Source organism: Chelon labrosus, assembly GCF_963514085.1.
Source record: "Chelon labrosus genome assembly, chromosome: 3".
In the NCBI taxonomy this organism is placed as follows: Eukaryota; Metazoa; Chordata; class Actinopteri; order Mugiliformes; family Mugilidae; genus Chelon; species Chelon labrosus.
This window is the reverse complement of record NC_140339.1, coordinates 16,450,559-16,594,737: the sequence shown is the minus strand read 5'-3', so window position 1 is coordinate 16,594,737 and position 144,179 is coordinate 16,450,559. Positions and strand designations below refer to the sequence as shown.

Genomic DNA, 144,179 nt, shown 5'->3' with positions numbered 1-144,179 from the left:
TTCAGTTGATTCCAATGGATGGCGAACTCCAAATACTAACAACCTAAAGGCGAGTCTATCATCTTTACTCAACATGTAGATCACCGATCAGGCATAACATTATGACCACCTTCCTTAATATTGTGTAGGTCTCCCTCGTGCCTCCAAAACAATTGTGACTCATGAGAGAATGGACATGGGCCTTCCGAGGGTGTCCTGCGGTGTCTGGCAACAGCATGTTGTTAGTGGGGGTCTTTGGGTCCTATGGGTTGAAGATAGGGGCCTCTGTAGATCAGGCTTGTTCCACAGATTATTGGTCAGTTTGGGATCTAGTGAATTTGGAGGCCAGGTCAACACCTTGAGTTGTTGTGTGCCTGTGTCAGGCTGCATCCTGCTGGGGATGGCTGCTGCCATCAAGGAGTGTCATTGCTGGGTGGGGGTGTCTGGTCTGGTCTAAGTGGGTGGTGCAGGTCTAAATAACATCCGCACGAATGCCCGGTCCAAACATTTCCCAGCAGAACGTTGTATTGTCACAAGATTGTCAATGTTATTTACTTCTCCTGTCAGTTGTTTTAATTATGTGGCTGTTCGGTGCATATATACGTTCACTCCCAATCTGCTAATGGCCCGGAGCATATGTCAAATTTCAAAACTAGGCTCGGCCCTTGAGCTAAAGATTTGCCCACCCTTGCTCTAGAGAGTCGTGGGGGGGGGGGGGCTGGAGCCTATCCCAGCTGTCACTGGGTGAGAGATAGGGTACACCCTGGACAGGTCGCCGGTCACGCAGGGCCAGAACAGAGAGGCAACCAACCATTCAAACTTACATCTAGTCTGCCGCCCTGCTTCACTGCATGTATACAATATCCTCAATTATGCAATTCTGCCTACATTATACACTTGACAATATGCTTTGGGGTTAATTTCATTAGTGGGACAGCAAATAAATCCCTCTTTCACTTGATGCAAATGGACAAAGATGGATTTCCCAGTGGAAATTAATTCGGCTTAGAGCATTAAAGGAAACTCTGGTGATTTTTTTTTCTCCAAATCAATCCTGGCAACAAAAAAAAAAAAAAAAGTTAACTTAGACTGAGTGCATCTGAAGAAGTCAATAAGAACACTTAAACGCTGATTGCTGGATGAAGACTGAGCTGCAGAAGACATGAACTTAATTTCAAGTCGTCCCTCCACGAGCCAGTGTCTGCCGCATTAGACGGTAGACACAATTAAAAAAGATAAAAAAAAACTCTGCAAGCCAAGCAATAATCAATAGCTTTCACTCTCCCGTTTAATCAGATGGCGATATTTTTAATTTTGTTTGTTTGTTTGTTGCTCAGATACATGGCTGTATGTAGAATATTTATTGGCCCCGGAGGTTTCTCGCGCTTTGGTTCTTGTCAGCGATTTGCATCGTTAGCAGTCCCTGTGGAATTCTCTAATGACGGTCCCAATTTGGAGCTTTAATTCAGCGCCGAACAGAAAACACACTCTTCAGCTGGCTGTTGTGAAAAGCTGCCTCCATCACGGGCCAAATCCATTGTTTTACAAGTGGAAACCCCAACGACAATTATGCCTTTCTGGTTATGGTTTGGCCGAAGCTTTCTCTTCACGCTCCTGCTCTCACAGTGTGGCTTTCCACAGTCAAGGCGAAACAAACATAGAAAAGCAAACAAACAAACAGACAAAGAGACCAAGAGTTGAAACCAACCAGAGGGGATAACACCGGCGCAACGAGACGCAACGACACGGCCGAGAGTTTCCAGAGCTGTCACTCCAGTGAATTCTCGAGGCCCGATAATACACATACATGGAGGATTAGTGGTCAACCTTGGAAACACATGTGCCGAAAGCAAAGGAAGTGGAGCAGGGAAGGAAGATTGGCACGTGCAGCAGCTGTGCGGTTGTAGGCACGGCGGGGATCTTTGATCTTCCGTGCTCAGGTGTGACAGGGCTTTGGCAGACGGTGAGGCCGTTGCAGGCTGAGGCTGAGGCTGAGTCTGGACGGGCCCATATGGTCTCAGGGAGAGCGTGAGAAAGGGCACCTGCTCCAGAGCAAAGAACAACAAAGTGAAGAAACATTCCCCCCCCAAAAAAAAAACTTCTCAGGCAGTATTAGTGCACAAGCCCGGTCAGCTAGAAAATCATTTCTAGGTTTTGCTTGAAACGTCTCGGCTCCCCAGATGGATGGGATTGATTAAATCTAGACAGCGCGAAGACGGTTTTAAAGTAAATTTACGATGTTGCGCGGGACTGACGACACATCTCACACCATCTAAATTATCCTGATGTAGTGAGCTCCACCCGTGTCTAAGTTGATTGCATTCACAATAATCCTTTTGCACAGTCTGCTGGTATTGCTGTGTACATCTTTTATAAACTGGTACCACTATAAAGGATGATTACCCCAGCATTAATGGCCCCAGGGCTGATTGCATCTCATATAACAACTGTCATTGTGTTGACCCTTTCATCAGCAGTGATCAGCTAAGCTCCAAAGAAGCCTAATAGGCTGTGGTATAAAAAACACAGTGCCATCATCAACTCAGCAAATTCACAGTTCGTCTGGTAACCCGTCTTAAGGTCTTTCAATAAATCAGTCCAAGCTAGGATTTATGAAAATGACTGAGTGAACCCAGAGGTCACAGGCGGTTTAATTTGATTCTTGGCAGTAAATCCTCTAATTGTTTTTCAATGCGCCTTTACAGTTGTACAATAATACCGCAAGAATACTAGCTTGCATATCTGCAAGATGCATAAAAGGAAACAAAATATCATTTTAATGCGCTGTCTGCTGGACACGCCTATGTTTAATAAAATGTTGCATTTGAATTTGCCCTATAAACCTTGTCTGCAAAATAGGAAATTAGCCTGCTACCCTGATGCTTAATGAGTTGCATGTTTTTTAGGAATCCAAGTGAACCGTTAGTGCCATTTTGTCATGATTTGGCGGGTTGCGTTTCGGTCCTGGGCTCTATTATTTCTTATGAGCTAATTAAGACATTAGCCATTATAGAAATTCCTGCACACTCTCTCCGGAGTCAAACCGTCGTCTTTCGACTTGTTCCAACTCCCCCGGTGCCTGGGCAGAGCTCCGGCCCGAAGTTTTCTTCCTCCGCAGCTGCGATTTCTGGAGCAGACACGCGAGTCAGCAACCCCCGGCGACCTTTCTGACCCCATCAGCGTCCGTCCGGCATGACAACGGGAAGATTCAGACAGATAGAACGTTGAGTTCTTTCGGTGTACGCTGAGCAGCACGGCCCTCTCTCTTTCGCTCTCTCTCTCTCTCTCTCTCCCTGTTTCTAGTTTTCCCTGCTCCCTGACTGGAGTTTGTTAACTCTGTCATTCGCTGGGAGACTTTACAAAGGTCACTGTCTGTGTATTTTTCATTAACAACCCAGCGGCGCTCACTCCTCAGCTGGATAATGAGAACCATCGCCTCTGCAGATCTGGAGAAACATTTTTGGTGTCAGCAAATGTCGCAGCTTGATGGCATATAAATGTAATTTATCAGCGTGTTTATGTTGCCGGTTTAGTAGGACATTTTTATGCCCCACTAGAGCAGGGATGCTGTGTCAGTGCATAATGACAATGTCACTTGCAATAACAGACAGATTTGGTATTTGTGGCGTCATCTCATAAAGCAGCTCCGCACAGTTTGTGAACTGTGACAACTTTATGATTATCTTTTACACTCTTTAGGGTAACTTTTCTATGCGAACACAACACAGTGATGCATGAGACAGGACAGAGAATAGACTTAACTTTGGGCAAGGATAGAGGACCCTTTTGTTCTTCAGCTATTCTCGTACATTCCATGTTGTGGTTCAGTATTTTGCTCAAAAACACTGCGTGGAAGTGCTGATCTGAGCAGCGCCGACGCGTGTGGAACTAAAAGAGCGTGGGCACCATTGTCATTGGCTATTTTAACAAGACGATTGCGGCCCCGTCCCACCATCTGCACATTCGGTGCATGCGCGTAAAGCTATTGTAATCTTCAAACAGTATGAGGGACTGAGCTCCTCCAGCTCTCACATCTTGTCTGCAAGGGAAGGGACACTTTTATGGCAGCACTAAAAGAAGCTGGCTGAACTTCTATGCTTGATCCTCCCAGGGAGTAGAGAAAAAAAAAGGGTAACACTTTAATCAGTTCAGTATCTTTTTCCACGGACTTCGCAGCGCTGTAACAAAAAGTGATTGTCAGACTAATTTTTGCATTTTAACCCAGTTCCCTTGCAGATTCAGAATGTTTTCCAAAGCCTTGTCTTCATCATGTTTCGCAGGCATGTCCCGTGTGTCGCGGGCCAAACTGTGCTGTCAATGGTAATTATGCAAACTGACAGCTACACGGAGGGAGGAGGCATCTTAATAACTTGTAAACATGTTGCAAAATGGAAAAGAATAATAATATGAGCCTCACTTCGGTCCATGATGCTGTCACAGTATTGGTTATTACTGATCAAAGGGTTTGCGCTATTGGGTAATGGCCGCGCCAGCAGTCCAGCCATTGGCAAGTCACCACGGAGGAGCTTGATAACAGAGCTCATTTGAATGTAGCCGTCTTGCAACAGAGGCTCTGCATGCCAGCTTATTCATGAGGTGCGCATTCCCCACTGCTGCTGTCATTTCTGGTGAGGTGCATTTCATACGGATGACTGCCACTATATCAGAACCAGACCAATCTGACAATTATCACTCTCTCAAATCGACGGACCTGGCTTTCTTTCAACTGAAACGCAAAAGTCATAAAAAAATAATTAAATGTGGAGGGGGGGAAAAAAAACGGAAAAAGAGCCCGAAAACAGAGTGTACAATGACAGGGAGAAGAATTGTAAATCCTTTCTTGGGTTTGAGACCAATCAACAAGCTTTCTTTTGTCATTTACTCGCAGAATCTGATTGATAGGCCGGCCGTTTGTTCATGGATCATTTCACTTCCAGTAAATATGTGCACAATCACACTCCCTGCCTCCCTGAAATGGGAAAAAGAAACACAATTTCTGTTTGTTTTCAGGCTTGTAAGCCACAACATTTGTACGTTGTCCAGTAATGACAGTGTCAGGCAGAACGAGCCCCAGAGGGCCTTCTGGGCTGGAGTTCTGAAGGCCACAAGCTGACAGATACATGTAGGAGAACAAGGCTGAGAGGAAGCCTCATCACGACTTTGTGCAAACCACCTCCCCTGTCCCGCACAGCCAAGACTTCTGCACTGACCGGGAGAGCGTAACCTCAAGTGGATGACATATTCTGATGGCAGACGCTCACAGAAAAACAATTTTTTTTTTTTGTACAAGGGTGTAACTGCAATTTTTTATCGCCAGCAAGTCCACAGTGACTGCAGTCTATCAATCTCCAAGTCTTTTGCTGTGAGCTCAAACCAATAAAGTATGGTGAAAGGTGAAACCGCATGTCAGCAGATTGAATTTGATTTAAGAATTAATGTTCCCCCTCTCATTGCCATTTTAGTCATGCTAACTTTACACCAGAACAGATCCATATGCACTATCAAGGTCCAACTTAATTTTGCCTGAGTTTGTGTTATCAAGGTATTTGGATTTATAGTAGTCCACATATGGATCCCTAAGTATATGAAATGTAAAGATTTTAATCCACCATGTAGTCATAAAGAACTAGGCCTGCAGCTGATTTGGCCCCCACTGAGCCCTGATGTCAACACCGTGTAGTCAGTCTAGGAATACATGGAGGGACAGGTGGCATCTAAGCACCCTGAATCCACCATAGACTGTATAAGGATGGACGACGGCACAGCTCCTCAAAAATGAAGCCAAAACAAGTAGAGCTCCTCCTGGTGACTCTCTACAGTATAGGTCATAAGCTCCACCTCGTCCTACTCCTGTGAAGGGTCGCGGGGGGGCTGGAGCCTGTCCCAGCTGTCATTGGTCAAGAGGCGGGGTACGCCCTGGACAGGTTGCCAGTCTATCGCAGGGCAAACACAGAGAGACAGACAACCATTCACACTCACATGCACACCTACGGCCAATTTAGAATCATCAATGAACCTAACAAGCATGTCTTTGTATGGTGGGAGGAGCCGGAGAACCCGGAGAGAACCCACGCAGACATAGGGAGAACATGCAAACTCCACACAGAAAGGCCCAGTCGGCCTGGATTCAAACCCAGAACCTTCTTGCTGTGAGGCAGCAGTGCTAACCACCACATCACAGTGCCGCCCGGTCACAAAATATGGATAAAGAAATTATTATGTCAGTTATTTTATCTATTTGGCACTGTGCATGAACATTTGCAGTACTTTGCAGTACCGTGGTACTGTGTGACCACCTTCCTAATATTGTGTAGGTCTCCCTTGTGTCTCTGACACATCAGAAAATGGACATGGGCCTTCTGAAGGTGTCCTGTGGTTTCTGGCAACAGAATGTTGTTAGTGGGGGCCTTTGGGTGCTATGGGTTGAGGGGAGGGGCCTCTGTGGATCAGGCTTGTTCCAGTGCATCCCACAGATACTTGATCAGTTTGGGATCTAGTGATTTTGGATGCCAGGTCAACGCCTTGTGCTGTTTTTTAGTTGTTCCGAAACCGTTTTTGTGTGTGCCTGTGTCAGGCTGCATCCTGCTGCCACCAAGGAGTGTCATTGCTATGGGGTGGGGGTGCCTGGTCTGGTCTAGGTGGGTGGTACATATCTGAGTAACATCCACATGAATGCCAGGTCCAAACGTTTCCCAGCAGAACATTGTATTGTTCAAAATGGTCAGTGTTATCTACTTTTCCTGTCAATGGTTTTAATTGATGTAGTGGCATTCTCAAAAATGTCAGTCCTGGTTTGTTTGGTGACTCCTGTAACTGCTGTAACAGCAAATGCAGCTTAATACTGAAAGTCAGTAAAAGACCAAAAGGTCTCTGGACTTGTAGGGTTTGCTGAAGACCTTTAGCAACTCATCCAAGTATCATACAGTCAATCATCCAGTTTGTTTTCTGGATATACGATTGACCTGGATGACTGTGTCATTTCTTGAGCAACCATGATCTGAATTCATGCAGGACACGACATGAATGTGTGAACCGCAAGACACGGTAAAAGGGGTTGGCAAACCATCTGAGAAGTTGAAGATGTTCAACCTGTCGCCTGCAGCTCTTCATCTAACGGCTCAGCGTGGCTGCTCCCTTGTGTTCCACTAATACCAAGGTAATATTTCCAACTGATCCACTGTCAAAAAAATAACCGTTGTTTTGTTTTGTGGGCTCTTAGTGTTGAACGAACAGTAAAAGCTAAACTCACTTCACTGGCTGTGACTGTTTTTAATGTGAAGGAGTGGCAGTATGAAATGTTCGGTTTGAATTAGCTGGAATCTCAGGACACATCAGATATTGTCTGATGATAATTTAATTTCCTGCAATCGTATCCAGACATCTATTTGTCGAGGTTATATCAGCAGTAACTTAATACAGCATTTCTAATGCTAATGAATACAATATATATATATATATATATATATATATATCACACTTAGACATAGATAAGCTCTGTCATCATTGTTTGTTACCTCATTCGGTGAAAGGGACTTAACATTTATCTTAATGAAAATCTTCTCCAAATAAAGCTCAGTAATTATATTGTATATTATATTGCATAACTGCCAGTTTAAGCAGTTCAGTATCTGGAGGAGTTTGTTTCCTCTGTTCCCGTTTCCTCTGAGACTCCGAGAAAACACGCCGATCCACTCTGGCCCAGTGCAGATTATACCTGTGTCAAAACGCCTGACACATCTTCACAAGTGCAAGTTCGGCGCAGCAGCGTGATTTCAAAGAGTTACACCATGCGCTGTGATAGTACACACAACTGCCTGCGTAAGTGACGAGCCTTTACAAAGAGGCCCTCGGCATCCCAGGAGATGTCCTCGTCTTCTCGGAGAGAAGGTAACACAGAGGACAAACCCAACCAGACACAGAATCCGTCTCTCTAATGTATATTTATAGCACTTCGCTGGCATTTAAAAAGTTTAAAAACCTATCTAAGAACGCTAAATATCTTTGATCCCCTTCTGAGCATAATGCAAAGAGATAATTGTATTTACTTTTTTTTCGGCGTATTGATGCATACACAGTTTTCCTTATGAATACAACAGAAGGTATCAAAGCGAAGCCTGTTCCTACAAGGAAGCTTTGTGACTGCTCTCTAGTCTGCAATTTGTCAGTGTGATATTTATATTCGCTTTCATATCTCTTCTGGCACTAATGGCTTGCGGTCTGATAAACAAGACAAAACACAGTGAGAAACGTCCGCACGGCTTTCTTGGTTTTGGGAGTGGTCCACAGGTGAGTTCACATCAAGGTTAGAGCTCCTGTCTTCCTCTGTTGAGATCTCTTTCAGGTTTAACCAATCATCAATGGTGCTGCCACTCGACTGTCTCCTCCCGTTTGAAGGAGGAAGCACACTCTGAGTCATAAGGCATTTTTGCGCCGACATTAATAATGGATAAAGCAAAGAAAGCAAAGAGTTATTATTGCAGCGATTAAAATATAATAGAGGACAGTAAATGAGCGGGTTTACCTCTTTCTGCTCGTGATCAGTCGCGCTCCTTCTCTTGAGTTTGATTCGCTCTCCGCTCCATGCTAGTCAATCATCAGGAACAATAAACCAAGTAGCTGCAGGCGTGACGGCGTGGAGAGCAGAGAGGAGCACGGTGGCTACTCGTCAGACTAATTAACCATACAGACAGGGCCCGGCGCCATAACCCAAGACAATTCCAATCTGAGGGGCTGTAATTGAAGTGACAAGTTAATTACAGGCTGATATTATCGTGCGTTCCTTGTAACACCCCTCTTTTACTCCCCCCCTCCCCGCTTCTCCCTTTCCTCCCGTCTCGGTCTCTTTTCCTTCTCTTTTCAAACCTTGCTCTACCTTCCGTCCTCAGATGTGTTAATTAACGACTGTAACCCAACAGGTTTTGAGCTCGCACGCATGCCCTCCCGTACCCCTGACCTTTTCACCTGCGCCGGATCTATAATTAAGCAGAAATAAGTCTACTTTGTCTCATTTTCATTTACAACATTTATGAGCTGCACTTTGTAGACTCGAGAGCAACACCAGCCACGGCAGCAGGACCGTCGCCACAAGCCCTTCGGCTCAGCCCTCTCCACCCGATCCCACCCAGCACCTCTGCGCACCTCTGTAATTAGCGTTAGCATCTCCTTTAAACAAGCTACATAAAGTTTAGTGGCAGGATTAAATCAGATCATTACCATAATATGGCTGTGCAATTTGCCCCTATCTCTCTGCTTTTCCGCCACATCAAAGCCCAGCGGAGCACTGGTGTAATTGGGCCATGCCGCCTTGTCAAGATGATTCAGCCTGATGGCTGCTCCTCTCCCTGAAAAACCTCCTGGGCATGATAATTAATGGAGAAGAAAGTCAAGTCAACATGAAGAGAAGAAGAAGGAGGAGAGAAAAGGAACTTAAAAAAAAAACTTTGGACAGCTCCACATGAATATTTCACACCTTTGACTTATTCAAAATTAACGTGATCAATTTGATGTATAATGGATATTAACTTTGTCAACTCTGTTTCCTTCTAATCCCGCCATGTTTTTCGTGATGTTCCTCAATCTGATTCCTTGTGCTGTGACCTTATGAGTGGCTCTAATGATGTAAGTGAAGTGAAATCAAAGTTTGTTTGGCTCACTGTACCCCATTTAGATCAATGTTGTCATTCCCGATGAGGTGTCGACACGAGGACAGCTGCCATTCAGCGGGTTCACATTGATTTTGAAGCTGATTTCCCTTTGGAGTTAAGGCAACAAACAGTGCCTTGTGTATCTATTATAATTTCCTTTTCAAATAGTCTCATGAGACCCACGCCAATGGCATTACAACAAGCTCAGCATCTTACACAAAATCAGTTTTCTTTGATAATTTACATCATTATGTCACCTTGTAGGAAGAATGCAAATTACAGGCCTGCTGTGCCTTTGTTGACACTCTTTGCCAACACACTTTGGTAATGAATAAGGCAAGGCTTCAAACACAGACAGGTGCTGGGCGTCTAGTAAGTCTCACTATGAATATCTGGAGTAGAAAGTCAGCCTGGGTCACTGTTGATTTGTTGCAAATTAGCACCATATGTTTTATCTCCGCGTTTACATATGAATGACTCGAAACACAGAAAGGGAGGCCGGAGGTGGGCGACGGGATGAATATCGATCGGGGAACATGTGGGGGGGGGTTGCGCGGGACGGTTCCTGCCATTCAAGTGTCTGTCATCTGTTCAGCCAGTGAGGGAGGAGAGACAATGCCGGTGACAGTTGGTGACAGAGACAGCTGGTTGTCCCACTCGCCCCTGCCTGTGATCCACTGAGAGGTGACACCTCGTCCAAAAAGGAAAAGAAAAGTGGGTAAAAAAACACATCTTAGACTAATCAAAACAGCAGGCCAGACACCCTGCCTGTGCCAACAGGAGACCAATGCCACGAGGACGCCCGGCTGGCACGTCAGACAATACCCTCTCTGTCACAGCGCCACATTACTCCTTCTTCCTCTTTCCATCTGCCCTTCTTCCAGCCTTCACCCACCAGCGTCGGGGCACTGGGGGTTGTCAGCTAAACCAAGTAACCTTTCTGCTCTTTCATTTCTTCCACCCCAAATTTGAATATGAAAAGGGACTCTCTCTTACCCAGTCAAAGACCATCACTTTAATGACATTTGGCAGTCATTTGATTTATTAGGTTTTAGAGGGAGGAGAGAAGAAATCCACTAAATATTTCATATGCCATGCTAATCCTTGTAATATTGCCAGCTGAAGCCATGTACCTGCACCGCTAAGACGTGAAGCACATGGATTTCCCGCAGTCAGATGGCTGGAAATGCCTGTGAGTCTACTGAATAATAAAATAGCTGTATTGAAATATTTAGACTTTGATTCCCATTAAAGGAATCTTTAAAACATGAGATTTACGTTTCGGGAAGAAAAGAATAGTGATAGTAGAGACAGCAATCACAACACACCCACACAGAAAAACCTTCAGCCGGTCTGAATAACAGCGTCTGCCTCTGTACTCCCTCTAGAAAGTAAATTTGGAGAGAAACAGACGGCATAGGTTCAAACAAAGAGCACGCTACCACGGCGGAACAAATGGCTCACAAGAAGCCGTTTGCGTGATAGCATGTGTTGTTTTTCCCCGGTTGATGTCGGGTGAAAGGCACAAGTGACGAGAGATAGGGCCTACACATATATAAAACATTCTGTGACAAAAGTAGCTTCAGAACTGGGAATGAAAGGAAATGAGGTGTCAGCAGTTTCATCCCACTCGCAACACTTCTCTCATCTCAGCCCTGCCTGACATTTCCACAGCTGCTCCGAGCGGTAAGCGCCGTACTGAGGATACCAGAGCTCCCTTTGTTCGGGGAGCGATTGTGTCCATTTGAGTGCGTTCCAGATAGGCCGAGAGAAGAGACAAAGAGTGACAGAGACATAAACGGAAGCATGTGGTTGACTATCTGCCTCTCCGAAACCTTGGGGCCTTACAGTTGACAGTGCACAGGCCCGATGTTGGAGGCGTGCAGGCAAATGTGCCACATGGTGCCTCCTCGCCTCCAATCTTAGGACACTTCTGGTTAAATTTGTCTCTCCCCGCAAGTCCTTGGCGGCAGCAACTCCCTCTTTCATATGTGACACTGACCTTGGTGTGACATCACCCCCTCTGGGCGCTGTGGCATCACCGAGAGATATGATGAAAGCATCCGACGGCAGGCCACCATGACTACACGCAAAACAGACACCACTTTGAACTCCCCGTCCCCTTTTGTTTTCGCTTCAGTTTTAAGAGCCGGGGTGGTCAGAGGTCGGCGCAGCTCGTCGTAATGTGCGGCTCACATGTGGCCAAGAGCCTGAGTAATGCTGCTCCCTCGGTCGGGCCATGTCGAGGGACGCGCCGCAAATACCCACGGACTAAAATAACAACAACTGTACGTCAGTAAACGCTACAGATCTAACATTTTTAACCAGCCAAAACCGGCATGCTTTTCTATTCTGTTCCACATAACTGCACTGCTCTAGGCTATTTGCAATGTGCAATACCCAAAGGCTTTGGAGCTGGTAAGATGAAACTTCGCTCTGTAGACTAGAGAAGAAACTGTGATCTTTCTGTTCCCAGCAGGTTCTTTTACTTTGGGAATATGTGTCACTGTGGCATGTGTCACATAATGATATTGTTTGTAAGTGTGATATCTAGTGTTCACCCGCATTGCTTTTGAGAAGAGTTGATGTGCATTTCATGTGGGGTAAAATATATATAGTGTATATAGCTTTTCACTTATGAGCTGATAGATTCTCTATTCTCTACTGTGGCGCAGAACGAAGGCTCCTAGGAAGCTTAGAGAAGACGAAAACCCAGAGGACACGCTGCACCGCAACTGCAGCGAGGGGGATCGTGGGTAATGAGGCAGATGTGAATGAGGTTGTGTATCCAGTGTGTGTCGGTTTGTTGCCGTATGCACACGTGGGACCGACGTGCGCACGTGCACGGACGCTGGAGCTGCTAGTTATACGGGCTAATCACAGCTACTGGGTGTGTAATTGGACATAACAGGCATCACTCGGGCAGAGTGGGCGGGGAGAGGCAGTGTGGCTCCTTGAAGGCCCAGCTTGCTAATTTGCACACAGTGATATTCCCGCGTTGACAACTGGAGGCAAATAAATGAGCCAGGGAAAGGCAGCCAGACAATGTGCCACCACACACCCTGCTGCTTGATTTGCCACCAGGGCTTCAGCGCCCAGGTAGCACAATTACTGCCCATTCCCTCTCCCTAAATTGTGAAGCGGAAGAGAAGTGACACCCATAAGGCGTGCATCACTGTAATCGAATCTAAATGAAGACTGTGCATAACCAGAGCTCCCACCTGAGACAGTGGCAGAGATGTGACCGCGGCAGCCTGTCAACACCGTGTCAACACACCCGTTCACAGCCCCGTCCGCATGCATAATCACACCAATCATTAGAGTGTCAATGATGATAATGTAAATATAAAGAGCGGAGGCAGGAAAGAGGAGGAAACGGAGTGTATCAGCGAAAAGACTCGACTCGCCGAGCGGGAACAGTGATTGTGAGCGGGAACAACGTAGCGGGTAGGGAGGGAAATGTTCAGTTTGATTCTGATCCGTTACAATGAGTTTACTTCACATCGGCTAGCGGGAGCACACGCGCATCACACCTGCGCCAGAGTGAAGATCTCATGTATCATTTTATGTCGGGTTAACCTCATAGGGGTTAGCATGTCACCAGATGTTGGCTGCAGTGTTGTTTAGACGACAGAAATGTATTCTTCTCATGGGTGTGCCTTCTGTCAAGCCATGCTATCAAGGTCACACAACGGAGAAGCTAATATTAGCTTAGCAGTGATATACAAAGCTCGATAATTGACAGAAAAACTAGCTTAATACGTTAAGCTACAGCCTAAAGTTGACTTGTAATTGGATTTTCTTCTTTAAAACACCACTGAATTGCACGTTACGATCCGAAAATAATGAGCTATGTGCATAAAATATGCCTGTTTGACAGGCTAAGACTGTGACATGTGCAGCACAGGTCACTGCACATGGCTGTAACTGATAGATGGTTAGCAAGGTAGCTTGTTAGCTCTAAAAAAAAAAAAAAAAAAAAAACGCGGCGCACAATTTGAAGACTGAAGCTGTCACAAAGCCAATTACTCCTATTAAAAAATCAGTCCAAAATAACCATCATGCGGCGATGTTCGGTATTCTTGGTGATGGTAGGCCACAGTTTGCTCAGTGTAGTTGCACTGTGCGCTAGGCCTATGCATGCTTGATTAAGAGAAACATTCTGTTGCATTTACAAATTCTAATATATTGACCCAGATTTTTGATCTTATGTGAAGATCACCACGTATTGACCTGCCAAACAACAAATGAAGGTGACAGTAGGGTTAGGTGAAGCACCATTTAAACAGAAAACCTGCACACCAGTCTGCTTCTCTGTGTGTGTGTGTATATTTATATATATATATCTATGAACTTGCTCACCATTGCAGGAGTTTAAATCATTGCTGATGTCAGAAGGGACACGCTCCATGCCACCCAGCATCATTATCAGCACTTCCTGGTGCCAAAGGGGAGGCATTAAATCTTCTCCACCAGCCCAGCGATTGAGACTGTCACCGTCATTAACCTGAGGTGACGTCGGCGCAAGGCCGCTCAGCCTGTTAGCCGCGATCCCCATTGACATCTACACTCTGCTAACCTGCCAGCAACAGAGACGTATGTCTGTATAATGCCGCAGCCTGAAACCAGCCCGCCTCTGCCACTGCCGCATCCCGAGGAAAACTTGTGGTGCTCAGTTCGCAAGTCGAAAGCAGCGCAGGCCAAATCCTAAATCCCAAATCCTTGGGTTCCACTGAATTACCTTAATTGTTAGGGTTTTCTGATAAATGCGCTGCAGCTGAAAGGACGAATAACTTATCGTGCCAGAATATCATCTGTAAATTCAAATTAAGTACATTTCAAATATAATTAAAACAATCTAAGAGGTAATCATCTCCAAGCATGGCATCTACTCACTCAAGTATTGGCTTGTTAAGACTTAAAAGTCTACTTTAAGTGTTGATAAAGAGAGTATATAGGTAATCTTTAAAAAAATAAAGAGCATAGTATCATGTTAATAAAATGAATGGCACCATAATGTGTCCTACTTGTCAATACGTGCAGTGCTTTTCTTGATGTCACCTCTGTAGATAGGTGCTAAGTTTGGGTTTCCATGTTTTCATTCCATAAACCCATCATTCCCACGTTTTAGTCACCCCGCTGGCCTAAACAGTCTCCTCACCGAACAATTTCCCTTCCTGTCATGAACACCAGCGTTAAAAAAAAAAAAAAAAAAAAAAAAAGCAGCACGGCTCTGGTCAAAGTGAGGATGGCGACACCCTGTTTAACGACGACGGTGTACTTTGTGCTGTAAGCGTAACACGTGATTTACAGCACAGCGGATTTTATTTTAAGGGATCCAGCTGCCTCCCCGGGTGACGATGAAGTGGCAGGGATATAGGAAGTCGTCCAGTCTCCGGAGGCTTTGACCAGACATGTTTTCCTCTTTCTTTAGCCCACAATTAGAAGCGATAGTCTCCCACTCATACGACGGCTCCCTCTCCTCGGCAGAGATATATTTATCTGAGGATAATTGGCCATTAAATCCTCACTTGACAACTGTGAAAATGCCACCCCAAGAGTAATCTGGCTGCCAGAAAATGACAACGGCTGGCAGCGCTGTCGACTGCTGGGAGCCACATCAGGAGCGGATGGATCTATTCCGCGCGCTCACATCCGTACACGTGCACACGTACACACTGAACGGGGCTGGTTGTCCTAATCAAATTCTGTCCTGTTCGCAGGCTTGTGATTTTTTTTAATCTTTTTTTTTGGAAAAAGGAAACACCTCATTATGATCCTTATTAAAAAAAAAAAAAAAGGTCTCAGCATTAAGGATAAAACAGCAGCATCCTTTTTAAACCCTTCTGTCACTAAACAGAAATGCACTTTATTTATTTTCATTAGCTTTGCTAGCTCTCTGCTTTGATCACTTTATCGGGGTACTCCATATTCAATTACAGATGTCGCACTTCTTTGAAAGCCCTTATGTAAAATTGGATTCTTCTCAGCCTAACGTCTGTATGACTTGAGCTGATCCTTATCGGGCTGTTCAAAGTATCCGAGCTTAGCAGCTTCTTGAGGCTGTCGAAAGCCCGGGCCGAGGCAAATGAAAAGACAAGCATTGCGCTATAAATTTCTGTCCTTTTTCGTCCAAGCGCCTTGGCTGTCTCTCGGGCTGCTAACGCGAATCAGACTGAGCAGCAGAAACAGTAAGTGTAATTATTCTCAAAGGACACGGAGGATCTTTGACGCCATTTCAAGCGCTGGCCGCGGTTCACCCCGGGGTGAACATTTTCCTAAATATGCACGCGCATCCTTTCTCTCAGTGATCAAATACATATAGACCTCACAGTTGAATCGTTTCCATTTTGAGGTTTAAACATGAACTAAACCGTGTTTGCATGAAGAGAGCCCTTGATGAGGGCTTCGTGGAAAAGGTGGAAACAAAAGTGGCTAGGTTAGATTTGTTCTTTGGGAGAGGGCGTTTTCTTTTCTTTCTTTTTTTTTTTCGTTGCTGTTGTTAATGACATTTTGGATCAGCGTTCAGGGTTTATGTGTTTTATTGTCTGGCAAGAAACCACTGACCATGACAGAGCGGCTGCCACAGGAATGTGAACATTATCTCTCACAGAGGAGGTCGAAGGGGTCTCTTTCTCTTTATCTGGTAAACATGTGTTGGAAAGTGGAAGGCTTATTGAGTTACTGTATGTTTTGGGGAAGTGTGAGGTTATGGCAGGAGGACGAGAGCTTTATAAAACTGCCACTAAATTTATGGCCTCCACTGTTATGAACTATTTCTCACTGGGTGCGAACGCCTTGTATCCACTCTGCTCCCAATCTAGGCCACAGCACCTGTGTCGCGGGCTTTCAGACAAAGGCAGCCGAGGGAATGGGGGAAATCGTGCCTTGGGTGTAGCCTGTCCTTTGAGATGTCATTTCTATTGCAGATTCAGGGGTTATTCAAATCACAGCACCCTGCCAGGGCATGTCTCAGGAAACACCCGTCCCAGATTCCCGTCCAGGAAGCTGAGAGCTTTCTCTAATAGTACTCAGATGGCAGCGCGGACAGCGGGCGGAGGATGAAAAAGTAATATTACTAATAATACAGCAAGAGGCAGGAAAAAGGTGGATTCCTCTCTAAAAGCTCCAGACTGTGCCGTTTATTAATTCAGAACAGTGTTTCAGTTTCACAATCCGTGTTATCAAAAATTCCCGACATTGTCTTGAGTGCAATCTCATGTCGGAGCGATAATGGGACGGAAAGTACAGGAGAGGTGAATAGGAGGTGCGCGGCGTAAACTATTCACCAGAGAGCACGAGGCAGGTGGAGAGGGGATGAGAGGAAGCAGTGTTCCCGCATTTCCTATACCTCTATCCACTGGTGACAACACCCAAAACAGACACACTCTACGTTTTAACAGTTTGTCAAAGAAGATTTTGTTTGTTCCATTGTGCTTTTTTCCTTGTGTTGTTCTTCTTCTTTTTTTTTTCTTGCACTCCTCCTTTCACATCCGTCCTTTACTCTGGAGGCCTGTCTCACTGTTCACAAACAACAGTACTCTCCCAGTCGGCTCTGTTTGATGACCTACATTACATTCTCTTTGCATGGAGGTACAGCAGGCTTACATGTTGTGTGTGCATAAAGTGCGGCGTAAATGACTCGAACAAAAGGATGGAGCGGCCGTGCGGGGATGGAAATGAAAGCTCGCACCGTTGTAGGGGACACGCCGCATCAAGAGAGCTCGGTGTATCCTAAACACCGCCGCTGAGGGTTTGTGTCATTGATGATGGCTTGCACGAACATACAGGACGTGTGCGCTCGTCATCGCTGGTGAGTACATGAAACAAAGCGAGCGGTCCTCCGGGACCAGCCGGCAGCCACTTCCTTCCGCAAGGTTTGACAAGTTGTGCATCAAAACACTTCGCAGCGGTACACGGCATCCTCTACCTTTTCGGGGTTGGGCGTAGGCGTCTCCGACCAATGTGCGCCCGCGGATGTGATTTGCAGAAAATCAGCTCAAATGACTTTCATCTGGCTTCATATTGGACATCCTTTGATTGTAAAGCAAGACCACAAGTCTGCAAAATTGTATGCATACCTTGAACGCATGTGCCGTTGTTGTGCCAAACAACCCAGTGTGCCTCCCTGAGCAAAACCACATTTGTTCGGCATGGATGAAAAGTCAGCCACACAACGTTCATCCAACAGCAGCTCCTTTGATTACTGCGTTTTAGACACGGGCAATTTCACCATCTGAAACCCCTCGTCTCTTGAGCGTCTCCGCACAAGCACAGAGCACGGAGCACACCCATGGCACTGTTGCAGCTTGTGTAATGTGTCATGTGGATGTCTGTTCGCTTGGAAGTGAAACCTCACTTCTGAAAGAGCCGTCACACAAATTAAGCCCCGTCGGTTCCCCCCTCTCCAAAAAACTAAAAGTTTTGGTGTTATCCCTGAGAGCAGCACTAAAGCAGAAAGCCAGTTAAGCCCCATTAGGAGCCTGCGCGCTGTGACGATCTCATTGGAAGTGCTGGATGAAAATTGCCCGGATTAATGTGTTAATCCACCTCTTTAAAATGCTAATGTCCATTTTATGCCCATTAAATCTCAGTGTGCGTTTTCTTTGATGCGTGCAATTTCTATCAATTAAACACAGAGGAGTGAAACAGGCAGGAGGGAGATTAGTTCCCTTGCTTCAAGCATGAATTTCTTCTTTTGGTTTCATATTTATCTTGAATAGAGAGAGAAAGTGTGTGTTTGGGGGGGAGGGGGGTTGTTTGGAATGGGTTTGAGAAATACAGAAACAGTAATGTGGTGATATGAAGGATTCTGGAAGCCCTGCGTGCCTTTCCACAGAGCTTACACCAAACCCCCAAACATCCACTATAGCAAAAAGAAACGTATAAATATTATAAAAGTGATTTTTAAATAAACAGTCACATTCTTATTCTACTGTATATACAGTTGAGGGGAGAATTGACTATTGCAAGGACTACAGTAATATAATATATATATTATTTCAGACTGTTTAAACTTTTGAAGCTGTGTGACTTCACCTAAATAGCACCCAGCGACTATTTACATGAATTCACAAGCACTGCATGTGATTAACGCTGTATGTGTTCACAATTTGGACAAATTCCGCTCTCAGCACTATGAAATATGTTTGGTATTTTGCCTAAGCCCATATCCAGTGTGCTTTCCAATATAGCTTTACTGGAATATCTAAGTGAATATGATAGCAGCACTTTGACACAATGATATGCCCATAACAACTGGTGTTGCTTAAAGCTGATCTGTTCAGCCAAATGCAAACATTTTGCAGCAGAAAGTTGGTCTGGAGTCACTCCGTTGGGAACTGATTATCTTCCAGCATAGATCGGCTGGGAAAATCAAATTGTTTGGGGGGGCTTTATTCATTGATGGACAGAAGAGTAACGACAACATACTCACATACGTTATTGAGCTTCGTAGAGTTGAAGTAGTTTACTGTTTCGGTTCAAACACACCCCATATTGAAATCCAAATAGCCGTTACCATACTCATATTCTGACAAAATAAGTGTGGCTACGCTAGGCCACGATTCAGTCTTTGTATATCAAAATGTGTAATGTGAAGTGTTGCTTGCAGTGATCCCAGTGAGAATTTTGGAATGACCAATTATCTGGCTTAAAAGTTCCCGTCTTACCACTCTCATGTTTCCAGGGGAAATACAGAGTTATTTTTTTAGTGAAAAATCTCTGATGAACATATCAGCTGCTGCTAAGCCTTGACCTGTTGCCATACAAAGTTAGCAACTCGGTGGAGACCTAAACAAAGTTAAAAGAAGAGTGAAAAATGGACATACTCATCAGCTAGTGAGAAATATGGCTCCAAATGAAAGCTGATTGCTCCATGATCCCTAGATCAAATTCAGTTTTTCTTGAATAGCTGATCTTTTAGCATATATCCACACACCATTACTTAAAGCGGATATATTCACATGAACAACCTCTGCAGAGGAGTGCTTCAACAACAGCAGTAGGGAGAAGACAGAGGAAACCACTGACCTGAAAGGCGTCGCTACACGGAGATTAAAAATAATGTGACTATCACTGAGCTAAAACGAGCGAATGTGCAGCATATGCCACTTTAGATACTGCAACCTATCCAAGTCATTACGGCAGAAGAATGATGAAGTTTACAGTCGAGAAGCTAAGTGCTTGACTCACAATAATATACACACATTAGAGGGTTAGTGATGTGATTCAGAGCTCTCTTCCTGTAACAATGACAAATCCATTTGAAGATTAGTCGGCGCGAAGCTCCAGAAATCCACGGGTATTGATTAGGGACCGCAATCACAAATTACCGAGCAGACTCATGTGTCTGCAAGAGCCTGCAGATAGAATAAGCAGTTTGGATAGAAAATGAACCGTGTGGTGAATCCTGTGGAATTTCTCATCCCGCAAATGTCGGGATGACTCGCGGATGCCCTCGCTGTTGTGCAAAGCCTTTTAAGACCAGGAGTGACATAGCTTGTCCAATCACAGAGGCCTCTGCGGCTGACCATAAAATGCTTCCAGATTTGTCACACACAGACACACATGCGCACGCACACACGGACTCATTGTTCCGAGTTAAAATGCTTCCAGTAAACTCGCATTTATCATGTGAGCACTATTTTTGAGGTAGAACTCAAGGAATGATTTATGGAGGCATTTCGACTTCTCTCGCGCTCGCCCTCCATCATGAGCAAAATATGCTGCCATAAAAGTAAAATACACCCTGTGTAACATGGTGAAAATGTACTAAGTCATATTTTATTTACTCAGGCATTATGTGACAAGTTGCTCTGTGCCAATGGAAGGGCCAGTGGCTTTTTGGGAGGTCCAGGAAGCTATAAATATAGATCTTTTCGATGTGGAGGTCCATTGAGAAGACTGGAGCGAAAGCCAGAGTCTCAATTGCTCCAGTTTACAAGAACTCCAAAGTCACTGAGCAACTAAGTAGTTTTGACATCCCTTGTTTGGGTGGGGGCCTATCCACCTCCTCCTTCAGTGCCAGTTATCCCCATCCTCTAATATATTACGTTAAACAACTAGTTCCTTCCAGCAGCAAAACAGCTCCCCCTCCTCCGTAAGCATATGTGGACTATTCAGTGGGACGGGTAATTTATTAAAATCGACCTAATTTTCCGTGATATATTAAATCTCTGCCTGAGTAATCGCGAGCCCCATTTCATTGAGCGAATTAGGTGCCCACCACTCGGCGTGATCAGAGGCCTGGAAAATGAGGCCCGGACCGGTATTAGAGAGTGTTCACAGCCTGCTAATGGTCGGGGATGAAATACATTACCGCAACATTCATTACAGTTCAGCGGCAAAGTTGAGCCGCCAAATATAAGCACACGGCAGCACCACCATTACAGAGGCCTGTTCAAACATACATGGGCTCCTGTAGATGGCTGTTTTGTGGTCTGCAGGTCCTGGTGTGGTGAGCGAATGAGACGTTTATACCGCTAGAGTGATGCAGAGAGTGGTTAAACTATTAGTGATAAAACATTATGGCTTTCTGAAGCTACTGACTTGCTGTTTAGTTATGGGAATATTTTGACATTTTGAAAAATAAGTCAGTTAGTTGAGAGTTAAGTGCAAGGGTATACACCGATCAGGCATAACATTATGACCACATGCCTACTATTCTGTAGATTTCCCTTGTGCCTCCAAAACAGTTCTGACTCACTAATAGACATGGGTCTTCTGAGGGTGTCCTGTGGTTTGAGGGGAGGGGCCTATCCCACAGATACTTGATCAGTTTGGGACCTAGTGAATTTGGGAATTTCAGTGGTCATAATGTTATGCCTGATTGGTGTATACCACTTCTCCTATATGTGTGTTAAGTAGGGTGCGGGGCAGGATACTTGCACAATGTACGTTTCTAATTACTCCACAGCCAAAGAATAATGTGCATGTCCATGCTTGTTATTGGGGTTCTTTAGGGCAAAAACTGGCAGCCAGCTTAGCCCTGGTAACTGTTGGCTCTGGCTAATGTTGGCAAGCTAGCACGGAAGACTGCCGCAATGTGTAGCAAGGAAGTAGGGCCCAGATGCACACACACACCAGGAAGCAAGTGTGGATGCAAAAATAAAGTTAAATGAAGACTTAAGTAACAAAAAGCTTCGCAGAGAGAGGTAGGGTAACACAGGCAAAGAACTAGGAGGAGAAATGCAGCGAAAACTTCCAGGGAAGAACTCAGGTAAGGACAACTGGTCAATCCAGGACATCAGGGAACAGGAGGATAAGTGCAATAGGCAAAGTGACAAAGGACAAGTGATAGGTAGGAATATATATATATATATATATATATTGAGAACTATTGAGGTAACAAGACACAGGTGAGAAGAATTTGGGAGGAGCGAACAGTCACAGGAGAGAACGCAGACAAAGACAGGAAGTATAACTAACTGAAAGAAAGAGGGTAAGGAACACTTTCAAAATAAAATAAGAAGCAAGGAAAACTTAATAGGAAGTCTAAACGTCAATACCTTGACAGAACATGAAAATAAGGCATCTAGAGAGTTATTGTGACATGCGTTTCTCCATAACTAATGCACCATTGATGGCCACTAAAAGCAAAAACAACAATAACTTGGAAAAAATAACAGGGATTAAAAAAGCTCTCTCATCACTGAAACTATCTGAAAACAGTGTCATTAAGCTGGAGACTCACAGCATAGCATCTAGCTTGCTGTTCACCCTTTCTACAAATGTAGGAGCTAAGCTAATTGCCCCAAACCTCAGACTTAACAGACACATTTGGCTAGAAGTATGGAACAGAGCCTTCGGGATGCCCTACGCTTTGCTAGGAAGCCCTTTATTTTCCAGTGTGCTGTTGGCGAATGACTCCACTTCCCTGTTAGTCCACATGTTTTATTCCACCGTTCATCATGTGCACCATTTTTGGTAGCCAAACTGAATCTTTAATCTTTAATCTAGATTTTAGGTGGACAACTTTCACATGATATCTGAACACAAGCGCCTGTTAATAAGTAAGGCATTTTGGACTAACATCATTCACTGTATATCTCTCATAGTTTATTGTAAGTGGGTGAAAGGCTAGGGAAAAGCCACAGACTCTGAATCTGGATGAATTTCATTACAGAGGCCAGACTATCATTTGATGTACAGTATGTGGACGGAAAGATGACTGGGAGCATCACTCTTTAACATTTGTACTTCTTCTCATCTTAACCTCTAACAGAGAATGACAGTAATCTAATCCAGGGTCCTTATCACCAGCACAAACACTGGAATCCAGTTAGTAGTGAGGTCTCTCAAACATATCATGGCGCCAAACTGAGTTCTCTGCCCTCAGCTTTGGCTCGTAAAAAAAATGACCTATATTTAAACAGATGTGCATTTCTTGGTCATGTTGAATGTGATTATTAAAAAAAAAAAAAAAACTGTTCACAGCCTTGCAGAAAGTGGATAGCTATAAGTATAGCTCTCTTCACATCTAGCCAAACCTCAGAGACCATTTTTTGCGTGGAAACAGACAAAGCCTGGTCATTGTCATGTTGTTCTGCTTGTTTTGGGGTTGAGGCAAAATTAGTTGCAACTGAGTTTGAGGTCCCGAGACGGCACGCTCCCGCGATGTTTGGGCCACCATTTGTCATTATACAATTTGTCGGCACCATTTTCAACAAACAGGAAGTCCCTTAAAACTAGCAGACAACCTGGCAAGGACACGTCTCCTCCGACAAGCTCGCAGAAGAGGACTGATGGGATTGGACAGATTCAAGATGGTGCGGTTATAGCTGATGGCCGGGACTTTTTCCTCCCAGTCTTTCTGAAGAAGGAGCCAGCACACTTGGACAGCCTGCCAGCCACTATAGCGCGTGAGAGCTCTATCCCACAAAAAACATTGTCATTCTTGTTCTCTTTTTGCCTCTGGTTTTTCTCCTAAAACACAAGCACCCATGTGTTCCAATAACTGAAGCAGCATTTTGGTTTGCACTCCCAGATTTCCATTACTTCCCCTCCCTGTGTTCCAGTGGTTCCAGCTGGTGTTGTTGGATTGCATACTGCAGCGTGATCCTTAGGGAAGGCATTGTTATGGAAGTTGGGTCTACTGCACTAGAATCTATTCTAACTCCATTCAACAGCCTCCCTGTCTTAACACCACAGCTGTCAGCAATGTCAGTACATGATGAGCTGTGACACCACCGAATCTAGCAACGCTTTGTCACCCTGATACACTTAAGCATTGGATACAGAGCTCCGGCTCGGCAAAGACATGCTGTCAAGTAAGGAAAGACCATTATCTGCAATAGACACAAAAGTACAGGGGATCCCTGCAGACACGGAGATGATTAAGGGCTAAGTGTCATTCTTCCTGTCTTGGTGTATTTTTTTAAAGAGCTCTATCTCTTACTGTCTTTTTTGCTGCACGCCTCAGACTTTTAGCCCCATCTCTCACGCCTGCTCTGAAAGGACACACGCCCTGACAATCGTGTTGGGGCGTTATCCGGAGCTACCAGCCCTGGTCGTACACCGCATCGCCTCAGAACAACCGGGGCAGGACAAAATACGAGAGGAAATCAATGCGTGAATATTTAAACGCACGCAGAAGGCGCAAGGAGTTAGAGTGGGAGTGGTGTTTGCAGTGAGGGGAAAGTATTTGAGGAATGTATGCACAAGAATCAGAGTCTTGGTTCTGGAGGCCAGAATAATGAAGCTAAGCCTCGTTGACATTAGTCCGACTGCTGGTGTCCGATTTTGCAATGATGATCTAGCGTGCCATTAAAACTGCCAGATGTAGAAGAGTGACGCCCGCTACGGTCCGTCACATTTAGTGCTTACATACTTGGGGTACTGTCCAATATTTTGAACAAAGGTGTATAATGTTGCTATCTGGTAACACTGATTGATTATAACAACTGGAAATCACACCCCAAAAATGCACGTAAACATAGCTGCAATCACTATTGCCTGCCCTGGGGAACATCCAATAGTCAGTTGAGGCAGTTTAATTTTAAATTTGCTACTGCTATGGTTAGTCCACAACCTCAGAATCGGAAAAAGCCATGTTGCAAAAAACTAGCAGTAGCAAATTACAGGTAAACAAGCCGACCGTCACGGGTGCGCGCGCCGCTCAGAGATGACATCGTCCAGGTCAGAAGACATCATTACCTACAGATTTACCTACAGACCCCGGATGATGATAACAGCTAACTCCGGATTCACCGGATATAGCATTAGCTAATCATAACAAAATATTGGCAAAATGAACGAGTTTCGCAGCAGATAACGCATTATTTAGAGGCTGCGCTACATGGATATACGTTGATCTAATTATTTCCTAAACAAGTGCAAATGACACAAAAGTTATTTGGGTGAGTAAACAACCGTATTTTATGCTAGAAATAAGGTCCAGGTTGTCAAAAACAGTAGTTCCCCTTTAACATTTTTGAAAAATGATATCGAGAATATGACTCATATGTAGATAATACATGGCTGGCTGACAGTACAGTTTTGCCCTTTATTTTGGCTTCACTGCATTTACAAAATATGACACTTTAATTACACAATTACTTTGTTTATCCTGTAATTATTATGCATTCTTTTTTTCATTGTAATTTAAGGCATTTGAATCGTTTGTGAGAAAATGTGCTCTACTGCAATAGAATAGAATATTATAATGATGCTGACATGTCACAATAATGATAAAATATTATAACCTAGACGAATGTAACAGTGACATCCATGCATTTTGGCTGAATAGTAAGACCTTTTAGTTCGCAAGCAGGACTTTGACTAATTTTGATATTTCTGCTGTTTCGATCTGATGTTTTTCTAAATGTGAAGTTGCAGCCTGCTGACAGTTAAGTTAGCTTAGCACGAAGACTGTAAACAGGGGGAACGCCTTGCCCGGCTGTGTTAATAGGTCGGTCCAAGTAAAAGCAGTCACAAAGGTCACTAATTACGATGTTATATCAGAAACTGAAGTTAAAAAATAAATGATTCACTCTGCAAATTGTTCTTAGCCAAGAAGTAGTTAGGTACATAACACCTATGATAAGGTGACTCAGTTTACACTTTGCTTTTTGAATGGATTAACCAACAACATATGATGTGTTAATCACTGAATAGAAAGGGCACGAGGCTCTGTTTCAAGTCTTTGCTCCAGTCTATGCTAACTGGCTGCTTGCATGATCCTTATATTTGCCTTACAGATACAACTGTGTGATCTTTCCTCCTAATTCTTATTCACCAGAAGAAAAAAAAATCTAGTTTATCTCCCAGAATGTTTAACTATTCCTTAAAGTGAGAGTCAGTATTTTTTTACAACTCGCCTGCCCCAGATTTTCCAGCCAGTTTGGTGTCCCGAACAGGAAATCATTCAGTAACAAGCCTGCTTCAGCAACCTCCAGGCTGCCGTGGCTGCCATCTAACAGCCTGCAGAGTGGCATTAGTATTCACAGAGACAGACAGACAATCAGGCTCCAGTTTTATCACTCAGCATTTGTAAGAATCAGATCTGAGACACAGCGGTATCAATAAAAGATCTCATTTCCAGCCTCATTCGAACAACTGCGGCTCTTTCAACCTACACTGTGGGTATCAATTGTGCACTGAATAATGAAAAGCAATTATGTAGCTAAACAAAGCTGTGGTGGTAATAGACTGTTGTTTTATTTTTATCCCCTAAATGAAAATAGAATCTGCGGCTGTGTGTGGTTTTCTTTTTCGAGATCGTGTGGGTCACGGTCAGGACAGGATCCTCCTAACACCAGTCTGCCTACAGCATTACGATGACGGAGGTTTCAATCCAGATGAATTAGACGCCAAGTCAGTATGAATGCGGGGGGACAGCGGCAGACAATCTGGCTGAAGCGAGGAGGAAACAGAAGTCGGCTGCTTAGATTGTGTCTCAATTAATTATTCAAGGACCAGATTCTCTATCCAATGACCCCGGTAAAGAAGCACAAATTATTTAGCAAGCTGCCACATCAGTGCTTGGTGTGAGGACATGAAGCTTGGGCTCTCACTGAGGTAGCCTATCACAGGAGGCATGTGAACCTCTGTTCAAGCTGCTCGCTGCACAGGGGCGCAACTACACAGTTTTCGGGGGGTATGCAACATCGATTTCGGCGCCCCCCCCCCCCCCCCCCCCCCGGCACAAAAAAATCCAGAACAGAATAGTGACTGTCCTACACTTCCACCTCATATTAGACCTACCTGCTACTTGCCCTTTCATTTCCTGATCCATCTCCATCCTCACACCTGAATAAAATTGACATCTCATTAAATATAGTTGATTTACTCACATAGGCCTGGTTGAAACATGCATTAGTCCACTAAATAACTATTCATTGTTGTGTGTTGCAGTCTACTGTTAGCTTAAATATTCACAATTAGAAAACAACAACAACAACAAAAAAAACAGTCTGTTTTGCACATCATTATGTTGAAGTGATTCTCTAGTTACATCTGGGCGTGAGCTACTTGTTAATGTTGCCTCTGACATAAGGGAAAAAAGGTATAGGCCTACAGTAGGCTATATCATAACACTGTGTCAAGAAGATTAACTGTAGGTCATTTTGGCTTAGCCTACTATTGGTGATACTCATGAAAATGTCAGGCCTAGCAAGTAGTGTTAAAGATGATTAATAAATCAGTACATCTGATTTCACATCATGTAAGCAGCCACAAACCAGTCCCACCAGGATTTCCAGCCCCTTTTTGTTGTTTTCTTTACTTAAATCAAAAAGTCTAAACAGCTTAATAAGACAAAAACAAGGCAGACAGATTGAGAAACACTGTTTCCTTTTTATTTTCTGTAAGAATCTTAACATTAGTACTGGAGTGTAAAAACGTGTTACCCCAGTACTTAGTGAGGCGAGATAATTAACCAAAACAAACAATCAAAATGCTTAGCAGTCACCCATATGCACAATGCACTGAGGACAGTCCGCCCCGGTCGACAATCGCGACGGGGATGAGGGGGGCCACGGGTGAACCCCCGGAGAGGGCGCAGGGAGCACTCGGTCCACGCCCCCGGCAAGCGGCGAGGGCCGGAGCCGCGAGCCACCTTCGTCCCCGAGCCTTTCCAAGCCGGAGCCGGTCGCGGTGGTGTGTGAAAATGGCTGCGCGTGTCACTGCCACATAACAATTAATATCACAAACGATTTCTAAATCCTGACCTAGAACTGTGTGCATCAGCAAGAAATCACTACAATTTCCGTTTGCCTGACCAAACTAAGTTATGTTAGCTAGCAGCAGCACAGCAGCATCTAACGTTAGCCTTGTTTTCTGTGAAGTTATTTGTTTCATTGTAAGTTAGTTCATACCTGTTTCTGTCTTTCATCCATTTCATGATTTTCTGCCGCATTCCTTCAGACGCCTTCTCCTTTTCTTTTTTCCTCTTTCGATACTGAGCTCCTGACAACTTTTTTCCCTTCTCCATCTTTCTTCAATCACCACGTCAATCGCAGCGCCCCCCTCCCCACCTCCTCCCTCAACTGGGGCTTACAAGCACGAAAAGCCTTAAGGAGATTGAGGGCGCCCACCACAGTAACGTCGCTGATTATAGCAAATAGCAAATTTACCAGTGGCCAGGCCTTATATTTTAAACATATTTTGAGAATAGTCATGAGATAAAATCGCAAGAACATATATATATATATATAGGCCTACATATTTGTCCTACATATTTTGTCCCATCCTTGTTTTGGCGCCCCCCCTAGCGGTGCGCCCATATGCACCGCATATACTGCATACCCCCTTTTTGCGCCACTGTCGCTGCATGACACACGGCCTCATGGGTATTGATGGCTGTATCAGGGTACAGGGGTACAGTTTCTCTCCCTGTCACCCATCCAGCTTGATAAGAAGGGTAAAATGTACACCCTTGTAATCAACAGTGCCTGATTCGGACAAAACAAAATCAGATAGCTACCCTGTTCGAGAGAAAAGTGACACTGACCCTCTCAGAGCCACTGATAGCGCAGAGAATGTAGAGCATTCTTAAACACTTCTTCAGATGAGAACGTGTCTAAAATTAAGCCCTACTCGGAAAAGGTGGCTGTGTCTTTTTTGGTTTCTGCTAATCATATGGCTCTTATCTAAATACGCAGAATACGTTTCATTTTCATGTACAGTGAAACGTGTTGATGTATTTACGCTGCAGTGTCACCAAGACAAAGTCTTGAACTTGGTGACATGCAGCGAAATGAGACAGCCACGTCTGACAGCGTGATTGTCACCCTGTTATTTTTGTTGCTCTTAAAAAAGCTATGTATTTTCCACAGCCACTCAAAATGTGTTATAATTTCAGAGTGTGCCAGAAAGAGAGGGAGAGGGAGAGGCTGGGTGAGGAGAGAGGGGACAGGCTGTTTGCGCACACAGACACACACACACACACACACAAACATGCAGGTGTATGTGTGATGTGATAGAGAGTTAGCCTTGATCTTGTTAGTGGTGATTGGGGTCTCTGTGAGACCTCACACACCGGGCTGTGGGTGTAATTGGCCCTGGCAGGCCGGCCTGTAACCATGTGGAGACTTAGGGAAGAGGAATGGGGAGGAGAGTGCAGGGCCTTTGTTTGTGGCAGCCGCCACATGTCTGCCTGTGTGGCAGTGCCGAGCTCCTGGGTGTGGATGCTTGGCTTCGGGGAGATGATTGTTATAGCACTGGTGTTGGCTTTAAAAATGCCTTTTTAATGGGAATGCATTTCACAGGCAAGAGCACCGAGGTCTGGGAAGCCAGCATCGCGGCGGCGGGGCACAGAAGTTCAGCATGTGCTCGTGTCAGGAGACAGTTTATCAGTGGAAACAGCCTGCCATCTGCTGCTCAGTGCAAGTACAACAGACGAGCTCCTTGAACATCTCCTCAGACTTGTGTCTTTCAGATGTTTGCTCCTCTGAGACATTTAATTTATGACAAACATATGTGAGTTATTTAAATAATGCATAAATGAAACCACGTGAAAGTAGCCCAAACCAAAACGCATATCTTATATATCCTTATATTCACTGGGATGTATTTTAATTTTTCATATCTGCCTGCCTCTATTTCATCATTTCTCCTATTTTCACTGTCTTTCCACTCCCTAATTCTGCTTGTAAACAAACATGTTGCGTACGTCGTCAGCCATGTAACTGTGGTTGTAAAGGACCTTAATTAAAGATCCATTCAATATTTGACCTTTTCCACTTAACTCAAGCACTTTCAGCGCTTTTACTAAATGAACAAATGAATTATGCAGTAAAATAGGCTCAGCCAACAAAAGGCATTTGGTGCCTAATGTGTTTGCCTAAATAGCAGCGAAGAGCAGGCCTACCTTTTAAGTGGATAAGGTACCTCTGTTCGGCTTGCGGTAAGTGTCTCGTTTAATTTAATTCAATAATCCTGATAGGCCTAAATGAAATAAATCCCTTTTGGGACATCCATTCCTTGAGTAGTGAGATAATATAAAATGAGGTTCACAGAGAAAAAATTAGGACATTATGGTTGATTGAGCTTTCACAAAAAGCAGAAATATTAATACAGAGATATTCTTTATGTTTATAATTTCGCAATAATGAATGAAGGCATCCATGTGGAAAACAATCAGAGCTCAAAACGGATGACAGTGATTGCGAGGCTTAGTGAAAGAATGCATTAGCATTTTCGCACACTCCCAATGCAAATTGTTTCACTTAAACTTTTTAAATACCATTTTGTGTTCCGACTTAATTTTTAATAAGTTTGCAGATAAGGAAGCACAAGCATGGACTTGAAAGGCAGATCGCGAGACTCTGCGACGCATTTATTCGCCGCCTGATTCATGAGAGGAAAAGGGAAAATTGAAAAGAATGAAAGAACATGATCTTCTCAGAGAAATAATCAGTTTTGTGCTGAGTTGAGATTATTTAAATACAATAAAAAATATCCATATCAAACATTAATTTGAATTCAATATGGATGCTTGTGTAATTGAATGCACTACTCTTCACAAATTAAAACGGGCCTTTCTGGAGGCTGTCACTGCTCATATTGAAAATGTGTTACTTATATCCACGCCGTTCTCTTCGAGGAGAAAGCAGTTTAATAAATATGCTGTGTACTATACATATTTCTTATGTTAAATAGCCAAACTTAGTGTTTGTGCGCAACTCGACTAATTTAGGTTTTTTGCATAGATCCAAGCACAATTTGCTCACTTTTATGAAAAAAAAAAGCCTGTTTTTGTTTACAACATATGCAGGACTTAAAGCGATAACTTCAGAAGCAATAACTTAAATTGCATTAAAGCTTCCGATAATTAAAAAGCATAACCAAATCTCGTCGAGTGGATTTCTGTTCATTAACCGTGTGCTTTTGTCTTAGAAATCCTGTAGGTGATCCCACTCTAAATAATGGCCCTACTGTAAGTCTAATTCTGCTGTTCTCCCGCTGTACCTGCTCATTACCACAGTGAACTGTTTTTATTTAACTCCCCCCCCCCACCCCCCACCCCCATCCACCTCTCAGACTTATCACTTGTTTCCGGCAACTGCAGCCTCTTGTAAGTCAAATTGATTGAGTCGTCCTTGAACATCTGTTGTTCAGCCAAGCCTCAAAGGTAATCCCGCTAATGGCCCTCTAAGCTATCCACATAAACACACACATAAATAAAAATGTTTCCAAAGAGATTTGGTCATTGACTCGCTGCTAATCAATTCCGCAGTCGCATCTGTTGATGAAGGTTTGGGAAGTACAGAGCAAGATATATGTAGCGATCAATGCCTGGCACGGGGCTGACTGGGCATTGAGTGACAGTCACAGCTCCACTGGGAGTCAACATTTACACACAGATGGACCGGGCCTGTCGGGTGTCTTGGCAAAAGGCTGCCGGGTGCACACAAACACGCGCAACACTGACCGACAGAATGTTGTCCATCAACGACACAAGAGGGAAGAATTATGAACTCTGTGAAGTGAGGAAGTGACATTCCACAGTTTGAGCTGCTAAGCTCTGGCTCAGATTGATGCGACGGCTGGTGGATGAAGGCCACTTCTTAAAGGAAAAACAGCTTCTCAAATGGTTGCCAATTTTTTATATATTGTCACTGGTTTGTGCACACTTTCAGGGTACAGTGATTAACAGCAAAAGAGTGCAGCATTAAGCCTGAGCACACAAATACAGTAAAATAGAAGCGTCTGAATGATTAACCATCATAAGTTTATTGCCTTCAAATGACTGTTTTTTGTTAAAATCAAAGTTCTTCCATCTGGTTTGGTTATGGCATCCCACATGTGTCTTTTTACTTTTGAACGAAGACAAACCCAAAGGATTGAAAGCTACCTGCTGCTTTTTCAACATGTTACCCATGAAGCGGAAAGTCAGACATTTCTCCCACACCTGGGCTTACAGCAAGAGAAATATCTGCATATGACAGACCAGGCTGGGCTTTTTTGGATCACTCCTACTGCCGAGCAATATTCATAAATTTAATTTCCAATCTGCTCTCCTTTTATTAGTTTGGGTGTTATTAAATGAGATTGCTTCATCTTAATATAATATATTTCCAGGGCCTGTGAATGTGGCTAGGAGCTGATATTCAAATTCAATAACATGGCCTGTACTTAGTGCATGGCACTAATAAATGCCAATGTATGATGCATATGAAGACGGGGCTCAGCGTGGAAGTCGCAGCGGGCAATAATAATGCCGTGAATGTCCTTCAGAGGTGAGACATGCCTCTCTCCACACCGGCTCATATACCCCAGGTGACCTACATGCAGAGATGGACAGGATGGGAGAGCTGAAGCGAGGCGACTGTTCATATTTCCCTGTGTTTTATTAACTAGACTAGACAAATCCCTGAGCAATGTATACACTGACTGTGATACTGTCTGTCAGAGAGAGGACTATGTAAATCACAACTGTACGGCTGAACTTTAACCTCTCCTCTGGACTCTGAAGAGACAAACCTGTTGGATCCGTCTTGGAACAGACATCAGCGGTGTCGGGTGTAGGAGAAAGATGAACTTCTGACGACGCAGCTACGGTACACAGCAGTAACTTGGTCGCAGTGTTTCACCTCTTGGCCTCTGTAGGGTTAAAACATGGCGTCTTTCCCTTTTTCCTATTTTATCACTGGAACATGACAACTGCTCTTGCAAAGGTTGCAGCTTAGGCAGCTTAGCTGCAGCAGCGAGTGACCTTTACTTTTATTATGAATATTTCTATTTCGTCATTATTATAGAGTGAAATCTATGCATATGATCAGCACAATGGATTTCTTTTTCATTAGTTGTGTAAAATGCCAGTCAGTGAAGAAAGGGGCAGCCAGGGCTGTCTGACAGACTAACCCCCCCCCCCCCCCCCCCCCCCCCCCACTGCAGGGATCTGACAATTGGAATTAATATGCGCAGAGCTTTCCGTCTCTGTATGTTGGCTAAGGTTTTCCAGGCAAGTTTATCAGGGGTAACATTATCGAGAGCTTTGCCGAGAGCTTCTTCATCATGCTCACATCCGCGCCTGCCCAACACTTGTCACTGTCAATCACAAGGTGATAATACACAGATGATTCTCTCATTTGGTTTAATAAAATCTCCAAGCTTATTTGAACTGCAGTCATTACAGCAAATAATTGCTGCATTGAGGTTTTAGCCAGGCCATAGCCTCAGGGATAAGGAAAGACTATTGCTATATGAAGGATTTGGTAGATGTTTTTTTTAACCTTTACTCCCCGGTTGTTCATATTTCTAAAATGAATATTACATTTGAATCTAGATTTGGCTTTCTTTATTCAAACTAACATTGTTATTACGTATTATGTGGATGTGGAGTCATCTGTTTTCGCTTCTTTTATCTATGTGCTGTCACGGCAGATTTCACCAGGGACTGCCAATTGTAATTTTTAACTGTCATTTAAACCAAATTGTAGATCTGAATCAGTGGGTCTGAAATCCTCTGAAGAAATGGACTGACAGAAGGGAACATATTTCATCTTATATTTGAATTCTGGCGCCAGCCTGAAAGTGTGCAGCTGGAAGATTCTGCTGAAACCACAATATATAAATCTTTCAGACAGGAACAGTCAGACAAAGAAATATCCCATTACATCATTCATCTACTTGGCAAATATATAAAAGGATCTAATGATGAAATGCTGCTTCCTATTCAAATGTACGCTCTAAATTTCCTGTGTAACTCCCAACTCACTTTAAATCTGCCTTAGCACTCGTCACAGAAGTATTTGATCAATCTTAGCTACTCAAATACATTTTAAATTAAATAAAAACGAACGCCAAGTCCGGTTATGTGATTCGATCCCACGTGACCGACAAAAATCCCATCAAAATTAGAGTTTAAACACAGATGATCTAAAATTTTCCGCTATAAAAGCAAATCGAGCTCCAACAGGTCACATATTCAATTAGATAATCCAATCTCCCCACTTTAATTGCATTCATTAGTATATTTGTTTGACCAAACAAGGTCACAATAATTGATTAGATAAAGAATCAATGGCGAAGAAAAAAAAAACTCATTACAAAAGCACTGGTGTGGATATTTGCACCCTTGTTCGGGTCAGACAGTTTATCTCAATGTCGATGAAGGCAAAGCAGGCATAAATGTGTTTGTTTTGAGGTGGTCTTTGATTTGTTCATGTCAAAAGACTGATGGTGACCTTGCATTGTTGGCTGCCCCAATAAAGAAGCGGGACACTAATTACCTTTGTCAGTGAAGTGTACTTGGGACAATATACAATCAGATAACCATAATGGAGTCAATAATTTGTATTTACTCTGAAACTTGGACAATGTCACTTCTCCCAATTAGTGTAGTCACCCATGCGTTAAATTAGTTTTTTTTTTTTCTCTCACCAAGAAAAATAATTAGGGGTAATTGGTAGGAAATCAATCAATCAAGAAAATAAACTGCCAATGAAGCGCGGTCAAAACTAAAGAATTGCGTGACACAGATGGCTTGGATGCATCTTACCCTCAGGGGGCTTTGCTGTGCAGCGCACCGAAACATTAAAAATAAGGCGAGAGAAAAGTGGACTATGTTTATTTAAAATGCCCTGAAGCACTTCAAGTAATGTGATCGAAACAGTTCATTAAGACACTGATTATTTTCAATACACCTCCTATGAGCATTTCCACACAAGTTAACATTTAATAACTTGGACTCACAAGTCTAACAATGATATCCATTGACAATATTCATTGGATCTGAAATGAAGCCTGTGTAAATGATAAAAGATTAACAAACAGATGGGTACAGGAAGGATTTCTTTATAAAGAAATGATCAATAAAGTTGTGTCCGCAATTATTTAGCTATAAAACACAACTACAGACTTTGAATCACAATCCAACATTTTCTCACAGTAGGCTATATTAGACAGTGACACATTCCCTGCAAAGTTGTAGCCTAACTATAGCCTACTGTTTATATTGGTTTAATAAATAACAAATAAAAACAGAGCCATTGTGGGTTACAACTCACGTTTCACATGTAAGCTGTTAATAATTAGTTTCTCAAAGTAAAAGCTCAGGTTTTCGTGTTCAATGTTTGATTGACAACTCGCAACGGTTCAGTCAGTTGGTACTTTTTCTCTTTAAAGGACACATTTGCTCTCACGTGACAATGGCATCAGCCAATCAGCTGCGAGACGCTTTCCTCGCTGACCAATGAGAGTCCGTATTCACACGCCGAAACGCCCCTCATTAAGTTAGATTGAACTCCGGTTTCTGTGTCTGTCAAATTATTTAGCTAGCTAACATTAGCTAGCCAGCTAGCTGGGATGACACCCAAAGGAATGGCGAGCTGCTAAGGGGTTTCAAAATTGAACAGGGAACGCGTTAACATCTCTGTTAAAGGGACTTTTAAAAAATAAATCTCAAGCTAATACGGTGAGTTATAAACCCGAAATTCCTAACATACAAGAGCTAAAATTCATGGAATAGTTGTTAGCAACGTCAAATGTAGCTTTTAAGCTAATGCTAGAGATAGCGTTTAGAAAGTCGAGGATAACAAGTGAGACGGCGTCAGTTTGTGGATATTAACTTAACTAGTGTTACACCTCGAATGTATTTAGCTGTATTTCCAGCTGTCAGCTAGAATCATGAGTTTTTGGTTCTCTCCAGCAGGTCCATAATGTTTGCTAACGTAGCCTTTTAGCCCCTGACTGTGGCGAATGACACTAAAACTCGGTGTCATGGCATAAACACCGCGGCAGTTATTGCCGAAATGTATTTAATTTGTACCGTTGTTTTGAATTTTTATCATACGAACATTTAACACGAGAGGCTACATTATCTACCCAGCAGTTTGAACGTCAATAGTAGTGCAACGGCTAGCACACTTAACCAAACAATCAAGTTTGCCCGAAGCTAAGCTAACCCAAACAACCGTTAATTTTAGATCATTCTGGAAATGTAAAGTTTCTCATTTTGCACCCTGTCGGCCCATAACGTTAAGCCATTTTAATGCTAACTGTCGATGAACGATACATAGCTAAAGTGTCAGGTAGGTGACGTGAGCTTCGCATTGTTTGTTTGTGCGTATGCGTTCAGGCTGTTTGTGTGTCATTGACTTCATAGGCAGCAACAGTGATTTGTCTAATCTTTCTACCACAGCAGCGGATGGCCCGGACAGCACGTGTTGTGGGACCCACATAAATAGAGGGACACCAATTTGAACCTCTGAATGAGTAATGAACCTAAACCCCTTCTGGAGCATGTCTGCCAATACAAGTCGCAAGGTAAAATCAAACGCACTATTTGTGAGGGATTACAACTTGTTGGCTATAAAACTATTTCAAAAGTAGTCACCCGTTGAATACTTTCTGTGGGGAAGTGTATAATATCAAACAGTTGAGTGTGTTCAGTAGTCAAAAGTGTCCGTCAGATGTGCATCTGTGGAAGCTTGCCTCTGAAATTTGCTTCACATGACAGTCATATGAGCTCAGAATGAGACCTTGGTCGAGTTCAGTAGATTTCAGTACTTTTACTTAACCTGTGTGTGACATGTACAAGGCATTGAGCTTCACTTTAACAGCAGTTTTGTTCATTGTACTGTGATTGACCATCAATTATACTCCTAATCTTTTGTATGCTGTTGTGTTAAGGGTTCATCATGTGTGCACTAACTCAGTTGGTTTAAAGCCTTCTGATAAACCAGAGGAGCTCAAATATATTCACTTATGTACTTATGTAATTTCTCTTTCATAGAGACAAAAAGAAGTTGTGCTTTAGCAATGAAAACCAATGGAGTGCTGAATCAAAAATAAGCAATGTATTTTAAATCCATATTTTTGCACACATCACACAAATATGGAGTTTATGTTTGCAACATAACATAGATTGGGATTACCAACACAAAGTTCTCATCAGTCACAACTTTGGTGCTGGTTATAGACAATGTTCATTTAATATCTGAGAAAGCTGGCTGTTTGTTTCAGCTTTATACTCGATTCCCTCTCTAAGGTCTCAGTTTTTGTTTTGAGCACCCCAGCCTTCAGTCCTGCCTTAAACCCTTCACCACTCAGGAATCCCGCTGAACTGGAATTCTTTAATACTCAGGTTCAGGGTGTGGCCCCCAGTTCATTTTTGGATGAGAAGTTCAAACTGTGTGAAATTCAAGTACAATAGTATGACTGAAAACCTGTCTTTACATTTAGCTGGTGCTAGACAGAAGGGAGGTAGATTTTACCATTGAGGTTCAACCCTGGTGATGTAGAGCAGAGGCAAACGGTGTACCCTGTACATGGGTGTAAATTCATTTATTTATGCCTAGTCATTAGAGCATTTAAAAAAATACTGTTGTCTAACTAAGCATTCTTGGCATAGTGGTTATCAAGAGTGTTCTTGTCTGCTTTGTGATGCATTCTGGCATCCTGCTGCTTTGTGCTTTATGTATACACTAAGACTGCACTGTAACTCCCTTATCATCACAGTGATGTAGTGATAGCTGTGAGGGCACTTGCTGTTGTCTAGACACGACTTCCTGATAAGCTGCAAACCAAAAGGCCAGTGTAACCTGAGAGGCTGGTCACAGCACATGGTCACAACCCTGGGCCACTGGACTACTGTTGAATGTGCATAATGACGCCAACAGTAGCCTTTTAAATCTTCATTCACATAGCAAGGATGTTTTAACAGTTTGTGCTGTGTCATATTTCCTATATATAACAGCAGAGGTCTGACAGCGAGGATCAGAGCGGGCACGGGGAGCAGAGAGCCAGCCCAGCTCGGCTGTCCTTTGGCAAAAAGCAGCTTCCTCCTATTCCTAAGAATGCAACCCCGGTTACCAAGCCTGCGTCAATGGGCACCCCAGTCCAGTCAGCCAATGGCACACACGCATCGTATGGCCCCTTCTACTTGGAGTATTCGCTGCTGGCTGAGTTGTAAGTATTGGCCCAGTAACAGAATTTAGATTTCAGTTGGTTTGTTTTTAATTCCTGGGCTTATGTTGTTTGTGTTCTACAGTATGCTTGTACTTAATACTGGCAGTCTTTCAAACACATAGCCTGTAAATCTTCTTAAATGGGTTCAAAAGTTCCCTAATATTTAGTTGCTTATCTCTCTCTCTATATATATTTTTTTAGTTTAACATGCCTTCTAACTTATTGCCTTGTGACCTGCAGCACACTAGTGATCAAGCAGAAGCTCCCTGGAATTTATGTCCAGCCATCCTACAAGTCGGCACTGAGTGAGTTCATTAAGTTTCATACATGTACACTAATAAAAATGTGGCTACTCAGGGATGTGCTTTACAAAAATATACCGAAAATATATAAATGGAGTATATTGTTTATAGATCCCAACATCAGTAAAGTATGTGTCACTATACGTAGAAAAAAATAATTAAGCTTTGAAATCTGTGCATTATTACTGACACTGGTTGGTTCAGCACAATTCTGAAAGTAAAGATTCTGAAATATCTTTCTCCTGCAGTGTGGTTTGGAGTCATATTCATCAGACATGGCTTGTACCAGGACGGCGTCTTCAAATTCACTGTGTATATTCCAGATAACTATCCTGATGGAGAGTGTCCAGTAAGTATTATTGTTCTAGTTTTAACACTTTAATTTTTCCAGTTGTATAAAAATTTGGAAAACTGAAACTGTCATCGTCTGTAACTATTTGAGATGGTGGAATATCATAGATTAAAGTAAAGCTTATCACAGCTATTAAAAAAGAAACTGTTCTTAAAATTTGTTTAACAAAATGCTGGGGAAAAACTCTTAGAATTCATTATGCTTTGTTTTAGAAATTAGTTTTTGACAACCCAGTCTTCCATCCACTTGTTGACCCTGTGTCTGGAGAGCTTGATGTCAGAAGAGCTTTCACCAAATGGAGGTATGTTCTGTTTTGTTTTTCTGCTTGTGCAGTTTGTGCCCCAATTGACCTCCTCCCCACATTTAATGTTGTGTTCTTGTAGACGGAATCACAACCACATCTGGCAAGTCCTGATGTACGCACGTACAGTTTTTTACAAGATCAGCACTACGGACCCACTCAACCCAGAGGCTGCTGTGCTGTGAGTTTCAGAGCCCCCTTAGCTTTGGGTTTTACCGTCATGTAGTTGATGTGACTCAATGGCTACATCTGCAAACTTTCACCATCAAAATTGTCTCTTGTTTGTCCATTATTAATTGAAAATGACTGGCCGTCAAGTGGTATGAAATCAGCTTGTGGTTAAAGGAAAGTATTGTTACACATGCCCAACAGTAGGAACTAATGCCAAAAATTGTGACCTGGTTCAATATTTAAAGTGTATATGAGAGCTAGTTTGAGGAATACTAGAAGCTGCTAATCAGAATGTCTTAAATTCTGAGCCCTTTGCTTCTTGATGCAAGTCAAAATAGGCCTATTCTTAAAGGCAACTCACTATATAGACATGGTGTTTAAAAATGAGAAAACAATCTGTGGAACATTGCTTTTGTATAAAAAGGCTTACTATTTTTTTCCCTTTCAGATATGAAAAGGATGTGCAGTTGTTCAAAAGCAAAGTGGTGGAAAGTGTGAAACTATGCAACAGTCATCTTTTTGACCAGCCCAAGATAGATGATCCCTACGCAATAAGGTTGGTGAACTGTCCTAATTTTTAACATTCCAGTGCTGACTTCTACAATAAAAAAATAATAAATTCCCGGAAAAGTATCACACCTCCTCTCTGATCCATTGGTTTCAGTTTTTCTCCGTGGAACCCAGCTGTACACGAAGAAGCAAAAGAGAGGATGTTCACATACAAAGTAAGTTATAGTGCAACCTGCTGCCGGAGGAGTAAGCTAGAAGCATGTGATTGGTTGAGCTCTTCCTGTTGTGCCAGCACTAAATTACCTTTGTTGCCCTAGAGACGGCCTGAGGATCACCACAAGGGAACACAGGTGTCAGGGTTGTCTTGGGTGAAGCCCGGATCTACACAGCCTTTCAGCAAAGAAGACAATCCTCCCCAGAGCTGAACCTGTACTGTCGCCTCAGCGGCCACTAGAGGGAAGCATACGAACATTGGATACCACGCCACTTTCCTCAGCTGTTTAAGTGAACTGGATCCTTGAAACAGTTGGGAGAACTTTTTATATCAATGCTCCACTTTATTGCTCAGCTTTAAAAGCTTTGTATGTACCTCCTCAAACAGCTTTAGATTAAGGAAACCAAGTTTGTATCATATGTGTATCGACAATGACAAATGGATGTCTCGCCAACACCTTTTAGGCTGTGATGCAATCAAAGCGCATTCTCATTTAAATTTTTTGATTCCACACACGTGTGTGGTTAGGTGATAATTGTACTGTCCCAAAAAGGAGGTGTGAAACATGAGTATAGTGGACTGCATGATTAATACCACTTGTTAAAATGGGCTCAGGACTGTCAATTAGTCAGAATTGGAATGTCTGTCACAGCTGTAATGAATGAAACATCCTAATTACACCCTCTCCAAATATTCAGTTAGAGTGACATGATGAGTTTTATATTTGTTTCTTATTGGACAATGATTTCTTTTTATTTCTACTATTGTCTTACATAGTTCCTAATATATACACATATATAAAATGCAGAGCAGGCAGTTTGGTTTTAAATGAGATGCTGAACATGTAAGCTCACATATTTTTTCTTTTATTTTTTTTTCTTTTGTCTGTCTGATTTTAAATGATTTTGAATGTTTTATGTATCTTTGGCTATTGGTTATTAAAGGTTTGAGGTGTAAATAATAGATGCTCTGCTAAAGTTTGGCTTTAAGAGACACGTCTTCATTAATGCTTGGAGATTCTTAAGTGAATGTTTTGGTTTTCTTTACAAATTATTGTAAATTACTTGAGCTCTCTGCTCATATAAGTTACCACGGGAGTCCTCTAAGTACTCCACCTGTAAGTCTGAAGGAAAATCTGATATATTTTGATAAGGTTTAGTTTTTAATTACTTTCTTAGCAGCACAAAATGATGGTGATATAGTAGAGCTTTTTTTTTTTTTTTTTTTTATCATTTCATCCAGAGCAGTGTGGGTTTTCACTTGAAGAGAGATTTAGCTTGGCAGTCAAGCTACTCAACCACTTTAGATATGCAAGGATTGTTTGGAAAAAGGATGGGATGTTTAAAATACGTGAGAATCCCATAAGGAAATGTTAGTACTCGAAAAGCAAATATGGTGCTGAAACAACTACTAATAGCTGCTGGGAAAGGCTGAGGCGTTACAAAAACGCAGTGTACTTCACACACTCATTTGGGCTGTCGGCGTCTTCAGATGAGTGAGTTTTAATGCGTTCTGTACGGAACCATTTCTTCTCCACTTCATAGACGACATGGATTTAAATGCTTTTCTCTGAAATCAATAAAATCATTTTAAAAACTCATACTTTGTGTTTACAACTGTACCTGAGTTTGTCATAAATTGATGAATGATACACCACCAGTGATGCCTGAGGCAGAGATCAGTTAAGGCATTTAATTATTTATTTTGTGCTAAATATAGAATATTAAATCACTCTAAATAGAGCCAAGGGGACAGCCTGGAGAGCTATTGTAGTGTGCCTATGGTCCAGAGCAAATGAGGATATAAAAATATAATTTTTATTGTAAAAACAAATCTAAAGTAGAGGCAAATGGACTTGTTGAGATTTCTGTCTTCTTGTCAGTTCTAAGTGACTGGTGTGGAGTTTAGGATTCTATTAGGACCATCTCTGGATGATGCTAACCTGTAACAACCAAATTGTTTTCCTGATGCTCTAATGACCCGTTAATGGCTCCAGACCACAGACTGTACATTGAATCTAGTTTCTAAAAACTAAACGAATTCCTTCAATTATTACTTCGTATCTAGTTATGTGAGTCTTAAGTGGTCACCACCCACGTGTATTCCTAACAAAACACAAAACTCATTGAGTGGTAAAAGTACAGCTGTCTTTGTTTAAGCTTTGTTTTTTTTGGACATACCATGTCCTGGATGACAAAGAATCTTCATTCATTATTATTTCTATACATGCTGTTAGAAAACACTGGGCGTCCACTGTATTTTATATTTAGGGTAGTACTTCATTCAGCCAGCCACCAGAGGTCGGTATTTACCAACACTGGACAGCGGCTCTCCCACTCCTGTCGTGCTCGCATTGAGAAGCGACTCAGCTACATGTGCAAAAGTAAAACCTCTCCTGATTGGCTCTGGCTCGGACGCGGCCATCTTATGCACTCTGTCAACACAGCGACTTTACAAACGATTACGTGATTTAATCAGCCGCTCCCCCTGGCAAGCTGGGGCGATACCGTCCCCGAAGTACTCATACTGGTGGAACCGGTTTGAAATTTTATACGGATAAGTGGCATTGTGGCAAATTGTCGGTGGTCCAATCACAGCGGGAGTCACAAATATGCAAATGTGGCGTTATCATCGTCACGTCAGCAGCAGCGGCAGAGCGGCTGTGCCGTGGTCGCCAGCAGGAGTACAACTAACAACACAGTCACAACTTCGCCGATAACACTCTGTCTGTACTGAAGTTACGCTTTGGGGTTAATTTCAGGTAAGAAATAACACTTCTTTTGGTGTTCTTTTAGGAAACAATTAGGACTCAAGGGTTTTCCGTTTCATTCAAGCAAGCTGTCAAATTTCGGACAGTCAGTCAGTCAGTGACGGTCGCCTCAGCTGTCTGATGACACACCGCCTAGCCGAGTGTGTATTTATCCGGTAGAAACAAGACGGTTGAGTTTCCAAACTTATCAGTTCCCGTCAAGTCCCGCCTAATAAAACCGCAAATATCATCGTAGTTTCTCGAGAGTCTGTCGCGTAAATGGAAATGCGCGTGGCTCCAAAGTAGTCCTCGGTGGTTCTTGGTCATGGTGGTCCTGAACTGACAGCGACCAACCGGGCTCAGTCAGCACGGTACTTGAATGTGGACGCGCTGACTGTTAGCGGTGGCGGCACGTCGGCACTCCTGTTTGAAATTAAAACGAAAGTCAGGCGAGGATAACAAACTAGTTTGTTGTATTATCATGGACACCATCACTGACGACCTCTCCATCCATCTCCGGCCTCCTCCTCCTCCTTCTCCTTCTCCTTGTCTTCTTCTGTGAGCAACGTCACGACACCTTTTGAATCCAAAGTGAAGGTTTTGCCCGGAGCACGTGCGACCGGCCGTCTCGAGACCCCAGGGGCGAACAGTTTTTAATCTAAATTCAAATCCCCCCCACGTGCGTTCATTTTGTCCCCACTTTAAAGTAGCGTAACACACTGGCGCCTGGCTGGCTTATCAAACACCGCGCTCGCAAGGAGGTGAAGCCATTTCTGTTGGGGAGATGATGAAGAGGATGCTGTTGCTCACTTAAAAGGTGAGCTCATTTAGTCTCAGTAAAACTCCTTGGCGACGCTTGGAAAACACGACAGGCGCCGTTACCAAACGGTGCCGCTTTAACAACTAAAACAAATGAACAAACGGCAAAGTCTTTTGAATGCTAATTAAAACGCGCTCTCAGTCCCAGCGACCCTTGCCTTTTAGCTCGGCGTGGCTAACTTTTTTTTTTTTTTTTTTAAATCTTGGGGCAACAGTGGCGCAGCTTTGTTGGTTTGACGCTGTTTGACAGGGGTGCTCAGGAGTGGCCATCTGTATGACATGAGTCACAGGATTCAATTTCGACCTCCAGCCAGTTTAAATACACAACTCTTGTTGATATTGGGCAGGAGTTGCACGTGCTTGGATGGTGCATACAACGTCACGATTATGAAGGAAACAGCTGGGACGAGGGGACCGGTCTGCGCCTCGGGGCCAGATGGGTGGTAGTTTAAAGGGTAGCAGTGGCTTAGCTAGCTGGCTAGGGAATATGCTCTACATAAGAATATACACTCACTCGCCAGTTCATTAGGTACACTAATGAAAACGAAGGCATTCTAATAAATCCAAGATTAGTGAAGGTTGTGGCGTTCAGCATTTGTTCAAAAATAACAGAGATAGCTGTTGTTCCAGCTGTGTGTTCACTTTGGATGCTGTTGTTTGTAGCAGTGTTGGATTGTGTGTTGATACGCATGTTTCTATTATTTTGGCAACCCCATTATAGTCAAGGGGCAAGGAAGGCTCCATAATAGGTAAGAAAAACGCCTGTTTAAGTCAATCCAGCACCACAAACTATATCCTACAAAACAATCATACAGCAGAATTACCACATGTCTTACGCTGTTTCAGCATAAACTGAACATTTGAACAGTCGTGAAGGGGGATTTAGTGCAGGACTGTTAAAGGACATTAAAATGCATTCGTTTTCACTAGTGTACTGAGGAGTAAACTGGTAAGTGAGTGTATGTCATGTTTATTTTTGTTATCCATGCCGTTTAACTCAAGTTGACTGTTGTAAATCCATCTTGAATGTTTGAGCTTTGTCTCAGACTTACTTAGAATAACATCAAGGGACAACATACCTGACAAGCTTGGGAAATGATTTCATATGAGACAGATGAGCTGGAGCTGAATTAAAGGCCGTGTGGACTTTATCTAAATTTCTTATTGTGTGGGCCAAATTCAAATTCAAGTATCAACCTGAATGATCAGTGCATGCTAGTGAGTATCACTGTGGTTGAGTAACCAAGGTTTATAAAATAACTCCTTAGACACTTAAAAACTGCTATGCCACTGTTAGGGACAGTGTAATACTATTAGGCAGTGGTTTCACATACCCTCTGGTTTTGCATGTTGACGGCGCGGCGCGAGTCACAAGTTTGTATCATATGAATATTGGCATCTAATGACGCTTTAAGATGTGACAAATGGAAGTGCGTCATGTCATATCATCATCCAAAAAAAAAAGAAGAAAGATAATAACCATAAAGCCCTGGGAAGCCTGTGTTGGAAGCACAGCCCAGACTGAAAACAGGAATGGCTTCATGCCTGTGTGAATAGATTTCTTCCGAGACTTGGTGGTTGGTGGGGAGAGTGAAAGTATATATGGTATGTTCCCGTTTGCAGGACATGTATTCATATTACAGCAAATTAGATATTTTTTCTGTTGGTACATTTATGATTTAACTTTGGTTAAAGTTTTAGGATTTATATAGCAGACGTTGCTTTACTGCATTTGAATGGACAGTAGTAAATAAAATATAGCTCTCTAATGGGGTTAAGGTTTTATTAATCAGTGTCAGGTATGAACTATTTGTTTTACTTATTCATATGGGACAGCATAAATTGTTCAGCATCGATGTTAACAACGTAATAAAGTTACAATGGAAGTAAGGTAAACAGAAGGCACTGCTATAGCTTCCACTCTGTCCTCAACATAATGTTGGTAAGGTGGTCATACTGTATAATTAATCATTACAGGTTTAAATGTTCCTCTGCCTGTGTGGATTCACTACTGATTTCCTTTCACCATATAAATACATGCAGGTTAGGTTAAGTGTCAACTCTAGAATTGCTCGCAGGTGTGCGTGTGATGGTTGTCTGTCTCAGTTCTCCCATGTTTGACCCCCTACCAACTCAGAAAGTGTAAACTGATCACAATGATAAATGGAAATAGAAACTTTGGAAGCAATACTGATATTGGTAGCTGATGTGGGGATTTTGTCCTTTTAACAGAAAAACTTCGATAGTGAAAAGTTGGAAGTTAGTTGAAATATTTAAAATGCTTTGGAGTCGTTAAGATTTCCTTGGATGGCAACAAGCAGACAGTAACCTGCCCCTGACAGTCACATTTTAGTATAACAGCCATGTATGGTGCTTTTGTTCTTTGAATGTGAGCATCCTGACACTATTTTGATTTTGTTTTATTTATTTTGTATTGTTCTTGTGGACGGTTCGCTGTTAATGGTGAATCTTGCGTTGTGCGTTCAGATTGGAGGATGTTTTGCCATGAGGATGAATTGTCCACCAAACGTTACTAACTTCACTAGGCACTAAGTCAACCATTGCACTGTTATTTAAGTGACTTTGTGTACTGATTGCTTAGTGAGTTATTGGGCCTTTGATGACAAATCACAAATCATGCATTAATTAAAATCACAAGCAATACCAGGCATTAAAGAGTGGTATTTATAAAACTCTCATACCAGTGTGGCTGCAATTCAAACACAAACAAAAAAACATAAGAATGCAAACATTAATGTTAGATTAGGTTACTGGAGAAAGGTTTATGTTAATTTATTTCTTTATTTTTGCCTGTGTGCATAGCAAGTCAGCATGCAATGACTGAACTGGGTAGACTTCTGTCATCTTCCGCTGGTCTGTGGTTGCAGAACAGACGTGCACTCGAAGGGCCTCTTCTGCCGTTGTCCTTAGCTGTTGAAATTCTATCAGCTGTCTGCACCTCCCACACATTCTGCAGTAGCAGGGCAGGCAGCTTCATTGGTTGTGGAGGTGGGGGGTTGAGGTGCATTTGTGTGTGGGGGGAAAAAGGGTGGGGGTACAGGAAAAGGCACCTGCTGGTGGCTGGCGGTTGGTTTGCACCAGCTGCTTTGCTGCACACATGAAAGCCAGTGCTGACAGATGACTGACAGTACCAAATATTTCACTTGTGACCTCATCATTACTCAGATTTTTACAGCTTTCTTTGATGCAGAATGGCGATTCATTTATTTCTACGTATGTAAAACTATGTATCACTGTTACAATAAGAAAACATCAGAATGAAAATTATGTGTTTGTAGTAAGGGTTATTTGGATATGTGGCTTGTAGTTTGTTTGTAATCTGACCTATCTACGCCATAATTTTCAGATTGAAACAGAAATCTGTATCTTCTCATATCCATCTCATATTTTAATATTTTTATCTCTTCATTTCAGGGCAGGCACACACTATAATGGACATGCTGTAGCTCTGTAGAAAGGCTCATTGGGACCAGCTTGGATACACTGGTGTTCCAAAGGTTCCACTCCTCCTCCAGCCTGTGCCATGGACTTCTTTGATGACCCCAGCCTCTTTGATGGAGGTTTGGTAGGGCTGGATGAGGATGGCTTCCACCCAGGACCATCTCTTGTGGATGAGCTAAACCTCAGTGCGGACTTTGAACCCCTCCAGGTGGAACCTCTTGGCCCGGGGAAGCATCAAGACATGATGCCACCAGTTTCTACCCAACAAACCATACACAGTTACAGTCAGCCTATGGGTCATTATGCTGACATGAAGGCACAGAATCCTATGGGGCAGGGCTTTTCTGGTTCTCGGAGCACATGTAGTGGCATGATTATAGAGCAGCGTGGCCAGTACCACAATGCTGCCATGACCCAGGTACCTCAGTCCAATGGACTGTTCTGTAACAGCAGCAGTCCAATGTGGGGCAACCAGGAGCAGAATGGGAATATGTACCAACCTTTATCTCAACCGCAGCAGCTTTGTCATCAGCAGCAGCAACTGCATAACCAACAACTTCACGCTAGGCAACAAACACAACAGCAACAACACCACCACCCCTGTCATCAACAAGAGGAGCAGCATCGCAGAATGCAACAACAGCAGCTGCAACAACAGCAAAGTCATCAGCAACAGCTGTTAAACCAGCACCAACAAATCAACACACAGACCATGTCCCTTCAGCAACAGCAGCATCACAATTTCTCTTTTCCTCAAGGAAGTCAATCCAGCACACAGCAGCAAATCCACTGTACTCAACAGCAGGTTCAGCACCAACTAACTGGAAGAGAACAACAGTTCCATTCAAGGACTCTTTCAAGAAAGTCTTATTTGGAAAGTCAAAATGCCTCTCTGAGTGGGACTTGCTTACAAACACAGCAGCAGCAGGGTAGCTACCAGTTGATCAGGGGAGGTCAAGCCTTCTCTGGTTCGGGACCAAAAGACCCTAATCTCCCATTCCCCTTGCACTCATCATCTATGGTTCACTCCCTGCCCACATGCTCTGTCAGTTCTGCCAGTGCTTACCAAACGGCTCAGTACCCTGCCTACCCTGGAGAGCCAGAAATACCCAGTCTCAGTCAGCAGTCTTTGTCCTCAGTGTGTAGACCCGCCACCTCTGCACCACTCACTTCTGCAGTGCCTGAGATATCGGGGACCGCATGCCAGTTTCCATCCACAGCACTTATGAGTCAGCAGCTAACGAGGACCCCAGTTAGCCAAGCAGAGGAATGCCCTTTCCGAGCCCTGCGTTGTTCTGAAGAAACCCAGGGAAACTGCAAGTCATCTGAGATGTTTGGTGAATCCATGAGCTGCTACCCCAGCATTGCCAGCCACCTGCCCTCTGAGCAGCCTCAGAGCTGCGGGGTTATCAACACTAATGGATTCCAAGCTTTGGGAGACAGCCTGTTGCCATCAGATGCTCAGGATGAAGACTTGGATGGCCTGGAACCTCCTGACCTCCTGCCTGACCTACTGCCACAGCTGGAGGATGCTTTCAGGCAACAGGACGAATCCAACTGTTCATGGGCCGATTCCATCCAGGAGAAGGGGCACGAGTATAGGAAACCACCACCCATTGAATACAAAGAAGAGAAGGTAATACATTCGTTACGTCCTTAAAACATATGAAGTATCTGTTTACAGCCAGCCAGCAGATCTACCTTCTGAATGTTTTATTCTATCTTTCCTATCCTAGTCTGACTTTAATCATATCACCATATGACTTGTCCGCTCTGTCCTTTACCACCATATATTCGCAGTCAAGTTCATTTTCTTTGCTGTCATTAGGAGAATTTTCTTCCTGGTTTATCATGGCACAGAATCCAGTCTCCCATGTAATGTTTAACTAACTATCCCAGATAGAACATGTGCTTGTCTAGTAGGAAACCTGGAGTGGGGAGGAGGGGGGATAGGCGGCACCTAGGGCAGTCTGAGCGCTTTCTGAAAATGATAATTGTCCGTCCAGCCTGGCCTGTCTATCTGCCCAGTGCGCCGACAGCAGGTCAGGCCTGATTAGGCTAAGAGTGGCAGGAGTGTCTTCAGGACTTAGCTGTAAGCATACTTAGGGCTATATCAAGATGTGGGTCAGGGCAAGCCAGAGGCACTTGCACACTGCCTCGCTGGAGTGTGGGGGAGGTTGCACGCTGTTGTGGTAGCTGCCACACTTTCTGTGTGTCTCTGTGCATGAGTGCATGTGCATGAGTGCATGTGCACGTGCAAGAGAGAGAGAGAGAGAGAGAGAGCTGTAGGAAAAGAGCATGGTGAAAGAGAGTGGTTAGCACTTGAGAGAGGGGGAGGGGGCTTGGGAGATGGAGAGGGCAGTAGTTCATGGAAAATGAAGGAGAGCTTAGGAAAGAAAGAGACAGAGAGGAAGAGCATGAGAGCGAGAAGGGAGGCAGAGGGGGAGGTTGGGAGAATGCATTAGCTGGCTGTAACAGGCTTCAGGCGGTTCCTGGACCTCAGTTGGCTAGTAACTTAGCAGCATCCACGCAGCCTCCTGGCCTATGAGTGACACACAACCAACAGCTAAAGCAGCAGATGTGACAGTTGTTAATGCTAAAACTATGGCTTGACAATATAGCCAAAAAATGGACTGTCAAGTTCAGTGTCATCGGGGATTCCCAATTTTAATGCATTTTTTATTTCTTGTTTACATAAACTTGACACAAACATGATTCACAAATAAGTTTTCTTGATTAAAACTATATGGCTAACAAGACCAAAAAGCACCATTTACAAAGATGTGCATCATTTGTTAAAAAATAGATGGAGAAGAAAATATTTTTGTAAAACGGCTTGAAATGTTGTCAAAAAGGTCTCCAGTGTGCTCTCTTTCACCAGCGTATGTTTTTGTGTGGCTGTGGACCACTTTACGTGAAAATCTTATTTACAATAGAGTTCTGTTTCTATGTGTAGAAAACCGTTAATGTGTGTTCTTACACGGTACATGGTCCTGGTTTCAGAACAACAACCTACATGGTCTGAAAGCACCCTTATAGTCTTTGTCGGGTTCATGCATGTTTCTCTTGGTCCAGAGTTTTGTAGTTGTTGAGTAAAACAACTTCTCCACCAGAACCACAATCTTCTTATGTGTCAACACTCATACTCTTTTATAATGGAATCCATGCACTTGTGTAATTTCCTTACATTGGTGTCCTCTTTTGTCATATGGCGTGACGCTAGAAAAAAGGGCAACTACAGTTTACTGCCTCTTAGTTGTGGTTTTGGAGCTGTGTTAGGCGTTGTCATCACGATCTCATGGAGACACACACGTCTCCCATTCACTGCAAGGTTTAGTTTCAGGTGCTGCCACAGGTTTGTAGTGCTGCAGTGTTTAGTTTTAAAGACTCTTTAAGAACTTTACACGGCACAAAGGTTTGTTCCTTCCTGGACATTGTAAAGCCGAACCTTTTCCATGTCAGTGAAGTCATGTGATGACTTTTATTTGGTGATTCTCTGCATCTGTGTCTACAATTACTCCGGCTTATTGTGAACTGGCAAAAGTGACGTAAAAGAAACGTCACTACTGAGAACTGGCCGCTGTATGGGTAACAGAGGGAGAAAAAATTATTATTAATTTGATGTATCGCCCAGCCCTAACTAAAACAGTAACACTAGACATGTGGACATGTTGAGAATTCATTCGTAAGAGCTTTTGAATTTTCCATGGCACTACTGACAATGCATTTCTACTGGGACGTTGAAGTGTTGGTTGACATTAGTGTACAAACCTCACCTTTTCTGTCTTATTTAAATCACTTTAAACAGGGTTCTCTCCCTGTGTTCCCCCACTTCTGAAACCAAATCATGAGCCTGAGCCAAAACACAACTTGTGCTTTGAGTACCTGGACTGTTCCCTAACAGGCAGCAGGTGACAACAAAACTGACGGCCTAGAGCTCATCCACGCAGGCCATTTGCTCATCTGCAAAGGTCCTTGATTGAAATGGGGCCATGAACCACGGCCATATGAGCGAGCCTCTCCCTGTCTGTGTCAACATCCAGCCCTGTGTTGATGCTTACAGGCTGACTGTGCTATTCATGTGCACTGATGTGTGAAGAGCCTGCTGATAGTGTGTTTGCTGAACAGGCAAGGCATCGGGGGGATAGCGGCCCACTCGTCACTCCCCCACTGTGAATGTGGCTAATTAGGATTTCCAATGGTTGTAATGGTCAGCTGCAGCTGTGATGAGCCCTGGGCTCAAGAATGAATACTCAGGTATCTGTATTCAGAGGTTAAATTAAGTGGAAAAAAAATGTCTGTGGTCCTTTTTGCAATGAACCTTAATTAAAATGAGCATATGTGTGTAGAACTTTAGCTTGAGTCCTATTAATCATTTGGGCAACATCTATGGACTCCTAGAGGCTTCCATCTGTCTCTGTTTCACTAATGTATTAACGTTATGAGTACATACACCTTCAAACTTTGTGCGGCAGACTGAGTTCATTCGTGTTTCTCAAAATACTTTAGAAGCATGGAAATTTTAAGTTTGAGGTGGGTTGGTGTGAGGTTTAGTGTCATCAGTACAGACCATCATGAGTCGTCATATAAATATTTAAGCAATATTATAGGCAGCAGGGTCCCTCCATATGAGCTGGGTTTTTCTCAAGGTTTCTTCCTGTTAAAAGGGAGTTTTTCCTTGGCACCGTCGCCTTCAGGCTTGCTCTGGGGGTTTCAGGCTGGGTTTTTGTAAAGCGTCTTGAGACGATTTGTATTGTTATTGACGCTATATAAATAAAATTGAATTGAATTGAATCAGTACAGACCGTCATGAATCGTCATATAAATATTTAAGGAATATTATAGGCAGCAGTGTATCACTAAAATCCTATGATCCTCTTTCTCCAGCTGTACACACTTCTCACTTTGATCATGATGGTCACTCTACAGCAGCGGTGCCCAATACGTCGATCGCGAAGGCAGTGCGGTTAGATCGCGTGCCATTGGAAAAAATAAATAAAACAAAAAAAAATGTTTTAGATGTTAGTCTAATCATTCGTCATCATCTGTTGCACCTCCAAAACAAACAGCAAGACAAACGGTCATCTTTTTTTTTACTTTTTATTGCAACATGCCTTCACTTCAGGGCACACATCCGCAGCCATGCACAACTTCAACAGCAACAACTTAAGACTACCGTCTTTCTTAAAGGGACAGCACTATTTTGCTAAAGATGGATAGAGCTTTTAACACAAATAGCATATAACACTTAACACACACACACACACATATATATATAGAGAGAGAGAGAGTATGAGATTTAATTTACAGGGTTTCAACATTAACGTGAAATGTTTTATATTTCTGTGGTCACTGGGTAGTTATTCAGTTAGATACTTCAGTGTGGGATGAGTCAGTTCATCTACTCAGTACATTGTCAGTTCGTTTTTTGGAGAATTGGGATGAAAAATATTCACAAATATCTAATTGTCAGGTAAATCTTAAATGCACCCATATACTAAATCTAAAATTGATTTGTGGCATAAATTTCTGAAGAAGGTTTTTAGACGTTAAATATATAATTTGTACAGTTCTGTTTTTTTATTATTTCTTATTTTGGACATTTAATTGTGGTTTATTTTTAATATTGAATTTCTGCCTTTGTTTTGTGTTCACGATCACAATGAATTTGGATTTGAGTGAGCTATATATGGGTACAAATTAAACTCAGCCCCGAAGGCAAGACGGAAACTGGTTTTGGAGATTTGTGGGACAACCACAGCACACTGCCTCCTAGTGCATTCAACCTGAATGAAGAAGTTTCACACCTTTATTTCAGTCCCTGAATCTGACATGGTCCAAAATATTTATGTGCACAGACTTCTTTATTTGACTAGACTTCAATAACAGTTTATGTTAGGACATGCATTATGTTAGGACAGACATTAGGTTCTCGTGTTGTAGGTCCGTCTGAACTGATTACAATTTTGTGGTCATAGGCAAAGGTCACAGTGACCTCATAAAATGTGCTTTGGTGCACAACATTTTGTCCTTTCTTCAAAACTTTATTTCTAAATTTTTACTTGGACTCTCTTGAAGTGATTAAAACTTGGTCCAAGGCTTATTATGACACAGTTTCACAAAAAACTCTTAATTGGATATGATGTGGATGATCAAGAGGCGACATTTTATATCCAAAGGTCAAAGGTCAGCTTCACTGTAATATAAATATATTATTCAACGTAATATTCCGCAAAATTAATTGAATTGAATACTTTCAGTCTTCACTACATACATTTTTAATTTTTTTTGTATGAGTCTGGACTGAAAGGGGTGTAAACTGCAACTTGACTCATTGACTGAGGCATACAGCCTCAAGGCAGTAGCTCTAGTTTAAGTTGCTGTTAAGCCTCTCTGTTTCCTATGCGATGCCATTATCACCTTCAGAATGGTTTAATTACCCCTAGTCGTCATCACACTTGTGTTTGGGCACATCAGTTTTGTTGTATTAACGAATGACTTTTTTTTTTTTTTTTGCCCCACTGCTTCACATTTTTAGCAAAGATGTTTCAAATATGAGGCTGCCAACGCCTCCCATGCTGAATAGAAAAGAGAGGGAACTGCAGACTGACGGCTACTGATGGCTTGGGCTGCTGTAGCCACTTGAGGCTCCCCTGCAGTGACATTGCGGGTACCTATTTGCTCCCTGTCTGCATCGCTGGTTTAGATTTATTATCTGACTGGGTATTGCTGCTTTTCCCTCTCTGCCTGGCCTTGACCCCCAGTGTGCACACTTAGAAGTATGGTTTGTGTTTGTGCGACATGCTAGCTTTGTGGCTTTCTGACCTGTCTGAGGTTTATGTAACTCCTAGCCAAACAGACTGGGCAGGCAATGCCATAATCAGTCCTGAAAGTTGATACCACGCGTCACCCCAGCCTTCACCCCACCACCCACATACATGCAAACAAATGCAAGAACATTTTGCACACTCACACCCCTCAGATTACTGCTGCTTTCGTGGCCACATGGTGATAGGTTGTCTTATTCACACACTTTCTCTGATCACCTCCCCCAACATCCATATACAACCTCCCTCTCACTCACTCACTCACTCAGTCATTTTCTCTGACTGCCTCTACTTCCCTCCCTCTCTCTCGCTCTGTCTCTCCCCGCCTCTCTCCCTTTCTCTCCCCCGCTGCCTCTCGCTTGCTCTATGAAGCATTCTGTCTGTTTCATCCGGCCTGATCATCCTGTCTGTTTGGAGGCCTGCCAGATAAGGGCGGGGGTGGAGGATAACTAAGGGTCAGAGGTAAACAGGAAGTCAGCCGGTCTTTGCTGTAAGCGGAAGGGGAGGGCTCTGTGAGCACAAGAACAAGGGGGAGGAGCAGAGGGGAGGAGGGAGTTGTACTTGGATTCAGTGCATCAGGAGCATGTGGGAACTCTTTCAGCCCCAACTGCACAGTAGGTCTGAATTTAAAGTATGCTCCTTTTATACTGCTTTTCTTTCCTTTCTACTCTCCTTTGCCTCCTTCTCTTGGGATTAAATGGCTTTGAATATTTTTGGGGGTAATGGGAGGGTGAGTGTTTGCCCAGCGGTCAAATGTGACGTTTCTTTTTGTGTGTGTATGTGACTGGAATGCAAGGCTTTTTGGTGTGACGTGAGGCAACCTCCTTGAACTCGTGTTAACCTTTGACTGGTATAGAGCGAGGCTGAACTGCCGAAGTGTCTCTAGGTGTGGAATTACTCCGTTTGAGGAAGACAGCGTGAAAATCACTTGTCAGTGAGCTGAGCGTACTGTACAACAGAATGTATTAGAAAAGACTTGAAGGTGTAATGACCCTTTTGTCCTTGTGCTTACACCTAACACAATAGTTGTACTCTTGAAGGGAGATAAAGTCCGAGGAAAACTCATAATAAAACATCCTGATATAAAGAAAAGTTTGAATAAAGTTATAGAGGGCTAGTTAAACGTCCCAGATCATGGTTTTCCGCACAAAGATTTGACTTTGACAGAACTAAATGTCGATTGTCCACAGTGATATGGGTTGGCTGACTAGTTACTGATTTGTTACTTCAGCAAACAGCTTTGTGTCTGTAGGAAGTCATTAGCTAGTTGCCATGGATGCGGATGTTGTAAGTTGAGACTTTGTTTATGGAAAGTTATGCTTGTATTTTACATCATTAAACAGTCCTTGTTTGCAAAATTCACAGTTCAATGTTATGTCTTTAATCTTTCTTTGTTTACGGAGCTTGGCTGCCATCATACAGGCTCACATAAAGGTACTGTACATTGACATTGGTTGTAGACAGGCTGGTTATAGACTGAATTTCTTTGATCGTTTTTAAGGATAAACTTCAGTTAACTAATTTCAACAAAGTATGCTGTCTTCGTTTGTTTATTTTGCCTTTTAACACTTAGGAATAAACTTGAGAAATCATGGTTGAACATTAGTTTGATTGTTGAGCCCACTTTGACGTTTGCGTTCATGCTAATGTGAAATTGATGTTTGCCAGCAAACTGATAAAATATACAAAATATGAAGGATTGTTCAGACTGGGCATCACAAGAGGGCAGCTTTGAGTATGTGTGTTCACACCTACCATTAAAATGTATCTCCCCTTGAGTGTGATTGACCACCTTTGATCCAACAGGTCCACTACAGACGAATAAAACATAGCCGCTATCATTTAGCAGTATTTTATTGTGCTGCTGTCTCCCTTCTGCCTTTTCAGAACAATGAACGGTGTTGTTTGCTGTATGCATGTGTGGTGATAATAATGTGGAACATAATAAGCTATGTAGTCTCTTCCTGAAAGCTCAGATTATAACTTGAACCTTGGAATCGTCGATACGCGCTACTGCACTGTCTGCACTGTCTGCACTGTTTGCACTGTCTGCTGCACTGGGACAGTTTTAGCCCAAATAAAAACATTGGTCGTTACTAAGGAAATATGTAACTTGACGTAACGTGGCTGCTTTGCATACATTATTTTTATTAGTCTAGTTTGTTTCAGCAAGGTGACATGCAGTGGCGTGGTGGTTAGTACTGATGCCTCCGGGTTCCGGGTTCGACTCCAGGCCAACTGGGGCTTTTCTGTGTGGAGTAATTGGTGATTGTAAATTGGTCGTAGGTGTGCATGCGAGTGTGAATGGTTGTCTGTCTCTCTGTGTTAGCCCTGCGATAGACTGGCGACCTGTCCAGGTTGTACCCCGCCTCTCGCTCGATGACAGCTGGGATAGGCTCCAGCCCTCCCTCGACCCTTCACAGGACAAGCAGTTACAGAAGATGAATGAATGAATGAATGTTTCAGCAAGAATGACATTTAAGGCTGCCATGTGTAATGAAAACACAACACTTAAGGAGCTATTACCTTTTCTGGCGATCATTCAAAATAGCGTTGCAAACGTTTGCACAGCCTTTTACTTGTAACACTCGTGGGTCCTCATTAACTCATTAGGCCTTAACTGAGTCATTGTGAATTGATGCAGATCAATAGCTGTCTGTGTCAGCTGATGATGAGTCCAGAGTTGATAAATTCTCTGACTTTTCAAACCTTTTGGTAACACTCAGCGACCGTGGGCTCCTCCAGGCTACTGACTGGAGATCTGAAAATGAAGCTAATTGATGCCTTTAAAGCAGGGGGAGGCTATAAAAAGCTATCAAACCATATCCTGTATGCAATTTTCACTGTCCCAAAGTCTGCCCGAATATCCCAAATGTCACATCTCAAAATCCACAATGAACTGCTTCAAGAAACCCAAGTTGAAACTTTAGTAATAGCTCACACAGTGTCCCTTAGAAAATCTAAATCTGTCTATAGATCTTAAACATGCTGAGTGTCCAATTATGTGCGACAAAGAGTAGATGAAAATTCTGCAATGAAAATCCAGATGTGTGGTTCTGTGTCAGATCTGTGCTGTAGCCATGCTCATAAATCTCATCCTTTTTAATACCGTTAATGTTGTTCTCATGACGTATCCCAATAATCTTAACTTGTGGCACAAGGAGCGATAAAAGGCCATAATGGCTTTTTCTGCTTATTTTTCAGTTCTGCAAAGCAACATTTTAGTTTGAAAGTTGCGCAGCGACATCTCTGATTTAGTGTGTATGTTTAATTATATACTGTACCAGCACATATGTACTTAATGTGCGTCAATGTGTGCATTCTCTGCTCTGCTCTATGGTTTGGAGATACATTTTTAAACTTTATCTATGATTCTTATGTAGGATGTTCCTGTTATGTTTCTGTTTATCTTGGTGTCTCAACATATTCCTACTGTTGTTCATGATATTAGCTAAATATATTCATCTCATCTTAGGAAAATTTAAACTTAAATTGGGAAATTATATATTTTTTTTGCCTCCTCCATTCTAGCAGAGGTTTGCTCAATAGACATGTACCTCACACGGTGCAGGGGAAAGAAATCCTTCCTCAATTCCTGGTGGCTTCAGTTCGACTACACTCCCGCACTATCTTGCTGGTGTGCAGATGTACGTAGGTGCCTCTCTGTGTGTTCGTCTTCACGTAGGCACAGGCCCTGCTGTCCCACTGTTTCAGTAATGAAGGAGTGGTAAAGGTCTGGTAGTAAGCCCCTTGCTGAATTCCTCTCCACCTCATCCCTCCCTCCTACTCTCCTTCCCTCTCCCCCGTCTCTGTCTGTCTCTGTCCGTCTGTCTCTCTCTCTCTCTCTCGCATCCTAAGGGACCTCCTCTTAGCTCCACTCTACAGTTTCCATCTATGTTACCATTAATGAATGGCATCATTCGGCCTGCTTGTTTTGCACATTTCAGCTTCACTTCACTGCCTGGTGTCTGACCTGCTGTGCCAGTTCTGATTCAGAGGGCACCGCATAATTACTCAGAACAACCACTGTTAAAAACTGTGACGTATGACGTGAATGAAAACTCTGAGCTGTTCAATATGCAAAACGCATTTATTTTCTCTGGGTTAGATGAATCATACAACACCTGCGCAATTATCACTTTTTTGAAGGCGTCATATGCTGCTTTTTACTTCTTATTTATTTGAAAAGAATCATTCAAAGAATCGCTTTAAGAAAAATAGGTTTGATTTCTGAATGAGAAGACTCCATGATGCTAACCTGCGCATTATACCATGGATGACAACACTGTCCTCATTAACGTGCTTGCTTAGATCTGAGAACCAAGAGCTGGCAGCATTTAACAAGACAACAAACATTGATGTCAGTTTATAGACCTTACGTCAAAGATAAATCAGGAACATACTGGCTAAACGGTTTCTTTCCTGGTCAAACTTTGAATTGAGCAAAGCCTTTGGTGTTAAAATGTGTGAAGTAGTTCTGATTCAGTGCGTGCAGTAGAAGTGATGCCCAATTAAACAAAAATAAAATCCAACTTTTAATGAATTAGAGAGATCCCTTAAGGAAAGCCGAAATTCTAGTAAAGCATCAATTTCCTTGTAACTGACATGCAGCTCCTGATTATTTGTGGCAGTACAACAGATAGATATAGGACTATCAACAGTATGCAGTTCAACAGTATGTGACATCTAAGCAAGTTCTAATGTCAAGATTCAATTGGACTAATATTAGATTGACCACAAAAAATTTATTTAGAGTGAATGCGTCGGCTACTAATTGTGAGATGAGGCCCTATGTGGATGGATTGCCTCTTGCTTTCACTTTGACTCATGCCCACTAGTGCGTGCACACAGCACTAGCCCTTAAAATATCATCTTAAATCTTGCTGAGCGACTGCCCTCTGAGCTGACACTGAAAGATGCAAGAAGGGCAAATGCCCTAGTTAGAGTCACTTGGCTGCTCTTCTCAGTCCCTTCGCCGGATTGACTGGCTATACTTTTCATAGTTTGGAAACCTGTTGAGTGAATTGTCAAATTGTTTACGTGAAACCAGCTACACCCCAAATCCTCGTTAATGTAATCATTGTTACTGTGGGATGTTCATACTTCCCCTCTGTGTTTTTGTGATGCATCATTAGTGAAATTTAGAAAAACACTGGGGAATTTTACCTGAGTGATTTACACATTAACACCCCTCACATGAAGGTGATCATCATTTCTCTTTACCTTGCAATCCTGCTCTGCCTCCTCACAGTCACCCCCTAGTGGTCAGTTCTGTACCAGACAGATGAGCACAACCGCTATGATGAACTACTACCACTTCACATTGATCTGTGCAGTGCAGGGTTGCAGTGGCAAAGCATGTCCTTACTTCCTTACTTTAGCTACAGCATGTGTTGGGGAGTGAATACTTGTTGGGGTACTAGCACGTGTGTGTTTTTTTTATAAATATCTCAGACAGACGCATGCACACGTGGAATGATCTGATAGCAGTGCTGTATCTGTTTACTCTGTTCACTTGTTCTTTTTACATTTTGTGCTTTTTGAATGATTAACCCTGCACACGCAGTGACATCGATGTTTGTTTTAAGCAGTTCACATTAGGCATTTCACGTTATTGCACGACCCTTTCCTCTTAATGAGTTCAAGACGAGCATTTCATGTAGTTGTCGCTCTCTGGTAAAAACTGTTTTTAGTCTGCTTGTCCAAGTACTGATTGTCCTGTAACTCTGGCCTGAGGGCAGGGGATGGCTATGAGCTTCTTTTGAAGCAGTGGGAACTGTACAGCCGTTTCGTGGAGGGGAGATGACAGCCGATGATCTTCTGGTGACAACCCTCTGGAGGGCTTTCCTCTCTACACAGTATGTTTTGTCAAAAAGTTAATTGTTTTTGAATTGATCATTGATTCTGATCTGGTTATTTATAGCTAAGATACTACACAACATCGCTCAGATATTCACTGTGAACAGCAAGTAAATCCCATTTTGCCGGTCACAGACCAATGATAACAGAGTGCAGATAGCACCAAGTTGAGATGTCATGATGTAAATAAAAGCATCATTAACTTGTTTTCTTATAATGTCACTGTAAGTGAAGTGCACACTTTTTATATCGGGTTAGGTTGGTACTATACTGTCACGGTGCACAGTGCAGCACCAGTAATAATGCTCAGACATACTTTCAGCAGAAGGCAGTATCCTCGGCCCAGCGACTCTTACTCTTGACCCTGAATAAAGGATCATTAATGCATGGTGCTGTATTTAATTGGTTGTGGAAGCATTGCTATGCATCTTGTCTCCTTTCATTTATCAACCCTGCTGCCTCACATTCCAGTCTGGCTGCAAAGCTGGCCTTTATCCACAGGCCTAATTAGCAGGGCCTATTTCTTTTCTGAAAATATAACAGTGCAATCTACGTTTCATCGGGGAAGCCATAGGTATGACATTGGCTTACGGTTTGAGACCTCTGTGAGGTTGTGTTTTTTTTTTTTCTGTGAGTAACACCAAAGACCAAGTTATTTCTTAATAAACAACACTGATAAATTTTCGAGAGAAGTGTGAAAAGGAAGGCAAATGTTAAATCACGTATACAATAGTTGTAGAAGAAAGCAGCATCTTAATCATATTTTATCATGTGTTTGCTGTAACATTTTGATTTGAGGACTCAATAATGTGACTCCCAGATCCAGCATTCATGTACAGTTTTAAAGATCAGAAAAAGCATGTTTTAAAATTATTCGGCAGTTTGTGTCTGACACACGGTGTTGCAGATGACTGTTAAGTCTATAAATCTGGAATAATTTTGTATCATTAGATGCTGGTGTCTGCTCTTTAGAGGAAAAAGTTATTAAAGGACATCTTTGATCAGGTGTAAGCATCGGGATTTGGGTGAATCCTTCTCGTCATAGTTAAATGAAAACCTTTTGCATTCGTAGCCACTGATTAAATAAACATTATTTCAACTTTACATTTCCATTTATTTATTCATTGGCATTTTGTAAATACAAAAAGTGACTTGACCTAAAATATAGTAGAACATGTAAAAACTAAACAAATGTACAAGACAATCATCCCTGGTCTTGCTCCTGGTGTATATTTGATGTCTTAGGAACACTGCAGTAGGGTTATCCTCTACTGCATAACATTAAGTAACATTATGTAAACCAAATAGTGTTTTACAGTCTAAAGTCTAAAATCAAACATGTGCATTGTGTGCTGCAGTGTATTATGGATCAAACACCCTTTTTTGTCATTCAGTGCTCCATGGATAATGTTGTCGCTAGTACTGTGTGACATTATATTCCCGCTGGTTAAAGGTTTCATTTCTGTGTGTGCGAGTAGCCGCTTGCTGCAGGCTCTGAAGCCCTGATGGGTGCTAGCCATCTTGTCATTTTCAGTCAGGGCACTGCTAGCTCTCAGCTCTCATTTCCCTAATGGTGAGTTAGTGGAGACTCTCACGGTGGTACAGGCAAGAGATGAGAGCAGTGGAACACTAATACAGACCCTTTGATGAGGAAGTAATGGAGTGTTCAGAGACAGACACCTGTGCCTCTGCAGGCACCAGACCTCTCTGTGCACACACACGTGCACACACACACACACACACACATTTTTTTTTTTCCACCCGCTTCCTTTCACCAGCTCTGTGACTCCCCTCCCCTTCCTCTACACCCCTCCCCTCCTCTTCCTTTCTCCTCCCTCATCTGTCCTAAAACGAAGCCACTCCCCCTCACACAGAGCTGCCAGGCTTGTTTGCATATTAACTGTCTAGTTGCCAAAGAGCAGTGGCTTCTAGCCATGTGACTGTTGAAGCATGTGTATATGTTGTTGGCAGTTATTATCTTTTCCTCTCTTATCTAGACAAAATCTGCCTTTTCGGTTAAAAGTTTTTCTTTTTATTATTATCGTCACTAACAGCAGTACACGATAACCAAATCTATCTGCGTTAACAAAGATGAGTCTCTCCAAAGGTCTGTTACCTGTCCATTTTACCCATCAAATTTTCTGTTGGCTGTTGGTCTGTTTGATTGCACGTGGCGATTGTTACTTGATGTTCATTTTTCTGCCCACAGAGTGAGGTGAGCATTGTGTGTTGTTGAACGTGCCACAAGTTGAAACATTTAGTGCACCTATGGCAGATAGTGTAATGAAAGGCACGGTTTTGTTTTCGTATTGACTGTGACAGCTTAGTAGAGGCTCTAGGGAGACGAAAACGGCCAAATTCCTCCATTGCACTTTAGGTGTATGTGCAGTTGTCTCATCCCACGGCACTGTAGCCTGGTTGGCATGATCTGACAGTGGATTTGTTTGGCTTGGAGAGGACGCCGTTGCTCAGCTCCCAGTGAGCATGTGGTCTGCTTTAAAGTTCAAACTCCAAGGTCTGGCTTGGTAGGTTGATCCAGTGCCCGCTGCTGCAAACACGTGGAAAGGATAGCCACTGCTATGTAGAAGTCTGCGATGGAGACGGGAAGCTGTAAGATGTAAAACAACACAAAAACCACGGAGTTCATGAGAACACTTCCAGTGCCAATGTCACCCCCCACACACATTTTCAGTAAAGGCTGTCCACACCATACCAGTTGGTTTGTAGCACAGAACTTTATTCAAGTTATCTGTACAACATGAAATGTAAAGCCATATTGTGTTGTAACCTACACACTCGCTCCCACATATTTCACACCGTACTTGAATAACTCACAAGAAGTGTAGTGAGAATTAAAGAATATCATAGGTTATATAAAAACAGCATCATGTCGGACATGCATATCCTTAAAAATCCAAATAAATATATTCACCACTTATTTTTAAGAGATTGTGAAGAATCCTAGATGATGTCTTGGCTTTTGTGTTATGTACTAATGTCCTTATAGCAGCCTTATAGTCCGACTGTAAGAAGTACTGAGATATTTGTGAATCACAGAATCGCAAGTGACGATCACGCTTTCCAAATCAAACCTGTTACGATCATACAATGATAGATGCAACCATTATGTGCATTAGCTTTTAGAAATGTTTTGAATCTGCCCATCAGAACAACTCATTTGGGACAAGGAGTGAAAATATAGACTTGGCTGAGCAGTTCATAAATGCCCTGTGTGTGCAGCTGCATGAGGAATGGACAGGGTGTTGGGAGGGAAAGATGTCAGTTCAGCTAATTTTGCACAGTAAATAGAGATTGAAAAGAGCTGATAGCGTATCTGTCAGTAACTCAGTCCCGACCCAGTAGTGCTGAGTACTGTACATGGCTTCAGGCCAGCCGTGTGGCTCTAAATAATTCCCATTACCATGTGCCAGCCGGTGCACATGGCCCCTGCATCGCGCTGTCAGAAGTTCCGTGAAAGGCCTTCACACTCTCCGAGAGCTCACAGGACGAGCTGCATGTGTTGGACACATCCCAACTTCCCCTCTTGGAATTTTATTTTTCCAAGAGTCGTAGCGCATTGACCCCCGACCATGACCTTGTTAAAGTGCACCACTGAAGACAACATAGGCTGTGCGTGCCTGGTACTGTGTGGTTTGGGATTAAAAAGCCGGTTACACCCTGTTGTGTTCATTTCTTAATGTCTCATACTTTGTTTGCTCTTTGTATCGGGAATATATTTTTAGCATTTGGGAATTTGTTTATCTTTGTGTTCGTGTAGCTCTTTGTCACTGGCAGTAACCAATATGAGGATACAGAAAGCTACGATGTTGACAATCTGTGGCGTGGGAGAAATCCAGTACTTTGGGGGTTAAGTTGTGAAAGTTAATGCAATAACTGCTAGCACCATCTGCTGGCCTACTTCCTTACAAAGAGAGAGAGAGAGAGCGAGTGAGTGAGCGAGAAAGAGAGAGAGAAAAAAACGAGTCTGGGTTTTAACGACATCTCTAATATTCATGCTGATGCATTTTGCTGCTTTGTGCTTTCATTTTCCGCCGCTCTGCCTGCCAGAGTCTCGAGCTCGCCATACACACCCCGACCAGGGAGAGCAGAGGGCGGCAAGGGAGAACGAGGAAAAAGATAAGTGGGGGAAAAGAAGGAAAAAACAATCAGCCAAACAAGCAAGCAAGATAACACAAAAGGCTTTTTTTTTGTGTAATAAAAGGAGTAACCTACCTTATTTGGCTGGTGAAGAAGACGAGGAGAGGCGCAAAAAAGAGAAACGGCAAAGCGGAAAGAGCACGAAAGAACAAGGATTAAGAGGGAGAAGGCTCACAGAGGCACTGAGAGCGCACACCAAAGGCAGGCGGAAAGAGAGAATCAATGAGAGGGGAGGAGAGAGGAGGCAGGGAAGGCAACTCTGACACACACACACACACACACTCATAGAGAGAGAGAGTGAGGGAGACTTGGGTGAAGCCGGACGACGGCAAAGCAGCACGCAGCAGCAGAATGAGAGCTTCCTGGACTGCCACGCACCTCCTCTACCGCCAACAGCGCTGCTCCCTCATCACCCTGTGAAGAGACAAACGAGGGTGAGAGAGCGAGCGCGAGAGAGAGAGAGAGAGAGTGAGAGAGAGCTCCCATGCGCTCCTCTTGAGCCCTGCCCGCTGGGGGAGGAGGAGACGAACAGCTCCGGCGCTCTCGCACTGCCTGAGGAGAAGAGCTGACCGGGAAAGGAGGAGGGGAGGCAAACGAGAAGAGAGGGAGGGGAGGGGGGGACACACGGCTTCAGGAAGAGTGAGAGAAAACGACAGTAGAACGGGAAAGAGTGAGTGTGTTTTTAAGAGAAAGTGTGAGTGAGCAACTGAGAGAAAAAACCCGGCGAAAGGGCAAGGCTTTTGTTAGCCGGTTGGAGAGGGGGAGGAAAGAGGAAGGAAAAAAAAACACCATGTCTACAGTGAAGAGGCCAAGAGGAAGGGTAAGTGAGCTGCTCTCAGAGCTGGGTGGGAGGAGGGACGAGGGGGAGGAGGAGGAGGGGCCGGCAGGAACTGAACAACCTCCTCTGCTACTGGCTCATGCTGCACTGCCGCCATCTTGAACTCATTGCTGATTTTTTTTTTTCCTCTGTACTCATTTGCTTTGCTGTGTTAGAGCTTATCAAGGCTTTCTAGATTCACAGCGATTCCTGTTCCCCCCACCCCTGCTGTCTGTTCATGTCACACACCACCTTTTCATTCAGCTTTGAATTCTGCTCTCCACGCTGCCCTGCTCTGTGGCTTATGAACAGTGTACGAGGTGTGAGTGTGTGTTTGTATTTGTGTGTGTGTCCTCCATGAGTTGAGCCTGTCAGTCACCAGAGAGCTCACACTACATGTGGGAAAGAGGGGGTGGGAGCGAGAGAAAGGTGTCCGGTCCAAATGGAGCTTACTCTACCCTTTCATCGGCTGTAATGGTCCCCGCCGTTTTCATGGGACTGCGTGCTGCTAGAGAGATTGAAATCACTGCAGTGCTGGCAGGCTGTAATTTCAGTTATTTATAGATGTATTACACAGCTGCAGTGCTCTCAGTTTTGGTGCATTTTATCTTTTCTCTCACTCCCTCTCACTCTCTCGCTCTCTGATAGAAGCCTGTATTTGTATTTTTGTCTTCCTCTTACTACCTCTTTAATGTGTGCTCCTCTTCTTCCGCTCTCAAGCTTTACTTTCTTCTCCTCCTCCTCCCTCTTTCTTTTTTTGTACCTTTTAACTTGAATGAGAACATTCCAGCATGATCCAGTAAATTTCTTCCTAATAGCCTCAGCAGCGCTGCACACGTGAAAATCATAATGCAGCTCTTGTGTGCATGCGTGCGTTTTCCCCACTTCCTTCCAAATGAATTGCTAGTTATTCATTTCCCTCCCCCCACTTTGTCAGTAAGGTTCAAGCTAATTCTCTGTATTTAGCTAGCAGTGTGGAAAATAAAAAAAAAAGCAACCCGCCACCACTTGGGCCATATAGGCATATGCAACACATTTTTAGATTAGGTCATCCATTTATGGGTTCCCTCTCCGCTGTGCTCAAGGCCCACCACGAGCTACTTGTGTAGGCATAACTGCAGTCATGCCATCTATTATTCACATATTATCATGTATCAGGCAGGCTGGATTATTTATGTGAGCAAGGCTCACTGTAACCTGCTACAGTGAGCCAATGTTTTTCCCTCGCTTACTTCACCCAAAATCTATTCATTCATTGACTTTTAATGACACGTGGTCCCCTTCATCTGATCTAACATTTTCGGAGTTAACACCAACCTTTTCGCAAGCTCAAGGTCCTTTGGTAGAGTTAATTAGGCGGCTGAGAGTTGAAGTGAGCATCACGCAGAGTGAGACAGACCTACCCACTTACCTCAGCATCTGAGATGGGGACAGCAACAAGCGCTACTGTCTGAGTGGTACACGTAGCCTCCAGAAGCTTGTTTTTCTGAATGAGAGATAGTTTCATTGGCGACGCTGATGTATCACAGTATATTGTAAATCCATAAAGGGTATTTTTTTAAGCCCACGTTTCTTATTTAATTTTGACAGTCAGCTTCTTATTGTACAGAGACATTTACATCCTAATGTGCTGGCATCGGTTTCTGTAATAAATGAAGATTTACTTGCATTACTCATCTATTAGCTGCGCTGTATGACTCTACAATATACTCAAAGCTGCTATCTATAACAAACGTGATATTCATGGCTTCTTATTCTAATAACGTTGTTTGAATGCTTTACAAAACACAAAGGGTGTTTTGAACAATACAATATTGTAACGTTAAAATGCGTTAAATGGAAAACCTTGAAGGAAAACTGATTATTTAGTACTTTTTTTTATAGAGGAACGCGTCATGTTATGGTGTATTTGAACATGCACATAGTACTTGATTAGCTGCATATTTTGTTGTGTGCTTAAATAATTTGGCTTTGTCCTTTTTTCTTTTTTTTCTTTTTTATGAGGGATTCTTCTAAAGCGGGTCTGTTTTCCCTCCTCAGCTTTGCGTTCCATCCAGTAGCATTTATGAGATATTGGTTAGACAAGCATAGTAATGCTAAATACTAATTATTTCTGTTTCTCTCCCTCGCTCCTTAGCCTCGAAAGAACGCTAATGGTCCTGGTAGCCAGGTGCGGGTCCTCAGTCCCCCAATGAAGAGCAGCTCATCGTCCTCCTCTTCTTCTTCTTCTTCGTCCTCATCTTCATCCAGCTCCTCGTCGGAAAAGAGGGTGCCACGGAGGACACACCATCAGATGGAGTCAGCTCTACACGAGAAGCAGGAGAAGGCCAATAGGATAATATCAGAGGCTATTGCTAAAGCCCGGCAACGAGGGGAGAAGAACATCCCGCGGGTAATGAGTCCAGAGAGCTTCCCCAGCTCTTCATCACAGTACAAGGCCCACCGTGACCGTGAGCACAAAGGAAATGGCAAGGCACGGTCCAAAGATAAGGCCTGTAGGAAGGCCTGCATTGTATCTTCCTCCAAATCCAAACAGAAGCCCAAGATCGGGTAAGTAGTCACAGTCCTTGATGCTCTTTTCTCAACCCCTGCAGTGCGGTCTTATTTGTCAAAGAAAAGAATCCCTTAAAAAGAGTTTTGATCTGTTTTCTTTTAACTCGATAAATACCTGAACCGCTGCAGTGTTTTGTGAGCGTGAATGAAGGGACACATGCCACTGGTTAACTCTCTGTCACTCTACTCCACTTTACGGATAGTACGACAAAAATAAATTATGTTAACTGAAAAAAATGCACGTAAAGTTTAATATGTGGTTGCTTGTTCTGTAGTATGGCGATAACAACAAATGCTCATCACAGTTCCCCGAAAACCACCGTGATACCTCGTAAAATACAGAACCCAGCTGACAGTGATATCAATAGTATGGGAATGAGTAAAAGTATGAAATCACTCATTTGAAAAGCTGTAACCACCCAGTATTAGGAAGGTTTGCAGTGGATTTATCCTGCTTGTGTTCCGGTTGATTTTGCTGGTGCAATTTTTTTCTAGCGTGCATTTTCTGCCTGTGGTTACCGAGATGGAAGCTCAAAGTTCAACAGAATTTACTGCATACTATAACAATAAACCCAGGCTCAGTCATCAGCATAGACATGGGAGGAGCAAACAAAGGCTGCATTTACATGTGAGACAGTGCTGCCCTGTATGTTTAGGCAAGTAGTGCTGATGTATAGATACCGTAATCCGCTTCCCATCCCCCCTGTTAAACTGCTATAAGCAGTGTGTAGCTACAAGCCACACCCAGCGCAAGCTATTAAAATATCAGCTGGTGCAGATGTGAATGCAGCGGCAGGGAGAAGAAGGAACGGGGGAATGTTTAAATATGGGAATATCAGATTGTGCGACTGGAAAGAAAATGGCGTTTTAAACCAGCACTGAGAATGCATGTGTTTTTGAAACCTAGAGCGAGAGTGACTGACAATGGTCAACAATAATATCTGGCTAGCAGCTGTGTTCATTAATAATTAGATGAGGTAGGAAGGAGAAAAGCTGTAGCACACAATGGGTTCTGCTTGTCGTGTGTGTGTGTGTGTGTGTGTGTGTGTGTGTGTGTGTGTGTGATAATAAGAAAGTATAATGTTAAATGGAGGCATCAATCATGGTGATACAGTGCTAGTAGTTTGCCAGCTTCAGTTTGAGGCACTTGCGTGGTGGTGCTCGTCGTAACACAGATGTCTCAGCCTTTTGATTACCTAAACGATTGTTGATCTCAGAACAAGCCCAGTTGTCATATTTAAATTAAAATTCTGTTTGATCGTGTTACTTATCTTTGACACACAGCGCTTTTAAGATCTGGAAGCTTCAGTCTAGCTCGGTTAGTCGATGAACACCCAGATCCATTTCCCTCCTAACCACCTTGCATCTGTGGAGATGGCTGTTGATAAAACCATCAGCGTCTAATCAAATGCAGTGTAAGGCTTGTTATTTTTCTTCAAAGACGGCTTATAATTTGTCCACAGTTTGTCATTCAAGTGTGCCGCAGATAGCAATCCTAATAGTCGTTACAAGGTAATGAGCTGTTGAACCCGAGTAACCATACTTGGCCTACATGTGAGAAAAATCAGATCAAGATGCAGGCAGCAGAGCCTGCATATGGAGCCTAATATTGTCTCAGTCAACCTTTTATAGCACGCATTACATCATTCATTCCAGCCATTTTGAAGCATTAAATGTATTTTGGTCCAATGATGAACCGACCTTCTAAACCTGTTTGACAGCTTTCTTTTTGTGGTTTGTTTATTTCTGAAACCGGCTTTGGTTTTAGTTTCTCAATATAGCCACATGCTTTCTCTCTGGAAATAGTATAACTGTTTTTCAGTAACCTTGTCAAAGCATAGAAAAGTCTGAAAATGTAAATTTGGAATTGATCGTGCATTTAGTAAAACCTTAAAGTCAAGACCACTTTACATGGCTTCTAGATCGCCTCCGTTTTGGCCGTGAGACGTTGGAACTGGTCTCCTCAAAATACGTACACACACTCAAACGGGTCAGGCAGACTTGTAACTTTTAGCCTGTAGTATGTCCTTTGATGCTGTTACTTGACTCTTCCGTGGTTATACACTAATGTGTGATACAGAAGACTTTCATGTCTTTAACATGTGGTTGTAGTGGTTTTATACACGCATGCTTTGTACTTGTACTCCGTGTCACTGTCCCTTTGTTTTAACTGAAAAGAGACGCTCAAAATGCACAGTCCTGTGGTTCCAATGTGGCAATGACGTATAGCTGTCTGTATATGACTAGAGGCTAGTGGGAGTGTGTGAATATTTCATCCGAGGTGTGAAGAATTATGGCTCAGGCAATCTTCTTACTAATAGAGTTTTTACTTTTCTACTAATTAGAAAATAAAGAACAGAGTGGATTTTTATTTTGCACCTAATTTGCACCTAATCGTAAAGCTTGACGACTCGATGACCAACAGAAATTTGACCCTTGACAACTACGTTGAGGTGAAGAAATAGACTTAAAGGAATGGAATTTGGATTATAAAAATGAACTATAAACCTTCTATTGTTATGTTCCTTAAAGGGCAGTTGCAAATCCAGCAGGTCCAGTTTTTGTGCGGCAAGGTAGGGCTGGGCCTTGACTCGGGAAAAGTCAGAGCATGATCCGTCACAGGATTGTGACACTGTAGTGTAAATATGAAAAATACAAAATAAATACTGATTATGAGATGCCTCTCCCTTTTCCATACTTGCGTTTGGACTTGACATTTAGTCAAATTGAGCAAAAACAACAATACATAGAATAGAGCGAGTGACTACGTGTGGACATAAGACGCACACAGGACGCACATTTCTTTCCCAGCGGAACAAACATAGCGACTGTAATACAACACCGAGTTGGTTGCAGCAGTGAGTAATGGTGTTAAGGGAGCATCTGCTTCTATAAATTAATATTGGTGACATTTATATTCTGAATATGAACTTATAGGACCTATACAACCCATAAAAAAAGCTACCTTGAACTTTAGGTTCTCTGTACCTCCCATGGCCCTCTCCTCATTAACTTATGATTTACAAGTTAGCAGATTCCCAAAAAGCACAAGGTTGCATGCGGCTGGTAACAAACAAAATATTAGAGATGTGTTACATATCGACTTATGTATTTACATACTCTACTACTTTTTGGACACATGTTAAGATTTAGGTCTGTGTATTGGAGAGGATTATGAGTTTATTTGGTGGTCCACATACATGTAGTTGTAATGTGTATCTCTACAGCTACAGTGAGGGATAGTAGTTCTGTTGCTAATGTGTTGAGGATGGTGGAAATTGAGACAACCTGTACACTTAATGACGGCTTCTGGTGAGAGATTCATACCTGAGGAGAGCCCTGTTCATGTGCATGCACCACAGAGGATCTCGCCATGAAATATTAATTTATCTTGGCTGCAGAGGTACTAACCTTCCACTAAAGTCATTACTCCAGCCTCGGCTCTGCTGAGGGTGTGTGCTGGCTCGCGTTCAGAAAGCTTGAGGTTGTGAGCGTGCGTTTTTGATGTGGCATTTATGTTCACTCTTCCATTGCATCATCTGACTGTTCTTTAAAGCAGGGAATGGAGCCTGAGATAAGACTATTATCCTAACTGTCTGTGTACTTAAGGGTCCGTTTCTCCGAGACCACACTACTATGTCATTACCACCTACAGTGGGTCTCTGCTGAAATCAATTCTATTTCATTCCTAGTAAGTGTCTTCTGTATTACTTGGCTAGTATGCTCTACCAGCCGCCTGGAAAGTAAATTAGGGGTCATATCATCATATGGAAAATCTGCCTGACTGATGAGAAACATAAATGAAAGCAGATGATTGGAAATATGGATGCAGCAGCCGCTGTGACAGGTGGACGTGATGCATATGCAAGAAAAATCCAAGGGGGGGAAAAACATTTTTTAAAGTTAACTTTAGTGCTTAAAGAAAAACGGGGGCTTCCACTTTTAGGGCCTTTACTGTAAGCAATTAAGTTAAAATTCATGTTTTAGTTAACAAAAAATTACTTTAAAGCCAGCTCTGATAGTGACTAGTCTTTGAAATTTGGTTTATGATCATTAAATTGACTGTGCGGAGCATTTATCAAAACTTCAACATAGACAATAAGATTTAATATCATTTAGACAAATCAGAATAGATCAACAAGGAAGCCATTGTGCGTTGCTGCTGTAAGAGGAAGCTATAAGCCCCGTGGAATCACTCGACCTGATCTGTTAAAGAAATACTGCATTTGTCCTGCAGCTTCAAGTTCTCTCATGTACTGTGCAATGTATCTAAAGGCCTTTATTCAAGGATCTACTTGTGTGTAAATAATCACGTTGTCTGATGTGACATTTATTGTACAGCAGACTATTACTGATATTATTGAGGTTTGGAAATTGTATGAGATCCCCCAAAAATGCAATACATTTTAACATATGGAACAAAAGCAGTGTGAGATTTCAGGTTTGATTTGTATTAAACCTGAAATCAACATACTGAATACTGTACGTATCAACATATTCTACCCTTGGGAGAGGCAAAGTTTTTTTTATTTTTTTTTTTTTACAGGCTAGGCTTGGCTGATCACAGCTCTCTGCAGGCTGGAATTTGCTTTTCTAGGCAGCCTACCTGCTGAAAAATACCCTCATATAATCGGGAGATGAAAGCACTGTGCCGCTCATTCCCTTTTTTTTTTTTCTCCCTCCCCCCTCCTCTTTACATTTTTTTTTCCCTAATATAAATTTGTTTCTTCCAGCACGCTCAAAGCTGTGCATCCAGTGCTTCCTGTGGGCAGGCATGTTCTAAATATGCTGATACTACAAAGGAGCAGGGTAGGAAGGAAAATATCAAACAAAATGGTGCTTGTGAGATCAATTACATGATAGAAAATGGAGGTTTAAGTCTAGTGTATATGCTGCAGTGTATAGCTGTTCATATTTCAGTGCTTGCCTGCTGGCTGACTAATCTCTTTTCCCTCACTTTTTTCATTAGGAAAAGCTGAAGCTGTTTTTTTAATTGTTTTCCTGCTTAATCCCTTGCAGGGTGCATATGTCTGCATGTTCACGTGTTCTGGTGTGTGTGATATTCAAACAAGCTGTGTGTCTGTGGGTCTGTGCATGTCTTACCGTAAATGTGTGTGTGTGTGTGTGTGTGTGTGTGTGTGTGTGTGTGTGTCTGTCTGTGTTTAGCCCATTTTTTAAAATGTTTGCTGAATAAAGCAGAAATCCTGTGTGGCCATGTGCACTGTGCTGATACGGTATTTGTCTCTGAGAGCAGACTTGATGGTGTCGTTACTACTATTCCAGTTGTGAGCTATGCTGCGCTGAGATTATAGCTTTCCATTCATAAGAAGGGGGATTTCCTGACGAGGACCAGCACTACTGTGTCAATAAGCCCCTCAGGATGAGAAACACACACACATGCAGCACACACAACAGTAGCTTTGAAGATAACTCAGTCACACACTATCAGAATTTCGGAGGGACACCAACTAAAAGGTCTCTGTTACATACGATCTTGCTCTGTAAAGCGCGATCCTCTCATGATTCCATTAAAATCAAACCATAACACGTACACTCCCAGTGGCAGCACGCCAAGTAGGGCAGGACAACACTGGGGGGACAAGCGATGGGGGTTATTTGGCACAACAGGAGGATGGGAGCCATGAAAGCCAGCAACTTGTCTATTACTCTCATGGAGAAGCTTGTGATGGCCTATCAGCAGGGAGCACTAATGTCAGGTCAGGGCCAGCTGTACTCTAATTAGAGATGCAAGATTATGTCTGGAGGATGGCCTCTTGAAATCCTGATGGGGAGGCAAATAAATAATTTCCATCTTTTTGCATCTTAAAGTATAAATATGAAACAAGTTGGAATAGGAGAGTGTGCACTTGTGAAATGAGAGAAAATAGGCCTCTCGATGGAACAAAAAAAGGAGAACTGAAAGATGTTTAATATTGTATCAGACATTTTCTTGATTAAAGATTAGACTCTTTGAGGAAATCATTTAAATAGTGGCATGTTAACAATGAAATGAAATGAAATACATTTTGAACATACAGGTGAACATGAAGTGCAACTTAACATCTCTGAACACTCCTCCTTGTGTCATTTAATGGCAGAAAAGCAGCCGTCGTTTCATTGCCTCTTAAAGCTGGAAAACAAAGTAATTATCACAAAAACAGCTACAGCTAGTGTCCTGTGGTGTCTGGCAACAGAATGTTGTTAGTGGGGGCCTTTGCGTTGAGGCGAGGGGCCTCTGTGGATCGTCCCACAGATACTTAATCAGTTTGGGATCTAGTGAATTTGAAGGCCAGGTCAACACCTTGTGCTGTTTTTCATGTTTTTTGCGTGTGTGCCTGAGTCAGACTGCATCCTGCTGGAGATGGCTGCTGTCGTTGCTATGGGGTGGCGGTGCCTGGTCTGGTCTAGGTGGGTGGTACATGTCTAAGTAACATCCACACGAATGCCAGATTCCAAACGTTTCCCAGCAGAACATTGTATTGTCACAAGGTGATCAATGTTATTCACTTCTCTCGTCATAATGTTGTGGCTGATGGATGTACAGTATATCTATTTTCTAAATGATATTTAAATAAAATAGTCAAGTGAATAAGAAGAATGCAGTATGTTTGGACCAGTGTGTGAGGTGAAAGGCTAGGTAACTTAGCTTGTGTATTTTTGTCAAAGAATATTGCAGTTGAGGCCCCGAATGTGTCCAGCAGTAGCCCTAAGTATACTGTGCTAAACTACTCATAATAATACAGAGGTTTTTATGTTGACTCCTACAGAGCTGCCTTTTCCATTTGTTGATTGATGAGCACTTGTTTCGAATTGCATAGTGCAGTTTGTCGGGTTATGAGTAGACAGACGTCTTTTGCAAGGGCAGTGTGTTGAAATCCTTATTTCTTAAATTCTCACTTGCTGGATTTCACATTCTCTTTCTTTAAGCTAGGCAAAATGCTTTAACAAATTTTCTCAGCTTCTGTAAGACATTAATCTTGCCTCTCAGCTCAGCCAGACTTTGGGCTACTTTCAAATACTTAGGTCAGTGGATGTAATTTCTGTCATTCTGTGGCATTTATACTGCCTCTGCAAAGGCTCTTCACATCAGGGAGGCTCGACTGAGACCCCGAAGAGTAAAACTGACTGCTTTCATACCTCTTTTTCTCAGTGAGAGGCTGATTTGAAAGTCTGAATTTCCTCCCTGTCATTTCAGTTAATATAGTTCAGCTTGTGGGGAGGCTATCCAGTCAAAGAAAGCATGTACATTAGCGCCAATGTTAGTAAACCCCTGGGTGGTCCTGTGTGTCGGCCACAGCAGGGTGGAACAGGCTGCAACCATCACTAAGATGTGGTTTACACGTTGTGTGTTTCTGTGTGTGCATGTAAAATGTACTGTATACTGTTTGTGTTAAGCTCCAGCTATCCCATGTTGCGTCCGTAAATGCCATGCTTATATGCAGTAGATGCCAGCACCATCAATATTCTCCGTCTGCACTGTCTGTTTCAGTTGATGATTTTCCGGCCCTCAAGTAGCTCGTTTCACAGTTCATGTTTTCCCATATGTGGATCAGAGAGAGGTTTTTAGCCCTGTTATTTGCTGTTAGCTGCTGAGCTGCTTAGCTGCTGCCTGGTGATGTGACACTGCTATTCTGCAAGGTCCATATCACATCCAGCTTTTATTTGGTCAAGAAAGAACATTGTGTACGGTTTCATTATTTGGATTATTTTTGTCCTTTTCCACTGCTTATTTATTTTTATTTTTCTTTCATTGCGTCCCTCTGACTTGGCATATTTCTTGGCCATTCATATTGTCAGTGGACATGTACTGGTGTTGCTTTTCACAGGAAGTGATGTCATCATGAACATTACCGCCCACATTGCCAAATACACTCCCAAGGGCACGTTGCATGGCAACCATAAAGTGTCATTGTTGAGAGGATTTGTGAAATGTAATATCATCCAGAGGGGGTAGGGACACCAGTAGAGGGGACAGCTCTTCGGCACCATGCTGCAGGATCTGCTGTGTTCTACTTTACACTGATAGTACAGTAGGTGTGTTTGCGTCCCTTAGTCCAATGAATCATAGTTCAATGAACTGAACATCCTGTTCTATGATGGTCGTAAACTAGAATGCTTCATGTTGGTTGGGTAATGCAGATAAAAATAGGAAGTGGAAACAGTAGTTAAAAAATAAATAAATACAGCAAATTGGCTGTAGGAACAGATTAGCTTACTGTGGCTCACATATTGTTCAGGCAGCCAGCTTTCTTTCTGGTTGTGTCTTAAGAACTGACTTGCCGACTGTCTAACAGAATGTTATTTTGGCTAACAGGTGAAGGTATTTGCTATTCAGTACGAGCCTCTAATGTGATTTCATACATCCCACAGGGACACACTCCTCACTAGAGACCTACCTGCTCATGCACCAGTCTGTGTGAATAGTCCTGTGATTGTATGTGTGGCCTATGGAGCATGTTTCCTTCGTGGGAAGGCGGGGGTGGGTTTGTTATGTGTATGCAAGTGTGTTGGAGAGGAAAAATGCCGTTGTGTGTTAGTATGACAGCAGTGTTTATATATATATTTTTTTGGCCATTAATATCACACCAAGCCAGATTTGGCGCCTGTGCCTCTCAGTAGATAATACATGTGGAGAAGTGCAAGATAGGAAGCGTCTGCATATGTGGTGAGAGAATATATGGGGAAAGGTCGCAGAAATAATATGCGAGTGTGTGTGTGAAAGAGAGAAGGAAGAGTTGGAGCATGAAGCACTGGCATAAAGTAAAAGCTTGCATCTGTTAATTTTGCAATCTGCTGACATTTGGGCCCTTGATATCGTAACATCTAGTGGAGTGTCTTGATACTATGAGTGTACACTAGGCCAGGGTGAGGAAAAAAAAAAAGTTTTCCAAATGATATAGCAAACGATGAATCTGCAGAGTAGGGAGGAGCTTTAGCAAAGCACCAAATTCCTCACCCCATAAACCAGGCAGCTCCCATTGTGAGCATGTTAATACGTGCATTCTCCACAATCCTTCCGCTGCTATTGTTGTATGTATGTTGAGGTTAAAAACTGCCTGCAGACAGCTGTACAGCGACAGAGAGAGAGAGATTCTTCGAGAATGTGAGGCTACTGCAGCAGATGCATCTGCTCTTGATGGACTACATTAAATTTATGAACACTTATATGACTCTTATCAAACACTGGTGCAAATCTACAGGCGCATATGCACATGCGGCCTACAGTCAAATGATCAAATGGTTCAGGATATCTATCCATCATTCTCTCATAATCCATTATAGCCAGCCTTTCACCCAAGCACATCCTTATCCAACTACTTAAAAGCAGTTAAAATGTCTGAATATAGATTTAGTGCAAAATAACAGTTCTCTTTGCCTCAAGGTTTTTACTGCAAAGTGCTCTTACAAAAGTAGTTCAGTTTGCACTGAAGAAGCTCAGCTGAACCTAATGTGAAGCTTCAACGCTTTGTGTTAGACAAATCAAATGTGCCTCTAATAATGCTTCTGTGCCTCACCTCTTCTCTACACTCAGAACTGTCAAAAAATTAACTAGATGATTTGCCCATGCCGTGCATTTACACTGACACGGCATTCGACACATTCCTGAACAGTAATTTGTAGGCTTTCATACTGAGTAGATATTTTTTTCAATGTCAGAGTGATTTGAGATAGATGCATTTATGAGATACCACAAACAGCAGTGTCAAACATTTTAAAAATAGTAATTCAATTTATTGCGTACCAGATAAATAGTCAGGGACTGAATGTAATGACCAGTAAATGCACCTACAAACAGCGGCGTAGTAAATGTCACATTCTCACCCTCAGGAAAATCGTCATTAAGATTGGAAAGAAGAAAAAGCGAAAGCCAGATTCTTCAGAGGAGGAGTCGGATGATGACCCTCCCCCTCGACACGCTTCTAGGGATGACGACTCTGTAAGTTTCAGTACATCAACACACACTTGTGCAACACACATTTTCATTGTTATTATAACACTGTTGATATAAATCATGGGAAAACCTATTGGCGTATCTTGTCAAATTAAAATATGAAACCCATAATGTGAGACAGCACTTGGATTTCAGGTGGGAATTTGCCACCAACTAGTTCAGTTCCCCACTTTATTCAGATGTGGTGCTAGTGTAATTGCATCTGGTGTCACACCTCTGCTGAAAGAAAAAACAAAAGCTGACTCTTTTCCTGCTAGCGTGATAAAAGTGAGTGAAGTGGTGTACTTGGCCTGACTGTTTGTGCTGCTGCTGCTGAGCGTAGAGGAAGGCTTCACAGCTTTAGTTTGAGCCTGGAAAGGATCGACTCTGTGGTTCACACAGAGGTCATGCAGTGGGTGGCTATCTCAAGTACACATGCTTATCTGTGTTGATGATGGAGAAAAACTGATGGCAGAGAGCTATTATCTCAACCTATGGATCAACAGTAGCACCCTTACATGCACACCACACACACGCACCTGTGCAATATAGATGACAAGTTAAACTGTGTTCACATTTATATTCAGAGGTTTTAATTTGAAAGGAAATGTTGTTTCCACAGCAGCAAGTGAAATTGAATTATCACCTTTTTTTTTTTTTTTTTAATTCTGAGTAATTAGAGCCACATGCTGTTTTTCACACTGTAATGTTATTGAAAATTAAATGCGGCTCACTTGAAGTTGAGATTATTTAAGATAGAAAAAAGACAAAGAATATACATTACATCCTAATGAAGGTCTTTACGTCCCACATTAATGGACAAATAATCCTAGATTACCCTTCTCTGTGCCAGTAGCTGAAAACTAATTCTAAATAGCAGGCTAGATAATATTCTATATGCTTTTACCCTTTTTTTATGTTCAGTAATGTGAATTGAAATTTACAAGTGAAATATCCAGCTGTGTAAATATTAGATATAATATGCAATGCAAAATCTGTTCATTCAGTTGCTGAGTTATTTCATTTCTCTTTTGATTATTATGTCAGTGTAAGTAGCCAGGAAGACAAAATCAACCAATACTGTAATTTATATACAGTCAAACAATAACAGTTGTTATCTGCAAAAGACATACCCGAGCAATGCTTGACTTTAGATGTGATATGATAAATAGCAACAATAAAAGGAAGTGTTGCTTTTGTTCATCTTTCTTTTTTTTTTTCAGTATTTGAACACAGTTCTGTGACGTGCGCTCCTTTGTTTACTGCTAAGTTCTTACAGATATCAGATATGTTAAGTGACTGAGTGTGGATGACAGGTGACTTTATCTCCTCCTGTGCCCCACCACCTCTTTTTCTCCTTTTTGAACCCTATCCGGACTACATCCTATGATATAATTACGCTCATTAAATGGCGCCCCTGGCCTTAATTAAAACAGTCTGTTGATGACTCATTTACGACGATCCTGTGGCAGAAGTTGAAGTAGCGTGGCAGACAGCTAGAACAGAAGCGTGGCCTCCTCAGGGGTTCGGCCCTATTGTCGCGGCGCGTGGCAGGTTTGACTTTCCAGCTTCTGGTCAGCTTGGATTTGTGGATGTGAGGGTATATGTCTGCAGGGATATTATATTGCACACCTAATTAACTTTGGCTCAGTGGCATTTATTCCTAATTAACTACATATTATCATTAGGAGGGGTTCATGTATTGATGCAGGATACAGCAGCCCACGCATGTGATAATTATAAAGGCCTGACAGGAAGGAATAGAAAGAAGCTGGGTCTTCTCTTAGTTTTATTTATTTGTTTTTTTTCTTGCTTACAGAGCATCATCTTTCTGGAGTTCCTACGTTGTTAAGATTTAACAAAGTCATGAAGGGGTTATGTTAGGCCATGACCTGCAGGATGGAAGAACCAGTAATATCCCTCTTAGTATGGGAAAGTGACTTTGGTCATCCAAGAATTATGCATTACTGAACATATGCATAGTTGTGATATTGAAGACAGTAGACAGGATTATTAATGTTAATGCCTAATGTTATTATCCACATCCAAAATGATCAGTGTTGTCATTCATTTGGGTCTGCTAAGCTTAGTCTCTCTCAATCCTTCTGTTGGTTGAACACATGAGGAAACCTTGGCCTGTGCAAATTTAAAAACTGTTTCCCATTATTTTGGGAAATATTCTCTTCATAATATTTTTTCTTTCATCACAAAATTCGCAGAAATGGTCTTTTGTGGGTCTTGTTGAGAAGTAGTTTTTATATTTCCACAACCATCTGAGTGAAGTAACCAACCTGTCATCCTGAACTGAAGGTTTTATTTTCAGTTGTGAAGTTGATTTATAAAGTACTCAAGATCACTTGGTTTTCTTGTCGTAAATGTGCTTCTCCGCATTCATCTTTCTTTTCTAGAAGAGGCGATCTAATCGCCAGGTGAAGAGAAAGAAGTACGCTGAAGAGCTGGAGGCCAGGTTGTCAGATGAGGAGGTCAAGGTTATTGTCAAAGCCAAGAAATCCAACTCTGCAGCATCTAAACAGCCTGCTGTTCAACTGTTTGTTGTAAGTAATCCTGCCTATATAGCTAACAATTGAAGTTCCCTCTCTTAAAAATACTGAAAAAGAAATCCGCGGAGATGGAGTCAAATTAATTAAACTGCTGAAAACACAGCAGTTATCTAGAGTATTTGTTGACTTAAGAAGAAAAGAGAAACTACTACAAAGAAACGTGAACACATTCAGTAGAAAAACAACAGGTCTGCATGCTCTGTAAAATGTAGAACAGCCTGTTCTTTCCACCGTCACATTGTGACGTACAAACCAGGACCCCTGCGGTAAGCCTGTTCAAAGAGGGAAGATACATATTCAGTGCCCATTTTGAATGATTTAGATGCAACGGCAGACAAAGTAGGAGTGTAGTGTTGTGAAGACAGTTTCACATGCCTTTTTTAGAAATACTGTTTATTGTTCCACCCTGTTTTCCATTGTCTAAATTCGTCATACCTTTTCAGCTGTCCGCTTTATTTATTGAATCTCGTATTACACATTTACCAGCAGGATTCACAGTCTGTGCAGCATGCCTCAGGTGTTTGTGACTTCATGCTTGGGGGGAGACTATGAAGCAACACTTGGTATTTAATATTTCATGCCCACTTCATTTGTAGGAGAATCCCAGTGAAGAGGATGCTGCTGTTGTTGACAAAATCATGTCTTCTCGTATCGCTAAGAAGGAGGTAATTATTATTTATTTTATTTTATTTATTTTTTTACTGAAGAAATTAAATTAAATGAAATTCAAGACAATTACAATTAAAGCTGTTACACTGATCGATTATTAGCACATTATATTGGTTGAAAGTTGTACCAGAAATCTGCACAAAATGAAAGCTTTGCTCCAAATGATATTGTTATATTCTGTATTATTTCTCTCTCCCCGTGTGTAGGTTTCTCCAGGAGTCGTGGTTGAAGTGGAGGAGTTTTTTGTAAAATACAAAAACTAGTAAGTTTATCGCAGTTTCTGGTTGGTTAATGGTTAATGTCTGAAATCTTAGACCTTGTCTGCATCTACACAGATAATTTTTTTCAAACGTAGCTTTCCCAAAGCGTTTTGACATTTTGTGCACAGCACCTTTTGGAAGACTGGCATCTTTTTATAAGCCTTGAGGTGTGAGTACCAAGGAGGAAAACACAATTTTCGGAAATACTTGGGCTTAGTAAAAACATACATTCCAGAGGCTTTCTGAGAGGATGCTGAAGAAGACTCTGCAGCTTGTGTTACAGTCGTGACAGGTGTCCCTGGGATAGCTTTCAGTATTGCCTTGTATGTTATCGTCAAATTTTGTAGCAGTCATTTAATTTTCCTTCGTGAAGTCAGGAACATTAATAAAAATTCTATCTCACTCCTGCAGCAAATACCAGTTTGAGAGTTTTGGAAATTAGGATTTATGAGCCATACTCCCAGAGAAATAATTTCTTTTCACATGACAGATAATCTGTCATCAACATTCATTATTTCTCAGTGAAGTGATGAAAAGAATGGCAATACGAATGTCACACTTCATAATTTTCTATAGCAAGTACGACTAAAGAAATCAGTTCAAGCAGCATGCCGGCAAAAGACTTTGTGACCACATCTGGGATCTGTGATCACACAAACTAACCTCAGCAGTTGCCTCAGATGCTGCTTTAGAAGGTGTTTCTTAGGGTTTCTTATCTTAGTATAATTGTGTGTGTGTGTGTGTGGTTGTCAGCTCCTACCTACACTGTGAGTGGGCCACAGAGCAGCAGCTGGTGAAGGACAAGAGGATTCAGCAGAAGATCAAACGCTTCAAGATGAAACAAGCACAGAGGGCGCTCTTCTTTGCAGATGTAAGGCTGTTTTTGTGTCTGTGGACATATTGAATACAGTCTGTGTGTACACATATTTTTTTTTGGCGAGGGGGGGGCATTGCCGTGACCAGGCAATACGTGTTTAGGACACGTACCCAGTGTGTAACTAATTTATGTGAATGCTGAATACACTTTTTGTTATTAGCTTGTGTGGGTAGGCACATCTGTGTACATATATTTGAATCTCCTTACTCGCTCAGTTGATACACTAGTGATGTTATCTGAGATTCCAGATGGTGAGTGGGCACTTAGGTTTATTCTCTCCTTTTCAGTCCCTTCTTTCTTTCTTTCTCTCTTGTCAGATGGAAGAGGACCCGTTTAACCCTGACTATGTAGAGGTAGACAGAGTGCTGGAGGTGTCGTATTGTGAGGACAAAGACACTGGAGAGGTAAAGTGAATCCTCTTTCATTGATAATCACATACACCAGTAGTAGTAATGTGTGTCTACATTCCTGAGCATGTTTTACTCTTATTTTTTTTCCACTCTGTATTTTATCGTTTGGTTCCTTTCAATATATTCTCCACTCCAGCGATGTCTTTGTATCGTAGAAATGCCCAAGGCCATCCTAATGGGCTTCCTCACAGCCTTTGTTAATATTATAAAAGCAAAGCTTGGCCTCGGTCTAGTCTTTTCCAGTGCTAATTCACCTCTGCCTGCTGCAGGAAGTGGTGTACTACCTGGTGAAGTGGTGTTCTCTGCCTTATGAGGACAGCACGTGGGAGCTGAAGGACGACGTAGATCAGAGCAAGATCGAGGAGTTTGAGCAGCTGCAGGCAGTCAAGCCAGACTCACGCAGGGTGGTAAGCAAAACCCACCAGCATTCTTCACTTACTATAATATTTCAGCGTTTCTCTATCGCTCTCCTGGTGCGCATTCTTACGTATTGGTTTTCTATCGTTGCTCGTATTTTGAAGTGCTAATAAGGGCAGTTTACAAATGTAGTGGGATTTTTGGTATGAAAATTTTCACGGCACCCACAAACATTCACTGCATGACAAAACTGTTTATCACCATCAGCCAAACATTAATTAACATACTTAAAAAGACAAACACCTGCTGCCAGTCACAGTTGGATTGTTTTTATCAGAGGATATTTTCTAGTGAACAGACTATAAATGCAAAGGTTTAAGATGGAGGAAATAACTATGTGGGTTCAAAAAGACTCATGCCTTTTCCGCTTAACCTAAAAGTTCTTCTACGCTGAACGGCAAACATTGTCACATTTATAATATGATGTAGCAGCCAGACACATAGATCAGTCATGTAAGTTGTACTGCTAAAACCTTTTCTTTTTTTTTTTTGGTCACACTTTCCTGTCCACAGTTCACACTTTGCATACTAGCGGTTGTAACACTAGGTTGATCTTTACAACACTCATGCCCCAATAAAGAGACCAATGAGAATGAGCACTTACAGCTATTTGCATACTAGCGCATTTGACAAGAGATTTTCCAGAGAAGTTTTAGACATAAGCTCACTTGCCAGTTCATTAGGTACAGGAGTAAAAACAAATGCATTCTAATGTAGCAGCACTAAATTCCCCTTCGTGACTGTTTCAATGTTCAGTTTATGTATGATTATTATGCAGGATGTAGTTGGTGGTGCTGTTTGACTTTGCTGTTTTTAAACCTAGAGCACTGACTTAAAGGGGGTCAGTGCAACACAATTCAATTCAATAGTACTACAAACCACAGCCTCTAAAATGAAAACACAGCTGAATCAACTCAGTCAGTCATTTTAAACAAATGCTGAATACCATAACGATATTGTGCTTGACTATTATACTAAAATGTATTTTTTTAAACTAGCATACCTAATGAACTAGCAAGTGAGTGTATTTTCATTTGAAACATCGCTTTATGTGCTGGTGTTGTTAGGTCGGCGAGTGTTCATCTTCTTAGCTCTACTCCTTATTGGTCACCTGTTGGACCTTTACAACCATAGCTCATTTCATCTCCTATACCCTTTGCACACATTTTCCTGTGCCTATGACTGCTTAGTATGACGTATATGAGTATTAAGTATGATATAATATTTGAGTTTTATAGAAATCCAATGTCAGCATCCAAAGTGCTGAATAAACTCCCCCTCTTTAAAATGTGTCCCTCAGGAGCGGCCCCCAGCCAATCTGTGGAAGAAGAGGGAGCAGTCGAGGGAATACAGGAATGGCAACAGCCTCAGGGACTACCAGTTAGAGGGGGTCAACTGGCTCCTCTTCAACTGGTACAACAGGTCAGTTGAGTACTGTGCATGCACATCTGTACAGACCTGAAGCCTTTTCACACTGAAAACCAGCCCACAATCCATGTGTTTGTGTCAGCTTGTATGAATTTGGGGATATGGAGTGGACAGGTGTTCTACAATGTGAAAAATGATCAAGTTGACTTGACGAGACTGAGTAAAAAAAAATACAAGTAAATGCTTTAATACACAATGAGCTGCCGCTTTATTAGAAAAAACTAGTGCTGTCTGTCACAATAGTCCCGTAATAAATCCTAACGTCATAAATGTCATAATATTCAGCTTTGCTCTGTAAAGATGTGCTGAGCTGACTGTATGGTCACTTCAGAGGGTATAGTCTGTGGTGTTGTTGGCCACTATACAAAGTGGTATTTCTGTTTGCCCCCTTTATGTCAAGAAAGGTAGGCCAAGTGAAGATAATCTGTCAGTGGAGAATACTAGAGTCTATTTACTGTTTAATTTTATATAGACATTTCGTATTTCAAGAGGAATTTCCTGGGTGCACTGGGACTGCAGATAATGAATAATGAATGACTTATCCAGTTTTGTTACCCGTGTATGTGTAACCATGCTGCGATTCGGCTGTATTCGCATTATTTGGTTGAGCCTGAGAGGAGAGTCAAATTTCCTGTCAAGGTGCGCACTGCTGCAACAACAATTGCTTTTCTTCGCCCACAATCACAAAAGAAGCTCTGCGCAGTACATCTGGAGTACACGGTGTCAGCGCGCTTGCATTAACCCTGGGTATTGGTTTTGTTATGTGTGAGCATGCAGGAGTTTGTGTATGCCTACGCAGAGAGATTCATCAAAAGTAGAGAGCTGCTTAAGAGGCCAGTGGGAATATCTGCACGTTGCAATTAGCATCAAGACATAATACCCCCACCCACTGGACAGCTGAATAAATGGTTTGCTGGAGAACACCGCACAGCAGAGGCAGTCGCATTTGCCATTATGCTGTATCTCATATCTTTTGGTCTGTTATTACTGCTGATGATGTCGTTTTCTCCTCCGTTGTTTGCTGTTTACTCTTTAGTATCATGGGATTGTTGTGTGTTTTTCTACCTTTCCTACTATTATCCCACCACACAGCTTGTTGTTCAGTTGAAGAATTTTTAATGCTAAAGAAATTCTCATGAGAAATACACACCACTTTGTCTTGGTTATTTGTCTTGCAGATATAATGGCAGCATAGTTAGACTTTCAACTTCCACACTCCCCACACATACTGAAGTCTGTACACACCAGGGATATAATCATTCTTAACATTTTTTTGCACAGGTGTCATTGAGTTATAAGTGCTTTTCTTTTGTTTCGTCCACCAGCTGTCGACTTTTCCTCTTCTAACTCTTGTTGCTTTCCATCCGTCAGGCGGAACTGCATCCTGGCCGACGAGATGGGCCTGGGAAAGACCATCCAGTCCATCACATTCCTAGAAGAGATCCATCGCGTAGGCATCAAGACCCCCTTTCTCATCATTGCCCCGCTTTCTACCATCGCTAACTGGGAACGCGAGTTCCATACTTGGACACACCTCAATGTCATCGTGTACCATGGAAGCATGGTCAGCAGGCAGATGCTCCAGCAGTACGAGATGTATTTCAGGGATGCACAGGTAAATGGCTGGCAAGCGTTGAGATCCTTTTTGCATGTAGGTGATTACTGGAGTAACTGTATGTTATCAGCATAGAAACAATGAAATGTATTCAATAGAGGCACCTTTCAGGTCACCTGTGAGTTTCTGGCAGTGTGAGCTGTGTGTTAAAAGAGCATTTGGTAGCATTAATACCTGGGTTGCATAACGTTGCAGCAATCTCAGCTCAAGACCCAGGTTCTTTTTAGAAAAATCTTTGAGAACTATATCATATGCCCCTTTGCACCCTGGGTCCATTCTTCATCATAAAGTCTTTACAATAAAGAACTCGTTATGTAATTATCAAGTGTGCAAGCATACCATGATCAAAGGTGTTACAGGTAGCGCAGCTATAGATTTTATATGTTCTAAGAAAGAACTGCTTTCCCCCTAGTGGTGTTTATATGTTTTTTCACCACTGTACGTGTTTCCCCTTAGAAAAGCCGTGAGCGTAGCTGGGCAGGAATCGCCTGTGGATACACAAGAAGGCATCCAGCTTGTCCGTTATCTAACACAAAGGCAGTCAATCATGACGATTAAGAGCCCCATTCATTTCATTCTCACACACCTAATCTTTCCTTTTTAAAGACAGGCCAGCAAAAAGCGATACTGCCGCTTACCTTTGGAGTGGAAAGCTGTGATTCACTTCGATTAAAATAATCACAGTGTTTTTTAGAAAACAGCAGCTCTGTGTCAGCAACAGGAGATCCTGTGAGTAATGTAATGATATGTTTCGAAGCAGGAGGCCTGCTTACAACAATAGGAGTCGGATATTGAAAAGGCAGGCAGAGCTTGATTACCATGTGCGACACAAAGCCCAGATAGATTTTACAGTTTTCTAACTTCTGCACAACACTCGCATGTCACAGTGTTTCAGAAGGAAAAGTCACCTGCAGAAAGGAGGAAAACTGCAATTGAGGTCTAAAGAATATCTCTGCTTTAGAAGTTGTCTATAAAGTTTGTTCCAGTACTATGTGTGAACAAGTGGTTGATTGGTTGGATATTGGTCTGCTTTATTGATTTCATTCTATAGGCTGTTAAATATAATGTAAAAGCAGCTTTCTTCAAACGTGCCAAAAATCTGAGGATGGTTTGTTACACTAAGCTATAACGAGAAGCAATTTAGGGCCCGTGCCTGACGATCAGTAGGCTGTGAGATAGTTAGTGAGCCTTGGGCAGAGGCTTTCTGTGGTTGGCAGGCCATGTGATGTGTCACAACAGGCAGTTAGGAGCTCTTAGTATTCAGACGAACCGTAGGAGGCATTAAGGCGAGTGAGAGCAGAACAGAGCGGAGCCGCCACCAGGCTGTCTCCCAGGCAGCCTGTGATGTCATAGCAGCTCCCAAGGGGAGCTCTCTGTCAGCGCTGCTCAGGCATATCAGAGAGAGTGGCTCCTCTACAGCAGTCTGCTGGCTGGCTGTGGGAGGGGGTTACTGGATAACTGAATATCCCTCGAGGACTGTTGTCAAGGCAATAGATACAAATGGAGAGGCGGGGTAAAGCAAAGCCTCCCCAGACAGACCAACAAAAAAAAAAACAAATAAACAATCAAAATAAAGACTCACTAGTGGATGCTCATGCACTGCTGATCCTATGGAGAGCATACTAACCATGAGGTGTGCTTTTAGATTGTGAAATCTAAATTTAGAGACCCATATGTTTGCTGTCAACAGCAAAAAGCAACAAATGTGTAGGTATTTAATGCTAACAGGCATACAGAATGACTTTCCACTGGAGACAAATATGACGTATACATGTGTGTGTATTACACACATTCATACTCATTATATTCTCTTGGATATTTTTATTTAAAAAAACTGATAATATTTACAACTAAGCAATTTAATGTTTTTCCATGCAGTAGCTCACGTTGTTGAACAAAGACCATTTCCTGTGCATCATATTACAGATGTCATCTCTGTCTCCCCTTTCTGTCTTAAGGGCCGTGTGATACGAGGTGCCTACAAATTCCAGGCTGTTATCACCACATTTGAGATGATCCTCGGAGGCTGCCCCGAACTCAACGCCATAGAATGGCGCTGTGTTATTATCGACGAGGCCCATCGCCTGAAGAACAAGAACTGCAAGCTGCTAGAAGGGTTCAAGCTCATGAACTTGGTATATAAACACTCAACTTGCAGAGAGAAATGAGTTATAACACATTTCTAATCATTTCTGTGCTTGACTTTTTTGAATTTGAACCCTTGTCCACTTTCAGGAGCACAAGGTCCTGCTGACAGGTACTCCCCTCCAGAACACTGTAGAAGAGCTCTTCAGCCTGCTCCACTTCCTGGAGCCGGCACGTTTCCCCTCCGAAAACACCTTCATGCAGGAGTTTGGAGACCTCAAGACTGAGGAGCAGGTGAGCTCGTAGATGTGTGCAGATTATTCATATTTTTACATTTTGAATATTTAGAAATTGTGATACATAAATAAATCAGAGTGAGCATACATTATTTTTGTCAAGGCTGACCATTGTCTGGGCTTTTGATGCCATATTTGGCTTAGTGTTTGCATTTGTTAAAAAATCTAAAGAAAAAAAAATCAACAGTCAATTCAACATTTTCACCGCATTGTTGTGTCAGATTTTTGTCCTGTTGTGCACATTGGGAAAAAAATGTTTTTTTCCTAACTGGGCCACAGTAATAACACAAACACATTCCACACATGGTGGATAATGATTACAGATCATGGGGTATTACACTACTCACTGTTGGACTATACATTTTACACAACTGCTCACAAAGTAAAGGCCCTCACGTCTACATACTGCTGTTTGCCATTTTAGTTTGAGTCAGAAGTAGCACTAGAGATATGCTCAGAGAAAGGCCAATTAAAACGAAATGTTTGACGTGAGTGGATGAAAGTTAAAACATTTGGAGCAGCCAGTGCTCCACACGTGGCACTAAATCAGATGTGGAAGTGTGTGATTCTCTTCATAGTCAAAGCTGCTGGTGCTGTTAAGAGACATATTTCCACCACACAACATGAGTGATGTTAGATCAGGCCCTGTACAGTTTCTGTAGTTAAAAAAAAAAACAATCAAGCACTGGGTGTGCAAAGCTGGTCCAATCCTTGGGGTTTAGTAGTAAGTACTAAGCTGCTCTGTAGCACAAACTGCACATGATTTGGGAAATGTGGATCTGCATCAGTTGTGAGGAAAGAATAAATCTGAAGACAAAATGAAATACATAAAGTAATGAAATTAAGCAAGCCTAGATGTCTACAGCCAGCTATAAGTAACATAATGAATATGACTCTGTCTTTGATATAAAATAGTGTACTTGGGTCCATTTGATCTGTAGCAATAATGCGATGTACTTGTTACTATGGACGCACTTTGCACCTAAAATGAAAAAAAGAAAATGATGCAAATGGTATCACACTGTGACATTTCATTACAGTCGCTATATATGAAAATGATTTACAGACATCTTCTGCTGGTTAACCTTATGCTGTTAGAACAGTCATTATGTACATAATGAGAAGTTCTTTGCATATGTGTCAGCCACTACAGTTAACCTCCCCTATGATGATAATGTCAGTCTCTGAAATGGAACACAAACTAAACAGCTTCATCTTGATTATGGAAAGCTGATGGAAGCATACCCCAAAAATCTAATGACATGTCCGGTGCTGTTTTTAAGAACCCGCTTATGTCTTAACTCCAACTGTTTTGTCATCTCTGTGGCCCAACAGGTACAGAAGCTTCAGGCTATCCTGAAGCCAATGATGCTGCGCCGTTTGAAGGAGGATGTGGAGAAGAAGTTGGCTCCTAAGGAGGAAACCATCATTGAGGTTGAGCTCACCAACATTCAGAAGAAATACTATCGCGCCATCCTAGAGAAGAATTTCTCCTTCCTGGCTAAAGGAGCTGGCCAGCAAAATATGCCCAACCTTGTCAACACCATGATGGAACTCAGAAAGTGCTGCAACCACCCCTACCTCATCAAAGGTAGGATGATACTGAACAAGTGACAGCATGTGAAAGTTTAAAAAGATTTTAAATGTATAGTTAAGGCACTGGAGGTGTTACGGGCTGAAAGAAAGACAGAAAAAAAGAGACTTTGTAGATATTTGAATATTATTCTTAAGTACCGTTCTGCTGACACTCTGGCTCTTGCTTTTTAGGGGCAGAAGAGAAGATCCTAGAGGACTTCAGGGAAGTGCATAGCCCCACTGCCATCGACTTTCACCTGCAGGCTATGGTGCAGTCTGCAGGAAAGCTGGTCCTTATTGACAAACTGCTGCCTAAGATGAAGGCAGGAGGGCACAAGGTGCTCATCTTCTCCCAAATGGTGCGCTGCCTGGACATCTTGGAAGACTACCTCATTCAGAGAAGGTACGAAGTATAAGCAACACAATGCTGCTGCTCAAAAATGTAAAGTCATTCTTGCTTACTGACCATTCATCTGTGATAAAGAGGAAGTACCTAATCTTTTGAACTCAAGCAATAGGAGTTCAGTGTAGTGCATTGACGACCATTGTTAAAGAAAAACACCTGACTCATATTGCTGCAGATCTGGCTGAAGAACAGGGCACCCCAGTTTCTATAACATTGTGTTTTAGCTTGCAGTAATGAGAGCAGCTGATATATGAGCACTAGAAAATAGAGGTACAGAACCTGGTGTTTCACCACAACAAGTGAGTCAGACGCAACGCATAGACAATTATATCCTTTCATTTTCTTCATCCATTTATCCTGTTCAGTGTCACAGAGTGAAGTAGCTCAGTAACTCATATACAGTATACAGTATACAGTACATACAGTATACAAGCAAACATGTTAATACGCACCTTCAGACTTCTGAGTAATTTAGTGTCTGGTTCTCCGTAGCCTTTTGATGGTTGGACTTTCAACACATGGTTTCAGTTTTCAAAGTCAGCGGGTCAACTACACTGCCTGGCCAAAAAAAAAAAAGTCGCCACCAAAAAAAGGTCACACACTCTAATATTTTGTTGCACCGCCTTTAGCTTTGATTACAGCAAGCATTCGCTGTGGCATTGTTTCGATAAGCTTCTACAATGTCACAAGATTTATTTCCATCCAGTGTCGCATTCATTTTTCATCAAGATCTTGTATTGATGATGGGAGAGTCTGACCACTGCACAGAGCCTTCTCCAGCACATCCCAAAGATTCTCAATAGGGTTAAGGTCTGGACTCTGTGGTGGCCAATCCAATGATGTCTCATGCTCCCTGAACCACTAATTCACAATTTGAGCCCCATGAATCCTGGCATTGTCATCTTGGAATATGCCCGTGCCATCAGGGAAGAAAAAATCCACTGATGGAATAACCTGGTCATTCAGTATATTCAGGTAGTCGGCTGACCTCATTCTTTGGACACATAATGTTGCTGAACCTAGACCTGAGCAACTGCAGCAACCCCAGATCATAGCACTGCCCCCACAGGCTTGTACAGTAGACACTAGGCATGATGGGTGCATCACTTCATCTGCCTCTCTTCTTACCCTGATGCGCAGGGTCCCCACTATCCTTCCAGTTTTTAATAATGCATTGGACAGTTCTTAACCAAATTTTAGTAGTTTTTATACTCTCCTCTGATGTTTTCTCTGCTTGATGCATGGCAATGATTTGACCCTTTTCAAACAGACTAACATCTTTTCCACGACAGGATGTGTCTGTCAACATGGTTGATTAAGAAATGAGAAGCTACTCGTTGCGTCAGTTGGGGTTAAATATCTTGTTGTCAGCTGAAAGATAATCACTCATGCAGTAATTATCCAATAGGAGGCTCGTACTTATTTGCTTAGTTAAATCCAGGTGGCGACTTTTTTTTGGCCAGGCAGTGTATTTCACCTGTCAGAAATAAGCTATGGGATTTCTTTCTTTTTCTGTCCCATTTCCCCTACCACAGAGCAGAGGAGCAGCTGATAACGATGACTGACAATGGTTTGGACTTACATCATAGTCTTCGAGCTACTGTGTACAAACCAAGTCCCAGCTGAAATACAGCTTTGCTCTGAGAATCAAAGAATTATGAGCTCTCATGTTGCTTTCCTCTGTTTGTGTCTGGTTCTCTCTGTGTCAGTGGTGTGCTGGATAATGCCCAAAAGTCCCATAAAAAGCTGAGATGAAGTGAGGGGTCGGGATCATCTGGCAGTATGATAACAGAGAGAGTTTTACAACTACGGATTACATTTAGACTTGAATAACGGTTATTTACCAATTATAGATAAGCCTGATTCTCATTTTTGTCTTACAAAACTCTCCCAAGTTGAAGTCCTCTCTCTTTTCCACTTCATGACTCTGCCTCTTCCGCTGCCTTTCTTTTCTCTGGCTTACCACCAGAAGCTGGAGCAAACCCAAAACTATTGTAAACATGTGAGGTGCTGTGCAGCACAGACCTCAGACAGAGTTCAACAGCAGGTTACAGGAGCCCCCAGGGCTCCACCGCGTTAGACAAGCAGGAGATTCTGTGAGGTTTCGGTTGGGTGGAAATGGATTACCTTAGGGAGGGCAGCGGGTCGCAGTGTGGGTGGGGATGAGAATGGACACGAGGATGAAAGAGCATAACTACCCCTTGAAGAAACGGTTTTCTATTTGAGGACACTGTTTCTCAGGTGTAGAGAAGCCCGTAGGCATTATGGCCAGGTTTGACTTTGGATAGGTTAAGATGGTTATTCAAAACATACATGAAGATGTTTGATGTTGAAATAAACCTATACTTAGAGCTCAGTGATGATCAAGCTTTAGATATCATGCGTTATTGTGAATGTACGTTCATTATGATTCATTTGTTTATGCAGGTACTTGTATGAGCGGATAGATGGACGCGTTCGTGGAAACCTGCGACAGGCTGCCATCGACCGCTTCAGTAAGCCTGACTCAGACCGCTTTGTTTTCCTCCTGTGTACAAGAGCTGGTGGTCTGGGTATCAACCTCACTGCTGCTGACACCTGCATCATCTTTGACTCTGACTGGAATCCACAGAACGACCTGCAGGTAGGACTCCAAAACTCAGTGCAGGGCATGGATTAGTACTGTTAATGTTTGGACATTAGAGAAATTTGGCATACTGAGAGTTTTCTCATGTCTGACATCTGCTCATTTAAACCCCTGCCAAAAGACTTGTCACCTTGGAAAGTTCTTCACACCGTGTCCAGTCGAGCATAAATGTGCCAAGTGATTAATTTCAGCAGTTTGTCTGAAGAGTCCTTCTTAAATCAGTCATTAAAGAGCAGCTGTCATTCAAGCCAATGTGTCAGTATCGGAACAAATGTTCCAATTTACAGTATATGTCCAGTGCACTTTCCTTAGTTTTCCTCTGTACTTCACAGGCCCAGGCTCGCTGTCATCGGATTGGTCAGAACAAGGCAGTGAAGGTGTACCGTCTCATCACCAGGAACTCATACGAGCGAGAAATGTTCGATCGCGCCAGTCTCAAGCTGGGCCTGGACAAAGCAGTGTTGCAGAGCATGAGTGGCCGCGATAACAGCCTGGGAGGAGGCGCTGGGGGAGGGGTGAGTTTGAGCACCGTCCAAATGGTCTGGAAAAGAAATGTGGAAATTAAATTGTTTAATCATGTAAATTATGTTCTGTTAATTTTCAAAGAGAGGTGTTTGTTTTCCAACAGTGCTTGCGATGAGGACCATGTTTTCACTTGAAACTGGCTGGACATATTTTTTATTTTTTTTTTAATTTCAACTGTCCCAGTTCAGGATAGATTTCTGCTTAATGTACCTCTGCCATACCTACTACATTTACAGAACAATACATTCTTGCCCCTTGAAAGTTGAAAACTGGACTACAGCTGAATTACCGTGAAAGTCAGACAAGAAAATTGACTTGTCTTTTTGCACTCTCTAACTCAGCTTTCCAGTTGTCCTCTCATAACAATAAGCCGTGGTTACTTAAAGACAGGTTCAATGCTGCATATCTTTCGAGTGTCTTACCCATAAAATAAAAGCCACTGGTCAAATCCTGGGTAGTGAATTACATTATGGCAACGCTGTGACAGATGGCGGACCACAATAAGATGGCAAGCCAAGAAAAACAACCATACAACGTGAAGGTCACTTTAAAAATTCCCCTCTTGAAGTGTAACCGATCCTATTAGAGTATAATCTGTTTCTGAGGGAGTGTGTCAACAATGTGTGAAGTGTGTAGGAGGATGTTGAGCTGCAGTTGGTGTCCTCTGAGAATTATCTGAACTATATGGAGGCAGAGGTATTAGCAGTTTTTCACATCTGGTATGACTGAACATATTTGCATACTTAACAGCTGCTGGGGTTAGATACAGGACGTCTGATGTTACGATTTAATAATCCAGCATGTGTGTTTGGCAGGGGGTGCATTTAGCAGGCAGTATCTGTTAACACTCTTCTCTAGGTCCTTGCTCGTGTCATGCATTATGAAGTGTTACTGTTCCACGTTGCATTTTAAGTCCATTTGGCCCAAATCATTTATTTTTAATTATCAGATCGTGTCTTGACTTTCTTCACTGCTTGATCGTTTCTCTCTCTCCTCTCAGGCTGTGCAGCAGCAGCTGTCAAAGAAGGAGATTGAGGATCTGTTGCGACGGGGCGCCTATGGGGCCATCATGGACGAAGAGGATGAAGGGGCCAAATTCTGTGAGGAGGACATTGACCAGATCCTCCAGCGCAGGACAAAGACCATCACCATTGAGTCTGAGGGACGAGGATCCACTTTTGCTAAGGTGAATAAAAGGGATAAATATCCAAAAAAAGAAGCTGAAACCCCTTCTCATCCAAGTGGCTTTGTCAGTTCTAAAGGACTGGTGAGGAGTTGGGGATAAACACATCTGTTAATTGTTGATATAGATTTGCAGTCTTGACATGGTTCTGATATCTGCTTTCAGGCCAGTTTTGTAGCATCTGGAAACCGCACAGATATCTCTCTGGATGACCCTAACTTCTGGGACAAGTGGGCCAAAAAGGCTGACATTGATATGGATATGGTCAATGGCAGAGTAAGTACCTCACTGCCATGAATGCAGTGCCAAGGATAATTGTCACTTCCAGTAGATTAATTTGACCATGGTATACATTTTCTGATTATTTTGTTTTGTCCTCCTGCCACCCCTCTACAGAACAGCTTGGTGATCGACACTCCTCGCGTCAGAAAGCAGACAAGGCCGTTCAGCGCCACCAAGGACGAGTTAGCAGAGCTTTCAGAGGGTGAAAGTGACAGTGACGAAACCAAACCTAAGCTACGGAGAAACCATGATCGCCTCAACAGCTACGGTCGCACAGAGTGCTTCAGAGTAGAGAAGAACTTGCTTGTATATGGGTATGATGGATTTATTAACTTAACCGTCAGTAACGTACAGTGTCACATTAAACTGGTGTATACGGGGTCCTTCAAGGGGTCAGAATAAATTTGGCCCTTCACTTTTGTTTCACAGATGGGGTCGTTGGAAAGATATTCTCAATCACGGCCGTTTTAAGAAGCAGTTGACTGAACGGGATGTAGAGTCCATCTGCAGGGCCCTCCTCTCCTACTGCCTGGTCCATTACCGTGGAGATGACAAAATCAAGAGCTTCATGTGGGACCTCATCGCCCCGACAGAGGACGGACGCACAAAAGAGCTTCAGAATCACCTGGGTGAGTCTCAGCGATTCAAAGGCTGCATTAAATTATGTCATTACCACAGGTAGTGACATGGTGAGAAAGTGTTGGAGGGCATTGTCACATTTCCTTTACAACACCGCTGACTTTGTTCTTCTTTGATCATTAGGCCTGTCTGCCCCAGTTCCTCGGGGCAGAAAGGGTAAGAAGATGAAGACGCAGTCTAGCTCATTTGACATCCATAAGGCCGAGTGGCTTAGGAAACACAACCCTGAACACATGCTTCAAGACGACGGCTACAAGAAGCACCTGAAACACCACTGCAACAAGTAGGTGTTTGTTAGTATTGATTCACAGTCATTCACTTCACTTTACATCACATTAGACAGTTAGATTATGTTTCCATTAACCATAATACAGATAATACATTCCATAAAATAGCATTTTTAAATTAAAGAGAGTTTTACTGTATTGTATTTATCAGTATTTAACTTGATCATGGTGCAAATGGTGACTAATTGTCTGTGGCTGTGCTATTTTATCTCTTGAGGGTGAGAATGTGTGTGTTCTTGTGTCTGTGTTTAAAGCATTATAGCAACTGGCAGGTGGTCATTATTCTCTGCTAACACAGATCGTCTCCGTTTATTTTTAATATAATGAAGCTAAACTAAGTGTATGAAAATACAATTTATACGTGGCCCAAATTTTGAAAGTGCCACCGCCAAGCCACTGTAATTAGGAAGCACTAAAATGTCTATTGAAGCTGACAGTCTACTCATGGATTAAGGAACGTGCATCACGTCAGGACGAGCCGACTGATAAGAATCTCAATAAGACTGCAGCCAGCCCGGCTAATGGCCGTCATAGATCTCTTATTTACAGAGGGGGGGAAAGATGGCTGCTATCACAACATGGGCTGTTTAGATGTAAAGCCAAATAGATGATCTGCTTATTTTTAATGATGAGGTGGGGGCTTGTGTCCATTCGGCTTCAGGATGCGTAACACTGCAGCTTCCACAGAACATTCTCCATTGTTTCTCTGTCCAGTAGTGCTGAATCCAGGGATTGTCTGATATGTGACATGCCGGGCAATTGGGGACATGCAGTCAGCGGGGTTTGCTGACTTCTGCATTTTCACACTGAGGACCTGGAATGTGACTGGTCGGGTGGGGGGAGTAGGGTTTCTTTAACAGGGCTGCAAATGTAGGACACACCTTCTGCGCAGCAGTGGAAACTATAGGATGCAAAATGACGCTGGCAGTTTCCAGAAAGTCAGATTGTAATAGATCATCATGTTGGGATCATGTCTTGATCCTTGAGCAGTTTGTCTTTGCTTTTGAATAAATATCAGCAAATCCTTTACTGTATACTGTAGGACATTAAGTGAAGCTTCTAATCTACTTTGGCGTTTAGGATGCAGTTTTGAGAACACATAAATTCCTCACAGTGTTTGTGTGTTTTCTGGGAGGCATGCTGGTTTTTGATTGTTTTTTTATCTATGAACAGACCATGAGGGATTTTTTGCATGCCACTCATGTCAGACATTCTTGGCTTATTTACTTCTTTGACTTTGCTGAGCTCCTCTGCAGCCTGTCTGAGTGAACCTCATCTGATACACACACACATATACACACTCTAACTAACAAAGGTTTGGAAAGAGGGTGATGAAGGGCTGTGCTGACAGCCAGAGGAAGCAGCAGCTGCTCCTGGGTGGGTCCAGGCACACAGGAGGATTGAGGGTGGAGGAGGGAGAGGGAGGAAGTTCAACCCAGATTTACCAGAGCCGCAAGTCCAGGCTGGTCACCACAGACATCCATCACTCTGACAGACGGACAGACCTTGGAGCCTCGCAGTTGTTTCTAGTCCTGTCTATGACTCAAGAAAGATTCTGGGCTCATTTATAATAATATTTAGCTGAGATACGGCAGAAGAAAGATGGAAGCTTTGGCATGCTATAGTTCAGAGTGTCCACAGCTCTTTCAGTGCTCTTGAAAGAAGAGCTACATTATAGAGAAACCTTGGCAAGAGTATAATAATGAATACATAATGAAGAATAAATATAGCAGTAGATGGTGTTAACGTTTGCCTTGAGAGACAATTCTGCAGCTTCCTATTTCGTATTCTGATGTATAACTTTGAGACTGGTCTGACAATATCTGATGGGCAATTTTATTATTTTGGTGGTTTGCATGAGTATATTTTGACAGGACCAGGTTTAAGAAGTGTTATTCAGAAAAAAAGAGCATTGTGTCACTGTGGATGTTTCCAAAATCTGTCAGTTTATTTGGCATTGTCAGAGCTTATTATTCTAATTGTACATTTCGTACAAAATGATGCCACAAATCGCCTTCACCATTAAGAACATTCTCAAGACTTTACAGCCTGGCACACCGCAGTTCCCACCACTTCACTGCGTCTCCGCTCAAAGACGGCTGCCTGTGATGTGCGATCATGCATCACAGAGCTAATGTCTCCCCTGTGAGTCAGCCTCTCTCTACCTTGTCAGCCTCGACTTCCCAGCCTTCATCTACTGCCAGACTACAACCACATGACAACTGAAGAGAGACTCTTTTGTCTGTTCATTCACTTCTTCGAACATAGCTGTGGAACAGACATCCTGTGAAGGACTTAAATTATACAATAATTCAGAGTTAATTGATCAGGCTTAGTGCGTATGTGGGTTCGTCATAGAGGGTGATATAGTGTGTCATTCTCTGTGGAAGGCCTGCAGGGCTCATGATTTATAGCTGTAAAAATCAGAGAATGCAGGCATGAATTCAGTAGTGTGTGGGATGTGACGTGTATGGCAGTGAAATAATAGGACCAGAATTATACAGCACAATCTTTGGATTACAGCTCAGTTGTCACACATTTCACTCATTTGCATTGTGTTTGACTGTGTGTGTGTGTGTGTGTGTTCGTGTGCGCGTTGGTTCTGCTCGCTCAGCGTTTGTTCATGGTCAGGGCTTTGTTGTGACCGGTGGGTTTTCTCTGCGCAGGGTGCTGCTCAGGGTCAGAATGCTTTACTACCTGAAACAAGAGGTGATAGGAAGCCAGGCCCAGAACGTACTAGACGGCGTGGACTCCAGGTGAGCTCAACTTTGACCTACTCAGACGTTACCTTTAGGATGACAGCACTGAGAGTTCAAACCATTTCTCCCAGCAGCTTGCATTTTCTACAACTTTTATTCACATGGTTAGTTAATTCAACAAATGTAGTACATTTTCTACAACACTATTTTACTAGCTAAGAGGAAAAACCACTTAAACCTCTTCAAAGCAGATCTTGATCTGCAAGTCAGATGGATCAGACACTTTTAGCATAAACATGGGCAGAGATGTTTAATAAAAGCTCTGGTACAAGGTTAACTTGCTGCCTCACAGGTTTTTCTCCTTCTGTAGCAAGTGTGGTCATTAGCATATGCTATCAACCTGTTGAAGGAAGAAACAGATGATCAGCCCAATTCATAGGAAGGTTGTAGAGCTCCACCTGCTGGTGAAAGATGGGATTTGTATTTGTTTGAAAATGGATGATAGAACTGATAAAATCGGTTAATAAGCAAATCTCCAACTCAGGCTAAATAAGGCTTATAGCGTTAAACAGTTCAATTTGTGTTGTTTCACAATAAATACCTCCAGGGTAGTAAGCTATTTAGCAACATATTGCAAAACAATTCTATAGGTCTTTTTCATTGTTACAGGAGTATTAGAAATGTCAGCAAGCATATTCAAATATATAAACATTCCTGCCCATGTCTGTCTAAACCACCTCGTCCTCTATAGTGAGGTAAAGATCTGGGTGCCAGAGCCTGACCATTCAGAGCTGCCAGCCCTGTGGTGGGATGCGATTTCTGACAAGTGTCTGCTGCTGGGTGTCTATAAGCATGGTAAGAAATCTTGTCTCTCATTGTGACTTTTTTTTTTTTTTTTTTTTTACAGTATCTGTGGTCACTTTGAAGACAGAAAAGACAGTGAAAGCCCGCCTAACGTTAAACATTAACAGGCTGCTATGTAACAGTCAAACTTGCTGACTGATCATTTTGAAATATAAAGTATTAAAGTATATTTTAACTGATAATTCCTTCTCTCTCAGTATATGCTCCACAGACACCAGGTGTTAGTGGGAAGTCAAACAGCCGGTGTACATTTCCTGGTGCCTATCTATGAGTTTCCATGCACGCTCCTTTGCTGAACTTAGTGTTTGCTTATCTTCCTGTGCACTCTCAGGTTATGAGAAGTACAACACTATTCGCGCAGACCCTACACTGTGCTTCCTAGACCGTGTGGGACGACCAGATGAGAAGGCCATCGCTGCTGAACAGAGAGGCAATGATTTCATGGATGGGTGAGTACCCCACACCAGTCTGCGACTTTAGAAACACCATTTTTTACTTTTGTCTGTGTAATTTTTATGGTTAAGACATTTAAACAAATCTATATCTGTGTGTAGGGATGTGGATGATCCAGAATACAAGCCTGCTCCAGCATTGCTAAAAGACGATATGGAGGTAAAGCCAGGCCTATTTATTTATACCATGACTATTTGAGAGAATTTCTTTACGGTCCAGTTTAAATGATGCAGCAGCCTTGTCTTTCCATAAACACACACTGTCCTCCCATGCAGGATGATGCCTCTTCTCCTGGAGACTTGGTTGTCACTGACAACGCTGGGGGTGAGTATTTGTTTGTAATCCACATGATTATGCATCATTATAAACACAGGCTTCTCACAGGCAGGAAGAATCTGAAAGCTCATAAATAATGACTCAGATTTGAATCTTCTCTTAATGTTTACAATATGTCACTCCGATCCAGATGCGATTCCACTGACAGAAGGTCAAACTACCTACTGGCCCTCACCCTCAGTGTTGACAGCCAGGCTGAGGCGTCTGATCACAGCGTCCCAGCGCTACACCAAGAGCCGGCAGATCTTGCACATCCACCAGACCCAGTCTCAGTCCCAGCCGACCATGACACTGTCTGCTCCGCTCTGCCCCCTGCCCCCTACGCTCAATGACACCCTCAACCCCAAGATGGCTGCTAAGATTGAACGCCAACAAAGGTCTGAACCCAGATCAGATCAATAATGGTCCAGAATGAAATTAATCAAAACATTTGAGATCCGTCTGTCATTGTGACAGTAGAATCTGTATTGCTGGGCTATGTATTGATATCAATTATGTTTATGTGCCGTCATTATACATTGTTTTGACAGATGGACCAGGCGAGAAGAGGCTGATTTCTACCGTGTTGTGTCCACTTTCGGCGTCGTGTTTGACCCAAACCTTGGCCAGTTTGACTGGACAAAGTTCAGGGCCATGGCTCGGCTGCACAAAAAGACAGATGAGAGCCTGCAGAAATACCTGTGTGCTTTCACCGCCATGTGCCGACGGGTGTGTCGCCTGCCACCCAAGGAGGGAGGTTAGAATCCTACTTCCTTATTCACACACATGCATACCAACCATCAGTTTTTATTTGTATACACCTGAAAGGAAGATGTCTGGACAGAAGTCAGTCGACGTCATTTTGAACAGTTGCCCACAGAGATATGTCAGACATTTGATAAAATGAGAAAGTATGGTTGTCCAGTTTTTTTATTTTATTAAATCATAAATTATCGTGAAAACTTTACTTCATGTAGTTTTTGCTACACTCATTCCTGGTTGTATAATTTAATTGTGGAGAGAGGTCAGTAGCACCTTGATAAATAAGCTGGCTCAGCACTACTGAAGTAGAGGCCTGATAACGTTAATCATTTGTGGAAAGACAAACACTGCGGTTTAAGCTCTAGACACAAACAAGTCTTTGGGTGTACCTGTATATACAAAAGCCTCCTCACACCTGCGTCTCCGTGTTTGTTCCAGACTCTGCAGTGGACACATCTCTGAACATCCAGCCCATCACAGAGGAGCGAGCGTCACGTACCCTGTACAGAGTAGAGTTGCTTCGCCAGGTGAGGGAGCAAGTCCTTCGACATCAATTACTCTATGAGCGCCTGCAGCTGTGCCAGATGAGCTCCGACTTACCTGTCTGGTGGGAGGCTGGTACTCATGACCGTGACCTACTAGTTGGCGCTGCAAAGCATGGCGTCAGTCGCACCGATTACCACATTCTGAGGGACCCAGAGCTCAGCTTCATGGCAGCACAACGCAACTACAGCCAAACGAAAACGGCACCACAGCAATCCCGTACACCCACCCCCCTCTTACACCCTCAGTACAAGGCTGCTAGCTCAGTGCTGACGGGTTCTCCACTGCCTCTACCCAGCCAGAGAGACACAGATCCCACTTGTCTTGTGCCCAAAGTGGAACCTGCGTCGGAGGGGGAGGAGGGCAAGGAGAGACAGGGAGAGAGTTGGAGCCCTCCTCAAGCGCCAGCTACTCCCACAGGTCTGGAAGAGAAGCCTGTTTCAGTGGCAAAGGAAAATGAGAAGCAGATGGTGGCAGCACGAACCAAACCCCTCACACCCAACTCCTCAGAGAGGAAACCCAAGAAGGCCAGCAAGAGGGGCCGCAGGGAGGCCAGGCGTGGCTCCGAGTCCGACTCAGATGGTTCCTCCTCAAGCTCTTCCTCACGCTCCTCTTCTACTTCATCCTCCTCCTCTTCATCCTCCTCACATTCCGGATCCAGCTCCTCCTCCTCCTCCTCGTCTTGCTCCTCAGGCTCTTCATCGTCGTCATCCTCCTCTTCATCTTCTTCAGATAACAGTGACAGCGAGGGAGAGGAAGGGAAGAAGAAAGGTGAGAGCCTCTATTTATTGTGTAGATTAACGTGTTTATTTAATGTTTGGTTAGACTGCTTAAATGTGGCGTCTACAGTAAATGAGTTTTCCCTTCTTTTTAATCTGAGGTGTCTTTCTAATGTCTGTCTTCTGTTTGCTGTGATCATATCAGTGCCTGCAACCACAAGCGTAAAGGGCTTTGATGAGGACAGCGTGGCGTCTCTGAGCACTACGCAGGACGAAACACAAGACACCCATGTGGCTGAGAACGGCATCACCAACAACTCCTCTCATCCTTTCCAGGGAGGAGGTTACATGTTGGCTGCATCCTACTGGCCAAAGGTGAATTCATGTGCATGCATGTTATTCAGTCACTGTTAACTGAATAACATGCATGCACGTATTTAGGAGTATTAGATTTATTTTATCATTGAATTACAAGTCTTTGTTTATTGTGATTAGCTCTCATGTTGTAAGTTAAGGGGCAAAGGGAAATCTGACTGTGTGTGCTCTTCTCAGGATCGTGTGATTATCAACCGCCTAGACAGCATCTGCCAGGCAGTGCTGAAGGGCAAGTGGCCAGGAACACGTCGGGTCTATGAACCTGGAGGTGCAGTGGCCTCCTTTTACACCACCAAGCTGCTGGACAGCGCTAACATCCTGTGCGAGGACCCCTCTGCCTCGCCACAGGGGTCAAAGGTGACCAAGCATGTTGCAGAAAACAAGGAGTTCTCAGTAAAACTCAACAATGTATGTTGATTTCTCCCTTCCTCCCCTCCTCCCTCCGCTTCGCCCTAATCGTAGGACCCTACCACTTCTGCTGCCATGACTGGTGTTAGCTGCCGAGTTCAGCATGTTTCTCTGGTTTTCTTCCTGCTTTCCTTTGGGTGTGATTAGTGGTTTTGACTGCCTGGCAGGAGGAGAGATTAATTTAATAGCAGCCTTCCTCTCTTTTCCCACACACTCAATTTGAATTAGGCTCTCAGGCTGTGATTACATGCGCTCAAATCATTCAGTCATGAGAATATAATAAGGTTCAGTTTGAAGCCTCTCTAGACTGAAGGGGTCTTGCTAATAATCTGAAATGGAGACCTCTGCTGTGGGTGTTTTCTAATATGCTTCTAGGCAACACGGCTATTAACTTGACAGGCTTCAGATTTGCTTCTATGTTCCTTGCTTTTATGTTGCTTTTATATATATAAAAAAAAGATATTTTTCCAAATTTGATGAATTTGACACGTGCTGCTTGTCACCTAAAACTGTGACTTTAAACGCTATCTACCTCTTTGGCATGGCTTCCAACTATAGTTCAGACCACTTGTACGAATAGACTTTACCCACTGCCCTGCTAAGCACCACCCGTTGCTGATGTGTCTTAAGTAATGCTAATAAGAAAGTATGAAACAGTATTTACTGTTATTATTTCATTTCATATGGCAAGAAAACATATCTGCCATGATGTATTGCCTGTAGATATTTTCCTAGTCTTGTCTCACTGTGTTATCTGTGCATAGCAGGAGGGAGGTCTGAAGCTGACCTTCCAGAAACAAGGTCTACCACTGAAGAGGCCCATGGAGTCTGAGGAAGGCCCCCAGGCCCAACAGCAGTACCTGGCCCGGCTTCATGAGCTGCAGAGCGCTTCGGACACAGGCCTGGCTGACATCACCAAGCCTCAGTGCAGCTTTCAGACTGGTGTGTTCATTTAAATACAGTAAAATACACAAAGACCAGTGCATGCACAATATGCTGAAATCTTGTTTTCCTTTACTGCCACTAGATGGAGGCAAAGCATCGTTATGGTAGCCGTGTTGTCTTTGTGCAGAAATGTTAGTGTTTATTCAGTGATATATTATCTGAACTGTTGCATAAATGTCTTACAGTAACCAGAGGCCAGAAACATACATTTTAGTTAGAACATAGAACATTTGTTTGTTTTGTCTCCAAGTTTTGTTATTTCACTTTCAGTTGGACCTTATGAATCAGTTCACAACTAACAGGCTGTTTTTCCTGCAGTTCCTCCAGGTCTTACTGGTCAGATGAGGCTGAACGGAGTGCCGGATGGTCAGCCAGTGGTAAAGAAGCGGAGAGGAAGGAGGAAGAACGTGGAGGGAATGGATCTTCTCTTCATGAACAGGAGTCGAGTCCCTGCTGTTCCCGATCAGGTAAGCAATATTTTTTTACAGCATACTTCCCAGAATCAGAACAGAAAAAAAGAACCAAAAATGTTCAGATTTAGAAATTACAATGTTAGATTTGTTTGAAACACATATCCGCTTTGTTCTTAATGAGGAATTGTCCTTTAGTATTTTGATGAGTGCTATATATGATGAGTTATGATGGGAAACACAATTCTGTGCTCAACGTGTCTCCAGGTGCCTCCAGGTTGGGGGGGTATTGGCCAGGTGGGCATGGCTGCGGCCCCTGTGCCGGGCTCCAGTCAGATCCCAGAAGACGACGAGAGCAGGGTCCCTGTTATCAACCTCAAAGATGGAACCCGGCTAGCCGGGGACGATGCTCCCAAGAAGAAAGACCTGGAACAATGGCTAAAAGAGCACCCTGGCTTTGTGGCAGACACAGGAGCCTTTATCCTTGTGAGTCCATTTGTTCTTACTCCTTCCCTCCAAGGGCTACAGGTTCAACGTTTCTGTTTACCAATCCAACATTTTTTTTTATCTCAACAACTATCTCTCCGTTTCATGTACAGGGAGTAAATAAAATGCAAATGCAGTTCCACTACCAGGATGGTCGGCCCAAGCAGAAAAGACACCGCTGTAGGAACCCCAACAAGATCGATGTCAACAGCCTGACGGGAGAAGAAAGGGTCCAGATCATCAACAGGAGAAATGCACGCAAGGTGTGTTTGTGTCTGCTGATATGTTCCTAATAATCATTTAGACAGACTGTAGCATTTAATTGTAATATTGAATGATAAACATCTTTCAATATAAAGACTTAAGATGGTTTGTTTGGATTTAAAGGTTTGTGATCATTTAGACTTTGCTCCGAGCTTACACAAGGAGAGGGCTTTGCAAATGTAAATATATGTATCTTGTCTGACTGATTCATGTTGACAAAATTTTCTCCCATAGGTTGGCGGAGCCTTTGCTCCTCCTCTGAAGGATCTGTGCCGGTTCCTTCAGGAAAACCCTGAGTACGGAGTCCCGCCTGAATGGGCTGATGTGGTTAAACAGTCGGTGAGTGACAGTAATACATCCGTCAGACCGAAACTTTGTCAGGAAGAAACTCAGATCAAGAAATGTCATTTATACCTGTGTTAATTTATAGTCAGTGGCCAGTTTATTAGTAACTCCTTAAAGACATTTGCATTAAAAGTAACTTGACACAGCATCCATAACAATAAGTCCAATAAGTCCTACTTTCACGAAGGTTTATAGCCTGTTTTAGAAGCTGTTTCTAATATTTTGTCCATTTGTTTCAGTGAAGCTTTTTAAGCTGAACATTAGCCTGCTGTTATTATCCACATATGTGTAATAAAACAAATCCGTGCCTGTGCTACACTGCTAACATTGCATATGTGTTCCATGTTTATCCAGGGTTACCTCCCTGAAAGCATGTTTGACAGGATCCTGACAGGACCCATTGTTCCTGAGGAGGTGAGCCGGCGCGGACGTCGACCTAAGAATCCTCTGGCGAAGGCAGCAGCCGCCGCCTCTGCAGCACCCAACCCAGCAGCCTTGGGTTTGAACCCCATGCTGGCTAACGGCCTCCTCTCTGGGATGGACCTCACCAGTCTGCAGGCCTTCCAGCAGAACCTCCAGAGTTTGCAGTCCCTTCAGCTCACCGCAGGCCTGATGGGGCTGCCGTCCGACGCTAGCAACCTAGCCGCAAGTAACTTAGCTGCCATGTTTCCCATGATGCTGTCTGGTATGGCGGGATTGCCAAACCTGCTTGGCATGAGCAGCTTGCTTGGGAAGTCGGCTCAGGAAGGTGCAGGAGTCTCTGAAGAGAACAGCAGGGGGAACAGCAGCGGTGCAACAGGAGAGCTGTCTGCCTCTAAACCCTCGTCTCACACCTCAGACACCAAAGGAGAAAGGACAGAGGGCTTGGACACGACCCCTTCCTCCACTTCCAGCTCCGCTTCCTCTGCCACCGCCACACAAAGTGCTTCAGCTGCCTCTGCAGCCTCCAGTCACTCACTTGCTCTTAACCCCTTGTTACTCTCCAGTATGCTTTACCCAGGGATGCTTCTCACTCCAGGCCTTAACCTTCCTGTGTCTGCCACACAGAACTCTAACAGTGACCCCACCCTTCCACCTGTTCCCCCTCCTCCTCAGCTTGCAGCCTCCCAGTCTTTACCACAGGAGACAGAGCACCGACGGGCACAGAAAGGAGAGGACGACGAGGCGCTAGAAGAGACATTGGACGACGAAGAGGAGGAGGAGGAGGAGGAGGAGGAGGAATCCGCAGAACAAAAAGACAACAGTGGTCCTGAAGGTTCAGGGAAAGCAGAGTCATCTTCATCAGAGTCTGGGAGCTCTTCCTCATCCTCAGACGATTCAGACTCTAGTGATGAGGACTGATCCCACGAATATATAATTATAAATTTATTTATGTATCGCCTAGAAATATACATATATTCACATATATATAGATTTCCCAGCACTTATGTTGCGATTTCTTTACATGTAAATACAAGAACTAACTCTACAATGTTGTGTAATAAAGATTACAAAAACTTAAAAAAAAAAACTTAAAAAAACAGGAAAAACTGACTTAAAAGGAGCTGAATTAAAATCTCAATGTTTGTTCACAAGGTACAGTCTTGTTTTGAGACATTTTGCATGTCAGACTTTAGTAGATTTCTGAACTCTGTGAACTTGTACCACGCGATTATGTACAATTGCAACAAAAAAAGGCATTATTGTAATTATGTCAGGATTAATTTTATTAAAAAAAGTGAAACTACATCAACATGCTCATTGAGCTGTACTATTAATATATTTTGATTGTCGGGGGGAGGCGTGGGTGGGGATTGACACTTGACAGACACTTTGGTTTCCCTTGTAAATACTCAGTACTTTTACAGGTTCGTTGACACTTATGCTTTGCAGGTCATACGTTGGATATGTCAGCAATAACTTGGGCAGCTAATGAATGTCACTGAAGCTGTAGATTCTCTGTCTGCCATGTTCCACCCTAGTGCACAACTCACGCAGCCACACCGACCTGTCACTTACCTTCATGTCACTTTGAAGAAGGAAGTGTTCATTTGTTTTTGGAAACAATTACCTGAAGCTGAGGGGGGAAATCTATACGAGTATTATTTTCCAATCACACACGAGCTTAAATCCTCAGAAGAGAATCAGGATATGTCGTTTTTTTGTTTTTTTTTAGTTAATCTCACAGTCACCTTACAAACATGTCCGAGGCGCACTTTAGTAGGCATACACGTTCACTTGCACATCTATTAATTCTGACTCAAAAGCTCCAGGAGCTTTGGTGACAGAAAACAACCTTCTACTGTGTGCCAAAAAAAATTAAAGAAATAAACTGCCCTTTGACCCTCGGAGGCCCCGACCCAGGTGTACGGTCTCTCCGTGTAGTGGACGGATTCTTGAGGGACATTATTACTATTATTACTACAGCCCAGGCATATTTGACTGCATCTTACCTCAACTTTCCTAAATGGATTGGCTTCACTGTGCAAATGTACATGTGCATGGGTACGTTTTGTCCACGATGCTCTCTGCTGGAATGTGTGTCAGAGGCCTTTTTTTTTTTTTTAACTGAGAGCTTCCACTGTGCTGTTTTTCTTCCCGAGCTTCTCTTCTCACCTGTTATCTACTGCTTCCATAACTTTCCAGTCTGAATGTTGTGTGTTTTTTAAGAGAGTAGGCTTCACAAGCTACGACTAGTTGAAAACTATTTACAAGTGTTCTTTACCTTCATTAGGAATTTGGAGGAAAATTCAAGTCATTGAGATTATACTCGTTGCATGACGGCCTGTGTCCGTGCGGAACATACGTGGCACGAGCGCAAGTCCTTATAAGATAAGATTGTAGTGACTGTCATCGTCAGTTTGAGTGTTACGTTTTACACAGTGCCACGCCGGTTTTGCTTCAGGAGGGGCTTAATAAAAGCAGCTTGTGTCGTTGTGGGAGTTTGCAGCGTCGTCTTGTTTTTGTGTCTCTTCGTCCTCGACTCTGTCCTGCCCGCGGACGGACGGACGGACAGACGGACGGAGCTTCAGCTAGATGTAGAAGTGCTCTTATCCTGTACCTCACTCTCTCATCCGACCGCTCGCATCCGTGCTCGCGCATTTTGTTCAGCGTCCCTGCACATGTCCATTTAAAGCTGTAACCAGGACACACACACAAACACTGGAGTTCTCTCGAGCCGAAGTACCTTTTTGTAACTCTCTCTCTAGCACAACAGTGCTCGCGCTAAGACTGCTGTTACACAGTGGACTGTTAGATACACAGATTATTTCAGAGGTGAGGTTTTTGTTTGGGTTGAGGCCAAGGGGCCTGCTGAATTACCTGTTAGTTGTTAAGTATAGCTGTAGCATCACTCTCCAGACGGTTCAGCCATGAACAATTATGCGGCCTGAACACAAAGACTGAAGACACGTCTGATTTGTAATGTTGCTTTAAAGTGGTTCTCTTGTACGCCTGTTCTGTATAGACCTCGTCATGGGTTTGCTTGCAATGCAATTGCATTTTTTTATTATGATTACTAACAGTACGGTATTTTTCTATGTCTGAGCAATGAACTTAAACATGCCACTGTCATTTTGTATATCTGCACCTCTGCTCTCTTGAAACTCGTAGTGCCCTTATGCAAACACCCAGCCACTGCTACGTCTGCTGTAGGTGACTGATCTAATGACTTTTGCTACTTTTTGTTTCCCCCACGGCGATGGGTCGATGGTTTGACAACTGTACTGAGCCTCTTTAGGACGCAAATGGAAAAAAGAAAAAAAAGAAAATGTAGACGTAAGACGGGACTTTTCCCCTTTCATTTGCTTATCTTCTAATTTCTTTCGGCTTTACTGTACTGTAAGGCCTCCCAAAGCACTGCTGGCGCTAAAGAAGCAGTAATCTGCATTAAATACAAAACACACGAAGTGACCAATATGCAAGAGGAAATGACAAAACACACTACTGCTGTACAGGGAGGCTTTCATACATGTGATCACTGAGACGAAGAGCTAGCGTCATGGGTTTTGTATTTTTATTTCAAGCTTGATAATATCCTACATGTCACCCTGGATACTTTGTGTTTCTTTTACTCTCTACTTCTTTCTTTTTCATTGGACAGTTGTAATATTTGCAAGTTGTGGTCTGTGTAGTCAAACATAATTCTCCATGTAGTGCAGGAAAACACGTCTTAAAAAAAAAAAGTCATTTGTAATTTATTGGATTACTTTCTATGAAGTTCTATAGAGGAAATTGAGGTTTAATTATTTTTATTAAACATATTCTTCTGACTATCAATTAAGTGTGCCTTTGCCTTTTGCTTTTTTTCTGAGGGGCCCTTTTCAAGAAACCGGCGATCAGGACTCATTGCTTGTGGGACGATATTTGCACTAAAGGGGGGGGATGAGAGACAAATCGGTAACAGGAAACACTGTTCGATTTCTGAAACCGAAGCAACGGGCGCCTTAACCGCAGCATGTTCTCATGCAGTGTTCTAGGTTACAGTTAATAATTGCTCTCACGGTCCATATTTGCATTACATATTTAAATCGCACGACGACGTTAACGTTAAAGGGCAGCAGTATATAAGCTTAGTGCTAATAACTGCTTCTATCATGCGACAACGGGACACGAGCGCTGCATGAACATGACGTCTCCAGCATGCAAATCATGTTGGTAGTTTTTATAGTCAAGTAACAGTTGTGCAGCTGCAAGAAAGTTCCGTTCAGCTTCCATCGGCGCATGAGCGTCAGCGATCATCATCTTTGCTAACCTCTAGAAGTGCAGCTGCTCATACAGATGGTGCCCAAAATGAGCCAAAATAACCAATTAGGAGAGCTAAACAAGCCTCTGCTAAAACCTCTCTGAAATGTCTCTGCTTCCCTGTTTTATCATCGGGTTAAGTTGCTGCGTTCCATCTTCATTTACTCTGACCCAGCAGCATGTAAACTGAGAAGTGTTACCTTGATTATGGACTAAAAATACAGAAATAAAGACCCTGTTGCTGCTCAGATATACCCAATTTATTTCTGGGTATATCATTTTCGAGCAGGAGTCTGGCTTAAGATGTTAAAGCGAAGGGTTAACAGGTCTTTCCTCTGTTCCTCCTCCACTGGGTGGTGCTCAATGGACTGTTTAAGTCACTTGTGCTGCTGCTTAGCGCTTATCGTAGCAACCAGACCCAGATGACATGTTGGGGCTTGTCTGTTGCAGGAGGCCAGTGAGCTGAACTTCCTCAGCAGGTTGACTGCTCTGAATCATGCTGCACTGCTCCGGACTGCAGAGCAACACAGACACACACACACACACACGGGGGATTCTTCAGAGCGGAACACCCTCAGCCTGGTTCACCAAAACTTCTCCATAACAGCAGGTGAGTGATTTTGAAGCTGTTTTATTAGTTTATCAAGACTAAAGTTCTTCGCTGACAGTCTGAAGTGAATAACATCCTCTACGTCTGTGTGCCTGAAAGCTCCAGGAGGACAGGCTGGCCCTCTGCAACTATGGCAACGTTTTTCAGGTCCTCCGCAGCAGCATGGCCTTAACGCACTTGAACAACAGACTTTGATAATCATGCGTCATTGTTTTGTATTAAATACAATTTAAATGTGCAGCACGTGTCAGAAAGTGAAAGTACAGCCTATTTAAAGTAACTTCTGTCAGTTGGGGCCTGTCCAGAGGAAAAAGGAAATGGGTGTGATTCAAGTATCAGACAGCACTCCGCGAGTTTCCACAAAAACAGAAACACAAAAACACGATCTAAAAAGTACTTTCCTTCAGTATATGATGCATGGCGAGTCGTTTGACGATAAGGGCAACTGGCAGAATGAAGGGGACAGTAATGATGACTTCATTACATTACTTTGAAACGTTATTTCCTACACAGGTGTTACTCTTCTGTAGCACATTTACCAGTCTAAGGGGGCAGCGCATGGTGAGGCTCTGGATGTTCGTGCTGAAGACAACAGGAAACGGCATGATTGATATGCTGCGTACATGGTCACGAGTTGGGAATTAGTCAGACTGTGAGACATCTTAACGTTTAAATACACACATTCTCAGTTCGCCGTTTGGAGAGAAGTCTGAGCGCGAAACGAGAGCCGTGCTAATCAGTTAACCTGCAGTTAAAAATGACTCCAGGTTTCCTGCACGTGGAGGAGACCGCGGACAGCTGCTGCTGCTTCAACGGCCGACTCTGCCAGTAAACAGTGGATAGTGGGTCATGCTCTGGCCCTGGAAGAGAATCCGAATCCATTTATTCAGCTGCAATAACGATCACTTGACTGAATCAGTTGTATTTAGATTACCGTGTGAAAAATGACCTTGTTTTGCAAATGATTCTCAACTGGAAGCAGCCAAACATAGCAAACAGTCATTATTTGAGAATTTAAAGTTGCCATGAAATGACAAATGATAAAATAAAAAAAATAAATAAATAAAAAAAAAAAAACAGAGCTTGAGATGCCTCACCCCCTCCGGAAAAGCCTAGTCTGCTCTGATTGGTCAACTCCTGTGGCCTGGTTTGAGCGGTGCAGCTGGTGAAGGAGGGATATTTCTATAAGCTTCCCCACCCGCTAGTGCAGGATGAGTCATCAACATTTCTTTTTTAAATGATTTCAGGACCTTCAAATACCATTAAGAAAACCTGGGTCGACGGTTGACGAAATGATTGGCTCTACGGGGTCACACGACTGTCCAACCTCATTACTCTTATTAACATGTGTCCTGTGAAAGAGAGCATGAGAAGCCAGCCCCATCCCGGAAAACACAGCCTCCTCTGATTGGTCAGCCTCAATGACCTGAGCAGGCACCGCCCATATATGTTTTTAGCCAGAAGTGCAGCTGGTGAGGGGAAACCACGAGGAAAACAGTAAAAACACACCCAATTTCAGGATGAGTCAACATTTTTAGATCTTTTTCCAGGTGTACCTACAATACATACGTTTTTTTCTCAGTGGTGGGTCAGAAATTCAAGCTGTGACTCTGTGCGGATTAAGAAATTGGGATCAACATGGCCACATGATTTGCAAATCTTTGATAATTCTCAGGAAGTAAACGTCGCCGGGCACCACCACTGTCCTGCTCAGTCCGACTTATGATACACTGTGGGAACAAAATCACAGTTCACTCTCCGACCACGTACTGCAATCGTGCCATCTGCTGCCACTGTAGACTGCCAGTAGTGATAAACAGCACATGAGGAAATAATTAGAGGAGCAGAGTCTCAATCAGGCTGGACGTCTAACACACACGCACCCACACAGATAAACAGAAACGAGTTGAGAAAGAAGGGGGTAATTTGGCAGCAGATAGTGGAATATTCAGATCTTTGCAGTGGCCCGCGCAGCAATGTCAGATACTCTTTAAAAACTCGTTCTTTCAGAGAGCGGACCTCTGCATCACCTTCCGTTATCTGTCACGTGACGCAGCCAAGAGAGCTCTCTGTTAAGTTATTCTTGTTGCTGCTCACGGGCATCTAAAGTATTCCTCTTGCTTTGACGATCATTTTCAAGCAAACGTTTGTGAAGCCATGGCAAATATTTGCAGATTTCAGCTTCTCAAGTGGCAGAATTCCCTGCTTTTCTTTGGCATGCAGCACCGTAAACTCAATATTTAGGGGTTTGGGGTTGGTTCTACATTTGTACAGTGTTCCCTAACACCCCATTGTTTCATGGTTTAACTACAAACATTTTAACATTTTTGTTTGTGGACAAATAAATATAAGAGATGCCGAATAGTGAGAGTCGGGGATGCTTAACACGGTAGCTTTGCATCAATCCAGGCTAGCGGTTTCTGCCTGATTCCAGTCTTTGTGCTAAGTGGAGCTAAGCTAAGCTGGCAGTAGCAGATTCATATGCATCATATGTGTTTAAAAAAGAGCAGTGAAGTCTCTTTAAACCCGTCAGAAGCTAGCTGATGACACGGCAGAGACCTCGCCCATGTTTTTTGCAAACGTTTCTCACGTCATTTGCAGGCTGATTGGCTCAAGCTGATCACTGACAGGACAGCGTTTTATGCCCCTTAATTGCCTCTCATTGTCTCTAATATTCTCTTTCCTGTTTAGGTGCCCACTCAGTTTCTGCTCTGACTCTCATCCTGTCTGAGTAAGTAGGTCACCATGGCAACCGTGCCTCAGGACAACGTGGGAAAGCCAAGGTTTGGCCCCAGTGACCATCTGACCGCTATGTTCAGGTTAGCCATGCACACACACACACGCACACACGCACACACACACACACACACACACACCAGTACCTCCATGTTATCTGTGCAGATTGTCTTATTGCACAGCACGCCCAGAATCAGAAGTCTTGGTAAGGAACTCGGCCTCTTAACAAGAGACTCTGGCTGTAGTCAGCATCTGTTGTTTTGGTGAAAGGCACAAAGGGTGTGGTTTGGACAGATAATGTATAAACATGCTTAGCAGATGAGCTTTCTGTGCAATCTTTTATAAGAGAGCACTTTGTTGCAATGACCGCTTTAATGCATTCAGTGGCCTTGTAGTTACTATTCAGTTTTTTCCCCCCCAGCCAACAACTCCAGTTGACGTCCATGTCACATTATTGCTCCCTTCCCTTTTCCTGATAGTTTTTTAAGCTTAAACGACTCCTCTGATCCAGGGCCTCCTCCAGAGATCTGGCTGAGGCAGTTGAAAGACGACTGAAACGCATGCTGCAAATGTTTCTACAGCACCACAGCCGTGACGTAACAAATGAGAAGACCAAAGGTACAGAGCACTAACACTGTAAATGATTCAACATGTGGCGAGCGATCAGATTGCTTTTTAATGACAGCTATTAAATTCTGGTTTGAAGCCAACGTCGCTGATATGTGTCGCGTATAATCCATACTGTTCTCAGAGCGGGCGGCTAAGTGCAGCTGTGAGGCCGGGATCTGGTATTACAGGATCCTGGAGAACCTCGTCAGTCATGAGAGGAAAAGGCTGGGGATCAGTAACATCTCAGTGAGTGTACCGCCCTCATGTGGTCACGGATAGAACTACTGTTGGGTTTTGTTGTCACTAAATGTCATAAAGAATTTGCTCACTACATTATGAGCCACTTGAGCCTTTTAAAACTCATGGCTTTGATTTGCTCTGTGTTTGTGATGTGGGTGTGTTTGACACAGGGCATCTTGGAGAATGATCTCTTGCAGTGCAGTCTGGTAGCCTGTTGTCTGGAGATCGCCGTAACCACAAATCAGCTGCCATGTGACTTCCCTCTGCTCCTTCAGATCATCAAACTGACACCTCACCCCTTCTGGAAGGTGTGTTTCCAAGCTTGTTAAATCATTGTACAACTGACAATATCTGCTCCAGCCCTTTTAACTTACACTGTGTTGTGGTAGGTGATCGAGCCGGTGCTGCGGGTCGCTGTGGGCCTGCCTCATGCTGTGATCAGACACCTCGGCCAAGTGGAAGAGAGAGTGCTGGAGAGCCTGGCGTGGACCAGCGACTCGCCACTGTGGGGAGATATCAGAGCCAATGAGGGCCGTCTGCCTGCCTGCCAAGAGGTCAGCTGTAACCTCTCAACGAGTTATGCATCTACAGCTCAGCAATCAGAAGTTATTTTTTATACAATCTGGCCTTTAATGAATTTCTGTGTTGTGTTGTTTGCAGGTGATGCTCCCTGCTCAGCTTGAAGAATCCGACCAGAACATACTGGGAGGTACGAGTACCAAAACTCAATTTGTAATGAAATCCTTGACTGCAAACTGATTTATACGGTTAATACAGATCGGCTGGTATATTCTGTTTTCGTCAGTGGATGTCAGATCGGGTGCTGACCTTTCTGCAGGCACGGACCAGCAGCGTTCCCCCATAAACAGAGCTGAGAGAAGCAGCTCCCTCTACCTGTTCGCCCGCAATGTCAGTCCCGTCTCCAGCGGCTCCAAATAAAGGTTATCGTCATGGTTATGCTTGCGTGATGCGTTTAACGTGACCATGTTTTGTTCTTTACCTCAGGTTTACAGCTTGATGGGCCGACGTCTGAGGGAGCTGTGTTCCGTCCTGGACATCCCTGATGAGCTGCGGTTAAGGATCTGGACCTGCTTCGAGTACTCTCTGATCCACTGCACTCACCTCATGAGAGACCGTCACCTGGACCAGCTGCTCATGTGCGCCATCTACATCATGGCTAAGGTGGGCTTGGATATATCTGAGAGAGCGCTCAGCATTTTACTTGCTGTTAAAAGTATTTGCATTAATTTTAAGATCAAATTAGAGTCCACGTATTGAAAACTGTTTCAGATCAAGGTAATGAGACTCAGATGTCGTTCAGTGCCCTGTTTTGTTTAAAAAAAATCGGATCTTCAGAACACGTGTTTGTGGAAGAACATGGTGGCACGAACATGGGAACAACTAACATTGGTTAATGTTAATGTTCATGACCCCACCATCAGGAGAACAGTGAACAATCATGGTTCACATAGCAGAGTGGTAAGGACAAAGCTACGTCTCCACAAAAACAGCATTTTCGGCCGTCTGCAGTTTGCTAACATCATGTGGACGAGTCAGAAGACTACTGGGAACATGTTTTGATGGGACCAAAGTAGAATTATTTGGTTTAAAAGAGAGGGGTCGTGTTTAGAGGTGAAACAACACTGCACTCAAGCATCAGAACCTCATCCCGTCCATGAAACACGGGTATGGTAGTGTCCTTGTTTGGGCCTGTTTCACTGCATCTGGGTCAGGACGGCTTGTCACCATTGATGGACCAAATAATTTTGAATTATACCAGTGAATCTGAAAAGAAAATGCCAGGACATCTGTCTGTGAGCTGAAACTGAAAGAGAAACTGGGTCATGCAGCAAGACAACAACCCAGAGAAGACAAGTTGTTCTACAAAGGACTGGTTCAGGAAGAACAAAATGAGTGTTTTGGAAAGACCAAGTCAAACTCCTGACTTTGATCCAGTTGAAATGTTGTGGAAGGAACTGAAGCAAGCAGTTTATGTGAGGAAACCCACCAACATCTCAGAACTGAAGTGGTTCTGTACTGAGGAATAGGCTAGAATCCCTCCTAGTTATTACTACACAAGGAGATCACAGCAGGTACCCCCCAAAAAACAAGGGCTCTCTGGGTTTTTATGGAGAAATGTAGAAAATTCATAGGGATGGAAACACCTCTATGTGGCACTGTATTGTCTTCGTCTAGTGTCTGTATTAGGTCAAGACAAATTGTTAGTCATTAAGTTTTGTATTTTTTAAGTTAATCATTTAAACACACAATAAGCTCTAACGTGTCATATAAAGAACAAGTGTTGCAAATCCTGCAGCATTCAGAAATAAGCTATCAGATTTAACCGGCTTTGTGGCACTGATCCTGTTAAATGCTTTGTACAAAAAGATCAGATTTCCTCGACTGGTATCCTTTCATTGAAGACATGTTCAGACACTCAGTGGAACTGATTGACTCATCAGAGGCTTGTTTGAATGAATCAACCTGCGGCCAGTCTTCACTTGTTACAAACATGACTGCGCCTCAAGTTTCCAGCAGGGCGTTTCGTACTAAGTGGCACTGTGATAGTGGAAAAACCACTGTCATTAACACAAGCAGACCGAAGGGGACCACACCATCAGATGATCAAGACATCGAGCTTTGTTCACTGAGGGACAGAAACACAACTTCAACACAGATTTCAACAAAGAATTTACTAAACAAAGAATGGATGTTGGGATGTGGAGAAGGATTCATGCTGCAGCAGGATAATGAGCCCAAACACACCTCAGAGCTTAGAAGATTTAAGACTTCTGGCTGTCATGACCTTTTTTTTTTCCACAGTCATCTGAGCTCAACCACAATGAACATTTACAGAGAAATCTGAAGTCTGAGAGACCAGACATTTCTGCCATCACAAGAAGCTCTTTGGGAGAATGTTAGATTATGCTGGGATAACATTATCAGGCTTGAATGAAGTTGTGGAGTCAATGAGTATCAAACAGTTAAAATTCAACACCAGCCATATTCATTTTCATTCATTCTTCATTTATAGGTATAGAGTTCTTTGCTGGTCAGCGAAAATATCATACATTTTAATACTAAAACTATTCTAAGGCATTTAAGAAAGGATTCACTGAGTCCACAGACAAATGTTAATTTGAATGAATTTGCATCACTTTTACAGATTACCAAGGTGGAGATACCCTTCAAGCGCATAATGGAGCGCTACAAGTCTCAGCCACATGCCAGCAAAAGTGTAAGGTTCTTTGTTTTTGGATCGGATTATCGGATTTAGTGTTTTAGTAGGAAACTGTAAATGAACAAAATCTAAGAACTTACTCAAATACTTTTCATTCCCTCATGACTGATGTGGATTTAACAACCAGGTGATCTCAAATGAACTACAGATCATATTTAAAGACAGCCTTACAGACCTGGAGTCAGTATTTTCACCCAAGGTGATTTGGTACCAAAGTACAGACATTAAAATATAAGAATCTCATGAAAGTACAGCTGAAAATTAATAATTACTTGATTGAAATGAATAAAGTGCATCTAAAATTATGATTTTTTTTTAACAAATATATGAATAGATGTTTGATCCACACTGAAATACCTCAACAGTTTTTGAATGGATTGTCATGAAATTGGATAAATACATGCATATGTCCCTCAGGTGGAACTGTAACACCTATAGTGATCCTTCTCATCTAATCCTAATCTCAGGTCAAAACTTCATTGCATCCGATGCTTTGTCGGCAAAATACTACCAAAGATAATTCCCATCAGCCTCAGCTGCTCTCTGTGCCTAGTCTGTAATCACAATATGTGTGTGAGCATTGTCACTGTTCGTACACTATGTTAGCTGGTTGACATTAGCATTTAGCTGAGTTTGACTGGTCGGTTTAATGTTTATGAACGGACTGTTTTCGTCCTCAGGTCTGCAAAAACGTGCTGATCTCAGAAGTCCTGGAAAACTCTCCCAACGGTAAGAAAAATAGACTTAGTCACTTATTAGCATGTGGAAGTAATAGCAGAATCCTACATCTCAAATACCATATATACTACAAATGAATGCAAATGAATATATATATATATATATATATATATATATATATATATATATAGTTGGTGTTTCTTATTTTGTTCACTCAGGCAAAGCACTTTGTAAATGCTGTTTTTAAAGGTGCTATATAAGTAAAGGTATTATATATATATATATATATATATATACATACACATACACACACACACACAGTATATATATATACAACTATCAAGTCAAGTTGCCAAAACAATGATTTATCAATAGAACAGACTTTGACTTTGCTGTTCCAGTGACATAGATGTCACAAGACATAGGAGGACGGAAACCAAAATGTTAAAATAAAAAATAGAAGAATACATAACTTACATGAAGATATAATTCATTTAGGAATATAATATATATATAATAATAATTATTATAATAATATATATATATAATATGATATTTCAGTTTTTATTTGCTTCTGTATCTATTTACCTCGTTCATTCATTTTCTGTAACTGCTTGTCCTCTGGAGGGTCGCGGGTGTTTACCTTATTTCCCCTATTTAATCACTTTCTTGTTTTGTTTTCCATTTAATTTATTCATTCATTTATTTATTTATTTTTGTTAGTTTAAAGATATTTTGCATAATACACCTGAAAGCATCAAGAAATGTTAAAATGAATAAATAAATTAAAATAGAGAAATAAATAATTGGGGAAATAAGTGGGAGGTGCAATAATACAGAAATAAGTACATTAACATGCACATATATGTTGGAATGTATAAACAAAATTAACAGGAAAAGTAAACAAATCTGAGAAATAATACAAGGAAATGAAAGCAAACATTATCCACTTAATGTCACATTTGATGAATCAGTAATGCCAAGATTTATTTTTAATATTATATTGGGGCATTTAACGAACATATACATTTATTGTTTAATTTTTATTTTTTTGCACTATTGAACATCCATAAAAGACAGATGAAACACACTTCATCTTTTTAACACCTTTAACTAGACCTCTTTATCTGCAGCATATGCAAAGTGCCTCACTGGTAAAAGAAAAATGCTAATGAAGTTACCAAGATAACTTCATTCAACATACAGTTCTTAATGCAGCATTAACAAACAATCATCATAACAAATGATCATTCAGTATTTTGTTAATTCCAGCTAATGCAGACCACAGCGGTGCTATACCAACCCCCAACACACCATCGACACATTACCCAGGACCTTGTCAGGAGCGGAGGGGCAATCTCATCTATTTCTACAACCAGGTCTACACAACAAAGATGCAGCACTTTGCCGAGCAGTTCGCCTCCACCTCTGTGGTGAGTGAAACATCTTAGGTAGAAAGTTGAGATAAAAGCTGAGGCCATGCAAACCCAGCAGCAGATGCAGAACGCTAAATGCTGTGTTAAACACTAACACTTCATTTCTTGTGCAGGGAGACACTCCTCTGTCTCCATACCCCCGACAGCAGAAAGCATCTCCTCATAGACGCCGCATGTCCAGCAGTCTCCCCATCTACGTTTCATCATACAGCACGGAGACCCCTGCTCCTCAAACGCCCACACTCCGCTACTACTTCAACTCAAGCCAATCAGAGGTCTGTGGTCATGTGTTTATTTATTATATAAAAGCTTTAAGAGCAAAACTTTAATCAAAAAAAAAAATTTCCTTCCTGTTTTCACAGCGTCTACGTGAGATCAACAACATGATCAAAACAGGCCTATCACCCAGCCGGCGGTGCTACGCCGTTTCAGAGGATGCAGAGAATGAAAAGGAGGAGGAGGAGGAGGAGGAGGACGGAGAAGACGGACGTCCAGCCAAGAGGCTTCGTTTGGACGGTCAGTCAGCCTGGCAGAGGCGACTGAGGAACGTGGTGAACGAGCGCATCCCGAGAAGGCACCAGGACCATGTCCGGCCTTTTCCAGTTACCAAGCCTAACCTGCACTAGAGAACAGAGGAGCGAGTCGGCTCAATCTGCTCCCGTTTCTGCAACTGCTTCAGCAATGTCAATCATTAGAAGAAAAGCACAGAGCAAGCTTTGTCTCACTTTACAGGTGTCTGTGAAGAGTTCTTCGTCAGCTCAGAGGACTAAAATGTACTATATTTGACACCAAGGGTACTGTGAGGATGCCCTCGGATAAGGTACTTAACCCTTAAATGGTAAATGGCCTTGCTTTTATATAGCGCTTTTCTACCTGTTGGTACTCAAAGTGCTTTACAGTCATAGACGCATCTACCCATTCGCTCACACCACACTTCGGCATGTGGTACATTCCGGGGATCGAACCACTAACCCTCTGGTTCGTGGACAACCTGCTCTACCTGCTGAGCCGCAGCCGCCCCCTTAGTTCTGTGTTCAGTGGTAGAGGGCCGTGGTTGTTCTGGGCAGCTCCCTGGTGTATGTTGTGAGTGCTCGTTGGACTTTCCAGAGATAAATAGAAGGTTAGGCTGAAGCAGGATGTTGAAGCTGAGCTGCAGTTCAGCTGCAGTGAGTGTACGATAAGCTTGACTGCCCCGTTCAGCGCTCACGGGGACCAGCATATACTGTGATGTGCAGAAGAAACAACATGTAATGGAAAATGTTGCCCTTTTTTGACATATTTTAACAACCAAACATTTGATCCTCTTTGATATAGCACCTACAGATTCAGAAGTCGATATTCTTGACCATAACTACAAGGAAAATTTGCCTGATAGTCCACCACTCTGACTCAAATGGTCGACAACTCTTCCCTGCAAACATCTTCAGCTAGTTTTAAATGTCATCCCGTTAAAACGTCAACATCAGATGTGTTCACATGATCGTAGCCTCACCTGTGTCTGCGGCATGCATGTTTTTCATTTATTTAAAAAGGACACTGCACATTAATCAGCTTAACAGTAAATGTGCCAGTCTTGAAAGAAAAAAAAAAAGTTGTTAAAATTACAAAGCAATAAGAGTCATTCATCACTAAAACTAGGCATTAGCCATTACGCTGGCTCAAAGCTAAAGCAAATACAGCAACCAAAACAACAGATGACAACATAAACAGAGCAATAAACAACAACATGCAGGCTATAAGGCAGATACAGCTAATGGTGTTCACATATTTGGTTATTCAGAAGCCAGTCCTTCAGGTGGAGACTAAATGTATTGTAAGAGGTGCAGTTTCATATGTCAATAGGGATTGTATTCCATAGTTTAGAAGGTCTCATAGAAAAGCACAGTTGACTAAAGGCACTAGATCTATGAGGGATCACACAGTCCCCTCTGAGGGCAGACCTTGTTACTTTGCTGCTAGAATCTTTCTGCTTTATAAAGGCACAGAGTGGTGGTGATGCCTAACCATTTATGTTTATATTTTTTATATTTTAAAAGTAAGCAGGCGTCAGTGTGTTTTATTAAACTATATGTTTATCAAGAATCTTACAGTGATGATAGAGTCTGGGCTTTCTATCCAGCACCTTGAGAGCTTGCTTATGCAGTGATAGTATGTAGGCCTCAGGGTCGTACTTGATGCCTGGGTCCAACTTGTAATACAATAGGTTAAATGAGGAATGATCGTTGCATACATGAAGTTTTGCCACATGTTTTGTCAAGCAGTTTCTAATACATATAAAATTTGACAGGTTATATCTACAGTGTCTTGCAAAAGTATTCATACCCCTTGAACTTTTCCAGATTTTGTCACAATACGACCACAAACATGAATATATTTTATTGGAATTTTATGAGAAAGACTGACACAAAGTGGCACACAATTGTGAAGTACAAAGAAAATTTTACATGATTTAAATTTATTTTTTTTACAAATAAAAAACTGAAAAGTGCGTTGTGCAAAAGTATTCAGCCCCCTTTTCTCTGAGTGCAACCAATTGCCTTCCGAAGTCACCTGATAATTGCTGAATGATCGAATGTTGACCTAATGACTAAATAGAGTCCACCTGTGTGTAATCTAATCTCAGTACAAACACAGCTGTTCTGTGATGGCCTCAGAGGTTTGTTAAGAGAATATTGGGGAGCAAACAGCATCATGAAGTCCAAGGAACACACCAGACAGGTCATAAAGACATGGATAAAGTTGCAGAGAAGTTTAAAGCAGGGTTAGGCTATAAAAAAGGTTTCCCAAGCTTTGAACATTTCACGGAGCACTGTTCAATCCATCATCCGGAAATGGAAAGAGTATGGCACAACTGCAAACCTACCAAGACACAGCTGTCCACCTAAACTTACAGGCTGAACAAGGAGAGCATTGATCAGAGATGCAGCCAAGACGCCCATGGTGACTGGACGAACTGCAGAGGTCCACAGCTCAGGTGGGGGAATCTGTCCACAGGACAACTATTGGTCGTGCACTGCACAAATCTGGCCCTGACGGAAGAGTGGCAAGAAGAAAGCCATTGTTAAAAGAAAACCACAAGAAGTGCCGTTTGATGTTTGCCAGAAGCTATGTGGGGGACACAGCAAACATCTGGAAGAAAGTGCTCTGGTCAGATGAACCCAAAATTTTACTTTTTGGCCTAAATGCAAAACATTATGTGTGCCAGAAAACTAACACTGCACATCACTCTGAACACACCATCCTCCCTGTCAAACATGGTGGTGGCAGCATCATGCTCAGGGGTGCTTCTCTTCGGCAGGGACAGGGAAGATAGTCAGAGTTGATGGGAAGATGGATGGAGCCAAATACAGAGCAATCTTGGAAGAAAACCTGTTGGAGTCTGCAAAAGACTTGAGAGTGGAGCGGAGGTTCACCTTTCAGGAGGACAACGACCCTAAACATAAAGCCAGGGCAACAGTGGAATGGTTTAAAACAAAACATATTCATGTGTTGGAATGGCCCAGTCAAAGTCCAGACCTAAGTCCAATTGAGAATCTGTAGCAAAATCTGAAAACAGTTGTTCACAAACGCTCTCCATCTAATCTGACTGAGCTGACTGAGGTGTTTTGCAAAGAAGAATGGGCAAGATTTGCAGTCTCTAGATGTGCAAGGCTGGTAGAGACATACCTCAAAAGACTTGGAGCTGTAATTGCAGCAAATGCAGTTCCACAAAGTATTGACTCAGGGGGGCTGAATACTTTTGCACACCGCACTTTTCAGTTTTTTATTTGTAAAAAAAAAAAAAGGAAAAAAAAAATCATGTATAATTTTCTTTGTACTTCACAATTGTGTGGCACATTGTGTTGGTCTTTCACATAAAATTCTAACAAAATCTATGTTTGTGGTTGTAATGTGACAAAATGTGGAAAAGTTCAAGGGGTATGAATACTTTTGCAAGCTGTTTAGATAGTCTCCCCAGATAAATGTACTTTAGGATCACAGGCTGATGCAGTGTTTGTCTTACTAAAAAACATACAGACTGTGTTCTTGAAATTAAGATACAATTGAGAGTCAATAAGCCATTTTTGTACATGTATCATAGATTCACTGAGTTTTGCAGCAGCTTGTGTCTTAGTTTTTTCATGGACATAGATGACTGTATCATCGGCATATATCTGTACATCGCACCCTATGCTGACGGTAACTCATTGACATACAAGCTGAATAAATTTGGTCCTACGGCAGACCCCTGGGGTACACCCATTTCATTGCTTGAGGGTTGTGATATTTCACCATTTACCCTTACACACTGAACCTTGTCTGATAATTTTATTGGATGAAAAATTTAAAAAAGTAAGTTTGTGTATGAGTATATCATGGCTTTTTTAAGATCCAGGAAGACAGCTATAACTCAGATATATTCAAGATCGTTCACAGTAGAGCATTGTATTTCTTTGCATGATATGTATGTGTTCCCTGATATGCAGCACCAGCCCCCCACCCCTGCCTACAGGTCCATCTTTCCTAAATGCATTATAATACTTTGTAATGTTTGGAGGTCATTTAGGGATGATACCCTATCTACAGTTGGATAGGTGGCCCAAATTATTATTATTTTTTTTTCTCTCAGAACCATGATCTTTTCAATCATGCTCAGGTCTCACAATGCAAAGTCAGTCTGAACTCTCAGCAGAATCTATGCAACTTCTATGTTACTTGGACATTTGACACACCTCTCACCAGCAGGGGTCACTCACATGAATACAAACATGCAAAACAGCTGTGATGGAGGTAGTCAGAGGAACAGATAAGTCGCACCTATCATTTCATGCTGAAGGTCATGTTATGCTGTTTGTTGTGAATAGTGTGCCATGGAAGAACGTGGCTGCAGAGTGAGGGAGAGGTTAAAGAGGTTTAAGACTCAAACCAACAAGGCTGACATGATCAGATCACCTGCCAGTTTTACAGGGACCTTTTTTTTTTTTTTTTTTTTTTAACCACATTTACTTCCAATACGAATTCAAGCCAATCTTTTATTTTAAATGTACAGTATTTTAAAACTGTAAAACATATGCTAAAATAAGATTGTTTGATGAATGTGAGTGAGTGAGACATGACTGAACTCTGTAACAGGAACAAAAGAAAAGTTAGCTTCTTACAGCAGCATGAAACATTATCCAGTGGTACATCAATATATTCGACAGTTGTGACCTGGACTCTAAAACTGATTCTGTCTGAATAATTTCTTCACATCCTGTCATCATGTCCAGCTACTGTTATTACAAACTTAATGTCACAGCTGATTCGAAAGTAAAAAAAACAACAACAAAAAAACGGCACAGTCCACCCCAGAGATGCATTTAGCCTCTTTTTACATGTTTTTAATGTAATGTTGATGATGCTTTTTTTTGTGCAGCATCATGTAGGTGTCAACATTAAATCCGAGTTTTAATACGTACAAACATTTGTGACATTGCACCTTGTTCCAGCCAATCATTCAACTTGCACTGGTCTGATATGAAGAGTTGAAGCACACGGTGCGACGCAGTGTGACACAGAGAGAGAGAGAGAGTTTACAGTGAAGGAGGAGACATCTTGTATCCAGCAGTTTATTAATAAAAATATATTCTCGCAAGATAATATTCATATGGTTGATTTTACATATTCAGCAATAAACAGAAATGCATTAGACAGTTTGCTGTGCATATCGTTAAATCTTAATCTTTATTTTATTAAATAAATGAAACAATGATTTAAAAAACAGGCTGTTTGGATTCTGTTGAATTTCCCTGATGTACTGTATATAATTCTCAGAGGGAGCTGGTTAACTCTCATCTTTATGGCCTTTCTCTCTTTGTAATAAGCTCATAAGATCTAACCAAGAAACTAGTGTTACCTGGTGGAGCAGTACTAACCAGTCACCAAACAGCAAAAGACTCACTAACTTTGATTTATAGTGAATCATTTCTGACGGCTTTAATTTATTTATTCGTCTCTCTTGAGTTTTTAGATCCGATCTGAGTGGCGACGGACACAATTCTGTCTCTCCTCTGACTGAATGAAAACAGGAACTCCCTCCACTGTGGGAAAGTTGGTAACCAAGGCTGCTCTGTGACACTGACACACAATCCCCTCCAGTGTTTATCAGTAACCACATTCTGGCACGCTTCGCAGTTAATTCCCAACCAACGTTGCTTAGGAAGTAATTGCAAAAAGACAGTATGATTGAGCAGACAAAGGCCAGTAAAAACAAAACAAACAATCAGGTTAGCACACTCAACATACCAGGAAGTCTCAAGGTTGCCATGGAGAACAAATTCACCTGAACCCACAACACTCCTGGAGGTTTTAAGGTGAGGACTGGCGTTTTAAAGCTTTGAACGCCTCTGGACTCCCGTCAGCTGAACAGCACGCGGCGCACACCTGGAGTTTAGCTGAATTATGGGCTGCAACACAAGCAGGGGCACCACGGTGGTGGACCCGTCTGAAAAGCCAGAGGAAAGGCCGAAGACGGCCACGTCCACCAAGGAGGTGCCTGTGGACGAAGCAAATGGGACAACAGAGAAAGAAAAGGATGAAAAAACAGAGAGTTCCAGCTGAGGGCCGCCTTTACCTCCACCTAAACTCCTCTTCAAGTAAGATAGATCACCTAAATCTGTTCTTTTTCTCATGTATTAATCACCGTCACAGACATTTCACTTCTCAGCTGAATATGTCCTTTCATTCTCCTTTCAGTTCTTTCAATGAACAAGGATATAGTACCTCCCTATAAAGCAAGCAATTTATGACCATTGCACTGGGGTCACTTTGATACAATCACCTTTGTAACTTGGCCGCCGTGTCTCTCGGAGGCTGTTTGACGTGACAAATGGGCTGCGCTGTGACTGAGATGGGCTCTGTGGTGTCTGTGTTGCTGTGTGTACAGATTGGCCTGTCCGGGGGTGAAGGAGGGCCTGTCAGCTGGGGGAGGAGGCGATGCCGCGCCGCTGTCCATCAACCTCCGTGTCATCTGGGCCGGCCGCACATGATCAAATACATGCACACGCCTGAAGAAATCCAACTCTTGTGTTCACATTCCAGGAGCAATTTTGTGATAAATATGCTGTTCTGAATACCGAGGTGTGTTGTTGTGTACCTGTGTTGCCCTCGTGTTATTTCTTAGCCTTCATTTAGATCTTTGCACACATCCCTGCTGCATACCTTTCATAGCCTGTCTTCGTTTTTTTTTTTTTTATTTATTTATTTTTTTTGTTTGTTTTTTTTACAGCTATTCATTCTCCTCCTCCTCCTCTTTCTCTCTTCCTCTCACACACCTCTGGTCAGGGCTGATAGTTACAACACACTCTTTCAAATGCTTCCAATTTAGCTGCAGGCTAAAGCAGCAACCCTTTAAGATAGTCAGCTTATGTTTCAGCTGAGGGTACCTTGCAGCTTTCAGCTAGATAGCATGCACTTGAGAGGACAGCTAATGGATTTGGACAATAAGAGACAAGAGAGTGCTTTATCCAGCAAATTATGAACCGCTGCCAAGAGCTGGGTTTAGAAGATGTTCAGGCAATTTCTCCTCCTTGCCACCAGGGGGCGTTCACACACTGTGAAGCAGTTCCCTGAGCCGCCACCAGGGAGCAGGAGCGCTCTTCCCACGTGGCCGAGACACACATCAGAGGCTGGCTCCATTTGCTGAAGACATTTAATCTAAAATATATGTTGTAAGTTTATTACCAGCTAGTGAATGGAGCTGGAATGGAATAGCCATTTCACAAAAGCCATATCAAAAATACCCATCTCAGAGGCAGTGGAAAATTACATGAAAATATTACCATTATACAAATGGAAAGGGTGATTGAATAATGTGCCGGAGAAGATAAATGAAAAGCACTTTGTTGGAAAACGTGGCACTAAATAGGTTTTTAATTTCAGTAGTGGGATAAAAGAAGCGCATTTTTACCCCATTTCACTACCAATTGATTAGTGGTTCCACACCTGCAGATAGAGAGGGGGGCCTTATCGTCTCATTATCAGTTAATTAATATGCATGCACACATGCCAATTATCTTTCCTCTGCCATTTAGCAGAAATGAGACATTGATGTTTTAATGGCGCCGGAATGGATAACTCCTCTGCTGCTTTAAAGACAAGGCAGGCGCATTGATTGACATAGCAGGGAAATGTTAAGAGAAACAATTGAATTAAGAGCAACCTGAAACGCTTGGTTATTATATTAATAGTTCTCGGCGGCCGAGCCACTTTCAGTTGCTATCCAGCGGCTGTAATCCTGTGATCTAGTTTTTTGATTAACTCCCTTGTAAAAGACACAAAAATGGTGCAGTATATGTATAAATATATATATATATATATGTCTTCCAGTGAGAATCCATTATGAAAGTATTTTATTTGAAGGACATGCAGAATAGCAAAGCTATTACATTTTTCCACTGTGCCATAACTATTAAAGGACCCAAGGCCACACCAAGTGAAGCAAACCCAAGATGAAAGTTATATTAATCATTATTCGGTTTACTGTACTGTGCACGCTGAATTTATGTTCATGAGTCACAGGCCAGAGTTATACGCCAGTGAAATAGGCAATATTATGGAAGGGAGCACTATTGACATTTTTCATTTCTGCATAAATGCTCCTGGTTGCACATTGTGCCCAAGGCTGTTAGTGTTTTTTTTTTTTTTTTTTTAATCAGTGCCTTTTGAGCTCAGTGCCTTAATGCTGTAACGTTAGAAGGATTCTGCCTGATATAAAAACAAAACAAGAGAGAGCTGTCCCAGCTAACGCCAGATCTTACATCCATGATTTTTCTGCACATGCAACATCACAGAGGACAAACTCGCGCCGCTGGAGGCAGCTGCTCTCAGGACTGTGCCAAAAAAAAGAGGGCAAACAGAAAATGAGAAGGGCAACTAAAGAAAACTCTCTGGGGTGTAATCTCCTTACTCAGTAATGGACCATTTATATGATATGTATAATGGGCTGCCACAAATATTCACAAGTAGCGGTCTTATTTTCAGCCAGCCTCTCTTTAAAGATATGTTCTTCACAGGGTATCTTTTGTGAATATATGATCAGAGGCACGACAGCCCTGGTCTTTAATCTTACACTGGCCTTGAAGAATGTCACTGATTCCAACCACCCTACACCCTCCTCCCCCTCCACCCTCACAACTGCAGGCTACAGAGACCATCCTATTCACACTACGGTTGAAGATCAGGTCTCTTGTTGTTTAGAGGGGAATGGGTTTCTTTATTTTGTGGTTTGCAAGAAGCAAAATATACACGTACATAAAAGCTTGTCAAGACCATTTGATCCCTTTTGGAGTGCCGGTTCATAAACTGGACAGCAACAACAAACCCAAACTTGTCTCTGTTGAGACCCTGTGATGATCCGCAGGCTGGCCAATTAAGAAGTCATCCATGTTTTCGGTTTCATTTGTGTCTGTAGCAGAGACACTTAACAGGGCTGGGACAATTATTCCGCTGAAAGCAGACGGTTACAAACAGCTGATAGTGTTTCAAATGATCGACTTCAAGTATAATTCTGATTACAGTGGCTCAGATATTTGTCTGTGGATGTGTCTGAAACAGTTTACTCTATGGTGCACCATATTTAGCTTCATTACATTTTATATGAGTGTTCAAATTCTCAGTGTGCAAATTTACCAAAAGTCTAAATAAATCAATACAGTATTTGGTGTCAGCAGCAACATTTAAAACAGCACCAATTCTCAGTTCAGGCTGCTTGCTTATCACCACTCTCAGTTGCTCTGTTCCCGGTTATTTTGTCCAGTCCATTTCACTATTTGCAGAATAAGCAAGAATTCTGTTACCGTTCATGACAAGACAAACTTTACAGTTCTCGTACAGACCTGATTATTTGAGTAGTCCAGTCAAAGTGAACACAGCCAGGATGCAGAGGACATACAGTATATGAGTCATGTGATCTCAGTTGCATTCTACTGACTCAAATGGAGTTTGAGTTTATTTGCATGCGCAGAGCAGACGCTTTTAGAGATACATTTAACATGTCAGGTGTGAAAAGAGTATTTCCATCTGCTTCTCCAACTCCGCAATTTTCAAATTGATTGTTTTTCGATCAATAAAGATGGAACACATCAAAGAAAGGTTAACTGAGGAGGTTCGGAGATACAAATATTTTTTCGGCAAAATTTCAGCTGAAGTTTCAGTCGCCTTTGTTGAAAGTGAAGCAAGGAGTGGAAAGTGAAGCAGGAAGTAGAAACAAAAATTAACCCGACTGCGCCAACTAGCGTTTGAGTGGCGTTTTTACAGAGCGTGCTAGACTGACGAGCACACGAGTATAAATAGCTCGCACCGGCGTCGTGTGTAAGTTACGCCGTCTATGTCCTGAAGCACCTTAAATGTGCCTTAACTGGAAAGAGCTGAAGAGCTGGCCTCTCCTGAATCATGCCGACCAGTTGGTCTTCAGTTTCTTCATTCCAGGTGACCACTTTACTATGAAAATATTCACATATTGGAAGATGAAGATTGAAAAAACTTCTCTGTGTACCTTCTTGACTTTGTAGTTTGGGTACTTTCATCACTCTTCTCAGGCACTAGCTCACTTAGATGAATCAGGGTAATCTCTCTCACTAAGGCAGCCCAATGTCGAGTCCACAAGCTCTATTATCCAAAAAGCTCCTTTCAGCAGTCCGGCTAGTGCCAGCAGTGTGGGGCATCACAAAACAGGGCCACAGATTCTCACCAATGGCCAGATATGACCGTTGGCTTGGTGTCACAGCCCGAAGAGTGCCAACGCTATTTACCACATGTGCTTCCAAATTTGAGAAGTTAATAGCAACAATATAAACATGCATACCAGGCTAAAAAGACTTCAGTAACAGCTGGAGTTGAACGTTGTATAAATTTCACTTCATCTGTTTAGTTTAATCAACTGAATTCTGACTTTAGTGCCTCTTTGCTTAGGAAGCCATGCCATTTACAGAAAGAGAAAAGACACAGGAAACATTGGTGATGATTCATCAGTTTGTTATGCAGTCCATTACATTCTCCTGTAACTGGACAGTAAGCAATAGCAACTTTTTTTTTTTCCTTACTTTTATAACTTGGAGTGTTTTCATGCTTTTGGGAGCTGTTTAATGAAGCACACATCTGAAAAGGTAATCTTCTTGAACGATGGGGAAAATGTCCCCGGAGCAAAGCGTCTCCCAATCCATCTCACCCACTGCTTCCAAAATGATTCACTAAAAGTCGACCGCAAATGAATACAGGGACTGAAATATCTTACCATTAAGTTTTTTTGTCAAATGTCATAGCAATGAAAAGTCTGTAGGACACTGCAAATAGATTATGAACGAGTGGAAAAACCTATAAAGTCCTGAAGGCAAATAAGATTTAGCTGAAGATAAAGGTCAAGGCGCTGGAGGAGAGATACAGGGAGGCATGTGGACAGGGATGACTTGATTATCCTGGATGGGAGCACAAAGAGACATGTCCTTTTGCAACAGGGTTAGAAAATAAATACCATCTTCTAATAAGAGAAGCGAAAAGTGCCAGACATACAAAAACAACTCAGTGAACGGTGTGTGTGAATGCTGATGTACTAAAATTTTCCACATTTTTCATATTAAAGAAAAAGTTTCTGTAGTTGATGACTCCTTCAAAAATAATGGTTTTAGCTCCACAATTCTCCGTCTTATTTACAAAATAACATCAAATGCAATTATTCATTACCCTCGGGTCTAAGCTTGATAAACGGGATAACCAAAGGCTTATAGGAAATCTTGTGAATTGTAATAATTTGTTTTAATTTTGAGCAATTAAGCACTTTGTTTTGGTGCGTGCGACTGCTAATTCCTTTTTAAATGATAGATACAGCGCGTGTTAGAGGACTCAGTGTAGTTTGCAGTAATTATTTCTGTGTGTGTGAGAGAGGGCGATGTCTCATTGGATCACACAAGTCATTACTGTATGTATGGATCCTTGTGGCAGCCGGAATCTTTTTCTGCGGTTGTACGTGGGAACATGTAGGTGTGCGGATGCTTACGTGGTCCGCTCGTGTAGCATAACGCCTTTCAAAGAAAATAATGAAAAATAGGAAATTGTGCTCTAAATGTCATTCATTCAGTTAGGATGTCGGGGTGACCTTCAGCAGAATCAGCTCTTCCTATTGTGAGCTCGGACGAGTGGGCTCTGTAAAATATCAAATTTGATAAGAAAAAAAAAAAACTGTGTGTGAAAGCGCTGTATGGCCAGACGCTATCGACACAGATTGCGCACCACCGTGTGTATCATACAGCGTGTGTTGTTGCTCTGTTTTGTTCATTAGATGACCTTTTTATGAACACAACGACTAATCCATTCAACGGTTTCATTTAGACTTGTTGGATGTTTTGGCTTGAACTGGAAGAGAGCTCACTTTGCTCAAAATCAAAGCGCTATCACAGCAAAGTGCAAAAAGGTTAATGTGGTATAAGATTGGATGCTTATTCCACAGAGCACTTGAATCAGCCATTCACTGTGGATCATAGTAAGAGAGTCACTCCAGACAAAACTGCCTTTTCAAAAAAGCTTTAAAATTTGTAACATATCTTGCCAACTAAAAGGTTTTCTACTCAAACTGAGTTAAAATGGATCCTAATAGTTTATTTCATGCTTTAATTGTATATATATATATTTTTTTTATTCCTGCCTATCTAAGGCAGTTGACTACCTGAGGTCAGCTTTGCCATGCAGGTGCAATAATTAGAGAGTTAACAAGGACCTGGTGTGTTCACTCAGCCTCGTTGGGGCAAACCAAACGGACCGAGGAGAGGGGGGAGGTTGGAAAAAGGAGAGTTTATATTTGTTTCATTGTTCGTTTTCATTGCTGTTCGTTCGAGGTAACGTAGTTCTAGTAGTGAAATTTACATATTCAAATGTTAATTTGAAAGAACTGTGTAAAGAGACTGTGTATAATGTAAATAATAATTGCAGGCCTGTTTGTAGACACCTCCCATTTCCAAATTTGCAGTGGATGAGGATAGTGCTTTATATACTGACTGGATGGAAGTTTTTTTGTTTTGTTTTGTTTTTCTTGTGTCATGTGGGGAGGGGAATCCATGTCTGTCTTTAGTTCTGTTAATATGTGTTTAATGCAATGAAAACTTTTGATGCTTCTTCTTGTTAGTCTCTCAGCTCAGTAGCTGCAGTCACCCTCGGTTTAGTAATGAACATTCAACCATCAAAACCTTACACTGAGAAAACCTTAACATTTGAGCTCAACAGCAAAAGACGCCTTCAGTGCTTCATCAGATTATTGCTCCACTCTCCAAATTTCATGAATGCCAAGACAACAACACAGTGACTAATGTCACTAAAGTTAGCTAGGTAGTAGGGTTAGCATACTGTTGCTGCAGGAAAGCTAACATGCAGCGAAGACAAGATGGTGTATCAGTGCCAGCACACCTTTTTCAGACTGCAGTACATACATGCCCTCCCTACTACAGCAGCCACTGCAACAACAGCACATGATTCTGTGAAACATGGCAAGGCAAATGTTGCTTATTAAACTTCTGCAACCGTCTTCAGGCTTTTCAGCTCTGTCTCTCCACTGTTACAAAACCAAACTGTAAATGTGACTCCAAGCCTTTTCCTGATCTTAGCTGTTCCTTTTTTTAAAAACTGTATCTGTGGGAACATCTCCCTTTGGGCTTCAATGCCATTTCTAATTTGTTGGAGTTCAGCATGTTAGCATTGCCCAGATTTGGTGATGAGTCCCGACTGTGACGTGTTCATATTTGATGAGTTGAGGGTTAAGGACGTGCTTGCTGTAGAAAACACACCAAAGTTTGACAGCAACGACATTATTGGAAAAGTAATGGGAACCAAATGCTGCTATACCAAAGTTCAGAGAAACTACAGCAGCTCTCTCCATGTGTTTAAAGGAGGCATTTCCAGTTCATGATCTTAAACATGTTAGCAGCAGCTGCTAAAATGCTACAAGCAGCAGAGTCAGATGCTCTTGGTTGATTGTTTCAGGGCACGGACACCAACCTACAAGACATGACTTCAAACTCTATGACAACATGTTCACACCAAATAGCAGCAGAACTTGTAGTCAGTAATTTTCAGCTGAAGTTGTATTTGAAATAACTAAAGTCGTTTTCAATTGATGCTACAGACTGATGCACAACACTTGCTACAAGTCAAAGTTGAGCTGGCTTCAACGTTTGTCAGCGTTCCAATGATGTAACAATCATATGTTGGTTTCCTCTGAACCGATGAGCACGTAATCTCAACGAGTATTTGGGGAATGCTGACTTACCAACAATATAGAAACGCAATTCACGAAATTTGAAAAATAACCGGCAAAGAAACATACACATCATATGTATAACAGATATCAAAGTGAGGCTGAAGCATGTGTGGGCACTTGCCTGTTTCATTTGTCACCTTTCTTTTGCTCTGATGTGTTCAACATTTAGCATCACAGGAGACAAATCCATTAGGACAAGAAAGCTTATTATCACAATAATTTTCCCCGACAGTTTGCTGCAGCCTTTGCGTTCTCCATGACAACAGGCCTAATACCCCTGAACATTACTAAACCATCTGTAGAAGGGCTGCTTTACGCACATCAAATAACAGTAATAGTCTGCTAATGGCGTCATTGCCCGCTGTGTCATCATGCCGCAGTCCTGCACGCCTCAAGGGAAAAGAGAAAAATCTGTTCTATTGTTCCAAAGCTGAAACTTTGGAAACAAAAAATATTAACATTGTGTTGTTGTTTTTTAAAAAAAAAAATTATTTATTTTCCTCACTGTGTTTCTACATTTGTTTGTTTGGATTTGATTGTTGCGACTAGAGCAGAACGCTCTCAGGGTTGATGCTGAATGGATGCCTTTTAGCCAGCATGTTTGTTTGTCTGCAGATTGTTAATAACCAGCTATCTTCCCTCAGTGATTGGGCCATGAGGAATGTGACCTCATCCCTGGGAAAAATAATTAGGACGGGCGTCCAGAGCATACTGAGAAGCCGTTCTGTCTCTCCCACGGGCAATGCTGCACAAACACAGTCCTGTGTTCTTGATGCTAGCCCCTCCTTGATATTTCTGTCCAGGTTGTGGCTAAATCATCTTCATACGAGTGCTAAATACAACTGTGTTTAGTTCCTGTAAAGAGGCGACAGCAATTAAAGTAAGATTAGCTATTAGCAGGGAAGGCTTCAGACTGAGGCTGATTACAAGTTTCCTAGAAATACTAAAAGCTACATGTCAGGTTTGATCTTTTCAAAGATACAAATGTGTGTTACTGCTGCAGCATGATACTGGTGTTCAATCAAAAATACTATAAAACAACTGTCATAAAGCACAAAAGAAGGGTCATAGACAGGGAGAACAATAATGATTCCTCTGCATGTATCCCTACTGCTGCCATATACTGCAATTATGTGGCATAATTACAGCTTGCATTGTCTCTCCTACATTTAAGTTAGTACATATTATGTGAATAAATATCCTTTGAGAACAGACTATTACTAGAACATCTTAGGATGTCGCTTGTGTTGTACGTGAGCGATTTGCTTGCCGTGTAAACACATCTCTGTTACAACAAATGCACGCAGATATTTAAATGTGCCTGCTTTCATCTTGCGCATCATTGCGTGATGAGATGTACATCTCTGCCTTTTTTTTGCATACGAGCCAAATGAATCCTGATGGTCATTTGGATGCTGCGTTAGTCTTTTAATTAGCTGGAAAGCTTTTAGCCAGACTACCCTCATCCTTTACCATCCTTCAGTCTCTGCATGCGAGCTGTTACAGGAGCCTGTTTTTTAATGGTGTAATTGCTAAGGTGCTCAAAGCTATCCACTGTGTGACAGCTACACTGATAGGCTCTGTGTGCTTTCTCTGTGTGTGTGCGCACAAGTATGTGTATAAGCTGTCTGTTTGCATGTACTGTGTCTGTATGTATAGCCGTGTATGTTTTGGTTAACATGGTTATTGTTCCTAGCGTAGCATTACACAAACAAAGGAGATCATCCAGTTTGGGTTCCAGTACTCAGTGGTGACTGATTGTATAATCAGGTTGATGTTTAATGGTTTTAATGATCGGTGTAATGATTTAATCAGGCTTTTGGAGACTTGGCATGGAGTTGTGTGTTTGCGTGTATGAAAACGTTCGCCGCTATTTTCTCTCGGGTTCTGGATGTCCACCAATTTTTCACCCCCAGTGGCAGCTAAATGTTAGTTTGCACGCAGCCATGGGTGCGTGTGTGTGTATCTGTGCAGAAAGCCCCACTGTGCATGATTGTGTATACGTAGCATCTGCTCATTGTTGGCTGAGTGGTGCAGTGTGTGTCGGCGCTCAGGTGCAGCTGCTCTTGTCTCCTGTTGCTGTGATCTCTGAGCTGAGAGGCATTATTAGCAGCCTGCAGCTCTCATAGCCTTTTCCACCCTAATTACATACCCATCATTAAAATGCTAATTCATACTGTTAAAGGGGCAATTAAAAGGGTAATTAAAAAGGCTTTGTTCCACCAGTCTACCTGCATGAACAGTCTGACCATTGCTGGTTCTCTTTTGATCTTTACTATTTCCATAATGCCTGGGGCCTAATCCCCTTATCCAGGTTCAACTTGGTGTCACTGGCTTGTAGTGGAGGCAGCTTTGGAGGCTAAGAGATCACAATGTAGTGTACTCCAAAATAAAAAAAGACTGAATACATTTATTAAAATTAAAAAGGCAATTGTATGGGAAAATTAAAAAAAGGCTAAAGAATGAAAAGTATGAAAGAACACACTAGCTTTTGAAATTAGATTTTGCAGCATTACCCATGCTGAACGAGGTCAAGCTGGTTATACAATGTAGAATTTGCCAAATTGCAGGTTACAAAACCCTATTGCTTTTGTCCTAAGCATCCAATTTCAATTTCTTTTCCAATTTCTGTTCTTGCTCTTTGTGTTTTCTTTCCATTAATTAAGTGTACAATAGTCTGTATTTGTACAATTTGGCGAATGAATCTATTTCTTGTCATGTATTTAACTGGGACGGTGCTCGCTGAAAAACAGAATCATTTCTGTAAACTAGAAGAAAATGCGTTTCACACTCATCACAGCTGTTGTGGCCTGCATAGCCGAGTCGTGCAGTTTCATTCGTGTGGAGGTGTACGTCAGGCTAGATCAAACACAGAAGCATAAATTTAGTTTTGGTTTCAAGGGTTGTGCCTGTTGTGCTTGTCCGGTTCTTAAAAGAGCAATCTGAAATCAGAAACACTTGTGTGACTTATCACTAAGAAGACATACAGATAATACATAGAATAAGACCCTAACCAAGATGACTGAAGACCACATGTATGCAAAGGGTCTCAGGCACCCAAGTCATGGTACATCCAAAAAAAGAGCTCAAAAAAAGGGCAACTGGACTTGTAGGGTTTCTTCAGGATGTTTCACCACTCATCCAAGTAGCATCTTTCTGTTCTGAAAGACTTAGCAGGAACATCTGATCGGCATTATCCCTCAGCACAATGAGATCGGTCTCAAATGTGTTCTCAAGTGTGATTGTGACCAAACATCAAGAACAATGTTCAGCCACAATAAGGAGTTTAAAGCAGATGGTATAGTCCTCACAGAGCCGTGATTTCAACATCAAGTCAGCGGGGAGTCTGAAAAGACAACGACAACTATTTCCATTTCAATTATGCCTCCATTAGGCTTGGAACAAGCATCTTAAAAAACACACAAAAAAAGTACCTAGATTTTAGTTTTGTTTATTTCACTTTGTATAAAGCCAATGATGATTAAACACATCTTTTTAAAAAGCATCCCCACGCTGTCTTTGTGTTTTCACACAGTTGTGTGTAGTAAAGTGCTTTTCACTAGCAGCATAGCATATTATAAAGAGCAACAAATAATGTCTGGGATGGGAAAACTCGAATGAGTCATCCAGGAAATCAGCGCTACCATCTGCACTATGAAGAGCCAGGACTATCTGATTCAAGTTGGAACCCACATTTCTAACAGTTATTCTTTTGGTTGGACAGATTCTGCACTAATGCACAAGTCGTGGTTTTGCACATGACGAAATTAGATGATGTTGGATTGGTACCTGTTTATTTCAACTCTGTGCGCTCTCGTGTGGGATCAAACACAACGGGACTTGGTGAATAAGTGGTGCAGTGTTTATCTATGTGAAAGCAGCTCACTGCTGATACAGCCAGTGTTAATGAAAGTTAGCGCAGATGGAACCCTCTAAAAATGAGAAATGATGGATTCGCTCCAGCTTGCCGATGCTGCGGGCCCTATTTGGTTTCAGGGCCGGTGAAGTGTCAGTGGTTTAATTTTATAGTGCGTAGTTTTCCATGATTTCCCCCTGGAACGGAGCTCTGCTGGAGAATGCGGAACATCTGCCGCCACTCAGAAAGAGATACATATAAAAACCATCATTCCTATCGGTGCTAGTTGTAGCCGAGTCAAGGAAGAGAGCCAGCCACACACATAAGAATAGCTGCCTTTTTTCCCCCTCCTGTTTTGTGTTGGCTCCTGGGGATTGGCAGTCAGAAAGCTATTAAATGATCTTGTGTTGTTACAGCATTTGTAGCATTTCAAATATGAGCCCTCAGGCAACGTTGTCTAAAGGTACACTATCAAACACTGGGAAGTGAACCTGCAACTTCTGTATCATGTTAAGTTTTAAGATAAGCAGTACTATCATTTCACATTAATGTTGTAATGTACACCGATCAGCCACAACATTAAAACCACCAAAAGGAGACGTAAATAACACTGACCAGCTTGTGAAAGTGCAATGTTCTGCTGAGAAACGTTTGGACCTGACATTTATGTGGACACGTACCACCCACCTAGACCAGCATCCTGCTGAGGACGGCTACTGCTGTCCCCAGCAGGCTGCAGCCTGACGCAAGCACACACACAAGAACGGTTTAAGAACAACTCAAAAACATGAAGAACAGCACAAGGTGTTGACCTGACCTCCAAATTCACACAATCCCAAACTGATCAAGCATCTGTGGGATGCACAGGAACAAGCCTGATCCACAGAGGCCCCTCCCCTCAACCCATAGGACCCAAATGCCCCCACTAACAACACTCTGTTGCCAGACACCACAGGACACCCTCAGAAGGCCCGTGTCCATTCTCTGATGAGTCGCAACTGTTTTAGAGGCACAAGGGAGACCTATACAATATTAGGAAGGTGGTCATAATGTTATGCCTGATCGGTGTATATCAAGGCAAAACTATACCTGGGTCATCACAAAATGATCAAATACAAATTAAAATAACCGCCAAGGAAAAGTAATAAAAGCACTTGGTCCTGATTCAAATAAGAACAGTTTGTCTTAGATGCTGTAAAGACGGGAAAAGATTTAAAATATGGAAACGCTGTGGAAAAGGCAACCGTCTAACCAATTATTTTGTTCCCGCTTGCTTCACATTTGTTTTAATCTAAGTTAGCCGGTCGCCTCTTGCAGATATTAAAGTTCAATGTGACTGATAACATCAGCAGTAAACACAAATGTGCTCAATATGAAGGCTTTGTCTGATGCAGTGAAGAAAAGCATAACAAACATAAAATCTGTGTGGCCTGTGTGTTTCCTCCCAAATGTAATTCACCAGTGCAAAACAGCAGCATTAGTAAGAGATAACTGCTTTTACAATCGTGTACAGTCCTTGACAAAATGAAATTTTGCAAAAGTACAATTTGAAAAATAAAATAACTGCTTGCTTTTCTATTGCATAAACGGCTTTAATCATGCCTTTTTCCGCAGCTTTATTGCATCATGGTCGTATCTCTTGATTGCCTTGCCCGCTTCTCTATTTGTTATTTATCTGGTGTGTGCGTTTCTCGCCGAGTGTGTGCAGCTCTGCTCCCGAGCTGAACTGAAGTCATTCAGTCTGTCATGTCTGCTCTCATTTTTGGCAAATCAGACAGTGGAGCCTGCAAGTCATTAGATGAGAATGAAGCAATAGACTGTGAAATGTAATGTATACAGAGAGGGGAATGCAAACAGTGACCTTCACAAGGGAAACAGAATGAAAATGAAGGTTGAGCGTAGCTGTGAGGAACATCGTTTCTGGAGTGGTAAACACTTATCAGTACCCAGGAGATGAGCGCTGAAATATCAAGTGGCGGTACTGTTATTTGCTTTTGTTTGCTGTTTGCTTACGTCTAATCATTCTGATACAATAAACTTGTATCAGTTTGTGTGTACGTGCCGTAAGTGTAATGCTTACATAGATAGTTGTCGTCTTTAAGAAATGTCAGAGTGGTGAGATTTTGACTTTAGTTCTGTATATGGAAAATACAGACACAAAACTGTCCAGACTGCCAGTCCTAATCAATTTTCTGAAGTATCCCATTAGTAATTCAATTAGACACATTTTAGGACGTCAAAAAAACACTTGAAATCTGACTTTGGAAGTGGTTTAAAATTAGAATCTAACTGGATTTTTATTTTATTTTATTTTGACACAAGTTCTGAATCCATGCTGCTGCTTGCACGGCTCCACGGAGACAACATGGAGAAAAAAACAGTCTGTGGATGGATGCAGAAATAAACTGGAAGGAACAAACTATGTCTTTAGTGACTGATGCCTCGGTTGTTACCTCAGCACCCTATCAAGATAGGTTGCTGATATCTGAACACACAAATCGACTGCCCTAAAGATCTGATTTGAGAAACAAATCTAATTTGCGTGTAGCCTATTATTCTTCATAGCCTGTTTTGTAATTTTCACAGCTGGATGTGTTTCTAATGGTGTTTTACACATTAACTTTTGTTGTTCTGCCAGGAAAATCAATTGCCTCTTAATATTAGCAAAACAAATAAAGCTTAAGGCATGTATAGAAGCGGTTATTGAAGATATGACAGATGAATGGAGGAAAGACCCAACTTCTTACTTATTTATACTGCCCTATCGCAAGTGTATGCAAGTGTATTATGGTGAAACATGACTGGGAGGTATGAACCCACATGCCTGAAGTGGTAATTATTAAAACTATAAAGATTTGCTCATGGTTTTCATATTTGACTGTATGCCTCCACTGCCTGCACTGGATGAGTTTGATTGTTGCTTCTATAAAGCTACAAGGTTGACATAACCCACAATATAAGCAGTCAAGCAATTTTATTTTGTTTGTTTATTTTTGCCTAGAATGTAGCTGCCTCTGGGAAATGTTTGCATAAACCCACCTCCAGTCTCGCTCGGTCTCGTCTTCGTCTTTTCTGTCAGTTCGGTTTTTGGTAACCTTTATGTTTCCCTTTAAGCACTGCTCCCTGTTCGTATGTTGGTCTGATCATCTGTTGTTTGGCTCTTCGCACACCTTGACCTCTTGTCCGACTGATACTTGGCCAAAAGCGGTGCACCGTGGAATTATGGGATATTTGAGACCAGGTTGCCATACACGACGGTGCTCGCTGGCTCACCACTTTAGACAAATGTAAAACATTTGGACCAAGCTCGTCCACCTTCATTAAAAACACAGGCTCTACTGGCGGTCCAGAGATGCATTTGAAAACGTCAGATTGGTCATGGTGCAGATTGGGAAAGAAAAAAAGACAAAACAAATAGACAGCTGGTTCCAATTATGGTTTTACTAGGCGCTGATGGGCCAGTAATTACAGGATTAGAGACGTGTAACTGCACACAGCTTTGGGTGCTGCTCTCCAAGTTTGGAAAGGCAGAGTAGCACAGGCTGGAGCCAGAACAGCTCAAACAGTAATGTTTGCACATTACAGCAGCAAAAAGCCCTACGAGCACGCTGTACGTCACACATTGTGTCCATTGGCCAGAGATCAGCTTAGGCTGCGGCTGTGACATTTGAGGGATTTCTCTGTGAGGGTGAAGACAGCTCACCTCAGTCTATAAAGTCTATAATGTTTGTTGTAACGTGCAGAAGTACAGGAAAGATGGTATCAATCAACCTGAGGATATATCAGTATAGTTGTTACTAGAAATGTACACAACATAAAAGATGACACATGATACTACTTTACAAAATCTGACTAAAATGTACAAGAAGTGTAGCTTTACATAACACCACTAGTGACTGTTTTTGTGTCCTTGATTCCACTACATAAAGTAGCCTAACCATAACAAAGATGAATATTCATAAAGCAATTATTGATATTTACCTGCAATATTGTGAAGCAAAAAGTGAATATATTATTCACAGTTCAGCAGCGTATTTTAGACTTGCTAAATACATTAGCGATGCGTTCTCACTATATTCATAGAAAGTGTAAACTGTTCACAAAATATGTTTCCTTCCAAACATAGATTGACGTATTTGAAGATATGAAGGTAATTTGTAGGAGAAAGTGATGCACTTACTGTGCTCAGATGAGTGTTCTGGTCATTTGTAACAAAATACCCATGGTGACAACTTTTATTTTTATTTTCCTCTATTCAGAACAGTTATTTTCTAACCTTAAAGTGCTTATGTTGACCTATACCTAACCACAGGACTCAGGATGCAAGAGTCACACACTTTTTAGGACCACCATCCACAACAAGCACCACGTGTCGCCTCCAGTGCAGTTCATATGCTGTATGTGGCTCCTTATTACCAGAGCACCTATGCAGTTTAATTGTATATGCATGTAATTCCCAGGGTCCATCAGTGTAATGTGTGACGAGTGGATTGAATAAATGCATAATGTGCTGCCATATGACTGTATAATTTACCTCTACAACTTCTGGACCTGAAGTGTGTTGGAAATGTAATTTCCGATATTAATGAGCCCCCCGGTCAGTCAGAAACAAGTATGTCACCTGTTTGACTCTGTTCATTAAACATGATCCCTTCACCAACTTATCCATTCAAATCTTAATCTAGTTCCCTACATCATTCTCCTCCGCCCTCCAACTCACCTGTAGCACAGAATAATGACAGAGATTAGAAGCAAAGGGCTACTCAGAGACAGCTCACCTATCTAGCCCAGAGGTCCCATCCAACATGATTCCTATCTGCTAGTTCAACTAGTGTACCCAGCACTACGTAAAACCACTTTAATAATTCTATATAAGAAATGTTCCTCCTGCTAAGATGGAAATAGTATCTGTGTTTAACGTAAGGACTGAAAAAGCAAGCTGCAACATCCTTTGAAATGGAAGTACTACTTCTGTTTCATCATCACACTTTCTTTCATACTACTAGAGTGACTCGATTTCTTGTAAATGTCAAAGCTGACATTAACTAAATCGCCATTCCAGCTCAGTGACCTGATTTCTAAATCACCAAGTAAGAAGAATCGGAAGTGTGGCAACACTGAGGGGGCATCATAATGCAATCATAGACTGGGAGCTTTAAACCTGACAGTTGAACCTGAAGATTTTCCCTGAGGTCGTAATAGAGAAGAAGTATGGCCGGAGCTGCGGAGGGGCCAGCCTGGGGTGTCTTAATAAATTGTAGATGGAGGGGACTGAGAAGTCTGTGGGGCTCCTCTGTTCAGCTAAGGAGCCACATGTCTGTGTCAGCAGTGGTAGCTCTGCAGCTGTTTGACTGTGACCGGTGTCATGTTAAGTTAACTATGCCGGATGAAGGATATGGGTAGGGTGCCCTGTCACTGATGAGTTGCTAGTGATGAGGGTGTCTCTGCCTCACAACTCTACCTAGATATGTACATCAGTTAAAGCTTTACTCAACTATGACTGATTTTTGGAAGAGAGTGCAGTTCCGTTTGAGTTAATGGAGCTCGGATGAGTCTGAATATTTTTATATTAGTTATGTTTATGCGCATTTACAGGAAAAATGTGCATGGATTTTTTTTTTTTTTATTTGTAGATGCAAACATCTCTACATATGTGTGTGGCTAGATTTTTGTTTCTGATCTGCCGAGCACTGAGATTTAACAGTGTATACAGAGAAGCATAAAAATTCTTTCTGTAATATAATTAACCCAGGGCACGAACAAACAAATCACAACAGAAAGTTCACCATATGTATTAAATATGAATTCCCTTCCATTTGTCCAAACCTGTGATTGAGTTCTACAGCACTTGGCCGTCTCGACTGTCTCTCTGCTTACACAGCCAGTGAGCAGACAAGACCACGACAGTGAGGACACAAACAGATCTCCAGCCTTCTCAAGACCCCACGCTGGTCCCTTTGGCCCCCCGGGGACCATGCTCCATGTTGTCCCCACGGATCATCTCACTGTGTGCCACAGCTCAGCAGCCTCCCTCCGAAGGCAAAGCTGCTGGGAAGCATATGTTAGACGTGACACATGGTTGCACTGACACGTGTGTGTGTGTGTGTGTGTGTGTGTGTGTGTGGCATGCATTCATACAAACAGCAAACGCCTGCCCCCAGACTACACACACAAACATAAATATACACGCTCTTTCCCTAAACCACCTGGAAATAACCACAAATGCACCTGTATGCAGAGCAACCTCAAAACACTGTCACTAACCTTTGCATGCACTCATAGTGACCACGGAGTTGCATGCTCGCATCTAGATTTCCAGTTATACAGATCTCTGTTCCCCCAGCAGCAAACATTGGCCCAGCCCCCATCTTGAGACAGAAACAACACCATAGCAACCAGCTGGATTACATCCAGTGTAATATGTATTAGATTTGATGGAGTCAATTTAATTGAAGCTAACGTGTTTATATTTATGTTGTGCACTGCTGATTACACTCTCAGTGGACAGGAGCAGGGGCTAACACTCACATGATGAGGACAGTGTTTTGGCTGCTCAGACGTTCCTTGTAATTGAGGCCGCGGCGTTAGCTCGCTGTGATTGGCTGGCATTTGGCTCTTGTGAAACAGATGCTGCGTAAATACAAAGGCCCGTGTCCACCAGACGCGTTTTGATCCACTATCTGACGTGCATATGTTGGAGTCGACATGGAGTCATTTCATTCAGTGGAGCCGTGTCCACCAGGCATGGATGTGGCATGACAGCCAGACTGGAGCCTCACGGCAGTCTCTGCTGTCCTTTATCCACTTCTGGTTTAGTTATTATCTGGGTACGCTTGAGCCCAGTGTGGCAATAAAGAGTCTGGATCTGTGTCACAGATGCACAGTAAACATGAGAACAAAACAGGAAATTGGTATATTAACTATATTACTCCATCATTTGAGTGGGATTAAAATCTATGATGTATTTATTCAATGCTACAGAACAGGAACTTAAAATTAATTTCAAATAATTTTTAATAACTTGTAAATGAGTAACACATTTGTTTGCATATGTGTAT

General features: G+C 42.4%; 3 protein-coding genes across 11 annotated transcripts; all 3 read left to right on the top strand.

Moving 5' to 3' along the window:
* Positions 1 to 35,327: 35,327 nt before the first annotated feature.
* aktip (akt interacting protein) lies at positions 35,328 to 41,443 on the top strand. Of its 2 annotated transcripts, none has more exons than XM_084540816.1 (10): positions 35,328 to 35,484; positions 36,211 to 36,335; positions 37,771 to 37,979; positions 38,220 to 38,284; positions 38,530 to 38,630; positions 38,846 to 38,934; positions 39,017 to 39,115; positions 39,554 to 39,661; positions 39,770 to 39,830; positions 39,933 to 41,443. In XM_084540816.1, exons 2-10 carry the CDS (start codon positions 36,288 to 36,290, stop codon positions 40,038 to 40,040), a joined length of 888 nt encoding a protein of 295 aa, XP_084396942.1. In that variant the 5' UTR covers positions 35,328 to 35,484; positions 36,211 to 36,287; the 3' UTR covers positions 40,041 to 41,443. The 2 variants fall into 2 exon arrangements, with proteins under 2 accessions (XP_084396942.1, XP_084396941.1); XM_084540815.1 differs by having other exon boundaries at positions 35,329 to 35,484; positions 37,768 to 37,979.
* Positions 41,444 to 42,455: 1,012 nt separating this feature from the next.
* chd9 (chromodomain helicase DNA binding protein 9) lies at positions 42,456 to 106,081 on the top strand. Of its 6 annotated transcripts, none has more exons than XM_084541150.1 (39): positions 42,456 to 42,590; positions 46,833 to 48,495; positions 66,658 to 67,070; positions 76,902 to 77,010; positions 79,413 to 79,559; positions 80,162 to 80,230; positions 80,441 to 80,496; positions 81,248 to 81,365; positions 81,689 to 81,775; positions 82,051 to 82,188; positions 83,499 to 83,620; positions 84,998 to 85,241; positions 87,200 to 87,376; positions 87,477 to 87,620; positions 88,958 to 89,213; positions 89,390 to 89,600; positions 92,031 to 92,226; positions 92,562 to 92,744; positions 93,755 to 93,940; positions 94,103 to 94,213; positions 94,334 to 94,533; positions 94,649 to 94,848; positions 94,982 to 95,141; positions 97,812 to 97,901; positions 98,596 to 98,699; positions 99,040 to 99,157; positions 99,263 to 99,320; positions 99,437 to 99,485; positions 99,628 to 99,874; positions 100,028 to 100,233; positions 100,677 to 101,552; positions 101,706 to 101,875; positions 102,053 to 102,232; positions 103,051 to 103,225; positions 103,547 to 103,695; positions 103,906 to 104,124; positions 104,238 to 104,387; positions 104,623 to 104,727; positions 105,088 to 106,081. In XM_084541150.1, exons 2-39 carry the CDS (start codon positions 46,942 to 46,944, stop codon positions 106,072 to 106,074), a joined length of 8,964 nt encoding a protein of 2,987 aa, XP_084397276.1. In that variant the 5' UTR covers positions 42,456 to 42,590; positions 46,833 to 46,941; the 3' UTR covers positions 106,075 to 106,081. The 6 variants fall into 6 exon arrangements, with proteins under 6 accessions (XP_084397276.1, XP_084397275.1, XP_084397274.1 ...); XM_084541149.1 differs by having other exon boundaries at positions 103,048 to 103,225; XM_084541148.1 differs by having other exon boundaries at positions 102,053 to 102,283.
* A 3,853-nt stretch (positions 106,082 to 109,934) lies between these two features.
* Positions 109,935 to 124,790, top strand: LOC311485615 (retinoblastoma-like protein 2). 3 transcript variants are annotated; one of them, XM_084541153.1, is made up of 15 exons: positions 109,991 to 110,065; positions 110,165 to 110,212; positions 112,757 to 112,884; positions 113,313 to 113,419; positions 113,553 to 113,656; positions 113,821 to 113,958; positions 114,040 to 114,204; positions 114,311 to 114,359; positions 114,456 to 114,559; positions 114,656 to 114,832; positions 116,817 to 116,888; positions 117,572 to 117,620; positions 118,842 to 119,002; positions 119,119 to 119,280; positions 119,368 to 124,790. In XM_084541153.1, exons 3-15 carry the CDS (start codon positions 112,811 to 112,813, stop codon positions 119,629 to 119,631), a joined length of 1,626 nt encoding a protein of 541 aa, XP_084397279.1. In that variant the 5' UTR covers positions 109,991 to 110,065; positions 110,165 to 110,212; positions 112,757 to 112,810; the 3' UTR covers positions 119,632 to 124,790. The 3 variants fall into 3 exon arrangements, with proteins under 3 accessions (XP_084397278.1, XP_084397280.1, XP_084397279.1); XM_084541152.1 differs by lacking the exon at positions 110,165 to 110,212 and having other exon boundaries at positions 109,935 to 110,065; XM_084541154.1 differs by lacking the exon at positions 110,165 to 110,212 and having other exon boundaries at positions 109,979 to 110,065; positions 112,802 to 112,884.
* Positions 124,791 to 144,179: the final 19,389 nt, after the last annotated feature.

What these genes read in the sequence shown, in the direction of transcription:
- aktip (XM_084540815.1), top strand. Translation starts at nt 36,288, where the DNA reads ATGAACCTAAACCCCTTCTGGAGCATGTCTGCCAATACAAGTCGCAAG. An exon ending in ATCCTGATGGAGAGTGTCCA is followed by an intron (nt 38,631 to 38,845) that starts GTAAGTATTATT and finishes GCTTTGTTTTAG; the next exon opens with AAATTAGTTTTTGACAACCC. An exon ending in GATGATCCCTACGCAATAAG is followed by an intron (nt 39,662 to 39,769) that starts GTTGGTGAACTG and finishes CATTGGTTTCAG; the next exon opens with TTTTTCTCCGTGGAACCCAG.
- chd9 (XM_084541146.1), top strand. Translation starts at nt 46,942, where the DNA reads ATGGACTTCTTTGATGACCCCAGCCTCTTTGATGGAGGTTTGGTAGGG. An exon ending in AAACAGAAGCCCAAGATCGG is followed by an intron (nt 67,071 to 76,901) that starts GTAAGTAGTCAC and finishes TCTCACCCTCAG; the next exon opens with GAAAATCGTCATTAAGATTG. An exon ending in TGTATTTCAGGGATGCACAG is followed by an intron (nt 85,242 to 87,199) that starts GTAAATGGCTGG and finishes TTCTGTCTTAAG; the next exon opens with GGCCGTGTGATACGAGGTGC.
- LOC311485615 (XM_084541152.1), top strand. Translation starts at nt 112,811, where the DNA reads ATGGCAACCGTGCCTCAGGACAACGTGGGAAAGCCAAGGTTTGGCCCC. An exon ending in TGGGGATCAGTAACATCTCA is followed by an intron (nt 113,657 to 113,820) that starts GTGAGTGTACCG and finishes TGTTTGACACAG; the next exon opens with GGCATCTTGGAGAATGATCT. An exon ending in CACCTCACCCCTTCTGGAAG is followed by an intron (nt 113,959 to 114,039) that starts GTGTGTTTCCAA and finishes GTGTTGTGGTAG; the next exon opens with GTGATCGAGCCGGTGCTGCG.